We start from the raw sequence: 144,179 nt of genomic DNA on the forward strand, positions 1-144,179 counted from the left end.
CAGTGCCGCTCTCATTCTTACTGTACATACATAGTGACGCTCTCATTCAAACTGTACACACATACAGTGCAGCTCTCATTCATACTGGTCATACATACAGTGCCGCTCTCATTCATACTGTACATACATACAGTGCCGCTCTCATACATACTGTACATACATACAGTGCCGCTCTCACACAATGCATACTGTGCAGCTCTCATTCATACAGTACAGTTCTCATACATACATACATACATACACATACATACTGTGCAGCTCTCATGCATACATACATACATGCATACAAACTGTGCAGCTCTCATGCATGCATACATACTGTGCAGCTCTCATGCATGCATGCATACATACTGTGCAGCTCTCATGCATGCATACATACATACATACATACTGTACAGCCACTGTTTCCAATAACCTCCACCAGCCTACCCCTCACACCACCAAACTTACTGCAGGCTGGGTTGTGTTGGAGGTTTCAGCTTTTTAAAAATCTGCTGCACTTTCCTGCTGCACTTCATTGTCTTGCAGACAGCGGCGGGCATGTGAGCAGACGGGCGACCTCAGCTTGCAGCAGTGGGCAATGGTGTTACCGGTGGCTGTGGCGACTGTTGCTTGTTCTGCTGGAGGCGGAGGTGGGTAGTACAGGCTTCCTGTTGTCACAGCGCTGAGCGCAGGCCAGCTCCTCTACGGTGCAGGCCGGGCGGGGGAGGCTTCAATACAAAGTGTGCGGCTGCGCGTCATCATTCCACTGACTCTCCGCCCGGCTTCTCCTCCAGCACAGCGCAGCGCAGCCCCCGCCCCCCTTCCTCCTCGCACATCGCGCGCTGCGTATAAGGCAGCCGTGGCAGCTTTTTCTTTTATTAGTAATAGACTCACTAAGCAGCACGGTCATGGTGCAGGGGAGTGCTTTCTGTCCATGGGGCCCGCGCCCCCCCAGCCACCGGGCCCCATAGCAGCTGCACCCCCTGCACCCTCGGTAGTTCCGCCACTGCCTCTCATGTGCACCCTACACATTTACACAGGTCATGAAGGCAGTTATATCCCACCTATGTCAGCGGAGCATACTGTGCATCTAGACGACATACTACTGATGCACCAGGACATCGATACCTTAACAAATCACAGGGACATAACTTTATCTCTCCTGTCCACCTTGGGCTTCACTCTAAACACTCAGAAGTCCATCCTCAACCCTACCAAAACGATAACGTTCTTAGGGTTCAACCTGGATACCCATTCTTTTTCCCTGGCAGTCCCTCCAGAGAAATGGCTAGACACACAGACCTACATCCACAATACATTAAAGAAACGCAGACTAACCCTACGGGACTTAGCTGCAATCATTGGGAAGATGATTGCCATGTCCCCGGGTTTTCGCCATGTTCCCCTTATGTGCAGAGAGATGCAGGGTCTCCTCAGATCTCTACTACATGCACATTATACATGGAAAGATACGATATTCCTGTCCAGGAAAGCGAAGACAGAGCTGTCCCACTGGAACGCTCTTCCTATCCCTCCTCCTCGTCCTCTGATAGATCCCCCACCATCTATGACAATTACCACAAACGCTTCCCTAACGGGTTGGGGAGGCTTCTCACAAGACAAAGCAGTCCGGGGAGTCTGGTCGGCAGAAGAAGCCCAGATGTTTATAAACATCTTCGAATTGCGAGCAGCGAAACTAGCGATGAAAGCTCTAGTTCCCAATCACATGATGAACACCTGCATACAGCTTTGCCTAGACAATACGACAGCGGTGTCGTACATAAACAGAATGGACGGCACAAAGTCCATTTCCCTATGCAGGTAAGCCCTAGAGATTTGGGAATGGGCTACACAGAGGGAGATTATCCTGGTGGCATTTTACGTCCCAGGCCAACTAAACGAGTTAGCAGATTCGCTATCTCGCGAAAAATTTTTTCTAGACTCTGTGGCCCTAAAAAGCCAACTTTTCCAAAAGATAAGGGAATCCTTCGGAGACCTAGAAATAGATCTCTTCGCCAGTCCCACAAACGCCCAATCTCCATGTTTCGTATCCAGAATAAGGACCGAGGGAGTCTGGAGGATGGATGCAATGTCCTTCCCATGGACAGACCTTCCTCACCCTTACGCCTTCCCTCCCCCAGCCCTCCTCCTGAGAGTCCTTCAGAAGATCAGGGAAGACCGGGTACCTCATATAGTATTGGTATACCCCGTTTGGCCATCCAGAGTGTGGTTTCCCCTAGTCAACCAACTACGAATACGCCCGAAGATTCCCCTGGGACTATCCAAGGAATGCTTCCAGGGAACCCCAGACATACTAGAGACCCTTCCCCAGTGCATGTGGATGGCAATATTACTGGGTTGCTGACAGACCGGGCTCTATCATCACCCACAAGGGCACTAATTATTGCGTCCTTGAGACCACGCACTAGATCCAGATACTGTGCAATTATCAAAGAATTCGATCTATGGAGAAGCCAATGTAGCTCACAAACTCGGGGCTCACCTCTCCATTTAGCCCTGGATTTCTTGGCATCCAAATACCAATCAGGGTTAGCCTCAGCTACCATAAGGTCATATGGCTCAGCCTTGGCCATTTTGGTTCCTGTACAGAAATAACAAAGTTTGGTGAAACACCCACTGGCGAGATGTAATTACACTTACACAAAGTATTGCTTTGTATAGATCCAGACAAATGGATAAGTGATCTATAATGGCTCAAAAGACAAAAGCAACAAAAAAGACCATAGTGTGATAATGTCAGACAATTCTGAATGATTTTGAATTAAGTAGCTCACTCACAAAGGTAGGTCATATATGCGCATATCAAGGGTCTTTATGCCACATCTGAATTGTGTTCTCCTCCTCAGATTTTTTAACCTATAAGACTAATGGAAGAACTGGATAGTGCAATACTGTTTGTTACGAAAATATAACAATTTTTAATGGTGCACTCACATAAGATAAAAAGATAAAAAACATATCACCCAATCCTGGGTTGAACAAAATCCGGCCAGTCCAGCCACCAATGCAGAATGGTTTCCCAAATATTAACAGTGTGGCTCCCACAGGTCCGGTCCGTTCGGTGATGACAATAAGCTTGAGCGCGCTTTCGGGCTAATGGAGCCCTTCCTCAGAAGCGTGTTGTCATCATCGACCGGGGCGGCTCTTAAATCTCCTTCCTTATTTGCGTTCCAACTCATATAAATATAAAAAGTTGAAATGTTTTAAAAAATTTTAACATTTTAACTTTTTATATTTATATGAATTCTGTATAATTAATTTTTATATAAGAATTTTCCATATCTGTAACATCTCATACGCTGTTCTCTATTCCTTATTGCTTTTTGGGTATTGTGGACATTGAAACTAAGGACATTTTCCCAAAATGTCCATGCGGTTCAAGAAACAGGGAAAAAGGATGCACGGACATAAGAGTTGGAACGCAAATAAGGAAGGAGATGTGAAACGCACAAGCGGCAGAATGAATATGATCGCTTCCGGCCTTCTTGGACAATGCGATACGTCACACAGCTGTTTGGGATTTTATTGTAATCATGAACGGGGATTTAAGAGCCGCCCCGGTCGATGATGACAACACGCTTCTGAGGAAGGGCTCCATTAGCCCGAAAGCGCGCTCAAGCTTATTGTCATCACCGAACGGACCGGACCTGTGGGAGCCACACTGTTAATATTTGGGAAACCATTCTGCATTGGTGGCTGGACCGGCCGGATTTCGTTCAACCCAGGATTGGGTGATATGTTTTTTATCTTTTAATCTTATGTGAGTGCACCATTAAAAATTGTTATATTTTCATAACAAACAGTATTGCACTATCCAGTTCTTCCATTAGTCTTATAGGTTAAAAAACCTGAGGAGGAGAACACAATTCAGATGTGGCATAAAGACCCTTGATATGCACATATATGACCTACCTTTGTGAGTGAGCTACTTAATTCAAAATCATTCAGAATTGTCTGACATTATCACACTATGGTCTTTTTTGTTGCTTTTGTCGTTTGAGCCATTATAGATCACTTATCCATTTGTCTGGATTTATACAAAGCAATACTTTGTGTAAGTGTAATTACATCTCGCCAGTGGGTGTTTCACCAAACTTTGTTATTTCTGTATATGTTCTAAAGCTTTTCTGGTGGAAGCTTTCCTGGTGTCACCCTGGGCAGAAGTGTTTGATTGCGCTGTGGAGATCAGCTTTTTTTCTTCTACATTTTGGTTCCTGACCTAACAAGTAATAGACTTTACCTCCGACTACTGAGAGGTATCCACCTTTCCAGACCCCTCACGCCAAAATATTCTAATACCTGGGACATTGAGCCATTCCTAACTTTCTGGTCTTCCCAGGATACAGTCGATGACATCATCTTACTTTCCCGTAAATTAGCATCCTTACTAGCTCTGGCCATAGCAGCAAGAGGGGCCGAACTAACCCTTATACACATCGAAGATCCATGGTTGTCACGTACCCCAACCATATCATCCTGAAAGGGCATACAAGAGCCGGTAAGAGAGCTTGCTTCTTCGTGGGGAAGGAGGGGGCGGAGCCACGACGGAGCAGGAGTGAGGTGTGTGGTGAAGGAGCTCCCCAGCATGTAACGCTCGGTTTCTCCCTATCGCATATCAAAACTGCAGTAGCCGGCAGCCAGTGTCATAGAGCCGGGAGCAGTAAGCAGAGCGGCGGCTGCATCGGGAGGTGGTGACGCACTTCCACACGGCGGCCGGAAACAGGGGTCCCGGGCGGCAAAGTGAAAGACGCCAGCAGAGGCGGCCACACCGGGCACAAACGCCGGCTAAACTAGAGGCTGTGGGCAGACCGTATTCATACAGCGGACGCCCTCCCTATCAGCGACTGAGCGCCAACGGCCCGAGCAGCAGCGGGGGGCTGCGGGGGTCCAAGAGCCAGTGTCGACCGCACAACAAACCAAAGGGCAAGTCGGCGGGGGGTCCAGAAGCCTACACACAGCACTCAGAAGCCTCTATCAGCAAGGGCCGCGTGCAGCACCGACAACATTTCCCGAGGGGCCCTGAATTTGACCGATCCCCAGGGTGTTCACCGGTGTACCCCTCCATCTAAGCTGCTTCACAGGGACTCCGTTGTGGATCACAGCATTGCTGCAGAGTGGACAGTCCATCTGGAACCGGTGCAGTATTAAAAATTTTTCCTTTTTGCTTTTTTTTTTTTTTTTTTTTTCTCCTCCTCTCTGCAACTTACTGGTCAGTGTACCTACTGTAGTACAGAGTTAAAAATTTGAACCCCTGAATGGAGGCTCAGAGTTTTCTTTACATTTACATTTACATTTTCATTTAAAATAAATAAAAATCTGAGGCTGTGAAGTAGCACCTAATAATTACTTTCCGGGACCTGGAGAGTGTTGTGCAAAACATACACAGCAGAATACAGTCCATCTATCTGTCTGCACCACCCCCCTCCCCTTGGACAAAATGGGTAAAACGGGAAATGCTACAACCTCTGCCCGTCTGGAAAGATTCGCTAGAGCGCAATCCAATAATCCTCCCCAGACCCCGACTACCACCCCCCAGTCCACTCCCACGAAACATAAGAGCCCCCAACAGGCAGCAGGTCCCAACATGCAACAGATATTGGATGCTATTTCCAACTCAGAAACAAGATTATCTGGGCAGATAAAAGAGCTCCAGGCTGAAATTGTATCAATGAAATCTGATCTTAAAGTGGTGAATGACCGTATGAATGAAGCTGAGCAGCGAATATCGCTTCTGGAAGATGCAAATGCTCAATGGCTTCAAAAAATGAACAACTATACCCAGCAAACCTCTGAGATAAAATCCAGATTAACAGAGATGGAGGGCAGGATGAGGCAAAACAACCTTAGATTTGTGGGCCTACCAAAACGTGCAGAGGGAACAGACCCCCCAAAATTCATTGAAAAATTGTTAAGGGACACGATGGGCGATACCTCTTTTTCACCACAATTTGCTGCAGAACGCGCCCACAGAGTACCCTTTAAACCACCGCCCCCTGGGGCTCCTCCACGAACATTCATAGTCAAATTTTTGAATTTCATAGACAGAGACACGATTATGCGCTCACTACGCATCAACGGTCCCCTACTATATAACGGGAATACTGAGTCTCAGTATTCCCTGATCTTGCCCTGGACGTGCAAAGAGAAAGAGCAAAGTACGGAGAAATTAAGAGAAGACTACGCGAACAAAATATAAGCTACTCCATGATCTTCCCCTCCAAGTTGCGAGTGTCGGACAATAATCAAACACTTTTTTTTTCCACTCCGAAAGACGCTGCACAATGGTTGGATTTAAGATTTCCAGGTTCCACGCAACTGGCGCCGGTGTAACCATATAGAATATGGGAGATGTACAGATATGTTTTTTTTTTCTTTTTTTGTCTGCTCTCTTCTGAGAGAGTAGCTTTGCTGGGGAGCTCCCCTGCTCAGGGGTGGCTCTTGATTTTTATTAGCCCCTAAATGGCAGCCCTGTGTTTTTCATTTTTTTTATATTTTTCTTTGTTGTTTTCTCGTTTTGTTCCACTTTTTTGTATTTCGTTTTTTTTTTCTTTCTTTTCTCTTTCGTATGCATGGGGGGCGGGGGGGATAGGTATACCTACGGGGAAAGGTTATACAGGGTGGGGGGAGGGAAGCAAACGCCTGGTGGGTAAAAAACAGGGTTATGATGACAGAAAGAGTGCCTACAAAATCAACTTGCAGGTTCAGCCTTATGAGATATTCTTGCTGATATGTTTTGATGGTCTACACTATGCAGAGATATTGTTTGGGACATACAACATCTAACCTAAAGAATGGTTAAACTATTGACCTGGAATACCAGAGGTCTTAATAACAAGATCAAACGTTCATTGGTGATGAACCAAATCCGGTCATATGGTGTAGATGTTGTATGTCTTACTGAGACGCACTTGGTGGGAGGGAAACTTATGGCATTGAAGCAAAGATGGGTCGGTTGGGCCTTTCATGCTCCATTTACAACTTCCTCTAGAGGGGTATCAATATTAATTAAGAAAACTGTAAATTTCACAAATAATCGTGTTGAAATAGATCCGGGCGGAAGATATGTTTTCTTGGACTGCATAATTAATGCCTCGCCAATTTTAATCTTGGCAGTATATATCCCCCCCCCATTCTCTTACGAGATCCTAATTAAAGCCATTGCATTTTCAGCCAGTAATCCCGCGGCTCCGGTAATATGTCTAGGAGATTTTAATAACATCATAGACCCCGATATTGATAGATGGAAGGGCGGCCCCGCTACTGCGGTACGCGGTGGCACAGCCTTCCAAAACTTTATACAAAACCTGGGCTGGGTAGATGCGTGGAGGGTACGGCATCCAAAGGAATTGCAGTTCTCCTGCTTTTCCCCGGCATATCAGACCTTCTCCCGAATTGATATGGGGTTTGTATCGAGCTCCCTTCTGCCCTCAGTAAGGGCGGTTGAATACAAACCCCGCGGGATATCCGACCACTCTCCTTTACTACTGGAGCTCACGGAGGTGATGGAGAGGGGTCAGGGGTTCTGGAAATTGAACCCATCTTGGCTTAATTATGCAGCCCAGGAAACAATCACTAAACAACTCTGGCAGGAATTCTGGGCAATCAATCAGGGATCCGCTAATGCTGCCATAGAATGGGACGCTTTTAAAGCCTTCATGCGAGGTACATTTAAGAAACAAATTAGTGAAATAAAAAAGGCTAGTAAGGTAAAGCTACAGGACATGGAAGATAAGTGCATGACCCTGGAATCAAAATATCTAAACGATAAATCCGCAGTAACACAAGCCAATTGGCAGGCGGCCCAACAAACCTGGCTAATGGCACTACAGGAAGAAAATACAAAACTCCTGAACCATCGTACCCACAAAGCATATCAGACAGCCGATAAAACAGGGAGATTCCTTGCCTTCCTGGCGAAGGCTGAAACCCCCCCCACAAGTATCGGTCCAATTAAAGATGCACAAGGCCAGCTGATACATGATACACCACAGATAGGGAATATGTTTTGTAAGTATTTTAAAAAGCTATATACCTCTGAACTTAAAAACACCTCCGAAGAAGTTCAGTCCTATATCGATCAAATTAATCTCCCCCGTCTCCCCCAAATAGCATGTCAACAACTGGATATGCCAATTGACCTACCAGAAGTGGTGCAGGCTATAAAAGAACTTCCAAGTAATAAAGCCCCCGGCCTTGATGGCATTCCTGTTGAGGTCTTTAAGAAATATACGGAGACTTTGGCCCCTCTATTCCACATGACCCTGACAAATTGCTTTGAGAAGGGAGAGATCCCTAGATCAATGGTTGAGGCAAAATTGGTCCTGATACTTAAGCCGGGGAAAGAGCCAAGTAATTTGGACTCATACCGCCCGATATCATTGCTGTCTAACGAGGCCAAGATCTTGGCAAAAATCCTGGCCAACAGATTAAAAAGGTATATTCTACAAATAATACATCCAAATCAGTCCGGCTTTATGCCTGGGAAATCCACCTCGTCCAATCTTCGCAGATTACACACTCATCTGCAACTACCACTTGAATTGGATAGCCAGCCAGCAATAATGTCCCTTGATGCCACTAAAGCATTTGATGTAGTGGAGTGGCCATTTCTTTGGGCAGCTTTGAAGGCCTATGGATTTGGTGCTAACTACATTAAGTGGATAAAATTACTATACAACGGGCCCACAGCAAGGGTTTCGCTAAATGGGTGGACTTCTCCGGGCTTCAGTCTTGCTAGGGGAACAAGACAGGGGTGCCCTCTGTCCCCCCTGCTGTTTTCTCTTGCAATCGAGCCCCTTGCATGCTTATTCAGAACCCATAGCATCATAAGAGGACTGCACATGTCCCCTGAAACTGATGTGATATCGTTATAGGCAGACGACCTGTTAATTTATCTTTTTGATTATCGGACATCACTCCCCGCTGTTTTAGAATTAATCTCCAATTTTGGCAGGTTCTCCAGCTTCCAAATTAACTGGAGTAAATCGCATATTCTATATCTGGGCAACACTTCTACTCATTTACTTCCCGCACCGACACCGTTAGAGTGGTCAACAAAATTTAAATATCTCGGGATCCAGATTACACGAAATACCGAGGAATTCATCCAACATAATATTGCCCCGATATTAGAGAAGTTGGATAACAAATTTAAAACCTGGAGTAGGTTACCCCTGTCAGTCACCGGGCGGATCAATTTAATTAAAATGACGGTGCTCCCTCAGTTACTATATATAATTCAACATTCTCCTATTTTTCTTCCCAAAATAATATTCAGGAAATTAAATAGTAAGCTTATCTCATTTATTTGGCACAACAATCGGCCAAAAGTGCAATTAAATAAATTAACGATGGATAAGCGTGCAGGGGGCCTGGGGCTTCCGGACTTCCGGCTTTACTATCTAGCTTCCCAACTAGCACAAGTGCGCCCCTGGATTTTGGATGATGAGGACAATGATGTGACCTCTGCAGCTGTACCCCTGGCCACACCTCATTGCCACCCAATAAGCAGAATTCTGCAAACAACTATCTATCCTAAAGATCCACCACTAGTGCGGCAGATTAATAAAGTCTGGCAGGAGGCTGATAAATTAGTAGATATACCCGGTATGGATCCACAACATCCATTAGACGATCCATTGACTTTTAAGGAACTGAAGGCAATACAGGTCAGGGAAGTGTGGAATAGATACTCTATCTCAACCATAGGGCAGATATATTCTCAGGGTTGCATTAAAACATTTGCAGAACTTAAGGCCGAATTCGGCCTACCTAAAACTTATTTCTTTCGATATTTACAGCTGAAGGCCGCCCTAGACACCCAATTCTCACGGGGGCACCCTGTTATACGGGAATCCCCACTGAAAATGTTAATAAAGACCGGCGGCAAAAGAAACCTGACAAGTCGACTTTATAAAAGACTAAACCGGGATAAGGGGACAGAAGTGATGGAGATACTGAAGACGAAGTGGGTACAGGATCTAGGGCCCATAGATGATGAGGAATGGCGCAATGCGCTGATCTCAATCAAGACCTCCACTAACGCCCTAAGGGTACAACAGGTTCAATTCTTCATTACACATAGAGCGTACCTATCAACTACCCGTATGGTCAAATTTAAGGGTCGAGCAACTGCATTATGTCCCAAATGCAACATCCACCAGGGCACTTTCTTCCATCTCCTGTGGCAGTGCCAGTCAGTGAATGATTTTTGGAGGGAAATTATGCAAACACTGATTGACACTGGCATCCCTAGAGAAGCTCTGACCGCCAGAAGTTGTCTCCTTAACATTATGGATGCCAGACAATTAGAACCTGGTGACCGACAATACATTAAAAACCTATGCTCATTGGCAAAGGTTATAATAGCCAGAAATTGGATGGCGAAAAATGGTCCCAATCCAACATGCTGGAAACAGCTGGTGAATTATACTGTGAAGCAGGAAAAACAACTCTATGTCAGTAGGAATGCTTTGTATAAATACCAAAAAGTCTGGCACCGTTGGATAGACAAGTGTGGAATTAACCCATAACCCCCTATTCTTCTTTGGTTTTTCTTTTTTTTTCCTCACACTCTTCATGGATTATTCACATAGGAGAATATGCATATGTGTGAAATGCCGTAAACCTCCACGGGGATCAGAATTAGTGAGCTTTAATATTCTTTTATTTTTATCTATATAAAGCACACGCAAAATATTATAAGCACGGAAAACCCTTTTTATTAATGTAAACTCACTTAAAACCACACTCTCCACTTATAGGGGAAAGGGGGGAAAGGAAAGGAGGGAGGGAGGGGGAAAGGGGAAAGAAGAGGGTAATAGATAAGGGGGGTGGGAGACAAGGGAGGGGCGGGAGGGAAAGGGAAAGGAAAAGAGGGAGAGAGAAGAAAAAAAAATAAAAAAAGAAAAAAAAGGAAAAAAAATTTTTTTTCACTATAAGTAGATTAAATAATAATGTGCACACGCACGAACAAAATAAGCGCATAGTAACTTATAGATAACGCATAATAGAAATGAGAGATAAGCACAGTATTCCTCACCCCTCTCAAAATGACACTATAGCACTTTTTAATCTACACGCACACTAGTAGGATAATAAAGTAATAACGGAAAGAGTCTACACCAAAGAAGGAGGTGGTAGGATACATTTTTGTCCTTGTTTTTTTTTTTTTTTTTTCACTATGGAGAACCATGGAGGTTATGGACAGCAGGTCCAATATGAACGGTATTTACTAGTAGGCCACTCTTAAAGCCCTTAAACAAGAAAGCAAGATAAAAACCAATTCGAATTAACAAAATAATGTTAGACAACCAGGCGGGGGGGGGGGGGGGGGGGGGCGGGGCACGGGGTGGGCGGGTCGGGATTGAATGTATATATTTATTATGTATTCATGTACTTGACATTTATGATGAATGCTTCATTATACTGCTTTACTTAGTCTCAATGACATGAACTGTATTGTGAAAAAGGAATAAAGATTATAATAAAAAAAAAAAAAAAAATGAAAGGGCATACAAAAACCTTGTCCTTTAATACACCAATAGTGGAATTTGACATCATTAGGGATTCCACCGACCCCAATATTTGTGTATCATCATGTCTAGAATCGTACCTGGCCTTAACGGCACCTGTTAGAGACAACATCTCCCAACTATTCATCACCTGTAGAAAACCTTATCGTCCCGCTAGACCCTCTACCATCAGAGGGTGGATAGTAGCTTCTATGAGGCATGCGGGTATAGATACAGATCAGTTCAAAAGCCATTCCCTGCGGGGAGCGGCTGCCACTAGAGCAGCTGCTAAAGGCATTCCCCTGCATTCGATTATGCGAGCAGCAAGATGGTCCTCTGCCCGTACCTTTGCAAAGCACTATTGGAGACCAACCGATCTTCAAAAGATCGAATTTCTCAGAGCAACCACCAGGTATGTGGTAGTCTGCCCACCTGCTGTTGCTAGGTGGCAAGCCTCCCGAAGAACAAAACACTGGTTTGCAGGAATCTATGACCTGCAAACCGGATTTGTTCTAGGGAACAGGATTGCCACCTAGCAACAGCTCCCACCCGCCCACCCTTGGTTAGCACCAAATGTTGCTAGGTCTGGCGCTTCCTCTGTTAAATAAGTTGGATTTAAAAAAAATTCCTTCTTTTTTCCCATAAGGCGCACCGAGGGACCAAAAGAAGCCTCAAGCAGCTGCCAATAAGGACCAGAAGTAACCTTCATCCTACAGTCGGCAGTTAATCTTCATACTTCACCAGTTTTCTTATCTGCTTCAAGTTCAGTCTTAAGGAAATCAGTCCTCCTTACAGAAGGATCGTTCACTAATTTAGTTAGCCCGGTTACTCAGAAGGGCTTCCGGTTTTACAGTTTAATAAACCTTTCTCTGGTTTCAAGGCACTACTGGTTTGTGTCGTTCCTTACCTAGGTATTTGCCAAGAGTAGACCAACGGAAGGTCAATATACCTTCTCATATTCTTGGAGGACAGGTTGCCACCAGTAAGCTTCTGAAAAAATCTGACCAGCGCTTGGGGGGCGCGCTCACGTGTGCGCGCGCGTGCACGTGACGCGGCGTGGGAGAGGTAAGTGAAAATTTTTTCATTTCCTCTCCCTCAGCACTTTCGGGAGGCTTGCTGCCTAACCCACCTGCTGTTGCTAGGTGGCAATCCTGTTCCCTAGAACAAATCCGGTTTGCAGGTCATAGATTCCTGCAAACCAGTGTTTGTATGTGCTTGAAAGCACGTACGATCTGCTTACGTCCATAATGAGAGCCAATGGATGCAACATGCAGCACGTGCCATCTGAGGGCAGACCTCATGACCTGCGCATTGTGCAATCATGTGCACACAATCTGTCCCATGACCAGTCGGTATTGGACGTTCCGGTCCAATCCCGTTCTGGCGTATGGGGGCCTTTACACTCTAAAAGCATGTATCCACCTTATCAAGGTTTCTTACATGTAGATTTCCCACCGTGATGCATGGTCTGTAATGGGCCAAAATTTTCCCCCAGCAAATTATAATTGAGCAATTCTATTGCCCATTTAATCACTAAATACTCCTGTTCCACTGTTGAGTATTTGCATTCTCTGGACAGCAATTTCTGGCTATGATAGAGGATGGGTTTCTCCTCCCCATCTACCTGTTTTGAAAGGACTGCCTTTAACCCTGTCCCAGGGGTGTCTGTCTGCAATATAAATTACTTTTTAAAAATCAGGAGCCTGTAAAACTGGCTCTGCATCCAAGGTATGCCTTAAATCCTGACATGCAGCCTCCACTGGCTTAGACCATATTACAGGGTTGCCGACTTTTACAGTCTCCTCTCTGGGAGAATCCAGGAGAGGAGACTGTCAGCATCACTTCTGGGGGCGGGGCCTGATGGAGACATCATCAGTCCCTGCCCCCAGTGATGCAAATCACGTAAAATGCGGGTCTCCAATGAGGGGGCGGAGCTAAATTTACCCGATCTGCATATTTAGCCCTGCCCCTTCCGCCAAAAAGTCGCAAATCGCGGCAATTTCAAGCTTCATCTGCATCAGGTACATGAGGGGGGGACCACTGGAATCCGGGAGGGTTGCCCACCTTTCCGGGGAGCTGGGAGGGGGACCCGATTTTCATTCCGGGAGGGTTGGCAACCCTGCCATATTATCTTGTCAGGTGACATTCTGTTAGAGGTGCCGCCCTAGTGGCAAAATCATGAATAAATCTGCAATAATAGCCTACTAGACCCAGAAACGTCCTGAGCTGAGACACTCATTGGTTTAGACCATGTGAGCACTGCTGCTACTGTACTTTGTTGGGTTGAGGCTTAACTTCCCTCTGCCTATTCTCTATGTAAAATAACAGGGGCCCAAATTATAGTCAAAATCGCTTAGAAGAATCACCCTGTGTGTACACCACTTAAGCGATTTTTTTCTAAGCAATTTTGGCTAGATGCACTGGACTTAGGGCCTTATTCTAGTTCACTCTTTCTGAAAAAATCCTTTTTAGATGGACAAAACCATGTGCACTGCAGGTGGGGTAGATGTTACTTGTGCAGAGATAATTCGATTTGGGTGGGGTTTTACTTCAAAGTGAGATCTATATTGCAGTGTAAAAATAAAGCAGCCAGTATTTACCCTGCACAGAAACAAAATAACTCACCCAAATCTAATTCTCTCTGCACATTTTACATCTGCCCCACTTGCTGTGCACATGGTTTTGTCCATCTAAGTAGGATTTTGTCAGAAAGAGTGAACTAAAATAAGGCCCTTAGTGAGCCATGCGCCTCTTTCTGTGATATTTTGGCTAACCTTCTAGACACCCCTTTAACCTTGGCAGTCTCAATCAAAGAAATTAGTCAGTACTCTTTTGTTAGAGTAGTGAGATATTGACTTTTTGCTAAACTTTCCACAAGCTCATAAACGCTAGGCAGAGGATAGGAGTCAATCTGAGAAACTTTATTCAACCTCCAAGTTATTGCAGAACGTTTTATTCCATTCACTGTTTGACTCCTTTGTGACCCCTAGACGCAGCATCTCCTCCCGTTTCACTGCTGTTCTTTTTGCCTCAGGTATACAGTATGGCCTCTATCATCACCCCAGGTGGAGTAACAATATCATGTTGTATGATTTATGTTTTTCACGGGAGAGCTAAGAACATATCCTGGTATTGGGCCACTAAGTCTATGACTTCTTGTTTTTGGCTGGGACTCAAAGTAATTTCCATGGGAACCTGACAAATCTTAGTTTTTATGGCTACTAAAGAGGCTTGGCTGGTATCTCCTTTCCAGGGTTTTAATAAATTAACATGGTAAATTTGAATTTCCTTTTGTCTTCTGATAACTAATCCCACTCAATGACCTCATGAGGGCCTCCCCACTGGGCATAGTCAGTTGCATGGTACAGTCCCGGCACTGTATGTCCAGCAAACCTTTTCCCTGTACGGGCCACCAAATGTCACAAGGATCACATGGACTGTGTAAAGAATTCAAAACAGCACTTTTATTTTTCCAGCAGCAGTTTGAACATCCACAGGTACTCCAGCAGTAACAAGTTACAGCGTTCACTATCGCAGTCAATGTGACAATCCAGGTAACAAGGCTGCTATCATAAGGCCCCATATCAGACACCTAGCCCATCACCTGGGCAGCTAGACCACCCTCAGGAGCATTGGACCTGTCCACAGAAAGCACCAATCAACTACTGCAGCATTTCTGAACCGCAACCAAAATCTGGAGATTCCTGTGTAACTGCTGTAGTGTGCCTAAAACAGGGAAGACCTGTTGACCCTGTTACACAAAGTTTCATTTTAAATTATTCTGTAGACCAGGCCTATCCAACCTGCAGCACTCAAGCTGTTGTGAAACTACACATCCCAGCACACTCTTGCTGTTATAAAATGCTAAAACTGTGGCAGGGCATGCTGGGATATGTAGTTTCACAACAGCTGGAGGGCGGCAGGTTGGACAGGCCTGCTCTAGGCAATGGCATATTGACATTTGATTTAGCAGCAAGTGACATATTTTCAATGGCGATTTGAACATTGTACATGAAAATCTCCCCCAACGCTCTTAAATGTATCTCCTAATGAAATCAGATACAGCTCAGGGTTATTAAGGGTATGACTGAGTTCAGATTCACATCCTTGTGCTTAATTGATTTATAATTGACTGTAAAATCGTCAAATGACCTCGGAATTTAATTTTTAATTGAATCTACACAAACTGCATTTGACTTTGGAAACAGGGAAACCACGGTAACCATGATAACCTTAAAGATGGCAAAGTAACGAGGTGGTAATTATTAACTGAACATGTTACATTTAGCAGAGGTTTGGAAAGATAACAATCACAGTAGGTCATTCTAATTCACACGCTACCCTGCGCATGTGAAGCCGCTTTATGGGAGCGGGTGGGGCAAATGAATTATTTGCTGGCTGCTCGCACACAGCAGTGCGGATGGGGGGCGTCGGCGAGGGGTAGCGCCCAATGGGAATACCCAGTGTTCCATGGGCATCCCCAGGTAAACGCAGGGCGTTCCCATGCTAATGTGACTGTGATGCGGATGCGGGGGCGTCTGTTTAGATGACCCGCAAAGCTGCGCATTTCGCAGCTTTGCATGTCAATCAGAATGACCTCCTTTTAATGTAGGTAGGACCATTTAAAATAAATAAAATACATTAAAAAGATTTGTGTCCGTGTAATGGAAAATTTTCATGGTAAACACAAGTGGTTGATATTCAGATTCACAGTGAAGTTAGGTGGGTTTTTGAATCATTCAAGCCACAGTATGTACTAATGATAGCTGCCTACCCTCCTTCATTCTGCAGGGGACTCTCTGACATATAAGCAATCTCCCTCTCTCCCTCATTAGTCTAGCAATCTCCCTCATGTCACCTAGCCCACATTACACTGTTACACCATAGTTACCTCCCCTCCTTCATTCTGCAGGGGACTCTCTGACATAGCAGCAATCTCCCTCTCTCCCTCATTAGTCTAGCAATCTCCCTCATGTCACCTAGCCCACATTACACTGTTACATCATAGTTGCCTACCCTCCATCATTCTGCAGGGGACTCTCTGACATATAAGCAATCTCCCTCTCTCCCTCATTAGTCTAGCAATCTCCCTCATGTCACCTAGCCCACATTACACTGTTACATCATAGTTACCTCCCCTCCTTCATTCTGCAGGGGACTCTCTGACATAGCAGCAATCTCCCTCTCTCCCTCATTAGTCTAGCAATCTCCCTCATGTCACCTAGCCCACATTACACTGTTACATCATAGTTACCTCCCCTCCTTCATTCTGCAGGGGACTCTCTGACATAGCAGCAATCTCCCTCATGTCACCTAGCCCACATTACACTGTTACATCATAGTTACCTCCCCTCCTTCATTCTGCAGGGGACTCTCTGACATAGCAGCAATCTCCCTCTCTCCCTCATTAGTCTAGCAATCTCCCTCATGTCACCTAGCCCACATTACACTGTTACATCATAGTTACCTCCCCTCCTGCATTCTGCAGGTGACTCTCTGACATAGCAGCAATCTCCCTCTCTCCCTCATTAGTCTAGCAATCTCCCTCATGTCACCTAGCCCACATTACACTGTTACATCATAGTTACCTCCCCTCCTTCATTCTGCAGGTGACTCTCTGACATAGCAGTAATCTCCCTCTCTCCCTCATTAGTCTAGCAATCTCCCTCATGTCACCTAGCCCACATTACACTGTTACATCATAGTTACCTCCCCTCCTTCATTCTGCAGGGGACTCTCTGACATAGCAGCAATCTCCCTCTCTCCCTCATTAGTCTAGCAATCTCCCTCATGTCACCTAGCCCACATTACACTGTTACATCATAGTTACCTACCCTCCTGCATTCTGCAGGGGACTCTCTGACATAGCAGCAATCTCCCTCTCTCCCTCATTAGTCTAGCAATCTCCCTCATGTCACCTAGCCCACATTAAACTGTTACACCATAGTTACCTACCCTCCTGCATTCTGCAGGAGACTCCCTGACATAGCAGCAATCTCCCTCATTAGTCTAGCAATCTCCCTCATGTCACCTAGCCCACATTAAACTGTTACATCATAGTTACTGTACCTCCCCTCCTGCATTCTGCAGGAGACTCCCTGACATAGCAGCAATCTCCCTCTCTCCCTCATTAGTCTAGCAATCTCCCCCATGTCACCTAGCCCACATTACACTGTTACATTTTTGGGAAAAAAGCAAATGAGAGATAGATACATTTACATTGAATCATCAGCACCATTCCCCAGCACTTTACCAAGTATAGTAGCTCTGACTAACTGCTTTGGGGCGCATCTACATTTGGATGTAAGTCATTTTAAAATATTCCTCTCAGATGTAGCAGTACACACCCATGTTTCTGGGAGCCACATTCACATTCTCTTTACACAATGTCTCCATATATGGAACTACACACGCCCTTTGGGTGGAGCATGACACGCCCCCTCAATGGGGCGCCGTGCAAAATTCTACTACCAACTATAATCTCCCTGAAACTAGTTATCAAAAGTAGGCAAGGATGTACTAATGTCAGCCCACAGCTGCTGCTGGTGAGAACTCTGAAAGCAAATAACCATCTTTTTTCTTGTGCAGTATTTGAACACGACTGCATTGATTCAGCTGCAAAGTGGCTGAACAACATTCAGTCATTACAGATATATACTCTTCTCATATGCTGGATATATAATGCACGCTTATCTCCCCGGCTTGTTTTCAGGTATCTGTACAAAGCATCTGTAATGAGAACTGATTACGCTGCTCCTGAGTGTTTTCCTGCATTTATCAGAGTGCACTTTCAGTAATGCGTGCTGCACTCATAACACAGCGCCGAGATCATGTATGATTTGTACACAAATACCGAATCCCATCAGCCGCGCTTTCTGCTGCTTTATCCGTGTTTGTGCACACGCTAAGCAATAACAGTAACTCCCGTGTCCACGGCGTGATTAGTTTTGCGATAATAAAAACAAAAAACAAACAATCAGGACATGAGTAAAAGGGAAATCTATCAAACCTTCTATAGAGGATAAGGCAAACAAGCAGATTCTAGAATCATTTATCCAATACATTCTATGAAATATTAACTAGAACCGGATGGTTGCTATGGGCAACACCTACACTTGTGTCCTCTTTGGTTCTGGGCAAAATGGTAGACAATAGTCTAGGTCGGCCAATAATGGCTGGTTAATGGTTGGCCTAAAAATGGTCGACATACCCTAGATATCAGTGACAGAAGGTTGACACAAGTAAAAGATCAACATGAACATAGTCACCATGTGGAAAGGTCGACAAAAGTTTGTCAACATATGTCCACATGGATACCGTATAAATGTACCACTATTATATTTACCCTCCATGTCCACCGGGACCAGTGTTAACAAGTTGGTTAATAAAAGAAAATCAGGAAAACTTCCTGTAGTAGACATTTTCATGTGTCAGCCATGTTCATCTTTTGCGTGTGTTAACCTTCTGTCATGTATGTTGACCATTTTTAGGTGTCGACCATTAGTGGCCGACCAAGCGATTGTCAACTGGATAACGTCCTCTTTCGACGGTTGTCCTACTACTACCCAACTAGGGTGGCCAATCCCGGGATCGGGAACGGCGGGATCTTGGGATTTGGCCCCCAAAACGCCAGGAATTCAATCCCGGGATTGGAGTTTCCAATCCAGGGATTTCGGGATTAGACTGCACATGCGCGCAGTCTAATGCCGGGCAGCGTCTGAGCATCGCTCAGACGCTGCCCGACTTCTCCTGGCAGCACTACGCAGCGTGACCTCTCAGTGTGACGAGATCAGAGGTCACGCTGCGCAGGCAGAGGTCGCGCCCGGCAGTATGATGCCGTTCCGCCCGCCCACCCAGCCTGCACACCCGCCCGCCAGCCCAGCCAGCCAGGGTGCCAGCAGGCCCAGATTTACCACTAGGCCCGTGAGGCACGGGCCTAGGGGAAGCATATTCTATGGGCGGCAGCAGGCAGCCAGGCTGCCTGTGAGTTACACTGAGGTGGCAGCACTGGGATCGGATGGCCGAGTGGAGCAGGCAGCGGTGAGTGACGAGCGACGCTGCCCGCTCAGAGTCGCACAGGAAGGACTGCAGTCCCGCTGTAGCGGCGTCATCCCAGCACGGCTCCACTCGGCTTACAGCCTGAGCTGAGACACTACCCGGCACCCATCCTCACCTCCTCCCGCCCATGGCTGCATGCTGCATTCTTCCTCTAACAACACGCTACTCCGCGGCGGCAGTCTCTAACACCCACTGCTCTCTCCCTAGTGGCCCCACTCCTCTCGTGCCAGCGGGCGCAGTCTCACCCCCTTGATCACAGCTCCGATGTGGGTAAGAGTCAGCGCCAGGATCATTAACCCCACTGAGCAAATAATATGGCCTCCTCCAGGTAACTGCTCACCTGTACATTAGATGTATAATGTATGTATATGTATAGGTGTATATATATATTTATATATATATATATATATATATATATATATATATATATATATATATATGTGTGTATTATTCTGTGATTCCCCAGTGATTATTCTATCATATTTTTACTCAGCTGCTGTGCTATGTGTTTTCATTTTTTTTTTTAATTGGACATTAAATAGCTGACTATACTGAGGTGTGCTGTCTATCATATGTTAACCTTTGGGTTGTAATATTTGTTTTTGTAAAAATATATATGTATGTATAACATAACATAATGAATATGCCAAATAGGGGGGGGGGGGCAAAAATGTTTTGCCTAGGGGCGGCCTGACCCCTAAATTCGTCCCTGGGTGCCAGCCCACACAGCCAGCAGCATGGACGACCCGGGGAATCCCGGGATCGAGCATTTTTCAATCCAAAATCCCGGGATTGAAAAATGCCCCGGGATTGGCTTCCCTATTCCCAACAGAGCTGGACAAAACGCCATTTGCACCATATAAAATCTATCATGTGTAGTTGTGTACACTTTGCAGCATGACATAAGCGTGCACCATTCACTTATAGCCCCTTGGCATAAGTTCTGTACAGTCAGGGGGAGTAGTAGGGATGGCCATTGACTATCGATGTTACCAAAACATCGATGGTTGGGACCTGGGTATCGATAGTAGAGGGTTGAATAGTTTTATGATGGATGGCTTGCAATGTTAAGGTTGGGCGTGCAGCGTTGCTGCATTCAGCGTCATCGCTGCGGGGCGGCCCGCCCCGCCGGGAGGTGCGCGCATGCGTAGAAGAACCATAAACTGGATGGATGGCTAGTTAAAGTTTCTTTTGCGCGTACGTGCACATCCCGGCTGGACAGGCCACCCGCAACAACACAGCTGCCCATCCCGTTGCTCTGCGCATGCACGGCGAACCGATATCAGGAACCATCCATGGTAGGTGGTAGAATGTTTTATAGCCATCGATGGTTCCTGCTTTAAAAGCCATTGATGGCAACCATCGATGGGGGATGTGCCGATGGCCATCCCTAGCAGACACAACTCAGCAATGCCCCTTAGAGGAAGCCTGACCTGCTCAGCACACTGTACTGGCCACACCCCCTGACTAATTGGGATACAGAACAGGAGACGCCACTAAATGAAGACATCACAGAGGTGGTGGTAGTAGGGGGGCGGTTAGGCGACAGTCCTATTAAATGCATAGCATTGCCCAGAGCGTCCTAAACAGTGTTTACAATCCTGCTTATAACAAGCAGAATTGGGCTTTTTTTGATGATTGATTGTTGCTCAACTTTGGAGTGTTTTGTATTTTTTGTCCCCGAGATTGTCAGCCCTGTCAATGGGGGTCTGCTACAATGACACAATCCAGCGTGCATTGCATCATCAGCTGCCCGGTCTGTCCACTTCACTTGTTAATAGATGGCTTGGTGGAGGGGTGCCGGATGACATTCTGACAGTCATTAGTCCGACATCGGAATCACGACTGTTAAATACCTGGCAGTCCGGATCCCGACTGACAGGGGCTATTCTCCCTCGTGGGGGTTTACTACCCCTATAGAGGGAGAATATAACCTGTGGCAAGCCTGCAAGTTGCTTCATTGAGCTCACCCCTCTGTCGCAGTACCGGCAGTCAGGATTCCAATGTCTGTCTAATGACTGTCGGAATTTCGACTGTCGAACTCACATACCATACCCCTTGCAGGATGCAGTGTCCATGGAGTAAGGGGGTGTTGGTGGACCTGAGCAGGGCCTCTTTTCATGGTACAGGGACAGTACTGGCCATGCTGTGCCCCGCGGGACTGCACATAGTCCCAGTTCTGCAGCCACCTATGCTGGAAAGTATGTGCTTATGAGATACAAATATAGAGTGTAAATGGTTGAAAGTCAAGGCACCCTGACAAAATGAGCTATATAAACAGGATCTGGGGGTGTGGTATAGGGTTCCGACAGTCATTAGCCCGACGTCGGGATCCCGACTGCCCGGACTCTGCATGGTGAGCGCAACAAAGCCCCTTGCGCCTATTCTATTCTCCCTCTATGTGGGTTGCGGATTAGGTCAAAACCAGAATGATCCAGAGCCAGGAATGCCAGACCGGTGACCTGCAGCGGGGTCCCCCGTCCAGGACGGTGTCTTTAGCCACAGCTGTCGCTAGGGAGATGGGCAGTGAAAGGTTACAGCCTCCCCGTATGAGGCATGGATGGTGTAAAAACTGAGTGGGCTTAACCATACAGGGAGGCTGTAATCGCTCCTTCTCCTGTGACCCAACGCCCATGTTGTTAAAGGGACCCGGGTTACCCGATTACACTGGTTGTAAACCTGGTCTTCCCTGTTCCAACCTTGGTCGCTACCAAACTTGGAAAGATTGGGTCACCGGACCCAGGGTTTCTTTTGGGAACGGTTTCCACGGGGTTGCATTCTAGGTTATAATGGCGATAACCTGGATTTTAAGGTCAGTGTAAAAGGGACTGTGTTAACATCCAGTTCAACACTCCTTTAGTAGAAACTTAAGTCGGACAACCGCCGTGCTTCTGAAGAACCATCTCCCAGCAATGCTCAGCACATTTCCAGTACAATATTGATACAGTACATCTCAATGGCAACCGGGCCTCGCACGCACGCACGCGCGCGCACACACACACACACACACAGTGTAATGCATGTGCCGTAGTTCTTAGGCATAGTCTTACATGTGCAGTAGTAAGCATAATGCTCATCTCTGTGAATATCGGCATTGTGTGAGAATCAAGCCCCTCGGTTCAATGAGATCAGTTCTTCCCAAAGCAGAAACTCACCAACAAAATGTGCAGTGAGATGTCTGAGCTTACAGCTTATGTGAATAAAAAGTAAAAATAAACACCCCAAAAGTTCAAATCTTCACATTATAGTGAAATACACCTATAAGCTGCAAATAAAACTAGGCCGAACTAGATTCCATTGTTACACATATATTTGACTAATTGAAAGCCCGACAAATTACGGCATCTGCAATGTACTTTGAGCCCACAAATGAAAAGGAAGTATCCACACTCTACGTATCCTCCTTCTCCACTACCTCTCCTCGATCCTATACCTGCAGAAGTCATTAAAACTCTATCTCCTGTGCTTATATTCCCGCCAGCTAAGAACAGTTACCATCCTGATATCTCCATCGCTGTTGACAAATCGACAATCCACCCTACCCCACAAGCTCGTTGCCTAGGGGTTATCCTCGACTCTGAACTGTTCTTGGTTCCCCACATTCAATCGGTCCCCAAGTCCTGTTACATGCATCTAAAAAACATATCCAAAATACGACCCTATCTCACACAAGACACTACCAAATCTCTTATCCATGCACCCATTATATCCCGCATTGATTATCGCAATAGTCTCCTAACTGGTCTTCCCAAGAACAGACTCTCACCACTGCAATCCATTTTAAATGCTGCTGCTAGGCTGATCTGCTCTGCCAGTCCCTCCATTGGTTGCCTGTATCTTACCGTATTCAGTATAAAACACTTCTACTCACATATAAAGATATTAACCACACTGCACCAGCATATATCTCCTTACTTATCACAAAATATCTCCCATCTCGGCCACACCGCTCTGCACAAGATCTGCGTCTCTCTTCTGCACGGATCACTTGCTCCCATTCACTATTACAGTACTTTCATCGGGCTGCTGCCATCCTATGGAATGCCCTTCCACGCACAATGAGACTCTCCATTAGCCGCCAAACTTTCAAGTGTTCCCTGAAAACACCTCTTCAGGCAAGCCTATCATATTTATATACCACACACATAACCCTCTGAGGCACTTATGTATTATATAGCTTCCCTTCTGGACCTGTAACTTGGTGGGACTGCTATGCTATTACTGGTGCCTGTCCTTGTGTTTCCCTCCTATGTCCCTATAGATTGTAAGCTTGCAGCAGGGCCCTCCTACCTCCAAGTCTGTCTGTTGTTACCCAGTTTGTTTTATCACTGTCTACTATTGTAAAGCGCAACGGAATCTGCTGCGCTATATAAGAAACTGTAACGGAATCTGCTGCACTATATAAGAAACTGTAAATAAATAATAAATACATTGTACTTTCACTTTGAGCTGTGACAGTTTGTAACCCACAAACTCTCCACTCCACCCCACCCCACCCCACCCCCAGTCCCTATCTGCTCCTACCTCCAATCTCTGCCTTCCCAGCACCAATACCACACCATTACTGTTTTTCCTTAGCAACTGAGCACTGAGATTATTTAAATTATTTTGCCCATGCGAGGAGCCTCACAACATAGATTGTATAAGCGGGAAAAGCCAGTGGCGGCGGGGAAAGATGCATGTGGTCAATTTTCAATTAAATTTTGTGCATTTTTTAGCACACAACGAAAAATTATAGGAACAAAAATCCTTCTACTGTCAACTACAAAACTTAACGATATATATGTCCCATGATCGTAAAATATTTGCTGACTTAGAAGATGCAAAGATGCCCCTGATCTTGTACTGCGATAGTGCATCATCCACACAGTGAAGTCGGTGGCTGCAAAATCTCAGGTTTAAATCATCTCCAGTCATTTACCACAGTGCTCAGCAACCTGATCCTGACACAGATAAGCAGTGACACCCAGTGGTTACAGTTACACACTGCAGCCTTCTCATAGCACACTTTCATATATAGACGAACAGAAGGATAAAATTGAAGTCTCTAGCTGCTTGTGCATCAACCTAATTGTATACTTCTCTTTCATTATTCTTATACAACATTATCACAGGTAAAGAAATCACTTTAATAAATCAGGTTAATGGACCGACCCAGGCAATTTTGTCCTACACTATAGAAAATAACAACACATTCCTCAAAACAATGATTTAAAAAATTGTCAGCTCTGGTTGTATAGTTACTAGAGTTGCAAACGTTCTCTGGAGGCAACATCAGATCCAGAACCATTCATCCAGATTGTGTTTGGGGGATTGGGCTCCCATGACTGAGCAGCACATGCATCACAACACCATGTGCAATGTCATACAGAGCCTGGAGCAACGTGGAGCACATCGCTATAGGATTCTGGAGTAGTGTGGCGGTTCTCTGGAATAGAAAGAACGCCATCTGACTTTGTAGAAGGGTTGCTGCTCAAAGGTGAACTACTAGCTGTAAGGAAATATGTTCTGATTGCTACTGTATACAAAGACCATTAAGAAAACGGTGTCCCTTCCAACATTGTGGCAAGTTTCTTGTTAAAACAAGAACACTGCCCAGTGAACACAGGGAGATCCATTAAAAAATGATTTGCAAAGTTTGGCTGGGAGGGAATCTGCAGAGTCCTGAACTCAACCCCAGTAATCTTCATACGTAGAGGGAAGCCTTCACCAGAAGATTGGAGGCTGTAATAGCAGGAAAGCGAGACCAACTCCACTCTTCGCTCATGAATTTAGAAGATGTTCAAGAAGTACATAGTGTATAGGCTGTGATCGTTGGGTTTCTAAATACGTTAGGCCACGTGGGGTATATTCCTTTAGAAACGGCAGATACATACTGCAACCAGTTTTCTTCAGTTGCAGGACGGTCAGTAATCCACCCAACGTCAGTAGGCATCTTGCACCCCTCACCTCACCAGTAATGGACTAGCAGAATACTCGAGCTATTTCTAGTAGAGGGCTTAAAGACTCTGCTTACAAAGAAAAATAAATACAGAAAAAATTGTTGTACAACACACAGCGCTCCCATACATCTATCACCTACATACCTTAGGGCAGGGGTGGCAAAACCGGTCCTCGAGATCTACCAACGGTCCATGTTTTCCAGGTCACCTAGCTGCTGCACAGCTGTAGTCATTACTAACTGTCACATTACCCAGATCACCTAGCTGGTGCACAGCTGTAGTCATTACTAACTGTCACATTCCCCAGGTCACCTAGCTGGTGCACAGCTGTAGTCATTACTAACTGTCACATTTTCAAACCTGCTGCATTCATTCCTACTATAGATCCACAGGTTGCCTGGAAAACATGCACCGTTGGTAGATCTTGAGGACAGGTTTGGTCACCCCTGCCTTAGGGTGATGATACTAAATACAATGACCTAAGATAGGTGTCTGTGCATCCACTGATTAAAATCGAATCCTCCAAATAGCCAAAGACTTTTCCACCTGGAAAAAAACAAATTTCTTGTAAAAGAAAAATAAATGAAAAATTCTGACCCTGCAAAACTTCAAAATTATTCTATTAAATTGCTATTTCATGTCAGTTTCATAAATTATGCTATTTTTTGTTTCAACGGCAGAGTTTTCAACTTCTCCCATTGCAGTCCAGGTTTTAAGGATATCCATACTTGGGTCCAGAAGGTTAAATCAAACATGCTCATGTACTAATTATATTTCACCTGTGCCCATGCATGGGTATCCTTAAAACGTGGATGCTGGTAACGATGGCGTTTGAAAACCCTGCCTTAGGGGGGAAAAAAAAGTATTAAAAAGAAGTGTTGGGTATAGATGGGCAACATTGCAAATACCCATCTAAAAGTAATACTATGGGCACCCAAAAGTGCCAACTTATCGCTTAGTTCTGTTTGCCACATTGGGAGACGGCAAGGAGTGTGTGCTCCCTCGTGACTGAAGCAACAATTGAATTGCTCATTCAGTGCCCAGAGGAAATGGCCGACAGCGCAAACTATTTTATCACCCTTAAAGCAGGGATGGAGAACCTTCAGCCCTCCAGCTGTTGTTGAATGACACATTCCAGCATGCCCTGCAACAGTTTTAGAATGGCCAAATAGTAGAACTGTAGCAGGGCATGCTGGAATGTGTCGTTCAACAACAGCTGGAGGGCTGAAGGTTCTCCATCCCTGCCCTAAAGGTTAGCATAAACCAGGCATGTCCAAACTATGACCCTCCAGCTGTTGTGAAACTACAATTCCCATCATGCCTTGTAACAGTTTTGCTATTAGGGCATGCTAAAACTATGGCAAGGCATGCTTGGATGTGTAGTTTCGCAACAGCTGGAGGGTCACTGTTTGGACATGCCTGGCATAAACAGACTATAGAAAATACTTATTACTTCGAAACAGTGCCGGGTGCCTCAGTCACTACTTCCATGTAAATTGTTAAGTTACTTCATCAGCAGGATGGATTTAGCATACGGGGGCTGCCTCATGATGCAGCAATGACAGGAAACTTTCCTTTCTTTGTAGCTTCCTTTGTATTATATGTTAAACAATTGTTAGAATAATTGTAGATCGCACTTCACAACCCACAGACGTGTCCTCCACGATAAAAGGTGCTTCATGCTACATTTCACCCACAAATAGGCCCAATTATACAACCCACACAGTGGTGGTCAGTTTAACAATGCGTATGGGAAGTTTTATCCATTTAAATTCAGGTCAGGTAACTGCAGTTCTTACCTTCCGAAAGCAAACTGCAACAGCTCTCAGGAGAAAAAGAAACGATTTGCATATTTTTGGCTGCTATAGAGATCCACGGAGTCAAATGGGTTTCTATTGAAATTTCCACAAAGGAGCTTTGAAAAGCAACAGAGAAATTGCGCAATGATGAACTACAGATCTACTTAAGAACAAGTCAGACTTGTATAAGCAATGTAACATTTTAGGACCATTGAGGTCATCAAATGTTCACTCAAATAGCATCTTAAAGCTGCATGTGGCGTCTTACAACAGCTCCCTGTATAAGAATCACGCACGTCACTAAAGTGGCCTCAGGGATAAAGGAGGGATCCAGCATCCTAAAGCAGAGACAGAAATATTGTGGTCCGGTCATAGAATGGTAGCACTAGCGGTTAGTGCAGGGGTGGCAAAACCGGTCCTCGAGATCTACCAACGGTCCACATTTACCAAATCACCTAGCTGGTGCACAGCTGTAGTCATTACTAACTGTCACATCTCCCAGGTCACCTAGCTGGTGCACAGCTGTAGTCATTACTGTCACATCTCCCAGGTCACCTAGCTGGTGCACAGCTGTAGTCATTACTGTCACATCTCCCAGGTCACCTAGCTGGTGCACAGCTGTAGTCATTACTAACTGTCACATTTCCAAACCTGCTGCATTTATTCCTTCTATAGATTCACAGGTTGCCTGATATACATGAACTGTTGGTAGATCTTGAGGACAGGCCTGGCCACCCCTGGGTTAGTGTGTGCGTGGGCCAGCCAAACTAGTGGGCACATCTAATCAAACAATGGGTGGGCCTATAGGGGAAAGAGCTCAGAGTTTCTTGTATTTTAACCGTCCTGCTACAAGGAGATCATTTTAGGTTTATGTTTTTAATGTCAAATTTTTTGATGCTTCTTGTTGGTATTTGTTATATGACCGCTTATCTACGGGGATATATGACAGTAAACCAGCTACATTTGTTGTGCCTTTTATATCTTTTTCTCTCTCTCATTTGCTGTGAACAAAGCATTATGTTTGTTTCGATTTAACATTGTATATTTCTGCAATATAGTTGTTCATTTCAAAATAAAAATAAGAATTTATAAAATAAAAAAAGGGACTTCAAAACCAGCTTTAGAGGGGCATTCAATGCCGGCCGCTATTTCCGAAATGGCGCCTGCCGCCTTTTCAATGCTGCTGTTTCCCACGGCATTGAAGGTGGATTTCAACAAAACAGATCCGACTTTAAAACAAGTCAGATCTATTTGGTCGGAAACAGCCGCGGATTGTCGAATTTACATCTGTTTTTAGACAATACTCTGCCGTTTTGGCTGATTTGCTTACTTTCCAACACTCAACAGTCGACAGTACATTGACTGCCGGCTGTCGAGTTCCCGTTGAAAGGAATGAAAAAGTGCGAATTATAACTCACCGATAATTCCTTTTCTTGTTAGAGATCCCATGGCAGCCATAACACTGGGATATCCTCCCTTCTCCTAGTTCAGACAGAATGTTTTTCAGGGACCGCCCACCTTGGGTATAATAGTCTCCTCCTCCCTCTCCTCTGTGCCTTTCCTTGGACCTTCTGGGATGATGAATAAATGATTTGTCTTCCTTAGACTGGCTGTTCTCTCTTTGTAAATGGATATGGCTCGCACCAGGTCTAGCATATGCCAAGTCCTTTGCTCCTCATTTTCTGGTTCTGGGAAGAAACTCGGCAAAGTTCTATCCTGGCTCAGGTGGAAAGATGATATCACCTTCGGAAGGAAGTTTGGGTTTGTTCTTAAAACTACCCTGTCTGGAAAGATGACCAAGTAGGGCTCTTCGACCCATAAGGCCTGAAGTTCTCCGATTCTCCTTGCCGAAGTTACTGCAATAAGAAACACCACTTTCCACATCAGAAATTTCATGGGGATTAATGACAATGGCTCAAATGGTTCTTTTGCCAAAACTTGTAAAACCAAATTCAAGTCCCAGGGAGCTACTAGAGATCTTATAGGTGGACGAATCTTTCTCATGGCTCTAGAGAACCTCTTCACCATCTTCTCCTCCGCCAGACTACGGTCCAGAAGGATACTTAGAGCTGAGATTTGCGACTTAATCGTAGCCGTTGCTAGGCCCATCTTGAAGCCGTCCATCAAGAATTATAGTACTTTTGAAGTCGGTATTTCGTGAAATTCCTCCTTAAATCTTCCCCAGCTTAGGAATTTAAGCCAAGTTTTATAGTACACTAGTGATGACACCTTCTTCCTGGCTTCCAGAATCATCTCTACTACTTGGTTAGATAGGTCGTATCTCTTCAGGACTTTCCGCTCAATTTCCACACCTTTAAGGAAAATATGGCTGGATCTGGATGACAGATTGGTCCTTGAGTCAGCAGATCGGTCTGTATTGGTACACTCCAGGGCTCTTGTACCATCATGTTAAGAACTTTCGAGAACCACGGTCTCCTGGGCCAGTCTGGTAGGACGATGATCACCTCCACCTTGTCTACTGCTATTTTCTTCAGAACCTTGCTTATCATCGGAATGGGGGGAAACACGTATCCCAGCTTGAATTTCCATTTTACCGAAAAGGCATCCATAGCTAGAGCTTGTGGGTGATAGAATTTGGAGCAGAAGATCTTCACCTTCCTGTTGCCAAACGTCGCCATGAGATCTATCTCTGGCTCCCCAAATCTTCTCACAATTGAGTCGAATGCTGTCTTGCTTATCTCCCATTCTCCGGGTAGTACTTCCTTGCGACTTAGGAAATCCGCTAGTACGTTTTCCGAGCCCGGAATGTATACTGCCGATATCGACTGAAGGTTCATCTCTGCCCAAGCTAGAATTTTCTCTGAGACCACCATCAGTCTCTTGGCTCTTGTGCCACCCTGGTGGTTTAAGTACGAGACTACAGTCTTGTTGTCCGACATGACCCTCAAGTGTGAATCTCGAATGTCTTGTGAAAGCCGCTCTATCGACCTCCAGACCGCCAACAACTCCCTCGCATTGGAGGATCTCTGACTCTCTTCTGCCGACCAAGTTCCTTGAACTGACTTTGATTGAAGATGAGCTCCCCAGCCCAACATACTCGCGTCTGTTGTCAGTATTAGGTACTCTGGATTTTCCAGCTTTGTGGATTTTGCCTCCAAACTTCTTGTCCACCACAGTAGTGACCTCCTTGTTTTGTCGTGCAGGGACACCAGCTGCTTTTCGCTGCCTTTGTCCCTTGAATAGTGAAGGAACTGCCACTGGAGAGTTCTCATTCTCCATTGGGCCCATGGTATTAGGTGAATGAATGATGCCATCATACCTAGTAACTGGAATACCTGACACAAAGGAAATCTCTTCTTTTGAGACAGTAACTTTGCTAAATGATGAATCCTCACGCACCTCTCCACCGATAAAGCCACTGTGAATTTTTCGGTGTCTATTCTCAACCCTAGAAACTGGATTTTCTGACGAGGTACCAGTTGGCTCTTTTCTGTATTGACCACCCATCCGTGTCTCTGAAGGAATCTGATAGTTATCTCGATGTCTCTTTGTACCTTCTGCTTGGATTCTCCTGTCACCAGAAGGTCGTCCAGCTTTGGATCTTCTTTCGTCTCAATTCTGCCATTAAGGTTACCAACACCTTCGTGAATACTCTGGGTGATGTTTTGAGGCCAAAGGGGATGCATGTAAATTGGAAGTGACTTCCCATTACTGCAAATCTGAGAAATTTCCTGTCTCGATGACACACTGGTACATGGTAGTAGGCATCTCGCAAGTCTATTGATGCTAAGAACTCGCCTTTCTTCAACCCCGTCATAATCGAACTCACACATTCCATGCGGAATTTCAGAGTCTTTATCCATGTGTTGAGATCTCTCAGATCCAAAATGGTCCTGAAACCACCTGTGTTCTTCTTCACCAAAAACAGGTTCGAGTAGAACCCTTTTTTTCTCTGAGCTTCTGGTACTGTCTCTATAGCCTTTTATTTCCAACAACTGTTGGATCTTCAATAGCAGCTCTTGTCTTTGTCTTAAGTCTTTCGGAGTCTTTGAGACCAGGAACCTGTTGCAGTAGGGTACCTTCATAAATTCTATCCTGTACCCATTCTTGACTATGTCCAGAACCCACTTGTCTCTTATGGTCTCTCTCCAGATCTCCGCAAACCTTAATAACCTTGCTCCCACCTTCAGTGGATAGTCATGACCTTCCTCCTCTCCGAAAGGACTGGCGAAAAGTTTGCCTGGATGTACTGGCACTGCCTCTTCTGAAGAACGGACGCCCCGGCCTGTAGCTCTTCGCATCCCTATAACCCTGTTTGCCGACATTCGGAATAGGGAATTTATTTCTTTTGTCTTGGGGCAACCTGGTTCATTTTCCCCCAGAAAGTTTCTGGATCATACTGTCTAGTTTAGATCCGAATAAATAAGTACCTTCAAATGGAAGTGTAATCAGTCTATTCTTAGACCCTGCATCCGCACTCCAAGGTTTCAGCCATAAGGCCCGCCTTGCCGAAACTCCAGCTGCCATTGTCTTTGCCGCTAGTGAGACTGTGTCCAGAGAAGATTCGCATAAATACTCTATGCCTTTTTGCATGATCTCCACACTTTTGATCAGGTATTGTTTGGAGATACGTTCCTCAACGTCTGTATGTAAGTTAGTTGCCCACAGTCTGAGTGCTCTCACCACTGATGCTGTAGCCACGCTAGCTTTGAGTGATGTAGCAGCTGTAGAATGTACTTTACGTAAAGCATTCTCCATCTTCCTGTCCATTGCGTCTCTGAACGTCGCCCCATCTTCTACTGGGATTGTGGTTTTGAAAACAATCTCGGCTACTGCACCATCCACCTTCGGTACAAGACACCAACTGAGGAGTTCCTCATCTTTATATGGGTACATTCTCTCCAATCTATTATTTGTTCCTGTTCTTTTGTCAATATTTGACCATTCCTTGGTTATCATGTCCCTAATCATCTTATGGACTGGAAAACACCTGTTCTTCTTAGATTTATCCTGAAACAATGGATTATCTTCCTCAGTGTCTACTGGCTCTTTAAAGCTCATTGCTTTATAAATTTTCTTTAGCAAGCTCTCTACTATCTCTAAATTAAATGTCCTGGAGTCCTCAATTTCCCCAGGTTCATCCTCAGAATCCTCTTTCTCTATGATTTCTCCTGGATAATCATCTGCTTCCTGTGATAATTCTGCTTGCTCCCTGGATCTTTTAGGATTTTGACTTTGTGCAAACTCTTCCTTAGACACAAATGAATTTTTCATCCATTCCATCAGATTCTTTAATACATCTGTTTGTTCAACTTGCTTAGTGATTTTTGATTGGGCTTGCAAGCATTTCCCACATACTGTAGCCTTATCCACAGATGAGAACAGCATATCACAGGTCATGCAGGTACATGAAACAACCTTCTTCTTTGCGGTCCTCTTTTTAGGAGTAGGTGAAGAAGGCACACTATAAGCAAAAGGATAATTACTATCTATCCTACAAACAAAACAGTCTAATGCCCATAAAAACCAGGGTTACCTCAATTGGGCATCAGCAGGCTTAGGGGAAGAAGGTAGATCCATATCTGATCCAGCCTAGCAGACTCCTGAAAACGAGTGACAGTCTGCTGGCAACACAGGTTTAAATAGCGCGCTTTAACCCTGCGCTCTCCGCTCTGGCAAAGCATAGTATAGCCAGGCGGAACCTAAAAACCCAGCCGAGTACCCGGGGGATCACTTAGCCCGTGCACCCGTGAGCACGCTGGGCGGAAGTGCGGCAACAGCGTGCTTCCGCCCCTTCTGCCTGCGGCGTTACTACAAATCCTTATGCCGCGATGACTGCTGTAAGACTACAGGCCAGCTCCAGGCGCTGCTGCTGCCCCTCCGCTTCAGTCTCACCAGCGGGAGTCACCTGCCGCCCTCCTACCACGCGCGTGTCTTGGCGCACTACAGGTACCAGCGGCACTGTCTATCGCAGTTTCCAACTTTCTTTTAGGCAGGTATACTTAGCTTGTATGGCAGGACCCAGTCCACACTCCTACATGCTCCTCTTCTCCCCGGGCAGCTACCCTTCAGCTGAGGCTGATTCTGAGGCACCCGTTTAAACAAAATAAAACACCCTGCACTGTCTAACTAACGGAGACAGAAAGAAAAGACACAGAGGAGAGGGAGGAGGAGACTATTATACCCAAGGTGGGCGGTCCCTGAAAAACATTCTGTCTGAATTAGGAGAAGGGAGGATATCCCAGTGTTATGGCTGCCATGGGGATCGTAAAAGAAAACATCCTGTATTCCGATTGTTGGGACGTTCCGACAGTCGGAATCCGAGATTGAACGGAGAAAGGGGTTGGAGTGGAGAAATCTTTTGAGGCACTTCAAATCTCTTTCAGTGACTCCCCTCTCCAAGAGAGAAAGAGGTTTTCTCCCTGCGGCCAAAATACTGGTAAGCTGGAACAAGACAACATTCTATATAAAGGACATTCTGAAAGTAAGCTCAAATTAGCTACACACTGCTATAACGCCGCTCACTTTTAGAATTATTACACAATCGTATACAAAATGCTTTGATTGGCTACAGACTGATTTTAATTTGCTCCCATTTCCTACATGGGTCTGTGTTATCCAGTGCTGGCGGCTGATGACATAGGGGAATATGTACTAAGCTTTGGAGAGTGGTGAAGTGGAGAGCAATAAACAACCAACCAGCTCCTGTCATATATCAAACACAGCCTGTAACAGTAGTCAGAAGCTGATTGGATGGAATTTTGGGGTATATTTATTAAGCTTGGTGATGTGATAAAGTGGCTGGTACTTTATCACAGGCCAATCAGCACGTAACTGTCAAGTTGCCGGCTGGGTTTGAAAAAAAAAAAAAAGACAAGACTTGATTGGTCGGTGATAAAGTACAGTACCAGCCACATTGCCACATTATCACTTACCCGGGCTTAATAAAAATCTCTCTCTCTCTCTCTCTCATCTTCTCACTGGCCTCCTCTTCCTGGGGCCCTGACTGCCTGCGCTTCACACCATCCCGACATTGCCGCCGGCGGGTGCAGCTGGAGTCTGTTCCCCTAGTGTTGCTGATCCCAATGTCAGGGAGATGGAGGGGACCCCCCTACTGTCCCCAGCCGGGCTCTGCTCCCTGTAGGGGTCTACCGTGGTGCTGCTCCCTCACTCTGTACCCCCCTCTACTTCTAGGTGCTGTTTATCTGCCTCTAGGCCTGGTGCTGGGTACCCCCTCTAGTCCCTCAAGGTGTAAGGTGTCCCTCTCCTCTGTACCCGATACTGGACCCTCACTGGGTACTAATCCTCTGACCCTGGTGGTGGGCAGTGGGTGCTGGTCCTCTGTCCCTGGTACCCTCAGTGGGTAGTTGGATCACTTGTGCCTAGGTGCCCCTTTCCTCCATTTGGTCCCTCACCGTGCAGTTCCTGGGTGTTGTAGCCCCTTGGCTACCCCCAGACAGCTGCAGCCTGTTTTCCACCCTTCGAGGAGCCACCACTTCCTCCCCTAGGCTTATACTCGAGTCAATGATTTTTCCCAGGTTTTGGGGGTAAAATTAGGTGCCTGGGCTTATATTTGGGTCGACTTATACTGGAGCATATGCGGTCATTGCAATTTAAAATTGCAAAGGGAACACACGAATAGTAATACATTGAAAGGGAGGAGGAAAAAAGCAGAGACAATCCCACTTGAACAGGTATGTTTAATTTCCCTGTGTGTGCTGACAGTGCTCTAAAGATCCTTATCAAATATACAGAAAGCACATACGTTAAATATTACATACACTTTACATCACAACTCCACATAGAACAATTATGAACGAAATACAGTGAATGGAATGGTATAAAACAATTACACCATGGTCTCTTGTAAACAAGATCTACGTACGAGCAGTGGTAACGAGGAGAATAAATGATGATCACCATACGGATGAGGAATTATATCTTCTAGGATACTAAGTGGCCTGTCAGGCATAAATACATTTCTTTATAAATAGACTTATTTGCTCTGTGGACATTTAAATACCTCATTGATTAAAAGCGACAATATCGATTGAACTTTCTTTAAAAGAAAAACAGTGTCAAAAGGGCAACCAAGGAAGAGAGGGGGGGGGGGTCCCCTGTTGGGTAGATGGTACCCTGGGGTATGAGAAGCAAGCACATTGTAAGTAGTTATGGATATCACTGTACTCGTTGCTGCTCCAATAACACAGTTACATTTTATTTTACTTAAATTCCAGCAAACTGCAGTCGATCTTGTAGTACACGTAGGGGTAGTATTCCTGCTGGCTGAGGTTTAATCCAGGTATATCCATTGGCGCCTAGAGAAAGCAGATTAGGACGATTAACCCTTTGAGTGAATTTGTCAAAATAGGTGTGAAAATTGGCAAGCAACATTTTTTTTCCAACATAATGACCTGTAATGTTTATTTTATATAGGAAATATATTCTTTTTTTACAACACATTTTTTATTTGAATTTATATAAATGTGAGAAACGCTGGGATTTTTATTGGATATTATGAACATCTCTCAGATGTTGGAACTCAAATGGTTACAAAAACAACACATACATACATACATACATACATACCCCTTCAGAATCGGAGTCCACATGGATGGTAAAATAGGAATATTTTTTTATTATTATTATAAAAAGTCTCTCTTTTCATGTCTATCCTTTAGCCATGTCGACATTATTGCTTGCAGCAACCTATTGGCCACGTCGACTGTAGACCGAGACAATGTCTGCCAGCCACCCGTAAACCGATAAGGAGGCAGAAACATTTTAATAACCAAAAAAGCCCCAAATGTAATTAAGTCCTCAGGGCTATAGAAGTAGAGGATTAACGCTACTTGTATAAGTAAGAAAGAGGAAAAAAAATGAACAGCGGAAAAAGAACTTAATTCAATAACAGTGATAATTGTGTTACAACTATAACACAACTTTGCGGCAAAACTCATGACCCCGTTAGAGTCCTTATTTCAGTTAGTATAACGGTTTGTAATACATGCTCCTTAGCCGGTCTTACTAAACATGAACTCGGGGGAGGATGCCGACCAAACTCTAACTTTTGTTTTTTAAAGGGGCAATCGCTTACATGGATCCGAGTTTGGCCAGCATCCCAATTGGCATTAAGTCCGGCCCAGGTATTAAAAGTAACTAGGCATCGGTAAACATGATAGAGGTGGAAAATGGGCGTTATTCAACATCCCGACAGTCGGAATCCTGGGCCGTTTTCACACAGCTTGACTGAAACTCGACAGCCGTAATTCAAGGTTGTCAATTTGCAACAAAACAGACCCGACTTGTTTTAAAGTTGGATCTGTTTTGGTGGAATCTGCCTTTAATGCTGTCGGTAACGGTGGCCTTGAGTTGGTGGCGGTCACTATTTTCCCTGGCGAAGGGGGAGATTGAATACCCCCCAATGACTTTTAGGCGTTACTCACATCAATGATGGATGCTGCGCTACTGTCCAGGTGCTTGTACAAATCATACAGGACTTCCCTTAGTTTCTTCATGGTCTTCTTGTTGGGCTGCAGTAGCATGGCCTGGAAATTCACTGGTAACCCATACCTAGGAACAGAGTAACCATACATTCCCAATTTATTTATTATTTACAGTTTCTTATATAGCGCAGCAGATTCCGTTGTGCTTTACAATTGGAAACAACAGTGATTAAACAAACTGGGCAGATATGGGGGGGAGGGGGGGGGGATCTTAGGTGCATCTTGGGGATGGATTTGGGGCGCTGCTCCCCTTGGGTTAGTGTAGCTGAGATGCCTCCGGGGTGGCACACCCTAACATTTATTTAACACTATTTATTTTCCATGTATATTATACTTTGTACCACTTCACTTTTTAACCTCTAGCTTCTTCTTCTGGGGTGACTGGCTTATGCCGGCCTTTTTGGGGTTCCGCACCCCAGATTCAAACTTGGTATTAGGGACCCACCAGAAATGAGGTCACCGTGAAGCTGGTTGGAGGGCAAATATTTCTTGGCCAATGAATATACCAAGAACCTCTATTATTGATTAATAATATGGAGTGTGCATCTGCACAATGTGTTTTTCTTTGCAAACAGACATGGAGGTAGGAGGGCCCTGCTCGCAAGCTTACAGTGTAAAGGGATAATAGGAGGGATACATATGGCTAGGACTCCATAGCATGGCAGTCCCATCAGATTACAAGACAGTCCTGATGGGATGCAATTAGATATAAATGCTACTGGAGGTTGTGTGGGTGTTCCTGAATAGGATAGGCTTGCCTGAAGAGGTGAGTTTTAGGGAACGCTTGAAAGTTTGGAGGCTAGAGGTGAGTCTTAGTGTGCGTGGAAGGGCATTCCATAATCCTGCAAGTGTAAGTGGGAGCAAGTAATGAGTGTGGATGAGAGACGCAGATCTTGTGCAGAGCGGGGAGGTTGGGTGGGGATATATTTTGAGATAAGCAAGGAGATATAAGTCGGTGTAGTCAGAGTAATGGCTTTGCTCAGCATTGTTATGTAATCAATGGATAAATATCACATTACTTTGTATGTTCTATTTTGGTTCCTTCCTACCTTAGCACAGACTCCACAAACACCCGCAGCGCTTTCACGTGGATCCATGCAATAAAAGCTTCACTGAAATTGACTTTCAGCCATCGTACCAGAGGACCCTGCGGAGATACGGAAATCACAGCATCACCTGATTATTGCACAGCATCACCTGATTATTGCACAGCACGCAATCTGTATAAAAACACTGACATTAGCGCAAATTACAGCCATTTATAATAATTCCATTTACCGCAATGTTATTATGTTGTACAAAAACTAAAATCATTTTGACTTATTATGGCACTTAAGTCATTTCCCTTGGCCTAATTTTGTTCTGGCAAAAAATTTTTTGGATTGAGGTCAAGAAGAATAGATAACACTGTGTGACATGTTTACTAATATCCCTTTTACATCACCGCAAAAACGTGGGTCATCGGCGGGTCAGACCCAGGTCAGCGGCGGTGTAAATGGGTCACGCCGTGTCCCTTTACGCAGGACTTCTACCCAGGTCCTGACCTGGGTAGAACACGGCTAGGACCTGGGTAGAGAGCGGTGGTATGCTGGGTCATCCGATCCGGCTTCCGTTTACATGAATAGGGGATGTCCAACCTGCGGACCAAAGCGACGGCTGGGGGGGTGCATGGGGGCTGGTGGCAGCCTAGCAGCTTACCTTGGTGCTGGGCTGTCCCCAGCACGGCATCAGCGGTCCCGGTGCTTGGAGATGATGTCATCTCCAAGTGCCGCCTCCGTCTACAATGCGGGTAGGCACCGCAGTGTAAATGGGGTAAATCCCAGATCTGACCCGGCTTGGATCTTTGTTCCAAATGCCGGGTTGGATCCATAATTTTTTGTTTAAAAGGGGTATAAAGTAGGCCACTCATAAAAAGAAGTTTTGCCAGTTCTACAGATGTGTCCACATACATCTACCCCTCCATGCGGTGCAAGTCACGTTATACGCGATGTGACTCTGAAGCGCCGAGTGTCTTTTTTTTTTTTTTTAGACCTTTTCCGTCTTATTTGCAAAACAAAGTGAATGCAACTGTTGCTTTATCTGCATAAGAAATGGAACATTGCAGTGGTTTCCTGAAAAACAGTAACAAAGCATTTCATATACAGATACAGAATATAGGTATGCCACATATCACTTTACTCAGCAGAAGCTGCTTGTGCATCCTATTCAGTTTGTAAATAAGATGCATTTTAATGGGAAAAAGTGACAAAAAAAAAAGATGCCTGGCACTACCGCGTCACGCCACTAGAAGGGCTGTTTAATGCGAAAGGAGGCTAGGTGTACATGGAACAGCGATATATTCATGACGCAGGACTGTCTACTAATAACTAGTCACACATTTCACACATACAGCGCAATAAATTGTTCAAGCCTGTATATTTATACTACCGTATTACTCTTAGAATATCAGCTACATATTTTTAGCGCTAAACTGTACCTACAGTTCTTGCTGGGGCTGGCAATAGAATCGCTAGCCCCCGCCATCCGTTGGAAGGGGGCCCGTGCACACGAGACACTTGCGCGCCCCTTTCCGATGGAGCTCCCCACTGCCGTCCGACGCCTCCCCGCCAAGTATCTCCCCTCCGAAACACCACCCCCCCCCCCCCCCTAACCCTGCCCGTCTCCCTGATGCGGAGATGGGCAGGGTTTCCGCCGCCCAGCCACTGAGTGACTGGGACGCGCGTCACAGTCTAATGGAGTCACTCTCAGCCAGCGTGGACATTCTGTGAGCGCTTGCGCTGAATGAGAGGGGCATTAGAGCTGCTCCTGGTGATTTAATCGCCAGTCGCCGCCTTTCGCCATCCGCCAGAAGGGGGCGCATGAGCACGAGAGACTCGTGTGCCTTGTCCTGATGGAGCCCCCTGCCTCCTCTGTCTCACGCATAGCCCCCCACGCTCCCCTCTAACCCTGCCAGTCTCCCTGAAGCAGAGATAGTCAGGGATTCCGCTCCCCGCCGCCGAGTGACTGAGACGCGTGAGCGTTCCGGTAAGATGGAGCACCTCTCCGCACGCATGCGCCAGCTCAGGGGATCTGGTGACTCCCTGAGCTGGCGGAGAGGCGCTCCATCTGTATGCAGTTACTGACTATTTTGCAGCCCAGTGACATTTTCCATATTTTACTAATCCCCAACTGTCATTTTTCAAACCACGCTTCATATTTATTAAGCCTGGTGAAGGGATAAAATGATCGGCGATAACACACCAGCCAGTCAGTTCCACGCTGTCATTCTTCAAACCAGCCTGTAGTTTGACAGTTAGGAGCTAATTGGCCAGTACTTTATCACCGGCCACTTGACTATGCTTGTTACATCTGCCCCAGAGTCTGTAATTCGACAGTTAGGAGATGATTGGCTGCTGCATTATCAACTTCCACTTTATCACTTCACCAGGCTTAATACATCTGCCCTTATATGACAGTGACGTGATTGGGCGACTGCATTTCTAGGTCAATGTTCACCCCAACCTTGCAGCAGCGGAGGTTACAAAGGCTAACCTGAACAAAACATATTCAATTTTGATTGGACAACGGTTTTTCAGCTCAAACATTTTTAAATAAAAATCATATGTAACTGTGATAAGGGTCTCTAACATTGCACTGCCTTGTTAGGATACATTTGTAGGGATTATTTAATTGAAGCAGGGGCCAGAGCTAATTTAATATGAACATATTTTCCTTTACAATTAACTGACTACATGGATTATCATGTGGCAGCAAATAATACACAAAAGATGACAGCGGTTATTCACAACTAAATTCTGCATTGTTGAAAACCAACTTTTAATGCCATACAAGAACAGGATGTGAAATATCCTGCATGGTCCTCTACAAAGGATTCTGGGCATTACAAGAAAGGATTCTGGGTATTATAAGGAAGTATTGTAACCTTAAGGAAGTATTGTAACCAAGGGTTTATATGAATGCTGTGTTTGTCTCGTACATATGTCATGTGTTTTAATACATATTGTTCTTACAAACTGCTTTTTCTTATCAGTGGATAGTCTGTTCATTTCTTCTTTATCGGCTTTCATCTCCTCTTCGTTGTACTGGAAATCGCGGACAACAAACCTGAATGGAAGAGAGTGGTTATGTGACATTTCGTGGTGAGTGAGAGGGGTGCTACAATAACTATCCACATATCTTACTTATTCTCTCTGGCTTTGTGACGGAAGTCATCCACCGCTTTCCGGAAAAGAGTTACATTACACAGGTAACTGTCTTGGTCTTCCGATAAGACGCTGTGCACGAGAAAGGAGATTAAACTTAGAAGAGAAGCTCTGTCACTGCAGTCCCAGTTAACCGCGATAGCAGAATGTTTAAGAGCATCAAGCTTTCTGATGAAGTACTAAAAACCAAGCATACAGGGGTAGATGTATCAAGCAGCGATAAGGGAGGAGAAGAGAGCCAGAGGAGAACTGGCCCATGGCAACCAATCAGCTGCTCTGTATAATTTTATATTATGCAAATTATAGATGTTACTTCAGTGCTGATAGGTGGCCATCTGCCACTTCTCCTCCCTTATTCCCTGCTTCATACATCTATCCAGTTTCCTGAGGATGGGACAATCAGTCCAGTCTAGGAAAACACTGTAGCGTAGGATTTTGTATGAAGACAGCGCCACGGTCACACACAGAATAAAGGCATGCTGCATATAATTTGAATCAGCGTAAACTGCTTGTGCGTCTAATTCTCATTGCTTTGCAGGGGAAATAGTGGCGACCGCCTCTCTTTCCTGACAGCATTGAAGAGGCAGATTTTACAAGCAGTCGGCCCCGTTTTGTCAATTTCGGCTGTGAATTGTCGCGGTCAAATATCAACAATCCACAGGCGTTTACGCGGACACGCCCCCTTTCCGCAGATCGGCAGGCGTTACATTGAATCGCGCCTGGCGATCTATGGTCGAACAAAACTAAAACGGGCCAGGGCCACGGCTGTCGGGACGGATCGACAGTCCTGACCCGGGGGGTATTCAATGATTTTTGTGCACTGTCACAGGGTCAGTATTCAACAGACCCCCTCTGCACATGCCATTTCCCCCTCGCTAGTTTTTTTGTAGCAAAGGGAAAACTGTGTGTGCGGCCGCCGAAACAGCGAGGCTCGCGGATAAATGCAGCGGGCTACCTAAATTAGCTGTGAGCCTTGCTGTTTGGGAGAATCCTTGCCGTCCTCTGACAGTGGGGGTTAAATGGCGAGGATAGCTCATTTTCGACGAACCGCTCCATTTAACCCACTCGCCGGCCGCATTGAATATGACCCTAAGAGTAAATATACTTAAGGTTCTAAAAATGAAAAGAGGTGACTTGTCCATAGCAACGAGATTCTGTCTATAATTTTCTAGGATGCAATAGACAAATCTGATTGGTGGCTATTTGCAATATCATTTTTCACTTTTGTCTCTAAAGATTGACACGAACAAAACGTCAATTAATTTGCAACCCATGTAATAAACTTAGGGGCAGCTGTAATAAGAAGGGATATTCTGGTTATCACTTGTTATGAATTTTAAATGGAGCTCCAACCAATCAGCTACTAAAGCTGGGTACACACTAGAACCATCTCAGCCCAATATGTCATTTCCAGCCGGATCGGAACATACTGACTGGATCATTCACTGGCATATATTCAATGCCGTGGGCGAGCGGTGACTGCGAGCAGGACTTTTTGCTCGCAGTCACCGCTCACCCTGTCAGTATTCAACTGACCCCCCTCATTCGCAAATTCCCCCTCGCTCCGTTTTTTGAGTGAGGGGGAATTTGCGAATGTGCCTCCAAAAACTGCGAGAATCGAGGCTAATTACAGCGAGTTTGCTGCACTAGCCTCGGCTCTCGCAGTTTAGGGGAATCCTCGCATTTCTGTGATTGCGAGGATTCCCCCGGAACGTTGCATAGTGCGAGCGGCCGGCGCGGGGGTTAAACTGCGAGGATCACTGGTTTTCTGTGATCCTCGCAGTTTAACCCCCTCGCACCGGCATTGAATACCTGCCACTGTATATGCCCAACACAGCTGCAGGGTCAACCAGAAGACACGCTGCTGAACGCAGCATAGTATCCCTCACCGCTCACCTGCATCAGCTAGTGTGTTTGCACTTATGATGCAGGAACCCATCGACCGTGATATCAGCCAAGTACACATTGCTCAAGTGTGTACCTGGCTTAAATGCCATGTATTTGAAAATACATCTCATCAAAGCGGCTCCCGGCGCAACTACCGCCATGAGCCGTTCTCCGCCACAAAAGGGTGCGCGCGAGCGCTAAGTATGGCTCCATCTGTATAGAAAATCTAATCTACATATTTATTTGAATTTATATGACAAATGTGAGCGATGCTGGCATATTTAACGGATATTTGCACATCTTTCCGAGATGCTGGCACTCAAAGGGGCTAAATCTGCCCCTCAGTTCCTACAGTAATCTACATTAAATAAACACGTATCAGACCTAGAAACAAGTACAACAGAGCATCAGTCGCCAGGAATGTGTAAATGCCAAATTTGACAAAATGTTATTACTTACATGCTGGAACGTGGAACCACCATCTCCGCCAGAGTTTCATATTGCTTAACCCAGTCAGTATAACTGAGTCTGGAAAACAACATTGATACACGTCACAAAGTGTCTCTGGCCAGTCTCAACAGTACGGATTATTCTCCAATATTGCGATATAAAAACTACAGCCAAGCAGGCAAACGCTTTCATCATCAACCTTCTATTACATGAATGAAAGCTAACTGCCGATTGGCTGCCATGAGTTACGGCCCCTTTTGAGCTTAATGTGTTGGATTCCCATAATTTGGGCAGCATGGATGGTGTAGTGGTTAGCATTACTGCGCTGAGGTCATGGGTTTGATTCCCACCATGGCCCTAACTGTGCAGAGTTTGTATATTCTCCAATCTACTTGCGTGGGTTTCCTCCGGGTACTCCGGTTTCCTCCGACAATCCAAAAATATACTGGTAGGTTAATTGGCTCCCAACAAATTAACCCTAGAATGTCTGTGTGTGTACATGTGGTAGGGAATATAGATTGTAAGCACCACTGGGGCAGGGACTGATGTGAATGGTCAACTATACTCTGTAAAGCGCTGTTGAATATGTATGCGCTATATAAGAAACTGTTAATAAATAATAAAGGTAATTAAATGGAAGATAATGTAACAGACGTGACTGAATCTCAATAGAAACAGATTACCTTGTAGCCCAGGCAGCTCAATAAAATACTATAAAGGCAACACTCATTGTTAATGTGTACATGATACATTATTAATGTGACCCACATACTCATAGAGTGGTCTAGACTCAAATCTAATAGAAATCCATATAAATTGCTCTCCTAAAGGAGGTTACTACCTGCCCAAATTAGTATTGAATAAGGGATCCTCAGCAACCCAGAATTATTAATAGTGCTACCCAAAGAATTCTATAGGTAATGTAGCCAAATCCAAATTATTATTTTTTATTAACCGTTTCTTATATAGCCCCGAATATTCTGTTCCGTTTTACAATTGGAACAGTAATAGAACAAAACTGGGTAATAACAAACAGACATAAAGGTAGGAAGGCCCTGCTCACAAGCTTACAATCCATAGGGGAATAGGCACTAAGTACTAATGGTCCATTCAGATTGCAAAGGTTCTTAATGGGATCTATGATACAATGACCCAGCAATGTTGGCCAGGGGTCAGGAGGATGGAAAAGTGTAACTGGGTATTTAGCATGTGAAGGTTATGTGGGCGGTTCTGGAATCGGATAAGCTTGTCTGAAGAGGTGAGTTATTAGGGAACGCTTGAAGGTTTGGAGACTAGATGAGAGTTTTGAAATTCATGGGAGGACGGTAAACCGATTGGGCGCAGCCCAAAAAAAGTCCTGCAATCGTGATTGGGAATGAGTAATGCGTGTGGATGAGAGATGCAGATCTTGTGCAGAGCGGAGAAGTCAGATTGGGAAACATTTTGAGCTAAGTGAAGAGATGGATGTTGATGTAGTTAAAAGTAATTTATATAGCGAATGAAAGGTCAGAGTGAAGGATGAAATGTATAGAAATAAGCTTGTGGGGTAGGATTAAATATCGAGTTATCAGCAGTGATAGAGATATCAGGTTGGTAACTACAATACTATTGGCTAGTGGAAATATAATTATTTCCAGCATCCAGAAGGATTATTTTTTGTCTGGAGAATTACATTTTGGTCAACTGTAGGATTATATTCTGATTTTATATTTTGGCTGGATTATAACTGAGAATTGCACTTGGTTTGTGGGCCCATGTGGTGCGATACTGGTTTCATATTTACTGTGGTAATGCAGTGTATGTAACCAGGATGAGATGGTGTGAATAGAAACAAATCATAAAGTCTAAGTATAACAATGATGAAGAAATAGCATTAATGTTCTATAAACATGTAACAGGTCTCTATAAACAACCAGGGCCCAGAGGAAATGCTGCTTCTTGACAGTTCTGAAATGTGCAATTAGTGATCCCACAAACATGCACCATGCTCCCACACTGTTACATCACAGAAGTCTACCAGCTAAGCAGCCGGTTACAGAATGTGTCACTTACTTCGGTACGACCACCAACAGGGTGATCAGGTATTCGGAATCCAGTACAAAGTCATCTTTCTTCACAATTTCGGCTAAGCTTCTAGTTATTAAACTTCCTCTGTTGGGGAATAGTGCAAAGGAAATAATGTTTTAGCAAATAACTCCAGAACTGCGTCCGAAATCAAGACAAAAGGTAACTGATGTGTAGCACACGATGTGGTCATAGGAGACCCGTATGAGCTTTGTCAGCTCGGCGTACTGTTAACCCTTTCAGGTCCAACGTCTAGTCAGGCTCCACAGACCTAGCGCTAGTAGCAGATCCAGTGGTGAGCCACTTTAAAATAAGAACAATAACAATGTTCAACATTCAATGTAGACCGTTTTTTAATTAAAAACATAAATACATTACAATTAATTAAAAAATTGGGTACTTGTGTAGTTTCACGGCGCGCCACTAGATCGTATACGATTTAGTATGCGATTTGACATCAGATATCGCAAACGATATAGTATACGATTTACTATCCATCTCATTACCCCACTATCCACTAGGGCGTGGAGTTGATTTTATATAGCGCGGGGAGCGCAGCAAGCCACCGAGCCCGAAGCGTGGCGAGCCCCGCGAGGGGACACGGATGTTGTTTGAAAGCAAGTCACCAATATCGCATGCCATTTGCATGCAATTCCATCAAATACATTCCGTGTACCCTCGCTGCGCTCTCCACGCTATATAAAATCAACTCCACGCCCTAGTGCAGGGCTGGGCAATTGCGGCCCTCCAGATGTTGATGACCTAAACATCCCAGGATGCTTTGCATTAGTTTTGCTATGTGGCCATGCAAGGCATGCTAGGATGTGTAGTTCATCAACATCTGGAGGGCCGCAATTGCCCAGCCCTGCCCTAGTGGATAGTGTGGTAATGAAATGGATAGTAAATCGTATACTATATCGTATGCGATATCGGATGTCAAATTGCATACTAAATCGTATACGATCTAGTGGCGCCGTGAAACTACACAAGTACCAAAAATTGCAAAAAAAGTGGACTGCCGGGACTTATCCCCGCCGGCCAGCGAATCATGGTCCGGGAAAACCCCCATACCGGACCGTGATTGGAGTTCCGGATGTAAACAAACCCACCCCCAGACAATGTACTGCATTGCCAGGGTCCAGAGAAGTCCCGAAGATCAGCGTGGCGAGTATAATTTGCTTCCACAGGTACCCCACTATGGATTCTACTGGAGAAGGGGACCGATCTTCTATCAAGACATGTGAGTTGGAATGAATGGGCTCCGTGTGTATTAAGCTTGTACTTTACGTGTGTCTGTGTGGTTTTATTTAACGATTTGTACGGCTGAGGCGCTACTAGTGGTTCTCCAAGTCCCTGCATGAGGAGGAGGCTTGCTGGGACTTGCAGTGCCACAGCAATACACAATAGTCTTTTTTGACACATTTATCAGCCTGGTACACACCGCCCAGGGGTACCAGGGACAGCATAGGCTTCAGCCTGGGCAGGTAAGTTCTGCAGAACCCCTGTCCAGGTTGACTGGTCGGTAGGGATGAATGCTTTGGCCAGGGGGGTTTGTACAAAAAGTTTCCCCCAGCTGTGGCATTACCCTGCTGGCTGAAAATACGGGGGACCCCTACTCATTTTGTATCCGTGCAGGCTAAAGCCAAATACGCCTGGAAACTTAAGTGTATTTTCCAGGCGTATTTTACCGGCAATTAGCGGGCGTATCCCACTAATTGCCGGTAATTAGAAAATACGGCCGCTTAGTAAATTAGGAATCACCATTCTTTTGAATGGTGATTCCTATTTGTATTCTTCCGATGGCGTTTACATTCGTATTTGTAAATACAAATACGAATGTGCCATGAATACGAATGGACATATTTTCGGGATAGTAAATCCCGAAAATACGAATTTGTAAAAAATGGGTGTATTTCTGGATACGAATACACCTAATTTTTACGAATTTGTCTTAGTAAATTTCCCCCATTGACTTGTTTGAACGAATGCTGTGTGTAATTAACTACAAAGGCAGTTTGAAGAGAAGAATGTTATAGTATTTTCACTGGTGTGCTGCTCTGGGCTTTCTAGCTTATGCTGTTTTTTTGGGGTGCTGCACCCTGCGCTAGATAGAAGCCTTGATAATGCCTTGGCAGCTTAAACCTTTCAGGTCCTATAATCGCTGGGGGGAAAGCCGCTCAGTGCATACACACCGAGCGGCTTTCCCCTGCCCAGCGCCGTCAGCTGGTGGTGGAAGCGGGGGCGGCTTTGCATAGCTGGCTATGATACAGGAGCGCGCGGCAGCGCTCATCGTCGGGCCATACACACTGGGCGGCTTTGAGCTGAAAGCAGCTCAAACTTGCTGTTTTGCGCGGCTTTCAGCTCAAAGTCGCCCAGTGTGTATGGGCCTTATGGTTTGGTGAGGGTCAAATGCCACATTAAAGTGTGATGCATAGATCTAAAGATATAACACTGGTATACATAGTTCCTCCTTTGCCATTACCGTGTGATTTGCGTGAGCAAGATTAAACGTTTCAGGTGCTTGGAAAATGCAATACTGTAGGAAGTGACTCAACCGGACACAACTTCCTTATATCACGGACCTGGGCATTTAGCACAACTTGGAAATAAATAAAGAACCAACCAACCAGCTCCTGACTGTTATTTTTCAAAAACAGCCTGTATCATCTATTTCCATCCACACACGGTACCAACCAATCACATCCTGTCAATTCTCAAGCACACCCTATTGCATAGCAGTTAGAAGCAGATTGCCTGCCACTATATCCAAGTCTTGAAAAATGTAGTCCAGCCCTAAGGACCCCACACAGTACACGTTTTCGAGGTCACCCGACAGGTGCACTGATTACGGACTCACACATTTTAAAAGAGCCACAGGTGGAGCGGAGGACAGAGTTTGAGAACCTGTGCTTCTCGTTTATGGACTATAGTATGGGTTACAAAAACCCTATGTAAGGTGTCGCAGATCTCTTGTTAAATAAATGGAATTCATCATTTTTAATGTTATCCGCAAAAACAACAACCTTTCCTACCTTTTACACTTCAAACACTTGGGAAGATGCACTCATTAAATAGGATGTTGAGGGCTACACAGAGATGTAGATGTTAACAGTTGCTGTCTGTGCGCGGGTCTTTTTGCCTTTAGCATTTTAAATGCACGCTCGGTCAAACTGAGATCAAGTGATTGACTCGGACATTGCAGAAGATTCTGCCATAAAAGATCTCCTTCTGGGTTGCTTCCGTGGCAGATTTTAGGTTATTGTCCATCTGTACTGGGAAACGGCTCCTAAATCATCTGCTGAATTTGTGGGACTCTGAGCAGACTGTATATTCCTATACGCAGCATTCATCCGCCAGTTTCTCATCGTCACATCGTCAGTCAACACTAGTGACCCTGTACCATTGGAAGCCATAAGGAACATGCTATCATATTGTATCTATTGTGCAATGCTTCCGATCAGGAGTCATTCCAAGCCTTCTCCATGTATGTTTATGCCCATCATTCTTGTACAGGTTGATCTAAAAGGTGCCCATACATGGAGTGATCCTGCTTTGCGAGGCGATGCGCGCTCCCGTGCATTGCACATAGCAAAGCACAAAAAGTGTATATGCTGCACACACTTTTTGAACTAGATCACATCTAGTTCACAACACCCGCAGCTTTAGCACATCGCATGAGTTTTGAACTCAGGGGTAGATTTATTAAGCCCGGTAAAGTGATAACGTGTCTGGTCTTTATCATCGGCCAATCAGCTCCTACCTGTCATTTTTCAAACCAAGCCTGTAACTTCACAGATAGGAGCTGATTGGCTGGTGATAAAGTACCAGCCACACTATCACTTTACCGAGTTTAATAAATCTGCCGCTAAATGCGATGCGATCTACAGCCTAAACTTTGCAGGGGCTGGCGATACTTTCGCCAGCCCCACCAGCCGACGGCTCCCGCCACAGGGGCGCGCGCACATGAGAAGCTTACGCGCCCCATGGCAACGGAGCTTTCCCCCGGGTCCCTGCTGCCTCCCCCGCCGCCGGTCCCCCTCACCTCGCCGCCCTGACACCCCCCCCCCCCCCCTAACCCTGCCCGTCACCATGAAGTAGAGGCGGGCAGGATGCCACTGCCCCGCTGACGGAGGATTGGGACGAGTGTACGACGCACGTGCGTCCCAGTTCAGTCCGCCCTGTCCGCCGACGTTCGCCAGAGGGGAGGCTCTGGCAAGCCTCGGCCAAAGATGACAGGGGCTACAGCTGTAGTTCAAAATGCACGGTGGGCATCACATCATGTACGGGAACCTTCAGTCCAAAGACTATGGTTGTAGAACTGGGCTGGCTTTTTTTTTATTTAAATGGCGAAGTCTAATCTTGTCTTTCTATTGAGGCTCTATTGATCATCCACTACGGTTGTCTTCCATGGACGTACAGGTCTTTTTTTCTGAGAATAGCTGCTAATTCATCCATTTCTATGGTTCCCGCTATATCGCCAATATTTCTACATGGGATTCATTCCACTAAAAATAAGCCTATGAAATAACTCAAGCTAAGCCGCCGTAGAGCAGAAACGCGGCCCTATCGGCCAGACAGTCAGGGTCCGAGGGATAGAATTAATCTGGGCACACACTAGCCAATATGTGTACCAGGCGACATTGATGGCAGCGGGAAGCCAGCACTGGCAAATGCATATACACTTGCCAATGCTGGCGGGGAGAGAGCGGAGGACATGCTGCAGCCCTCGTTAACGAGTTCCTCCCTCAGCTGAACTGTTCACACAAAAGAAAAGTTATTAAAAAATGCATGGGAGTGCCCATTGTTGCGTGTAGACCATAGACGACATAGTAACAGATATAATTTAGAAGGGTCCTTCTGAGCGTGATATTTTACTTTCTTGTCTAGTATCTAGTCCTGCACAGATATAGGTCATTACTATCTCAGGACTTACGCGTTTTTTCTTTCCAGATTTTGAAGATTTCCTTTCAGATTGTTGTAGGCAGATGCTCTGGCTTTCAGATCATTGTCAATCTGTGTAACACCCTATGAAGAGGAAAGGCAACGGTCACACAAAGTCTCAGAAACAGGGGGTCGGAATGAACAGCTCAGACTATGGGCCCGATTCAGAGGTGCAGGCAGTATCATGTGCAGCTGCGATTTCGGTCACAGTGGACTTGAGCAGTGTGGCTTAGCCGGGGGAATAATCACTCCACTGTCTCCAAACCCCCCCCCATATACAGTATAGCAGGTTCTGTAATAACCTGTGATCTTGAATGAATTGAGTGAATGGTTAGCATTACTGCCTCACAATTTTGAGGTCATGGGTTCGATTCCCACCATGGCCCTAACTATGTGGAGTTTGTATATTCTCCCCGTACTTGCATGGGTTTCCTCCAGGTACTCCAGTTTCCTCCCACAATCCAAAAACATATTGGTAGGTTAACTGGCTCCCAATAAAATTAACCCTAGAATATTCGTTGTGTGCCTGTACATGTGGTAGGGAATATAGATTGTAAGCTCCACTGGGGCAGGGACTGATGTGAATGTTCAAATATTCTCTGTACAGCGCTGCGGAATATGTATGCATTATACAAATAACTGATAATAAATAATAACAATAAATCCTTTGATTACATGTCCTTTGTTCTGAAGCCATTAATAATGATGAAGGTGGTCTTTCTAGGCCACTACCAAAGTAATGGTCTCTCCGACTCCCTTTCTGTATAACCATGATGCGGGATTAGTGCAGTTACATATCCCAATAGGATGCAGGGAAGGACTGACACTGGTAACTACTAATTCCACCCCCTTATAGCTTTAAATAATACATTTAAAAATGTATTAAAAGTATGACTACAGAGTAATGGATACACGGCAGTTGTTGCCAAACTAGGTACAGTGACACCCTGGGGTGCAGCAGGGCTCTTGCAGGGGTGCCACGGCTAAGTGGTCCAGGAACTAACCAAATGATTTGTGATCCGTGTGATATACAGAACTATTATAGATATGGAGACCACATACATAGTGTAACATGCAGCCTTTATGTACGAGTTATATATGGGAAGCTATTTCTGGATACACCATGTGACTGCTCTGTACAATAGCCCATACTGTTGGACAGGAAAAGTGCAGCACTTGACTAATTGTCAACTGATTGCTCTCATGAAACATGACATAAATACAGGAGACATAAATAGACCCAAACTGAAATGTTTTACTTTTCCATTACAGTATTTTTCCTCACCCCGGGCTAGAGCCTCCTTTAATCCAGAAAATGACAGTATTTAGACATGTCTCTTACTTTAGCAATTATTTCAGAAATGTTCTTCAAGGACTGCTTAATTGGGTACTTCGCCATGTCCCACTGGAACCTTGTGATGTACGTGACCAAGTCCACTAAAACAGGGGAACAGAGAGTGGTGAGAGACACCGCACACACAATACAGGTCACGGAATAGTAAGCCTTCCTATTTTATGTCCGAGGCAGGAAAGAGACAGGATTATATTAATGCTAATAGGAAGAAAAAGCTTCTCTCTCATAGGCAGTGCTGGTTTCCCTGCACCGAGAAGCTTTCATTATGGAGAGACTATGACTAGGTCATAAACATATTACAAAAATAAATTAAAAAACAACAACATCTGTTATAACTGTATTGAACAGTTCTTCAAACAAGAGGCAGCAGTAGTAAGCAAAGTAACCATATCCAAAAGGTAAAGAAAACTCCAGTTATAGGTAATAAACACTCCATGATAAGATGAGTAATGCAGAGTTCTAGCTACATTAAAAATCCAGTTATTAACTAGCTAAATAATCTACAGCACAAGGCAAAGTAGGGTAATGAGGTAAGGCAGAAGTAGAGTAACCCCGAGGGTAATGTAATGAGGTAAGTGATGAGTAGAGTAACCCTGAGGGAAAGGTAATGAGGTAAGAAATAAGTAGAGTAACCCCGAGGGTAATGTAATGAGGTAAGTGATGAGTCGAGTAACTCCTAGGGAAAGGTAATGAGGTAAGTGATGAGTAGAGTAACCCCGAGGGAAAGGTAATGAGGTAAGTGATGAGTAGAGTAACTCCTAGGGAAAGGTAATGAGGTAAGTGATGAGTAGAGTAACTCCTAGGGAAAGGTAAGGAGGTAAGTGATGAGTAGAGTAACTCCTAGGGAAAGGTAATGAGGTAAGTGATGAGTAGAGTAACTCCTAGGGAAAGGTAATGAGGTAAGTGATGAGTAGAGTAACTCCGAGGGAAAGGTAGTGAGGTAAGTGATGAGTAGAGTAACTCCGAGGGAAAGGTAGTGAGGTAAGTGATGAGTAGAGTAACTCCTAGGGAAAGGTAATGAGGTAAGTGATGAGTAGAGTAACTCCTAGGGAAAGGTAATGAGGTAAGTGATGAGTAGAGTAACTCCTAGGGAAAGGTAATAAGGTAAGTGATGAGTAGAGTAACCCTGAGGGAAAGGTAATGAGGTAAGTGATGAGTAGAGTAACCATGAGTGCAAGGTAATGAGGTAAGTGATGAGTAGAGTAACCCGAGGGAAAGGTAATGAGGTAAGAAATAAGTAGAGTAACTCCGAGGGAAAGGCAATGAGGTAAGTGATGAGTAGAGTAACCCTGAGGGTGAGGTAATGAGGTAAGAAATAAGTAGAGTAACCCCGAGGGAAAGGTAATGAGGTAAGTGATGAGTAGAGTAACTCCTAGGGAAAGGTAATGAGGTAAGTGATGAGTAGAGTAACTCCTAGGGAAAGGTAATGAGGTAAGTGAGTAGAGTAACCTTGAGGGCAAAGTAATGAGGTAAGTGATGAGTAGAGTAACCCTGAGTGCAAGGTAATGAGGTAAGTGATGAGTAGAGTAACCCAGAGGGAAAGGTAATGAGGTAAGTGAGGAGTAGAGTAACCTTGAGGAAAAGGTAATGAGGTAAGTGATAAGTAGAGTAACCTCGAGGGAAAGGTAATGAGGTAAGTGATTAGTAGAGTAACCCTAAGTGAAAACAAGAGCAGCCCCCAGTTATAGCTAGCGTAACCTAAAAGTAAAGTAACCAATGGTGAAAGTAGAGCACCCTAGTGGGGCAGTACGGATGGTGTAGTGGTTAGCATTACTGCCTCACAGCACTGAGGTCATGGGTTAGATTCCCACCGTGGCTCTATCTGTGCGGAGTTGGCTTGCGTAGGTTTCCTCCAGGTACTCCGTTTTTTTCCCCACAATCCAAACATAACACAGACATTCTAGGGTTAATTTTGGCTCCTAACATAATTAACCCTAGAGTGTGTGTGTGTGTGTGTGTGTGTGTGTTTACATGTGGTAGGGAATATAGATTGTAAGCTCCACTGGGGCAGGGACTGATGTGAATGTTCCAATATTCTCTGTAAAGTGCTGCATAATACGTATGCGCTATATAAGAAACTGTTAATAAATAAACCTAGAATTAAAGTATCATCCTATAATATTTAGTGTAACTGGTAGCTTTCAGGTAATACAATCCCTTAGCAAGATAACCCAAGCAATCTGTATAAAGGTCCCATGCTGACATATTAGTCTATACCAGGGGTTCTCAAACTCGGTCCTCAGGACCCCACACAGTTCACGTTTTCCAGGTCACCCGGCAGGTGCACTCATTACTCACTGACACATTTTAAAAAGAGCCACAGGTGGAGCTAATTTTTTCACTTGTGAATCTGTGAGGAGACCTGCAAAACATGCACTGTGTGGGGTCCTGAGGACGGAGTTTGAGAACCTGTGGTCTACACAACTGTACTTTCAACATACAAAAAGTTGCAAGATAAATTTTGTTCAGAAAAAAATCCATAATCTGAGCAAACATGATATAGTTCTGTTGTAAGTCATTCAGACAGAATGATCCAAAACAAATACAGGAAGCCTGCTGTGCACAGGGAAAATGAATCCCCCTTCCATCATTACATATACAAACAATAACTATGCATTGTGGTCGGTAGCAGCAGCGGTTACACAGAATATGTAACATGTAGTGGGGCTGATAGCTGACATTTGACAAAGTTAGATAAATCGGACTCAACAGTGTAATACCTCCACTGGCCAGTAGGTTCTCCTGCACCTTATCCCTGCTGTCCTCCAGCACGTCAGCCATGTACTGCGCCACTTTCTTCACCGTTCTGTGAGACGAGGACAGATATGTATAAGTATACAGGTGTAACTCGTCCGTCATTTAGTGCCATCTGTATTACTGCAGGTGTTATTTGGGTGTATTGCACAGATAAGGGATTGCAGATATGGTAAATACTTAAATCTTTAACGAACACAACATTTCATACATACAACATGCGAGTATAGCCGTTTGCACGTCAAACATTTCCCAGTTGTGTTAAGGCCCCCATACACTAGGGCGACTTGTCCTTAGGACAAGTCGCCCCCGACTTCCCCCTGAGCTTCCCCGGCTGCTCCCCGGGGGAGCTTGATTAGATTGGCACTTGATGTGCCATTTTTTACATGTGATAAATCGTCTCGATTTATCACATGTAAAAAACCCGGGGAGCAGGGGGGGGGGGGCGCTAAGAGGTGGGAGCTGGTGGGAGCAGGGGGGCTGGGGACGCTGCGGGGGACACGTCTGTGTCCCCCGCTGCGGGGAACATCGTCTGAGCGGCGAGAAGGTAGAGGGAGCAGGGGGGGCTGGAGACGCTGCGGGGGACACGTCTGTGTCCCCCGCTGCTGGGGACGCTGCGGGGGACATCGTCTGAGCGGCGAGAAGGTAGAGGGAGCAGGGGGGGCTGGAGACGCTGCGGGGGACACAGGCTGCATAGAGCCGGGCAGGGGAAGCCGGCCGGGAGCTGTCAGTAATGAATAAAAAAAAAAAGCCCATACAATGAATGGGCAGCCTGTGATTGGCTGCTGAGCGCTCTCTCAGCCAATTGCTGACTGGCTGAGAGAGCGCTCAGCCAATCACAGGCTGCCCATTCATTGTATGGGCTTTTTTTTGTATTCATTACTGACAGCTCCCGGCCGGCTTCCCCTGCCCGGCTCTATGCAGCCTGTGTCCCCCGCAGCGTCTCCAGCCCCCCCTGCTCCCTCTACCTTCTCGCCGCTCAGACGATGTCCCCCGCAGCGTCCCCAGCAGCGGGGGACACAGACGTGTCCCCAGCCCCCCCTGCTCCCTCCACCGCCGCGCCGCCCCACTAGGTCCCAAGTCGGGTGGTCGGACGTGCAGCAGGTCCGACCACCCGACGCAGATCCGATGCGCACGGGACCGCGCATCGGATCTGAGGGGACATCAAAACTAGCCGATTTTGGTCCGATTTTGGCCAGATCCGACTGATCTGGCTGAAATCTGACCAAAATCGGCTAGTGTATGGGGGCCTTTAGACCTACATGATGCCCAGACCAATCACAGAGCAGTGATCAATTATATTGTTATTAGATCACAGCTCGCAGGTCAGTATTCAACTGACCCACCTGCTGTTTTTTTTACGAGCCTCGCTGTTTGGGGGAATCCTCGCTGTCCTCTGATAGCGAGGGTTCCTCCGGAACATTGAATACGGTGAGCGGCCAGCGTGGGGGTTAAACGGCGATAGGTGCTTGTTTTCGGCTATCCTTGCCGTTTAACCCCCTTACCGGTCGCATTACATATGGCCCTTTGTCTGTCAACCTTCCCATTGTTGACCTTTTCATAAGCCCAGGTCGACCCTATGACCCATAGCCCTTATTAGAGAGGACAAACTGACTTATTTCAGTTCACAAAGTTTCCCTCTAGAGCAGTGGTTCTCAACCTTGGTCCTCAGGACCCCCCAACAGTTCACGTTTTCCAGGTCTCCTCACAGAATCACAGGTGAAATAATTAGCTCCACCTGTGTCAGTGATTAATGAGTGCACCTGTGCACCTGCCGGGTGACCTGGAAAACATGCAGTGCTGGGGTCAGAGGACCAAGGTTGAGAACCACTGCTCTAGAGAATAATCTGCGGATGCGTCTTATGCTCTTCATCTGATAATAACATATTTCAGGATCTACTGGCAATACAATACAAGAAGGGTAGGTGTCCCATTGGCTGGATTGTGAGCACCACCCAGAGGGATCACAGACTGATTTTATAACACACTACCCCTTACACTGGCGGATAACAGTTTGTATCTCATCCAGGCGCCCTACTCAATTTGATGGCAATATCGGCTAATGAAAAGAATAGCCACGTAAAAGCCAATGTGATCTGACGGAGCGCTTCTCCTTTTACCCACTGCTGGTGCTGCATTCCCCCCACCCTTAAGGTGGCCATACATCAGAAAGATATTGTACCCAATCATACAATCTCAATTGATTGTAAGATGGATTGTATGCAGATTGTGTGCACATCTTGTGTACACAAATCATACAATCAATCATCAGATGGATTGTATGACTGATTGTATGATGGATTGTATGCAGATTGTGTGCACATCTTGCATACACAATCATACAGCAGATGGATTGTATGACTGATTGTATGATGGATTGTGTGTAGATTGTGTGTCCAAAAACCACCAAGGACTGCCGGGGATTTCAAGGGAAATTGTACACAATCATGAGCGCAATCGATCTTAAGATCGATCTTTCTGATGTATGGCCACCTTTAGATACAGTCCGGCAGCAATAAAATGAATAGTCCATCTGTACATATAGCAGCATGTGGTATTCAGGGCAAATTAATCAATAAAAAACATGCATACAGTGTACTTGTATTAATAAGGCACCCAAAACCCACGGAATATGCTATTTCTGGCAACGCTTTGCCACGGCTTGGGGGTGACACGGGTCATTGTGTATTTTTACAGCCTGGCACAAACTGCGTATACTGAAGTAAGAGGAGAATATTGTGACTTGGCGCCGGCAGCTGTGCAATCAGCAGAACATTTTCTATGTAAGCAGTTTGTGTTCAGCAGCTGGGGCGGAGATTCCAGTCATTTGTGAATAGGTCATCTACCATTCAGATCACAAACTGCAATCAAGCCGACATGAATGGTGAATCGATTAAAATAAAATGCAGGCTGCAGAGGCTGAAACAGTAGGTTTCATGCACACAAGCAGGAATTCATTACTTCACAGTCAATTGCTAGGTTCTTGTTTTAGATTATTAGATGTATTGTCAGAAACGCGTCTCACAATTATTCCTAACAAAACGTGTAAGGTTTAAAGGGCCTCTTTATGCTGGATGTCAAGGCGTTCTCCGCTGAGCGCTTATTTTCATAATGTTATTTGCCTGATTGTTTGCAGCAGAGAGGAATGTGCAGGCCAGGTATAGTTCTGCGCTATGTCTGATTACAGGTTATTTGAGCACGTTTATCGTCTGTACCTGCAGATTTTGTTTAAACCTTTGGCCTGACCAGGATTACAAGGGCTGGAACCTGAAAAGATCAAGGGCCTATTGTGAGAAGGGGAGGAGCTGTGAACATTACTGTGTGGGTGTGGCCAGTGCCATGGGGCCTTACACACGCCCTACACTATCAGCCCCACACTATCAGCCCCAATACCTCCCTAATACCCCTTTCACATCACTAAATTAGGCCGGACCAGGGACCCAGCGCATTTCACAGAGAGTTTGACCCTTCTTCTAACCCGGGGTCAAATTGCTGGGTTTTAATACTTACTATTTATGGCCAATACTGGGGTCAGCTAAGCAGTCAATCATCACCACAATGTCATGATGCTGGGCCTATTTCTATTTGAGTGCCTGGAGCAGGAGACACGGCCGGTTGGTCGACAGTCATAAGGTCGACAGTCATTAGGTCGACAGGTCCTTAGGTCGACACAGGCATTAGGTCAACAGTCAACATGGGGTTTTCCACTGTTATTTGAGCCGACAGATGGTATTTCATGCCCTACCATCCACTAGTGGTGGGAGAATAAAATAGTGGTCCGAGCGTGGTGGACTTTAACCTGTGTCCATGTCGACTGTGTTGACATTTGGGTAAAAAAAAGCCCAGTGAAAAACCACCTTTTAACTGTCGACCTAGTCCATGTCGATCTTATCCCATGTCAACCTAGACCCCTGTCGACCCAGTGGTGTCAACCTAATGACTGTCGACCATCTTTAGGTCGACCAACCACACCCATTTTTCAGAGTTCATGCAGGGCAGAAATAATTTGCAGGTCGACGACCATTGAATTATTTCTACAGTGCTCGCAGATCTGAGACACAGTTCTGCTGTCTGTACGGGAAGTGGACGGGCTGCTGACATCTGCCGGCCGTCACCTCAGGGGTGCCGTGGGAAAATTCTGATACTCTAGGGTACAGATATTTAACATATTTTGGGAACCGCTGCTTTAATATATAAAGTTTGACACAAATTTAAATACACTCAGAAACAATGGTCAGGTTGCAATGATCCCCGAGTTCAGCAGCAGTGCGGAATGTACCCCGACGTTTTATAAAAAGGGGCAATCATTTGCAAGCAATGGTTTTGCCTTCAGTTCATTACATCCCACCCAATGATGGCGATACAAGGATAAATGCTGCAAGAATGTGCGGAACATGTAGCAAGCAACTAGGTCATAAAGCAAATATCATTATTGATACATTATTGTACCTAAAGGTGTTGCAAATACTAAAATACGTATATATGCAAGTCATTAAACATCATTTACCCTTCGACAAATGCATCCAGTTTGGCCAATTCATCAGACAAGCCGACCAGCACATCGAGGGTCCCAACCTGGAAGGAATCAAACGTGCGGAAAGAGAGTTGTGTCAATTTAGGTCACTTATGACATGGAACATATAAACTATATATCACTTTTCATTGCACTATATTGTGCTGTTGGATGATCAATGAAACGCTGGAAATCCCTGTTACCGAGAGCAACAGCAACTGTCCTGTCTCTAAGAAGTGGTATCTATCCCCTTAAAGAATATGTGCAAAGTGACAATGTTCCAGCCAATCAGCTCCAATATGTAAATTGACAGTTAGAAGCTGATTGGCTGGTGCATTATCACCTTGCACATTACACACACATATATACATACACCACAGTAAAACTGGAGAAAGCCAGAAAAGCAGGCCCCAGTCCAATGCACCACCTGCAGGTGCCAGTGCCGCCTCCTCCAGCTCTAAGCCCAAGGTTAGTTACACAGCTAGCTGTAGTAAGCTCTTTCCCTTGTGGAGTCACTGCAGAACCCTCGTAATGCTGCGCAGGGAGATCCCACGACAGAGCCCTCGGGGCTGGGAAGTACATATAGAGGCTAAAAGCAGAGCATCGCCTTCACCACAAGAGAGCCTGCAGCTGCTGATCCACAGACCACTGCCCAGCATAAGTGTGAGACCATATAATTGGAAAAGGGGGGGTGGGGGGGAGTTCCAATATGCATTGCCAGGATGGTATTGGGATCCCATCGCTTGGGATGCCGGCGGTTAGAAGACCTGGCAGTCTAAGCCTCCCAAGCATACACCACACCCCGATCTACTCGAGATCTCAGCATTGTTCTTCTGACCAGTGCTGAGATTCCACAGTTGCTGGAGAGCAGCTTGCCTAAGCCCATGTCAAGTACATACTACACCTGAACCTTGACTATGGTAAGATTCTTAGGCGATTATAGAAAACGAGAAGTACTGGGAGAGGCAGACGGTAGTAATTTAGAAATGAGACAGGCACAGTATGTAAAAATGTGACAGAGTGAAGAAATGAGACAGGTGGGTGAAGAAAAAAAAAGAAACCGGGGAGGAAAGCACGAAGAAGACACGGAGGAAATGGCGTGGTCATGGAAAGAGAGAGATGGGTTAGTTAGAAATGGAGTCCGGACAGCGTTCTGCTTCCGTTACCAGTGCATCTGGACTGCAGACTTGTCAGCAAACTAGGAGATTAGAGGTCAATTAGGAGTTTTGTGACCATGTAAAGCAGGAAGCTGAAGGCAGAGAAACATCTGACATCTGATATTCAGAACCATTTCATCTTTTTGTTTAGGATAGAGACAGTAGCTACAGGTTTCATTATAGTACAATAATGTGTAATGGCAATGCACAGATATACGACATATAGGGGGAAATTTACTAAGACGTGTCTTCTACTTCACATGTTCTGTTGCTGTGGGCAACCAATCAGAATCTACTTATTTATTTAGCACCCTCTAGAAGATAGTAGACAGGATCTGATTGGTTGCCCATACAACATCACATGTGAAGTAGAATACACATCTTAGTAAATTTCCCCCATACTGTGATAAAAGCACAGGAGACGTTATAAATGGGATCTTTGTGTGCCCCAGACTCCTGCCTGGTGGACAGAAGCTAAATGACAACCTTGCGTGGTCCCGCAACCTGTCCTGCAATGGTGGTTGGTCGCAGGACCTGGGAGAGTAACGTTTTCATCAGCGGCCATCGCTGGGAACAGATGAAAATGGGATACTGGGCGATAAGCTTGTATATCGCCTGAAGTCCTTTTATCTTTGAGAGAAGGAATCATATTTTTATACCAAGGACCTTTACAGGTGTGTGATTTGGCTGATGTATCAACGTGCACTTGTCCACCCCAGCACATGGCACCCTCATCTGCAAAACAAACAAAACTAAAAAGAAACAGCCCGTTTACCTTTAGGTCGGGTATGTTAAACTTGGAGTTGACGGAGAGATTGTTGTGCTTGGTGGTGGCTGCCATCAGTTTCTCCCAGGTCTGCTGGCAGGTTTTCTCCCCGGGAGCCGAAATCAACCAGAACTCAGTCATGATTGCTGGTTACGTGCAGGTCACAAGCCGATGGTCACTATAATAACACAAAACGTATGAGAAATTTCACAATTACAACAAACGCGCTTTTCTCAAGTACAGGGTATATCCGCTCCTCCAGCATCATCTTTGTTTCATTCAGAGACTGGAGGCAGCATTCAGACCTGGACAGTAGAAGTAGTGCTGCACAGGAAATGTAACACTAGGTGGGGGTTCAGATTTAGATTCTGCTACAGATATTATAGCTAGTAGTGTTCATTCTAGCACCCGCCATCTTTTAAAACCCATGCAGTTCCTGTTCCCTGCTGTGGTGTTTCTAGCACAGGTCTGGTTTACATATCAGTGCTGATATACAAACCACACTGTGCTATAAGCACTACAGCAGACAGCGACATCCCAGGCAGGGAACAGGAACTGCATGGGTTTTCAAAGTTGGCGGGTGCTAGAATGAACACTAGCTAGTATACGTATCCAAAATCAGTGTCCATTCAAGATTGGTCCCAAAGCTGCATGTCGGATGCGTTTCATTGTGGAAAGCCGCACAACTTCATCTGTTTAGATTGTAGCTTCCTCCACAAAGAAATGTGACAGTACCGCTAATTTGGGACTCCCATTGGACCCATCTTTCCTCTGCATCCTAATTTACCAAGCTACTTGGCTCCCTTGTTCCTACTTCCACCAAATTACCTTTATTAAATGACTTCTTGGGAATATTATGGGTCTCAGATTCCCACTAGCTGGTTCGTTATTCTTGATAAAAAAAAAATAAGGAAACCCCCCCAATTGCCTCACATTTATATGCTGCTGATAAATAGTTTTATTGTAGAGTAAGTACCGTTTACAGGTAGTCCAAATACCGCATACAGGGGCCAATTTAGATATCTGCTCAGAAATCGCTTTGTGTGTAGTTAGCATTTGGAGGTTTCATCCCTGCCTCTCATTACAAACAATTTCACATGGAACCCTGATAAAATCACACAACTAGCCCAATTGAAAGCCATCGGACATGCTCGTGAATGTCATAGGCCCCTAACCCTGCGGCTGTCACCAGCTCCAGCAAAAGTAAGGAGCAAGACCCTGCTAAATTATAAAGTGCAACTTAACATGTGGACACTACATAAATGTTAATGATAAATAACACTGAGGTGTTAAATAAACCAAGAAAAGGTAGAAAATCCCCTTCCATAATACTAATGTACACAGAAATAACAAATAGATAAAACTAAAAGGAGACCTACTTACAAAATGTTTTCCTCGGAAAGGGTGGAATCTCTGAGTCTTAACATTTCAAAACAGAAATGTTTTTGCTTAGAACGTAATTCTGCTTGGGTCAATGTCAATTAACCAATTAAAATGTTTTTAAGAGATACATGAGACGAGATGATAAACAGCCGGACAGCAGAGAACGCGCGAGCACACACACACGAGCACGGGATACAAAGCAAAGCTCCTTTCCATCAACAACTCATTTAAAAGAAATATACAATCTGAAAATAATAAACATACAATTATATAACTGACCGGACCAAACTAATGTGCGCAGAGTTAAAAGCCCCATTTGTGCACTCAAACGGGTGAATATTTGTACAGTTCAACTATGTGGAATGCACGGCCACACACAATTAATGCTCCAGTCTCCAAACATTCCCTAATTAAAAAAAAAAAAAAATCACCCACATAACATTCGTAGACCGTTCCTATCCAATCGTATCAATACTGTACAGTCCAAACATATCCTCACTTATTTTCTCTTACTTCACTTTCCCATCCTCCTGAGCCCTGGCCAACATTGCTGGGTGACCATATAATACAGCTCACTAAGAACCTGTATGATATAGTAGACCATTTTGCAATAGATAACAAAGGTCCCTTTTGTAACCATGCCTATTTCCCTAGAGATTGTGAGCAGGGCCCTCCTACCTCTATGACAGTCTGTTATTCCCCAGTTTTGTTTTATCACTCTTGTTTCCAGTTATAAAGCACAACAGAATATGCTGTGCTATATACAGTAAGTCATTGTTAATAAATAAAGAAGTATAAAACACCCAGTGATATGTCATTAAATAAAGGTTTAATTGATTAAATGTACCTTGTTACTGTGAATAAGAACGCGATTGGCATACAGCCACCAGGGTATAAGATACCCTATAGCTGAGTATGTATAAATATACATGCATTACAGTCTACCTAATTGGGCGAAGGATCATGAGAGGACACTGGATCATAAACTGGGAATGAAAGATATGTTATTTCCCCATGCAATTCCTTACCACATGATGCAGTGATGGAAAATTCACTAACGGAGTTTAAAGCCGTTCGTATGGGAAATGATATATGTGGCTACAATTAGTGGCCATGACGGAACTGACCTGAGGAATTTATCCAGATAGTATTTTGGGGTAAGAAAAGGAAATCTTTCCCTCCTATCAGGCTACATTTGCAACAACCACACAAGGGTTTCTGTTTTCCCCTGAAGAACACAATTAGGATTTCTGAAATGCACAACTTCATTGTCCAAATTTAATAGCCTCTGAGTGTGGCAATGCAAGATGGTGGTAAAACTCTCAGATGGGTGGAGCTTCTGTTACATCTATCTAAGACGGTTGCACGTGGTAGACAGGCTTGCTTTCCTGCTGTACAGAAAGGCTTTGTATGAATTGGTGCATTTGTGTCCCAAGAGGCTACCTGTCATACACTAGTAAGGACAATAAGCAACACCTGGCCAAATGTAACATCCTCTGAGTTCTGTGGCAGTGCAGGATGCCGACTGAACTGAGTTTTTTTAAAGGGGCAATCGTTTAGAAGGCATGGTTTTGCCTAGTTAATGGATTGCCCCTTTAAAAAAAACTCAGTTCAGTCGGCATCCTGCACTGCCACAGAACTCAGAGGATGTTACATTTGGCCAGGTGTTGCTTATTGTCCTTACTAGTGTATGACAGGTAGCCTCTTGGGACACAAATGCACCAATTCATACAAAGCCTTTCTGTACAGCAGGAAAGCAAGCCTGTCTACCACGTGCAACCGTCTTAGATAGATGTAACAGAAGCACCACCCATCTAACACAGCAACCAAGATACTATAAAGCTAAAATGCATTATATACCCACAATATAAATACATACATACAGTACACACACACAGGTCCCTTAAGTATTCAAAACACACTTAGAAGAGGACTTGAGTAACTATTAATACAGTGTCTACACACATGATAAAGGAGTGGGGTAACAGTTTTTAGGGTATGTCACCAGTACGGTGGCCATCTTGAAGTTGGCCATCTTGGATGCAACTGTATTTTTTTTTTTGATTGGGAAGGTAGTCATGTGACATCAAACATGCAGAAATTCCTCAGAAAAACAACTGTCTTCTTAAACTATCTTCTTAATTTTAATGCATCCTTCTCTAATTTTCTTTTTTAAGCCGAATGTCGGGATCCCGACTGGCCTAGTCAGACAGCATGGCGAGCGCAACAAAGCCCCTTGTGGGCTCGCTGCGCTCGCCACCTATTCTATTCTCCTTCTATGGGGGTCGTGGACCCCCACGAGGGAGAATAGCCGGTGGCCCTCGGGTACCCGTCAGTTGGTGTTTTAACAGTCGGGATCCCGACTTAGGGTAAATGACTGTCGGGATCCCGTCCGGCACCCGGAATGCATATGCAACCAGGGACACAGGAGGAGGATAATGGTTTTGATTCCACCATGATTATTACGACGATGATGATGATATAATTGTTATTGATGCTGCCATAAGCTGTTGTATAAGCAATGTTTACTAACTTATTGTTAAGAATTGAATTGGTATATTTGTATTGGTTCTGATACTTCAATAAAAAAAAAAGTTTTTCCAAAAAATTCTTCTAGTATGAGGTCTCCCATTCTGGCAGCCACCCCCTCTCTTCTGTCTCCGGATAACAACATCTAGAACAGAGCGCACTGTGCTGTGCATTTAATTAGAAATAATTGGTCTGGTCATCTTAATACACCAGCGTGTATCTGGGAATTAAGGTTTAAATGACAGCAAGTCAGACATTTGGAGTATTTAATATGTAATAATTGTAATGACAGATTGTTCCTTTATAATTCTACATAATTATTGGAAGCGTTTCGTTCCCACATCGTATTCAGAAATGCAAGAGCGCAAGAATTAGTAGTGTGGATTATAAGATGGACAGTGTCTATATACAGTCAATGGCTTGACCCCAAAAAGTCGACATACATTGGGTCAGAAGATCAATACATTAAAAAGGTCAACATTATATTTTCAAATTTTTTGTTATCAACATCGAAAACCGTTAACTTGGACCCCCAATTAGTGTAGCGCGTACCCTCGCATGGCTTGATCACCCGCCAGGCTTTGGGCTCGGCACAATATTATGTTCTCCCTCTAAGCCGACATGGATATGAAGTAAGAACAAGCCGGTTTAAAGAAAAATTTGAAATCGTGAAAAATTCATGTCGACCTTGTCATGTGTCTACATTTTTCATGTAGACCTTTTGACCCTGTCAACCTTTTTCATATCGACCTTTTGACCCTCTCATCCTATTGCATGTCGACTTTTGGGGTAGACCTATTGACTGTCTATCTAGAGCAGGGATGGGGAACCTTTGGCCCTCCAGCTGCTGCTGAACTGCACATCCCAGCAACCACTGATATGGTTTTGCTATTTGGCCATGCTAAAACTGTAACAAAGCATTCTGGGATTTGTAGTTCAGCAGCAGCTGGAGGGCCGAAGGTTCCTCATCCCTGCTCTAGACAATGTAGATCAATCAACCAGAACCAAAGAATTAGAGCTGCATTTCACTCACCCTATTCCCAATCTGCACAGCTGGGAAACGTGGGCCTATTACTCTTTGCGTAGAGTGCCAAGGGGCAGAAGGACTGAGCAATCAGCGGCCACTCAGTAGAGCTAGAACTATCTATCTAGAGTGGTGTGCGGCCGTCATGTCTATGGGCTGTACAACACAAAAGGTTTAAGTCTATAAAGACCTCGTCATCCCAATGGAAAAAGCCGAAGAAGGGACTTCATGGGAGGCGTGTAAAGAAGGGCATTCATGGGATGCGTGGAAAGAAGGGCATTCATGGGAGGCGTGTAAAGAAGGGACTTCATGGGAGGCGTGTAAAGAAGGGACTTCATGGGAGGCGTGTAAAGAAGGGACTTCATGGGAGGCGTGTAAAGAAGGGACTTCATGGGAGGCGTGTAAAGAAGGGCATTCATGGAATAAAATTAGGTGTTTTTTTTTTTTTAGGGTTGGCACCATTTACACTGACCACAGGTCACCCCTGCAAACATAAGGATATCAGTAAAAACGGTACTTGTTTCCTATCTGGGCGCCCATCGCGGGCATCGCATGTACATCGCGATGCCATTATAATGACATGCGATGCGACGACGCGATTACCGCGATTTTACATAGGGAACAATGTTAAATGTCCCCCCCCCCCCCCCCCCCAATTGTTAACGCCACTCCACGATCAACGTCAACCAGAAGCGTGGCGAGCCCGCGAGGGGCGGCGGTACGCGTCCTCCGACCTTTTCATACCCCTACTATCCACTAGGGCGTGGAGTGAGAATAGAATAGTGTGGCGAGCGCAGCGAGCCACCGAGCCCGAAGCGTGGCGAGCGCAGCGAGCCCCGCGAGGGGACGCGGATACCTTCACAGGTATCCACATCCCCTTGCGGGCTTCACAGGTGTCCGCGTCCGCTCGCCACACTATTCTATTCTCACTCCACGCCCTAGTGGATAGTAGGGGTATGAAAAGGTCGGAGGACGCGTACCGCTGCCCCTAGTGGGCACGCTTCAGGTTGACGTTGATCGTGGGGTGGCGTTAACAATTGGAGGGGGGGGCATTTCACACAGTGCAACACCTATGCTGGAGGGCCCAGCTTCCTAACTAAAGGGCCCACCTAGAGGGCCAGGAGGGCCCAACAAATAAATGAGCCACGGGCCAAGAGGGCCCGACTAATGCGCACACAGGCCAGAAGGGCCTGAATTTGCCCACGGGCCTAGTGCCCGACACCCGGTGGTCTAGGGTGGATGGAGGGTAGGAGGCCAAAGGCCCCTACCTGGTGTTGGGAGAGGCCGCTGGGGGGAGCTTCGTCAGCTCTTTTGCTTCCCACCCCCGCTGGCCTCTCCGGGAGCCATCTTCTTTTTTCTTGCAGAAGGCGCCGGAGATCTTCTGTCTTGATCCCGGCGTCTTCTGGCCTCTTCAGCGGCGCCGGAACTCTTCTCCCCGCCGCCGTCTTCTGCGCCATCCTCCGGCGGCTTCTCGCGTCTTCAGAAGCGCTCCTGCGCTCTGCCGGCGTGGAGAAGACTTTTCGCCCTCCCGCTGGTGTCTGATGTCAGACGCCGGGGGGCAGGGCGGAAACGGCGCGACGAGCGCTGATGGCTCGCTGCGGTCGTTTCCTATTGGCCGCCGATGCGGCGTTTTGAATTTGGCAGCCGAATTGGCGCCAAATTCAAAACCCTGCTTTGCAGACGGGAGGCTGGAGCCGCAGTTTACAGCCGCGGGTTGGCCACCGCTGCTCTAGAGGATGGTAGGACATGAAATACCGCCCATCGGCTCCCACCCAACAAAAGAGTGAAAAATCCCATGTTGACATTTTGACTTTCGTCCTTGGCCATGTCGACCTTATGCATGTATCGGCCTAACCCCATGTCAACCTTTAGTGGTCAATCCAATGCATGTCAACCTTAAGCCCTGTACACGCACATCGATTTGTTTTTGATTCGATGTTAGATTAGATTTTCCATTAGATCTTTCCATTAAATCTTTCCATTTGCATTAGCTATCGAATTCGATATCCATTCATGGTACATTGTACACATTCGATTTACTAGATCGAATTCTATATTTCCTTGGCTGCACAGTAGGTTTTCTGTTTGATTTTGTGAAAACGGGAGCGCGCATCGAATGTAGATCAAAAGTGACACAAAAACCATTTGATTTAGTTTAGGATTCGATTCGGCTTATAGAAGAAAATCGGGAAAATTCGATGCATGTGTACAGGGCTTTAAGCTGTGTACACATGCTTTGATTTTTCCCTGTTTTCGATTCTTGTTTATAGAAGCAAAATCGAATCCAGATCGAATGGTTTTTAGGACACTTACGATCTGCATTCGATTTGATGTCGAAATCGATATCTGATGCAAAAGTACAGATCTAATGCCAAATTGAATGGGAAGATCTAATGCCAGCTCTAATAGAAAATCAAATCTAACATCGGATCTAATGCAAATCGAAGTGTGTGTACACAGCTTTAGTGCTGTTGACCGTATACCATTAATTTCATACTTTAATCAGTGGTTCCCAACCCTGGTCCTCAAGTACCCCCAGCAGTGCACGTTTTCCATGTCTCCACACAGAATCACAAGTGACATAATTAGCTCCACCTGTGGATCGTTTAGAATGTGTCTGAATAATGAGTGCACCTGCTGGGTAACCTGGAAAACGTGCACTGTTGGGGGGTACTTGAGGACCAGGGTTGGGAACCAGTGCTTTAGATGCATGACAACAAGCCCTGATCATGAGCAATTCACAATAAATACCTTTACTCAGAAGTCAGACTGTTTAACATCACTGCTCAGATCCATCTACAGCGGCAATAACTGTCATAAGGTGCGTACACACGTACAGATTTTCTGTCTGATCTATCTGGTGGGAACAAAAACCTGGAAATGTATGGGAGCAACTGACAATCAAAAATGTCCACCCAAATGCAGGAAAACAGAAAAAAAAATGCTTTGATAAATATGTTATATCAGATGATTTAAACAATTTGTCTAACTGATCACTGTCTGTTTTCAAGCATTTGGGAACAATGTTTTGATTGTCATTTGCTCCCATACATTCCAGGTTTTTGTTCCCACCAGATAGATCAGACAGAAAAATTTGTACGTGTGTACGCACCTTTACAATGGTGTATTGTTATAACCCATTATTATTTAGTCTTCTATTTACAAATTATGTACCTGCAAAGAATTGCTCTAGTGATTCGGGAAGAATTAAAGGGAACTGTAATCACAGGCACATGTGGCAAAATAACATCAGTTGGTTAAGACGTTGCAGCGTTGAATTGTGTGCCTGCCAGGCAATAAACAATAATGGGACAAGTATAACAAAACACACAGAGTAGCCAAAATGCCTGTAGGCACTGTACTCTTTTAGTACAGCTTGTAGAACCTACATCAGAGGTAGCACCTGCAGTACAGAAAGTACACCGAACCAAAAATGCAGGTATTTACACCAACAAGTATACCACACTCTGATGCTGCTTTCCCACTGCAGACCCGTTTTAAGTTACAGGTAATCTTAAACGGTATTTAGCATTCCCACTGCAGCAGATTACAGTTTTAAATGCCATTTAAGTACCATTCCCATTGCAGGTAAAACGTTTTAGCTCTTCAAAACGTTTTTACAGCACAAATGAGTGCCTGTGACTTTAATGGGCTTTTCAGGGTTGTGGGGATTGTCACAACACAGGCAACAACCAATCGCTTGAATTGTAGCCTGTTTACATTAAGAATACCATTTAAGATGCATTCCCATTGCCTCTTAAACGGTAGACTACCGTTTAAAACACTGCTTTGAAAACGGGTTGAAATATCGTTTAACTTTAAACGGTATTTCAACTCTGGCGCTTTCCCACTGCAGCCTTAAACGGTATTTTGCCCTCAAAAATCGGCAATATACCGTTTTAAGGCTGCAGTGGGAAAGGGGCATGAAACAGACACAAATATATACAGTGTAATAGTACCAAAGCGATAGAAAATGTGCTATTATGGCTTATGATTGGTTGGGGTCAGAGGTCGGTCGTACAGCAAGTCTGACCTGCGACCCCAGTCTGATGCACATGGGACCACACATTGGAACGAATGGGATGTCAAACACATCCGATTTCTCTGCCTTATCCGCCAGCATCAGGTGAAATCGGGCCCAAAGGGGAACAGTGTATAGATGCCTTTAGGCCCCGTACATCAGGAATCAATTTTTCCGATTCAGTGGCCATCAATAATTGAAGATCAAGAAAATTCTTAATTTTAAAAATCACCGATCGCTACCATTTTTGGTCAGAATCAGGAAATCAAGATTTTTAATCGTGTAACGTTTCTGATTCCCCGATCCGGCTATCGACAGATGGTGGAATATCGCCGACCAGCTGCAAATCCATTCACAACTCACTCAACATGGCATGTTTTTCTTAGCCTGTGCGTTACCGAGAGCCTACTCTTCATGTGCGATAGAAACAGGGTGATTGAGGTTGGATCGGACGTCACACACCATCACTGAAATGCCTGGGTTTTTCCATTTCCAGAAAATGGTGGGGGTGACACCCATAAACACCATGTCAATCAACTTGCGTACAGCCAACGATTGGGAGTGGCCTCACGCATGCATGCTACAATCCATGCGGCCGCATTGACAATTCGCAGGGCTGCCATCAGGTCTGAACAACCCCCCTAAGCTGAATGCTTGAAGCTGCAAACAGCTATGATAACGCACAAGTCGAATTACTGAAACCTTTTTGGTACAAAGTGATCATTTGTTTCCTATACAAGTGAAATCCTGGCTGCTTCTGCAAACACCAAGCAATTATAGGGCATCTTTATTCATACACTGACATTTTTTTTGATGGGGGGGGATTCAATTGTTTTTAAATGCATCCAAACAATGGGTGCCAGACCCTCAATATTCAGTTGTTCTGCAAATGCCATGGGCGAACATTACTTATTGTGTATCACCCATTTACACTGGATTTAAACATACAAAGCATCTAAACCCATGCAGTATTGGGTGCAGTGTCCAAATAGAAGTTTGGGTACCCAAAAGCCTGGCTTTTCAACACAACGTTGGTGTTCACGCTAGAATTAACTACAGACAGGCTGCCGGCTGGGACGGTGGTGTGGTTGCCCAGGGAGGGGATGTGGTCTCATGACATTTCTTCTGTTCCCTACTCTTGGGGGCAAGCCCAGCACTTACAAACAAGCCTTACTCCCCCCTAGATCTCTTGTTGCTGTAAATAGAGGACACAAGACTTTGTTCTGCTTGCCAGGTAACCTAAATCGCTCCTGTGTTCAGTCCTGCTAACTAGCCAGGTTGAATTGGGGGACTCGATCCGGGTCATTTTTCAAGGACCTGAACTGCAACCTGTGTCCACCCAGCTGTAACCTGTGTCAACCAAGCAAGAACCTCAGTGTTAAAGGGTATAAAGTTATATTTAACCACATATTAGTGTTAATTCTAGCACCCTGCCCCTTTCAATACCTGTAAAGTTCCTCTTTCCTGCTCGGGGTGTAACTCTCAGCTGTAGTGCTTCTAGCACAGTCTGATCTATATTTCAGCAACCACCGACTTTGGCATGACTCTTTACACCCAAACAGCTGCAGACTGTCAATCAGCTGATGTATGCAGCCGCACTGTGGTCAGCAACACAGGACTTGATCTGCACATGTGCAGTGCGGAACCTGTGCATGCACAGATCTTAAAAACAGGGGTCAATTGCAACCGAATTGAATTGGCATCCACCTGTGAATGTGCCCTTAGATTACACATTCTCTCCAGGACAAGCAGGAGACTATTGTCCACAATGATCTCACAGGTGTGAGTCATCTTGGCAGTGGTCACACTTTACGGCAGCCCAAATTCGCACAAACCGAATTCTCTCTGCCCCATAGAGCTCCGAAGAATTCGGTGTAAAGTCGGGCAGTTCGCGAAGGGTGCAGGTTCAGGTGTCGTTGCTAGCTTAGAAATTATGTATAGAATAGGATTGACCCCATAACTTCTATTAATAAATGACCAGTGCACTACATAATATATCATGCAGTGTAATAGTGAATGTTGTAGAATTCAGATAGTGTGTCAGATTTACTTGGCATATAATATAATGTCCACTTCTTAAACTCCAAGAGCTACTTCCCTTTACCAGTGTAGCAATCACAATAAGGAGAAGAGGAGAAAGAGGCCAGGCTGCTTCCGGTCATGAGTGAATAAACGTATCCCACTGTGTCATTAGGGGGAGGCTGAGTGATGACAACGTTGGGACATGTGACTGCCAGCCTCCATGAATAGGGCTGGTGGTTTCACATTTACAGAACGCACAAAAGGTAAAAACCATTGGTAATACTAATCACATATGCAAACAGCCATAAAAGATACCTACGCACAGTCCTTACAGCAGTAGATTCATTTCAGTAGAGAAGATCTGCAGGGAAGAGTAGGCAAAAATACCTGCTACAGTGTATGCAAACCTGGTCAAGAACTACAGGAAACGTTTGACCTCTGTAATTGCCAACCGAGATTATAATACAAAGTATTGAGTATAACTTTTTGATTGTCCAAATATTTATTTTCCGCAAGAATATACGAATAACTTGTTTAAAACTCACACAATTTGATTTCCTGTTTTTTGTTCCACATTCTGCCTCTCACAGTTGAAGTATACCTATGATAGAAATTACAGACCTCTCATCTTTTTTTAGTGGTTCAACTTGCACAATCATTGGCTGTCCAAATACTTTTTTGCCCCACTGTATGTGCTCAATACAGAGGATTAATATATAAGGGTTGGGACCGTTAGGTCTACAGTAAGTTGGTCGACAGTCACTAGGTCGACATGGGGAAATGTTGACATGGTTCTATGTCGCCATAAGACAAGGTCGACATGGATTTAGATCGATAGGTCGACACAAGCATTTGGTCGACAGTGTGTAGGTCGACAGTCAAAATGTCAACATGGGGTTTTTCGCTGTTTTTTACCCGAATGTTGTCACAGTCGACATGGATACAGTTTCCAGTGCACCGCATCGCTCGCTTTGTTCGCAATGCTTTGGGCACGGTGCCTCGCTGTGCTCAGCACACCATTTTATTCTCCCACCATGCCCTAGTGGATGGTAGGGCATGAAATACCGCCTGTCGACACATTTTGGCTAAAAAAACTGTGAAAAACCCCATGTCGACCTTTTGACTGTCGACCTAATCCCATGTCAACTTTGACCCATGTTGACCAACTTGCTGTAGACCCAATGACCGTATCCCCTATATAACAGGTCAAGTGTCCATGTAGCTTAAGTACACAGCTCTCACTGGCTGCCTGACACCTACACCCATCTCCAGCAAGCCACCCGCCAGAGAAGGCCCAAGATGGGCAGAAGAGAAAGTTAACCAGGAAAATGATAGAGACAGGAATATGAGAAACAGGAGGTAAATTTACTAAAATGTCTAAACAATGAAGAGATGTGATGTTTCCCATAGCAACCAATCAGACTATGTCTAACACTTCTCTATTGTATCCTACAAAATGATCATCAATGTCTCCATTGGTTTCTATGGGCAACTTCACCTCTTCATTTCAGAAGCTTTAGTCAATTTAGTAGAGAGAGCGTATGTACTAACTGCCTTTCAGATAAATCATCTGTTTTGTTAGCCGAGTGTGCATCCAGTTTTACCATCATTACATTTAGGGCATACCTCGCGGCAATTGCACTTTTAAAATCAGGACACTCACGCTGCAAAGGTGAACACGCCAGAAAAGGGGCGCAGCCTATGACAAAGGGGGCGTGGCCTCACAGGGATGTTGTGGTCACAGGCCACATCCCCATTTTTCATCACTACATTGGCATGGCCAGCACTGTGTAAGCTGCTGCCCGTGCCCCCAGCCTCCCTGAATAGATGCTGTGCGCATGCGCACAGCGTCTATTCCCACTGGCCGCTGCAGGCAGGGGAAACTCCCATAATACCCCCACCGCGGAACACTGCCGGCCCCAATCAGGTGCAGGACAGACCTACAAAAAGGACGGTTGGCTCCTAAATGCCACATTACAGGTTGTGTCTGACAAATGACAGGTACTTTAGCACTCCCTACTTTATTGTTCTCCAAGCTTTAACAAATCTCCACCGTGCAATGGATAACAGAGGCCATGCATTTGGGGTCTATGCACTAAGCCTTGTGGATAGATAAATTACCAGCCAATCAGCTCCTATTTGCCATGTTACAGGTTGTGTTTGACAAATGACAGGAGCTGGATGGCTGCTGCTACTTTATCTCTCGCCAAGGCTTAGTACATAGACCCCTCAGTATGACATTTGCATCTCACACATTCAATGGTGCAATGTGATATTTACAAGTAATTTGTAAATGCTCCTAGGAGATTGGAACAAGCTTGGGCAGCCAGTGGCTGTTACATAGGATTATACAGCCCCCAGCAGTGTACATGCTGGGACTTGTAGTTCCACTGCAGCTGCAGAGGCTTTAGATTGTATGTCTCTGTCCCTTGCTTGGAGCCGGGGAGATAGGGGAGAGCCAAGGCCCTGCATTGCTCCCCCACCCCCGAGTTGACAGCTATGCCCGGGCCCCCGGACACTACATCCCCTCATGCTGATACAGGCGTACCTGAGTGGCTGGGTAATGCTGTCACCGTCGGTATACACAAGCTGTGGCACGGTTCGTCACTCCTCCGCCATCCTCTCCCTCACAGACCACTCCAACAGCCTCTCATTACAAGACAGAACACACCTCTGAAATATTTGGCTAAAAAACTGTCCTCAGTGCAGTGGATGGTGTCCGCCATTTTTTGAGAGACCGAAATCAATGTAACTCGGCGCTTTGCCTCTGACAAGATGGCGCCTGTAAAGGCGACAAGGAGGGACTAGGTTTGTGAGTGTCACGCAGCCCATCACATGATTCTCTGTCAGCTGACACACACACACACACACACATCATACACACACACCGACCGTTGTGGTGCTGGGAATGGGGAAGGCTGGCTGAGTGACAGGATGGAATTGATCCCCTCCCCTGGCCTGGCCACGTTAGGCGGGGCTCTAGGTACGGTAGTGGTGGTGGGACTGTCCGGCGGTGGTGATTAGAGAGAAGCCCAAGATGCCCCCATAGAGATGCTGCCAGCACCCTGTGGATAGCTAGGTGGTAACCCTACCTGTGGATCACAGGCTGGCGGCATCGCATGTGCCCAGCATACCTTCCAACATGACCCTCTCCAGGACTCTGCTCCTGGACTTCCTTCTTACTGTATGATTACCATCACCTGTGTTGAACAGGTAAATTGCTAAGAAAAGTGCTTCAACACAGGTGATGGCAATTATAAATTAAGAGGGAAGTGCAGGTGCAGAGCAATGTGTCCCTCCTGGAGATGGTCATGTTGGGAGTATGGTGGTACGGGAGGCTGCTGCCTGTTCCCAGTAATTGGTGGTGGGGTAGGCTGCTGATGCCAAGTGTGCCCAATAGTTTTTAGTGGGGTAGGCTGCTGGTGCCAAGTGTGCCCAGTAGTTGGTAGTGGGATAGGCTGCTGGTGCCAAGTGTGCCCAGCAGTTAATAGTGGGGTAGGCTGCTGGTGCCAAGTGTGCCTAGTAGTTGGTAGTGGGGTAGGCTGCTAAGTGTGACCGTCAAGAAAGAGTTTGGTGCCAATTGTGCTCAGTATGGATTACTGGTGCTAACTTTCCACTGAGGTGGATTGGCGTAGGAGAAATAATTGTGGCTAGTAGGTCAGATGTTGGTATACGCTACAGTATGTGCCCGTTAGGCACATACATGAGAGCGTGACTGGTGCATTATGACCATGCTTAATGGATGGTTGATGTGATCATTAGGCACATGCAAATGTTTACGTGTGCCCTATAAGTGTATGTACGGATTGGTGGGTGTACCTAGTAAGATGACGTTTATATTTCCAGTGGGTTCATGGCAGATCAGTGTCTGTGCACACATCAAGTACAGTAGAGAGTTGGTAAGTGTGGCGAGTAGGCATACATAGAGGCCAATATCTTCAGGTGTGGTACAGGGGTCCGACAGTCGGGATCCCGACAATCATTAGACCGACGTTGGGATCCCGACTGGCCGGACCCAGACAGCATGGTAAGCGCAACTAAGCGCCTTGCGTGCTCGCCACGCTGCGGGCACGGTGGCTCGCTACGCTCGCCACCGATTCTATTCTCCCTCTATGGGAGTCGTGGACCCCCACGAGGGAAAATAGCTGATGGCCATCGGGAACCCAGCTGTGTTTTTTAAATGCCTATCGGGACCCAATATCTTCTTGGCACAAAGAAGGTTGGGTAAGTGTGCCCAGTAGAGGCATGGGTTGGGGGGGGGGGGGTAGGGTATTGGGGTTGGAGATATGTTTTCCAAGTACACACATGCACAGTGGATAACTATTTCCAAAAATGGCATGCAGAATTTGCGCACTGTGAATGTGAGCAACATGCGTACACACTGCTGACGGATATTAAACATGAATGGTTCTGTCTTTGAGTTGACAGATTTTGTTAAAACTGGTATTTAGGGTGGCTGCCATGCGGTTGTCTTTGGGTGTGTCATGGCATGTAACCCGATTGCCGTGTTTGCTGAAAGCATTTGGGTGCTGGTGGGATGCTAGTTTCTGACAGATTTGCCCCAGTAATGAATCAAAGCAGGTAATGGTGTGTTCCACTTGAAGACAGATGGCTACTCAGATCTGATCGCAGTACAAATTTGTTCTCAAAATGGGCAAAACCATGTGCAATGCAGGTGGGGCAGATGTAAAGGTGCCCATACACTGCCTGCGACGTCTCACAGCAGTGTACGGACACCCGACAGAATTGTGATGGATCGCATGCGTCCCTGCTTCCCGCCCGCCCCAGAACGGGTGGTCGGACGGCCAGCCGGTCTGACCACCTAGTCGGGTCCGATGCGCACGGGACCGTGCATTGGACCCAACTGCATGTCAGGGAGAGGCGATTTGTTCCGATTTATCGTTAGATCTGTGTGAGTTATTTTGTTTCTGTGCAGGGTAAATACTGGCTGCATTATTTTTACACTGCAATTTAGATTTCAGTTTCAACACACCCCACCCAAATCTAACTCTCTCTGCACCTGTTACATCTGCCCCACCTTAATGTGTCTGCCATATATAAAAGGTTATCTAGAACAAAAGACCTTATCCTAATCGCTTCAGCCCCCCCCCCCCATGTGTTCTGCGCATGAGCAGACGCAGGGTGTGTGCACCCACAGCAAACATTCTATTTGCCGTGTGCACGCACCCTACTCAGCGGGCGGGGAGGGGGGGGGGCGCTGGGCAGCCCCTTTAGCATATGGGAATGCCCAGCTTTTCATGGGCGTTCCCATGAGAAGGGGGGGAGGGCAGCCCTGTCCTTGCACAGAATATGAATATGTATATCATCCATTTGCAGGCGTGTGAGGGGGGAGGGGAGGTGTCTGCTGGACTTGCAAGGCTGCGAATCAATCAGAAAAAGGTCCATAGTCCAGTTGTCACCAGTCAGGTCCTTTAAGGTGATTATAGCAATTGTTATACACCTCTATTCTAACTAATGGGCCGTTTAAACTTCTGGTCCAATTAGTACTTATCTAATAATCCCTGCTAGCCGTAATCAGAAATGCAGCAGTTCCTTCAGTTACTTTCAATCGACTTTAAATTGTTTTTTACAATGTTGGTAATGAAATACATTATTTTTAATTGAATCTGTGTGAACACCTCTCCTTAATTAATTCAATGAATTAGATTTAATCAAACACCCAAGTAAATGGAGCAAGGTTAATGATTACAGTATGCACTCAAACATTGAGGAGGATGTCTAACTCCAAAATGGCAGTGCTTCGAAATCCAGTGCTCGAGTACAATACAATAGATTAACTCACCTGTGTATGACTAAAGCAATACAGAAAACGTGACCTGATTGGGGGTACTTGAGAATTCCTCCATTATGGAATTTAGTCTCCCTGGTCCGGGGCATGTGGAAATTGTCTGACATTTGTAGATTTAATCTATAAAATAAACAAACCCACTTGATCTATCGCTTGCCTATATACATGAAAAAACTATATTAATACAAGAAGTTGCGGTACTTGTGTAGTTTCACGGCGCCACTAGATAGGATAGATAGAATACGATTTAGTATGCGATTTGACATAAGATATCGCATAAGATATAGTATAAGATTTACTATCCATTTCATTGCCCCACTATCCACTAGGGCGTGGAGTTGATTTTATATAGCGTGGCGAGCCACCGAGCCCGAAGCGTGGCGAGGGTACACGGAATGTATTTTATGGAATTGCATGCAAATGGCATGCGATATTGGTGACTTGCTTTGAAACATCATCCGTGTCCCCTCGCCACGCTTTATAAAATCAACTCCGCGCCCTAGTGGATAGTGGGGCAATGAAATGGGTAGTAAATCTTATACTATATCTTATGCGATATCTTATGTCAAATCGCATACTAAATCGTATCCTATCTAGTGGCGTGCCGTGAAGTACCGAAGTTGCTTATAACTACCACACTTATCAATGGGAAAAGCTTAACAGACTTAAGATATATGAATTATTATGACAAGTGACCCAAGAGACTTGGTGTAACCAACACAGAAGACCCATTAAATTATAATTGCAGCATCTTTTCATATATGTCCTCTTCATCTGGGGGGGAGGGAAGGAGGGGGGGGTGGCACTCTTGGTCTATGATTCTTGATGTAATCAATTGCAGGGTGGTACAAAGCTGTGATGGGATGACCATGCCACACCAGGCATTCAGATTTTTGTACCACTGATTTGGAAAAGAGGATTGTAACCCGTGTCTGAGTAGGCTTGTAGGGAGTCCTCTCTCCATCTGTAATCACCTGTGGCCATTGCATAGTGGGCAGGTAAATTGCCACCAGCTTCCTCCACTGACACCTGTAACCACTCCTCCCAGGTTCCTACCATGGTTACTTAGAACAGCCTACTTCTGGGTGTTCTGCTGCAACATCTCCAGGTTGGTGTCTGCTAAATTCCACTGGTCCCTTACTATCTGCAGGAGGCTTGAGCTTGGCGACACTGAGCTCCCTCGTCAGTGCCCGCATCCTCCTGCTCCGCTACCTAACCCTGCCCGTCTCCCTGAAGTGGATTCTGCTCCCTGCCGGCGAGAGATGGGGACACTCACGCATGTCAGATGGAGCTCTCGCCAGTGGAGGGGATCTGGCGAAGGCTGGAGCTATACGAGAGGCGCTCCATCTGTAACAGTTGGTTTCCTTCTGAAGTCCACTACCATCTCTAGTCGGATCAGAGCAAGGTTGCTACTGCCACACCACAATGCCAGCCAATCCACCACCTGTCTGTAGGCAGACTAGTCCCCACCCATTTATTTATTTCAGGTGGATCATCACCAGTTGCTCAAATACATTCATGATCACAGATGTCAGAGCAGTCCCACAAAAAAAAAAAAAAAAGAGCTTGATAAACCCCTTCCAATAGCTATATCTACTTACATCGCTCGGGACCTCTTGGAAGCATTTGCAAAGGATTTTCAGCTTTAACCACTATTCTTTACCTAAAATACACCGTTAGGAACCCGAGGACCAAGATATAATTTCGGACCCTGTGTCGCCTTACCAAACTAACACAATTTACCATGAGGCTTGTAATTAGGATACTCATCGTTTGCTGGCGGATACCTAATCTTTATTACGCATTCGATTAGCTAATCAATATACCACACAACTGAAGAGGAGAGCGGATGAATGTGTAATGTTACAAATTTCTGAAAAATGGGTGCAGGTGCTTTGTTCTAAGAATCCTAGGGCCCTATACAGACCCGATCGCAGGGCACATTTTGTTAGCAAATGTTATTTTAACTATATAATCTAACTGTGGACAAAAGTGCTACTGTGTGTCCTATTCATCATTTCTAATTATTTTAACTGTAAATATCTTAGTTTCTTCTAAACCTAACGCCTTCATCCACGGGGCTCTTCAATTGTCTTTTGGGTTGTATAGATGTCAACAGTCGTTATGCGTGTATCCCACAAAGTGAAGGCTTTGGAGGCACAAGTGCTGTTTTAACCAATAAACCACCATACAATGGTTCTCAAGAAATTGTTGGCATTAGATCCTATACAATGGCAGCTATAATAATCGACAGCTTGCGGGGTGTGTGATGGGTCCAATGTGGCCACAATGTACACTAATACATATGGTTGACCGAGACCTTTTCCCCAGACTACTGAGGTTGTAGGTTTGATTCCCAGCATGGCCCTAACTGTGTGGAGTTTGGCCCTTATTCTGGTTAACTCGCAAAGGCAAATTCCTTCTCAAATGGACAAAACCATGTGCACAGAGAGAATTAGATTTGGGTGAGTTATTTTGTTTCTGTGCAGGGAAAATACTGACTGCTTTACTTTTACACTGCAACATAGATCTCACTTTGAAGTAAAACCCCACCCAAATCTAATTCTGATGACAACACTGAAAGAACAAACTGGGTAACAACAGACTGATTTGGAGGTAGGAGGGCCCTGCTGCAAGCTTACAATCTATAGGGACATAGGAGGGAAACACAAGGACAGTAACCAGTAATAGCATAGCAGTCCCACCAAGTTACAAGTCCAGAAGGGAAGCTATATAATACATAAGTGCCTCTGAGGGTTATGTGGTTTGTACCTAAATTTGATAGGCTTGCCTGAAGAGGTGAGTTTTCAGAGAACGCTTGAAAGTTATGAAGAACTATATTAAAAAGCAATATTTTTGAATAAATATATCCATATATCCTTTATTATAGGGTTAAATGACATATGAGAGGAATTCTGTATCCAGGAGGAAGTTCTTGTAAATTATTGAGCTCTCCACCAATAAAATTGCCCCGTCCCACCTAGTTTGAGAATCACAGTTATTTATGACCTTTTACATTCTTTTGTACTGTTGATGGATTTTTGTCCCTCTGAGCCTCAGTTTTATTCCCTCTCTGTATAAGGGTGACTTCCTCTGTGAATTATCTGCGCACTCTGTGTCCGGATAGTTATCCTATTACTCTGATGTCTAGTAATTAATAGGTGACCCTCCGATACATAGTATATTATCTTGGTGTGGGATCACTTCCCTTATTACGTTCTCATGGGGCAGTGGTTAAGTAAACTTTTTCATTGGGTGGAGTATTGTGAAATATATTAACACAAACTCCAAGGCCAAAGGTTAACATCTTTCAACCTGGAACTAGAGCAAGTCGGAAAATCACCTTCAGCAGCTATAGTTCAGATCATGATCAGTGACTGAGTTTTTGCCTTTGAATTAGGTCATAAGTATGGGACACTCTCTGGGATAAAGTGACAGGCGTTTTGAGTGGTCAGAGGACACACAGGCGCTAGTTTTGAGGCGCATAATTTAAAAGTCACTTGGATGTCCCAGTGGCTCTGCTGCAGCTCTCCTGATTGCAGGATGCCGTTACAAACACGCTGCAAGACAAATGCAGGTGCTATGGTGCGACACCCCTCCACCCCTTTATTTATTTATTTACAGTTTCTTATCTAGCGCAGCAGATTCCGTTGCGCTTTACAATAGGTATAAAATTCATCACTGGAGTGCGATGGTAGAACATCAATTTGCAGGAAAGATGGTGGAACATCGATAGCTCAGAAACGATGGTGGAACATCAATAGCTCGGGAACGATGGCGGAACATCAACAGCTCAGAAACGAGACAATTGAAGCGCTAGCAATTAGGTCTAGATTTCCCAGCATACGTATAACCACTGAGCAGTGAGGATTGGCTGAGAAAGTATGACCGGTAAATGGACCTCACAGGATTGGCTCAGAAGAACAAATTACTAGAGCAAACATGGCAACCCCCATGTTTGACTCTGGTGGGAAAATTTGTTTGTACACACCACGCTTGTGGCCCGGAGCAATGGTGGCGGACTGTGAGGCCCCTGGGAGCTGAGAACTGATGGACAGAGTGAGAGAGGAGACCTGCTGCACAGCCGCGGACTAAGTGGTGCTGGATGAACACAGCGAAGATCGCAGGACAGCCGCACTGCACACAGAACGCTGTATCAATGTCCATATAAGATTAAACCGATGGATAATAAGTGAAGTACGCAGTTTACGTACACTGTCCGTAAACCTATAACCTTTATTCCTAGTTATGTGCGAACAAAGCGTAGCGCAGCGTAGTGAACCTTGTCCGTGTATAAAACATGCTATACCGATACCATTAATGTACTAAATCAGGTATTATTTCCTTATAAACTTTCCGCTTATTGCAAATAAAAGCCAAGACTCTTTATAAATTTCAGAATAAGGGGATAAAGTCCCTGTACCATACATTTCCGTCCTTAACGGACAAGAGGGGGTTACAGAGATAAAAGAGCAGATAACAAGATATTACGGATTAATATACAATACAAAATAAATTCTAACCTAACAGGGTAAAAACAACAGATATAAACACAATCAGCCTCAATACAGTATTCACATACAGGAAGGCAATAGTTACCGTCTCATCAATAGCGCTGGCGCAACCCAGTCCGAGATCACTATATTCCGTCCAGAATATAGTCCAGGGAGAAGAAGAGGAGCACAGTGAGAGTGAGTTTAGGATGTGCTTGAACTCTTATAGTGTCCAGGTAGAGGGGGGCAGTGAGGGTCATCATTGGTCAAAGGATCACATGTCGCTTCTCTTGGATTGGTGCAGGGGAATGCACCTCGGTCTCTTTGTCTTAAGGCATCGTAACTCAAGCTGTGAAACTGGTTACATCTGGATCTTCCATTTACACTGTCCACGTGGTGACATGACCATTAAATAAGTAATTGTTCCATAACTTTTGGCAGTTACAAGTTGCGAACTTTATACCAGAACCGGAGCGCTGTGCATGAGAGACGGAACACACAGATGCGAAATATGTACGTAAGAAAGGTCCCTTTATACCTTGTGCTGCGGAATAAAACCCTTTATCTATATTTTATTAGAATGTAAGTGTGGAATATGAATTTATGTGTAGTAGTATGGCTGCGCACTGGGTTCACATTATTAGTTCACCTGGATCCTATTCTCTATTTACGTAACTGGAACCAAGATGGCGGCCAGACCATTCTATCGTGGTGCATATGCAACTCGACTTTGACAGCTGACAACACCCTGGCTTGAGAGGCAGGAACAGTGTGGACAGGAACTTGGATATGTCTGTTTAATTATCCAGATCATGACACCAGGCTCCCTGTGCATGAGCAAAGAGCTCCATGTGTCAGGTGTCTGACTGCAATGTCGGCGTTTGTGTGTTTAAGTCCCGGGCATGACATTACTGGGAAATGTTTGTATTGAATAAAGGATGTAACTAAATGACACCCTGTCACACTATCATTGATAGCTCTCAAGCAAAGGGGGTGATTCTGGTTGACACCCAAATCTGCAAAATTCGCAGCTTTGTGAGTCATCTATGCACCACCTGCACGCCCGCCCCCGCTCGCATGCCGAATTTCCCCGGATGCATGCAAATGGATGCTTATCATAAATATCCATTCACAGCCTTGCGCGCAGGGACATGATTGTCGACCATCGAATGATCTTGCAAGCGCTCGCAGATCTTCCCTGTGCAAAACATCGCACCCCTGTGCGAACGTGCAGGGGAACGGCGCAATTAGAATTAGCTCCCAAGTGTATGTATGAAAGGACTGGTGCTCTGAAAGTCAATGTAGACATGTAATGTCATAAATAAATATGAAATATTCCCCGTATACTGAGTGGGACATTATTGATGTGGTACATCCGTTTAGTCTGTCATCATTGCACTGATATGAGAGCCTGTTTGGGATCCCCAGGGTCATCACTCCAGTGAGCAGTGACAATAAAAGAGGAAGCGGATGGAGAAGCGCACCAGGTTTCCATGGAGCGGCTGTTGCATAATGGGTAAATGTAACTTGTGCCAGTGGAAAGTTTTTTTGGAAAGTCCTGAAATTTTGTGAGAGGACATGACCCTTAATCAGGCTTCATGGTTTTACGTTTTAATAACGAGCAAGTGAAACCCTGGGGTATTTTTGTACCTTTTTTTGGTTACCCCCTTTCCTGGTATAATCACCATGCCAAGCTGGGGTGTCCATAATATGATTATGTCCCATGGTGGACAGAGTTGGGCTATAAGGTGGTCAGAGGTGGTTGTGGGTTGGTGGAGCTGCACTACCCGTACAGGATGAGCAAGTATTCACACTGCAGATAGTTTTTGCCGTTTCCAGACTGTCCGGGGGAATTCTGGATGTAGGGTGAACCTACCAGTTATGTCAAGTATGTGACATGACTCTTTTTGAAAATACCCGGTGATGGAACCTCAGTGGAGGAAGAATACACCTCGATATGAAGAGTGGCCAGTACTAATCGTTTGAAAAGATGTTTTGTAAAGAGTATCGCATCCCTTTAAAACATAAAAATAGCAAGACCTGGGCTGTGTTATTATTATATGGTAGAAAAGTCCAAAGTGGGGTGTGGTGTGACTTGTCTATAATGATCATGTCTTCCCGGATGATTGGTCTACATGATGAATTGTTTAAAAGCCTTCCTTGGTGGTTTAGGGTTCTCTTACATTTTGTCATTGGCTGCAGTGGCTCCTGGGTCTTCTGCCGAATTCCGGCAGTGCTGGTACAGTTACTTCCTGCATGGATCTGTGATGTTGCAGTGTTCTGATGAGTTCTTCTCCCAATGGGGCAGATGTATTAAGCCTTAAAAAGAGATAAATGCAAGGGTGATAAGGAGAGATCAACGTCCAGCCAATCACATCCCAACTGCCATGTTACAGGCTGTGTTTGAAAAAAGTCAGTTAGGAGCTGATTGGCTGGACGTGTATCTCTTGTACCTTCCCCACCACAGCATCACCCTAACCTCACAGCCTAACCCACCTGGCAGCGCAGAACCCTCGGCAGTATGTCGACATTTCACATGGCGAGATTTCAGATTTTGATTTTGCAAACCTGTCATTAGTTTCAGAATATCGACCCGGGGTGTGTCATGCCATGTTGACATCCTAGGGGGGCGATGTAATAAGGTGCGATTTTTTTTTTAGGTGTATAAAAAATCTCACATGTCACTTTCACATTTTTTTCCCTGGATTTAGCAAATGTAATAGGGTGTGATTTTTATCACTTGCGATTTCTGGCGATTTTTAGTAATGGAAAAAGTGCAAATTTTTAGCAACGTGAATGTGCAATATTATTAGTAATGGGAGCATACGGATTAAAGTGAAAATGTAAAAAAAAAACAGTGTGGGGTCTCACACACCCACCCCCCAAGCATTACCAGCCCCAGTCTCATCGAGCCGGTCCTGGTTCCCCAAATAACGAATAGTGCGGATCCCCCATATTTAAAAAAAACAGCACCTGGCTCTTGGGTCGGTCCTGGTTCCAAAAATAGCCTGGGGGCCCCCATATTTTGGAACCAGTACTGGGCTCCAACAGCCAGCAGTGTCATGTCGTACCATGATCACCCAAAAAATCTGAAAACACATCAAAAATTGCACCCTATTGCATCTCACCCCAGGTGTTTAAATGATGAATTATCAGATTGGATACTCTTCAGTAATATGATATCTCAATACTTTTAACAGGTGTAAATAATTCCCAGTGACAGTAAATGGAAATGTTATATTTTATACTGGTTTGATAATAATGTGACAGCGGTATATTACATTATTGCACACAACTTCCTTTCATAATACACTACAGTGACATTTCTCTGAACAATTCCAACCTCAGGTGCTATTTTGTACCTTAATACACCACTAGGTGGGGACAATACCAACATTATCCAACACTTAGATGCTGGACTATGGCTGATCACATGAAATGAAGTACTGTGCACTGATATGGGATATTGCACCTGTACATACGGGTATGTAGTTTGCCGCAGAGTCAATAGTTAGTGCATGAATGCTGCGGAAGACTTTTCAATCGCTTTCTCTTTTCATTGTACATTTTTGTTTCAAGTATAAAAGACGTATATTTGTAGTAGTCATTATTGCGGAACAAGTACTAGCAGCTTCCTGTAGGGGCAATCTGCGCCGGATGCTGCGTCTTTGGCCAGTATGCCTGTGTAAGATTCGCTGCACTTTCACGGCAATTGTCCCTTCACGGAGATTCGGCCGGCAGCCGTCCGTCCTATTCAACGCGTCAGGGGCTCTCCATCCCTGACGGCGAAAATTACCCCCTACAGCGAATACCGCTCCCGGCTCTCTCACCTGCTTCTGGGGCTATACTGCCACTGCAGGGGATGGAGCGTACTCACGGCTGGGGGGGAGCCCGCTGATGCCGCCAGGAGCCCCCGCACAGCCTGAGGATGGGGACGGGTCCAGCAGCAGTAGCAGACCTCCGGCTCCAGCAGTCCCAGCCCCCCCCCCCCCCGCTCAGCTGGCTGTCAGTTCGCTGAGGAGGGTGGAAAAAAAATTCAAAATAAAAAGCAAGGTGCTTGTAAAGCCGTAAAAAAAAGCAAGACCCTTCAAATAAAATGAAAACTGATTTTTCACCAAAAAAAGATGTCTAATGCAAAATGGAGAATCATGGCGAAAATCACTGGAGAAAGCAGTTATCCATTTGATCATTGAATACACTCTCGGAGATTTCCACTAAAAACCCCATTGAAAACCACCGGCGAAATGCATATGGCGAATCATTTGCTGTTCATTTGCAACGAATTGTCTCCATTGAATAGGGCGAATTGTTTTTACTGAGAGAAAATTCGCCATCACCCCGGCGAATTGCCAGATTCGCTGTAAAATACGGCGCATCTGAGGCATTGAATACTGGCCTTTGCCATGGGTTGGCGTCCTAATACAAATCCATGCAGAAGTGATCTTTGCAGAATTTCGCCCCGCTGCTGCGTGCACATTCACAGCGCCGAATGCATTTGTCTACAACACTGAATGAGGCCCAGAAATCAGCGATAACCTTCTATACACGTACTGGAGTTCTGCCTCATCCCTCTTGTCCTTATCTATTATTTAATGTCTTTCCAGCCTATTTCTCCTGGATAAAACATTAATGAGTATATGAATAGCCACCCCTGAATATTGTTTTCAGACCGCATATAAAACTGCCTGGCATTGTCAGCTGTAGGAAAGCAATGTGTTCCCCAAATTATTATAGGAAAAAAGAAATGAAGCGGTGAAGTAATGACAGAATCTGCAAAAAGTATTCCGTACCCCCAGAAAAATGTTTGAAATCTGAAACACAACTGACTCATTGGCTCTTCTAAGGCGCCTATTCAATTATTGCAATTGACCTTTACCTTAACTTAACATTTATTACCCCTAGAAATAAATCACTCGGACACGTTAACCTGAAATAACCACACGGAAAACCACTGCATAAGTTTAAAAGGTCAACAGTATTTATTGTTGGTATGACCCTATTGAAAGGGATGGCCAGGAGAGCGCTTGGAGACCAGCTAAGTCACAAACGCTAACAATGGCGGCGACTACAACGCCCCAACTTGTAACCAGGGCGATGAACCGCCCCCATTGAATTCAAGGCACAGCCCGCACTGTGACGGTCTTACCGCCCCTCCTATTGCATGGTGAGGACAGTTCAAGGAAGTGGCCATCGCCCCCCCTCGGGGGCAGGACTCACCAGCCGTCATGGCAGAGGGTGGCAATACCGCACAGTGACCTCCTGTACCTCAAACCTGACCGCTGATCGAGAGCGCCCTCCCGCTAAATAAAATTTAATATTTGTGAAGCCAAATTGTGTGAAGGCAGAAAGGCCTGGTGGTAATTGAAGAAAGCAAGGGAGGGAGGGTCGGAATCCAGACTCAAAGAGGCAGAAGGATCACCTGACTACCCCTTATATACCCCTGCCTAAGCTACCGCCCATTCTACACCTGATTGGCTACACCTATAACCCTGGACTCTATGGGGTAAGAAACATTTTGACTAACTTTATTATACCAATCACAAAATTGCAAGGCTCTTATATGTCCTCATGCCTATACAGCCCTCGCTTAATCTTCAATTGATTCGGTCGGCACCGGGTGTGGTCGGACGGCCGATGTTTGGTGTTTGCGCATGTGTAGAGGCGTTTGTGCGCATGTGCGAATGCCTCTCACGTCCGAACACGGCGTGAGTTCCGTGCAGAAAACGTTCGGTCGGACCCATCCGTGCAGGGGGTGGAGAGGGGCATGAAGGGCTGTCTGGGCTCATAACAATATGCATACGCCCCGCGTTTCATGGGCGTTCCCATGAAAATGCTGGGCGTACATATGGTAATGCGGCCGTGACGCACGTGTGGGGGGCGGACAGCTGACATAGCCGGATGTGAGTTGCCCGTCCATATCCCTGCTTTCATACAGAAAAATGTCCGAGTGGTCTGGAGCATTCGTGCTGCCTGACCGCTCGGTCCATCATTCAATGGTCATCGACCATCGGAGGATGGGGGTGGTTTCCACAGATAGGGGAGGTGTTCGCATGAAACATCCACTTGCGGTCCATTTGCTCGGCGTCTGACCGCATTCGGTCGGTGTGAGCAATCCGTACGGTAGGCGGAGCTAAGAACACTCGGTGGCCGTCCGAAAATACGCATTCGTCCGATTCAACTAGAATAAGGGCCATTATCCAGTCTATTTATTTGTGTATGAATGAGCGAGATGGCAAAATTGGCATTCCACTAGTGTTAGAAATTGGAATTATGACATCACTTCTGACTCCCAATCTGTAATGGCACTCGGACATTGTTAAGGATAAATTGCAATGATGTAAAATCCTCCTGGGAAAGAAAGTGAGCAAGTAGTGGTCTCCAGGAAAATGTCTGCTTCCAAAATGAGTTGAAATTGTGTCTCATAATGTGAATGATATACATTTGTATACGTTATCGTAGAGACAATTTATTATAATTATCCATTATTTATACCGCTTTCACATTGCAACCCTGCTTTCAACCCATTTTTGTAAACGTTTCATAAATGGGTCAAAAGCCTGTTAAACCCTTTCACATTGCATGTTGTAACTAGAGATGTGCGGCGGCCACTTTTTCGGGTTTTGGTTTTGGATCTGGATCTCCCTTCGTGTTTTGGATCTGGATTGGTTTTGGCAAAACCACCCTTTTGGTTTTGGATCTGGATTTTTATGAAAAAATGCTAAAAATGGCTAAAATAACAGAATGTGGGCCTGTTTTTGCCCCTAAAGTATTATTAACCTCAATAACATTAGTTTCCACTCATTTCTAGTCAATTTTGATCACTTCACAGCTTACAAAATTGTTTTCATTTACTGTAGTTGGGCCAAAAGGGTATACCGAGGTAGCTGGATGACTAAGCTAAGCGACAGCAGTCGGCATCTCATACATGTGGACCTTACACTTCCAACCTGGCAAAGCGGCACTGCAGGGGCAGACAGGGTGGCAGTTTAATAAACTATACCAAAAAAAGAGAAATGCTCCAAACAGCAAATACAAAGAGGTATCGGCCTTGTCAGGACTGGTGGTAGCAGCTTCAGCACTCCCACTATTTCCTCCTCCATCCTCCTCCATCCTCCTCCAAAAATGTGTTTTTATTTTATTTATTACTTTTATTTCTTTTTCTTACTTTACACTGCACACAGCCTGTCACACTGGACACAGCCCCTTGGACACTGGACACTGCCCCTGGGACACTGGACACTGCCCCTGGACACTGGACACAGCCTGTCACCCTGGACACAGCCCCTGGACAATGGACACAGCTCCTGTACACGGGACACAGCCGTCACACTGGACACAGCCCCTGGACAATGGACACAGCCGTCACACTGGACACAGCCTCTGGACACCGTCCCTGGACACAGCTCCTGTACACTGGACAATGGATATATGTCGTCACACTGGACAATGGATATATGTCACACTGGACACAGGATATATGCCGGCACACATTACATGTCACACTGGACACAGGATATATGTTGTGACTTGTGACACTGGACACAGGATATATTGTCGTCACACTGGACACAGGATATATGTCGTCACACTGGACACTGGATATATGTCGTCACAGTGGACACAGGATATATGTCGTCACACTGGACACAGGATATATGTCGTCACACTGGACACTGGATATATGTCGTCACACTGGACACTGGATATATGTCGTCACACTGGACACTGAATATATGTCGTCACACTGGACACTGAATATATATCGTCACACTGGACAATGGATATATGTCACGCTGGACACAGGATATATGCCGGCACACATTACATGTCACACTGGACACAGGATATATGTTGTGACACTGGACACAGGATATATTGTCGTCACACTGGACACTGGATATATGTCGTCACACTGGACACTGGATATATGTCGTCACACTGGACACAGGATATATGTCGTCACACTGGACACTGGATATATGTCGTCACAGTGGACACAGGATATATGTCGTCACACTGGACACTGGATATATGTCGTCACACTGGACACTGGATATATGTCGTCACACTGGACACTGGATATATGTCGTCACACTGGACAATGGATATATGTCACGCTGGACACAGGATATATGCCGGCACACATTACATGTCACACTGGACACAGGATATATGTTGTGAATTGTGACACTGGACACAGGATATATTGTCGTCACACTGGACACTGGATAGATGTCGTCACACTGGACACAGGATATATGTTGTCACACTGGGCACAGGGTATGTCGTCACACAGGACACAGGATATATGTTGTGAGTGACTCGTGACACTGGACAATGGATAAGATATAGGCCGTCACACTGGACACAGCCCCTTGTATTACTGCAGCCCCTGTACACAGTGTACTACTCAGCAGCACTGCAGCCCCTGCGTGTGAGCACTGCAGCACTGAATTAGTTAGTTAAATAACAAAAAACACAGGGTTCAGGGCTAAATAAATCACAACACAGGGCTTAGGGCTAAATAAATCACAACAGGGCACGGGCCACAGGACAGCCCCTGGACAGTGGACACTGCAGCCCCTGCGTGTGAGCACTGCAGCACCTAGTTAGTTAAATCACACTACAGGGCTCAGGCCTATAAACAGTCACTGACTCTCAATACAAGTCTACAACACAGGGCAGTGAGGGCACAGGGCAGGTCACGGAGCACAGCACAGGGCAATGAGGGCACAGGGCAGGTCACGGAGCACAGCATGGAGCACATAGCACGGAGCACAGCACAGGGCAGTGAGGGCACAGGGCAGGTCACAGAGCACATCACGGAGCACATGGCACGGAGCACAGCACAGGGCAGTGAGGGCACAGGCAGGGCTGTAAGTATGGCGGTACGGGGTGGTACGGCGTACCGGTAAAACATATTGTGCCGGTACCCCGTACCGCCATAACAAATGCCCTGCAAATTGCTTAATGCGCATGCGCGCATATCTAAGTGGCGGGGGGCGTGGCCTCCGCCGCCCCTCCACAGCTGATTCCTCGCCAGGGGAAGGGAGACAAGGGGAGGGGAGCGCATCACGCATTTCTCGTTCCCCTCCCTGTGTCACTGTGACTGGGCTCTCAGCCAATCATAACTCGCGGGCCGGCAGCCAATCAGGAGCCAGCCCGCGAGGTATGATTGGCTGGCGGCCCGGACACAGTGAAGGGTCGGACGTGTCTGCTGAAAGCTCCGGTGCATTTTCTGCACTCCACCACCCAATCCCCCTTGCCCTTCCTAACCTCAATTAATCCCTTCTCTGCCCCAGATATGGTGAGGCGGTGCTGCAAAGCCGGGGAGCATCTCACTGAGCTCCTGCAGGTCCTGCAGCCCGCTTCCTAGGCCGAAGCCGGGGACTCAATTTCAGGCCGGATCTGCCGCGGGCCGAGTGCCTGGGCGAGCCGGGGCCCTCCTGCCCACCTCATATACGGCCCCTTTGGGACCCGGAGGACGAAGAGAGGCGTCATGAGAGAGCCGATCCGCTGCAACACCCGGAGCCGGAATCGCCGCAGATACCATCCGGAGGTGAGCTGTGCCCTCTGGGCTGCCCGGCGTCATATAGCCCACAGATGCGCTTCTAACAAATTGTGTGCTCCTGCAGCTTTCTCCCTCTCCTGGGCAGCGGTGAACTCTGGCCGCCATATTTACAGCTTAAGGTGCTCTTTATCCCCATACACAGCAAGAGTTATGGCAAAGTGAATTTCCCAGTGCTGCTGCTGGCTTCTGGCACTGTGGGCTGTGGGGGCATATGTGTGGAACTGTGGGGGCATGTGTGGCATTATGGGGGTGTATCTGGCACTGGGGGCATATGTGGGGCATATCTGGCACTGGGGGCATAACGCACTGTGGTGGGCATATGTGTGGAATTGGGGGCATACTTAGCACTGTGGGGGCATATGTGTGGCATAGTGGGGGCATATCTGGCACTGGGGGCATAACTAGCACTGTGGGGGTATATGTGTGGCATTATGGGGCATATCTGGCACTGGTGGCATAACTAGCGCCGTGGGGGGCATATGTGTGGCATTGTGGGGGCATATCTGGCATTGGGGGGCATACTTAGCATTGTGGGGGCATATGTGTGGCATTGTGGGGGCATATCTGGCACTGGGGGCATAACTAGCACTGTGGGGGCATATCTGGCAATGTGGGGCATATATGTGTGGCACTGGAGGCATACCTAGCACTGTGGGGGCATATATGGCACTGTGGGGCATATATGTGTGGCACTGGAGGCATACCTAGCACTGTGGGGGCATATATGGCACTGTGGGGCATATATGTGTGGCACTGGAGGCATACCTAGCACTGTAGGGGGCATATCTGGCACTGGGGGCATATAGTTTTGTCATAGCCACTCCCCCTTGTGGCATATGACCACGCCCCTGACCACGCCCATTTTGCGCTGCGCGCCTTCGGCGCACAGCACAGTACCACTAAGACATTTTTTCTACTTGCACCACTGACATCACCCCAGACTCTCCAGCACAGCAATCCCTCTTACCTCACTGCACAGCTCCCCAGGCTATCCAGCACAGCAATCCCTTTCCCCTCACAGCACAGCAGGTTTACCAGCACAGCAATACCTCTCCCCTCGTAGCACAGCACCCCAGGCTCTCCAGCACTGCAATCCCTCTGCCCCCACTGCTTAGCACCCCAGGCTCTCCAGCAGAGCAACCCCTCTGCCCTCACAGCACAGCACCCCAGGCTCTCCAGCACAGCAATCCCTCTCCCCTCGTAGCACAGCACCCCAGGCTCTCCAGCACAGCAATCCCTCTTCCCTCACTTCTCAGCACCTTAGGCTCTCCAGCACAGCAATCCCTTTCCCCCTCACAGCACAGCACCCCAGGCTCACCAGCACAGCAATCCCTCCCCCCCTCACAGTACAGCACCCAGGCTCACCAGCACAGCAATCCCTCTTCCCTCACTTCTCAGCACCTTAGGCTCTCCAGCACAGCAATCCCTTTCCCCCTCACAGCACAGCACCTCAGGCTCACCAGCACAGCAATCCCTTCCCCCTCACAGCACAGCACCCAGGCTCACCAGCACATCAATCCCTCCCCCCCCTCACAGTACAGCACCCTAGGCTCTCCAACACAGCAATCCCTCTCCCCTCGCAGCACAGCACCCCAGACTCTCCAGCACAGCAATCCCTCTTACCTCACTGCACAGCTCCCCAGGCTATCCAGCACAGCAATCCCTTTCCTCTCACAGCACAGCACCCCAGGTTTACCAGCACAGCAATACTTCTCCCCTCGTAGCACAGCACCCCAGGCTCTCCAGCACTGCAATCCCTCTGCCCCCACTGCTCAGCACCCCGGGCTCTTCAGCACAGCAACACCTCTGCCCTCACAGCACAGCACCCCAGGCTCTCCAGCACAGCAATCCCTATCCCCTCGTAGCACAGCACCCCAGGCTCTCCAGCACAGCAATCCCTCTTCCCTCACTGATCAGCACCCCAGGCTCTCCAGCACAGCAATCCCTTTCCCCCTCACAGCACAGCACCCCAGGCTCACCAGCACAGCAATCCCTCTCCCTTCGTAGCACAGAACCTCAGGCTCTCCAGCACAGTAATCCCTCTTGCCTCATTGCACAGCACCTGCACAGCAGCCCTCAATTAGCACAGAATCCCTTCAGCACCCATTACCAGTGGCGTGCGGTGGGGTGAGGCAGGTGAGGCACAGCCTTTCCTGTCATACTAGCGCATATGCCGGCGTTTTGAATTGATAAAGTATGTCAACAATACAAAGAATTTATTTTAAAAAAAATCTTATTTTTATTATTCTAATAATTTTTATAGTCAAAACTCTGAAGTAAAAAGTCTATGGCAGGTGAGGCAGTGCCTCACCTGGCTACCTTTTCTGCACCTCTCTTATCAAAACTCAGCGAATCTCCAGCAGTGTATACTGCTGCACATGTGTATAATGCTGGCATGTACCCCATGGCTGATATATTGTTTGCAAACCTGGCTCTGGTACTTGGCAGGAACTCTTGAGCCATTTACCTCACCGAATGTACCTGCCCATTACCCCTTACCAATCACAGTGCCCCTCTCCCAGCACAGTGCCCCTCACCCAGCTAAGTACCCCGCTCCCAGCACAGAACTACTCACCCAGCACAGCACCCGACTCCCAGCAGATCAAACCTCTCCCAGCACAGATCACAGCAGCAGCACCTGCATGTGAATGTGCGTCCTATGCAACACATGCCCATGTGTGGGCAACTGCTGCAATTTAAAAGCATTGGGTTATGGGGAATGCCTACCGCCATAATTAAACCTCCTTGACAGGTTATAGCAAATTAGAGCACCTTTTTCAAAACTCCGAAATCTAAATGCTAACATTTGTGGGTACTTGTGTATTATCACGGCGCCCACGATTTTCATTGCAGGGCATTGTACAACCACAAAATTGCGTCGCATCGCATGCCATATGATCGCATGCGATGCGATGAGACGCGATTATACCCGATTTTTAATTGTACAGGCACCCAGACCCGATTTTACATTGTCATTACCCATCAGGGTGGGTGTACAATGTAAAATGGCCCCCCCTATTGTTAACGCCACCCCACTATCAACGCCAACCCGAAGCGTGGCGAGCACAGCGAGCCCCCGAGGGGCGGCGGTACGCGTCCTCTGACCTTTTCATACCCCCACTATACACGTCGGTGTGGAGTTGATTTTATATAGTGTGGCGAGCGCAGCGAGCCCCGAGAGGGGATGCGTAATACTTGTGAAGTAATGCGCGTGCGCTCGCCACGCTTCGTGCTCGGTGGCTCGCCACACTATATCAAATCATCTCCACGCCGACGTGGATAGTGGGGGTATGAAAAGGTCGGAGGATGCGTACCGCCGCCCCTCTCGGGATCGCTGCGCTCGCCACGCTTCGGGTTGGCGTTGATCGTGGGGTGGCATTAACAATGGGGGCATTTAACATTGTCTTTACCCATCAGGGTGGGGATACAATTAAAAATCGGGTCTGGTTGGGCATTTAACATTGAAATCGCGTTGCATCGCATCGCATGCCATTATAATGGCATGCGATGAGACGCAATATTAAAATTGTACACTCATCCCGGGAAAAGCCTCAAATCGGGTCCATCGCATGCCATTGCATACCTTAATTCGTGGTATGCGATGCGACGCGACGGGCGCCGTGATACTACACAAGTACCCATTTGTGAGCACCAATTGACACTTTTCTTTGTGATGGTTCCATGTACACAAACTTTGTTTCATGCACAAAATTATATAAGATATGTATAAAATTACTTTCAGGCCTGGGGGCGCCTCCACCTGACGGAGCTGTATAGCTTTGGAAGTAAGTGCACTTATTCCCAAAGCTACACAGCTCCTTCAGGTGGAGGCGATCTGGAGACTGTTTATTATCTCCAAATTCATTTATTAACATTCTGGACAAATCATATTGAGAACTTTGGCTCCGTTCATATTAAACCAGGCAAAAGCTTAACATCTGCCCACAAATCTCAATTTTCTGCTCGTACAGAACAGATACCGTGTAGCATACAACTGTCTCTTTAAATTTGACAGGACTGTAACTGAAGGGCTTGAATTAGAATTTGTCATCAGAATATTTTTTACTGCGTAATTGGGCTGATGTGGATCGTTAGCTATTTATAAATTGCAAATCTATCACGTTTGATATAAATGTATGATTTGAAAATGTTTATTAATGAATTCTATGGTCAATATTAGTAATAAAAAAATAGAATATTAGTTTTAATTTGAATTTGCGGTCTCTTAATTTACCATCATAATAACTGCACTTTCTAAGCACACATTCTTCCACCTCATGGTCAAGCACCTGTATCTTCTTCCTGGTAGCTGCTCTTGGGTCCAGTGCACTGACTGAGGATTCATATCCACACACGCGCACACACACACACCCCAAACTTGGTAGAAGAAGCTGCTACTACTGGGCATGAGCAGTAGCTCCGCTCTGTCCCTTAAACTTCCTAATGTGGCGGCATCGCTAGTAAACGTATTATTGGGGTGATTCTGATTGACTCAGTAAGCTGCGAAGATCGCAGCTTACTGAGCGCCAGAGAGCCCGCCCCACCAATTACCCTCCCCCTGCCCCCTTGCATGGTTGCGTGGGGATGTGTTACAAAAAAAGCACATCCCCTCGCGTGCTGCCGCTGACGGAGAAAACATTTGATGGTTGCTGAATTTTATTTGCGAGCGCTGTCCTGTGACGTCAGCCACCTGCCCCTGGCCCACACTGTCACGCCCACACTCCCATGGGAACGCCTAGCGGTTTCATGGGGATGCCCATAAAACACTAGGCATTCTCATGGGCAGCCCCGTCCCCACCGCCGAGCGCCCCAAGCCTGTCCCGATCCCTGCAAACGGCTCGGCAACTACGCACATCACTGAGGGGACCCGCACATGCATATAAAGACCATGCACATGTGCGGGTCCCACAACCATCAGGTCGGGCCGAACTCGCTATTTAGCATCACCCCCTGATTGAGGCCAGACCTGACATCACATACCCCTTTTTCCCTGACATGCCCATATAATGGTTGGGTGACACCCCCAGACACCAGATTCCTGTCAGTCAAATACTGTAGCGGCCAGTTTGCTGATTGGTGACAGGCAGGCATACTGTATTCTGGATACATTTGCACAACAATGATCAGGTCTAAATACCCCAATGTGCAGGGCAATAATATGTGGGCATTATGGGCCTAATTCTAGTTTGCTTGGTAAGCCTATGTGTGAGTCATTGCTGTGTGGGACAAAGGGCCTAATTCGGCATGGATCTGAGAAGCTGCAGATCACTGTGAATAGAACCCGCAAGGTGCAAGTCTGCAAATTAATTTGCTAAACTTTAGCAGATCCATATCCACGCGCAAACCCAAACTAAATGCTGGACCATTGAAAGTATGTTGCCATCTGTGCAAATGTGAGTAGCTCTGAGGCTTCACAGAGTGATGATGTCACAGAGCGGTGATGTCACACATAGGCTGAGCTGTTTGGCTCTGGGCTCATACCTTGACGGAAACTGGATGAAGGAAGACGTTATCCGTGAAGATGGGCTGTTGTCTTAGCAAGTGCTGTGATGACGGTGATGATGTGCAGTGCGCTGCACCTGTGAGATCCCAGAATGCTGATATCTGTGTCAGAGACGGCGATTTCCCATTTGAAGATCAGAGATGGAAGATAATTTCCACCGGACCGGCATTTAGCCGCAGAAGGAGCAGATTGCTCAAGCTCCGTAGGTTTACCACCAGGAAGAGCAGAAAGCGCAAGCTCCCCAGGTTTACACCTAGACTGTCCTCCATTTATGAGGAAGAGGAGCTGGAGGCGCCCGATGTGGAATGTGTTGACATCGGAGGAGAAAGTGTTGGCCAAGGGAGCGTCAAAGTGGCGCCTGGCACCGGGCACACAGAAGTGGAGGGATTTGACCCCTTTAACAACATAATGTTGATGCTTATGCTATCCTGGCTAATCAGACTTTATATATATATCCGCACTGCTGCAGGTCGGTGGTGACATGGACAGTGTATACCTTTGTGTATATTTGTATATATTTGTATATATTTGTGTATATTTGTATATATTTGTATATATTTGTATATATTTGTGTATATTTGTATATATGTAAATTTGTAAATATTGTAAATATTGTACATAATTATAGATAGATATTTATTTGTATATATTTGTGTATATTTGTATATATTTGTATATATGTAAATTTGTAAATATTGTAAATATTGTACATAGTTATAGATAGATCTATATCTATCTATCTATCTATCTATCTATCTATCTATCTATAGATAACCAATGTACAATAAAACCCTGTACAAAAACAGTCCGTGCGTGCGTGTGTGATGTGCATGACACAACCTATGGCTGCATAATGTGACGCAAAGGCTCCGACTCTGAATCAGCCGCACAACGTGTAATGAGATCATGTGTAACCAGGTGTAATATCCCCTACTGTACAGTACTGTGGGTATAACATGTCACCCCAGAATTCTGTGCCCTGTATAATAGATGGACGTGGTCCCATCTCCCCGGCCACTGCTACAGTGTTCCTCAGTAACATATCACACTTACCTTTTGCTGTACAGCAGTGTTTCTCAGTGTCAGCAGAGGCGCTGAGAGGGAGGGGGTAGCGGGTACTTTTTACCGGGTCCCGGGTCTGTTGGAGGGGCCTGAGTCCTGCCTCCCCTCTGCTGCAGGGGGAGAGAGAGACCCAACTGTCACTGCAACTGCCTCTCTCCCCAGCTCAGCACATGCTGCTCGGTACTATGTCCTGAGCTGGGAAGAGAGGCACAAATCTAATGCTGTGTACACACTGTCCGATTTACTTTACGATGTTGACGATATAGTCAACATCGGATCGGAATCGGATGCAGATCGCAAGGGTTTTAACCCTTGCGATCCCGATCCGATCCCGATGCGCGTTCACGTATCGGAAGCCAGAAAGTCTTGGCTGCCTTGTCTATATAGTGCAGATCTGCACTATATAGTCAATATAGGATGCAAATCGGATGTGCCTTAAGATCCTATCCACGATCCTATCTGATCGGATCGTGGATAGGATCTTAAGGCACATCTACCGTCTGTACACACCATTACTCTCCCTGCACATATTACATCTGCCTCACCTGCAGTGCACATTGTTTTGCCCATTTTTTACAACAAATTTGCCCCGCGATCAGGTCTGAATTAGGCCCTGTATTTGTCCAATGAGGAGACAATCCTATCCAATGATCCAATACAAATCTGTTGGACAGGACAGGATCCCCAGCAGCCAATGGTGCACATTGGTGTATGCACAGCATCACTGGTCTATCAGCAAGAGGAGAATAATGTGTATAACTGGCCACAGTCTCACAGCCAGATACACCTCCAGGTATGGGGAAGACGTGACAATGTGGCAGGGGTATATATCTGGGGGTGTATGGCTCGAAATATGAGGGTATATGCGGGTAATATGGGGGTTTATAGTGGTTTATAGAGGTGTATGGCAGTATATGGGGGTGTATGGGGGTATATGGGATCTCCTGCCATAATATAACATTGCATGGAACCACTTGCAGCCACTGTGACCACCGGGAGTTTATAGAATGCAGGGAAGAGCTCAGGTAAGACACAGGCATGAAGTAGCCTAGTGTGTCATTCTCTATGTGCTTTACACTGGCCACGTGCAGCGGATCCAGGTAATCATTCAGGGACAAAAAAAGATGGTTAATAAATATATGTGAGGAAACGACACACAGACGTGTACACATCCCTGTATATCTCACACAACAGGGCCCTAAATACATGGCATTGCGCTAAAGGCATGTATGACGCCACCACTAGGCAGCTTAAGGTAATCGCCTATGGGCGCCATAGGCGTGCGCAGCACATTTTATTAGGGGGTGCACCACCTATTGTGCATGTCTAACAACATCCATTGGGTGTGTCTAACACCACCAATCAGGCGTGTCTACCATCATCTATTGGCCCTCACTACAATATAAAAGTCTCTCAGCCACAACATAATCTCCTGCCTAGTTCAGTCAGTTTTTAATCTTCTTATTACTCTTGATAACAGTTCATGCAAATAAAGTCAAAAACATACATGGATGACACAGGTATGTAGTAATATGACAATGGTCTAGTACAGTGGTTCCCAACCCTGGTCCTCCTCAAGTACCCCCAACAGTGCATGTTTTCCAGGTCTCCACACAGAATCACAGGTGATATAATTAGCTCCACCTGTGGATCTTTTAAAATGTGTCTGAATAATGAGTGCACCTGCTGGGTTACCTGAAAAACGTGCACTGTTGTGGGTACTTGAGGACCGAGGTTGGGAACCACTGGTCTAGTACAGTTAACAATGCAAAACACACATAATTGAATGATGGGCGCTTCTTTGAATGGAATACCCCTCTAAAAAGCTAAAATCTTTGGTCAAAGGTATTGCTGGTTGCTAGCGGCAGGGAGGTGTTTATAAGGGTGGGCACAGCATTAGGGGGTGCCTGTGCACCCCTAACACTCTATGTGCGCACGCCTATGATGGGCACCAGCAAAAGGAGGGCGGCTGCAAGATGCCAATGGCTGTTTTATTAACCATCTCTGTTGAAAACAGTAGCAGGCTAAGTCAGGGGGCAGGCTAGCCATTTCAAATTTTGTTCTGCCACTCGCCCGCCCGCAGCCGCGATCTGTATGTACACTGCTAGCTGCAGCAGGTACACAGGAGGAGGAGCGAGCACAGTGCATATATGCGACCACCACTCATGCTGCCGCTGCGCTGATATTCTGGTAATCCCGACGGTTCCCTGCTCCACTCCACAATTTAAGCGCCAGCTGGGAGGGACGACGGTGCGCCACAGCACTCCCGCACCTGATCCAGGCTACTTTGCATCTGACAGCCGGGTCGTATGCCGTATAGAGAGCCCGTGTTCTGGTCCCTAAGCTCATGTATATATATATATATATTGAGAAGATAGGGGGGAGTGTGGTGCCACTGGCGGAGCTCCTCCCATAATCCCAAGTGTTTGGTCCATAAAATACTCCCAGTATATTTGGGCGTCAGCTAACTTTTAAATAATAGGTGATGGTAAGTCAACTAAAAATGGAATATGCAAACAGGGGTGATCAAAATATCCGCGACCTTCAGTATCTAAAATGTAATTCTATAATATGATGGAGTAAAGGTGTATCAAAAAGTTGGTAAGATGAAAAAGGGGGAGTTTTAAAAAAAATATTATAATATTATTATGTTTATTATAAATACATGAATTCATGGTAAAAATAGGTTACATAATTGATCACTTTTATATAAAAATACACCTGTCAGTCATTTTGCAAACAGCCAGCAATGCCTTGTCATAGCTGGCTTTGTTCGCAGGGGGGCTTTGTGCATCCGCATAACATAAATTCGCAGCCCTGCATTCTAACCTGAATCAGCCTCAAAGTGCGGTCTGGATACAATGCGGTCTGGATACAATGCGGGCTGGATACAATGCGGGCTGGATACAATGCGGGCTGGATACAATGCGGGCTGGATACAATGCGGGCTGGATATAATGCGGGCTGGATACAATGAGGGCTGGATACAATGCGGGCTGGATACAATGCGGGCTGGATACAATGAGGGCTGGATACAATGAGGGCTGGATACAGTGTGGGCTGGATACAGTGTGGTCTGGATACAATGTGGTCTGGATACAATGTGGTCTGGATACAATCTGGGTCAGGCACAGTGCGGATCGTACAATGCAGTATATCGAGCAGGTTGGATACAGTGTGGCTCCGCTGGCACACTCCTAGTTACGGACCTGCGCTGGATACAATGCGGGCTGGATACAATGCAGGCTTGCTACAATGTGGGCTGGATGCAATGCGGGCTGGATACAATCTGGGTCAGATACAGTGCGGATCATACAATGCAGTATATGGAGCAGGGTGGATACAATGTGGCACCGCTGGCACACTCCTAGTTACGGATCTGAGCTGGATACAATGCGGGATAGATACAATGCGGGGTAGATACAATGCGGACCGGATACAATCTAGGTCAGATACATTGCGGATCGTACAATGCAGTATATCGAGCAGGTTGGATACAGTGTGGCTCCGCTTGCACACTCTTAGTTACAGACCTGAGCTGGATACAATGCGGGCTGGATACAATGCGGGCTGGATACAATGCAGGCTGGATACAATCTAGGTCAGATACATTGCGGATCGTACACTGCAGTATATCGAGCAGGGTGGATACAGTGTGGCACCGCTGGCAGACTCCTAGTTACGCACCTGAATAACCATGAAACATTGGTTATTGCATGCTTCTTTACTGAAGAACTGCAGGAAACACAATACAAAGAATATATATTCATACCCCAACTATATACAACAAAAATAAAATCCAGGTGCCACCAAATACACACATAACAGCAACAGAAACTACATACACCACAACCACAGTATAAAATATATTTATTCCCATTAATCCCCAAATGATGTACCTCCATCTCACCAAATGATCTCCTTAATCGTAAGAGCACTCAATCTTCAACCTCGTAATGAAAAACAATTATCCGAACTAACCTTCTTACACTCAGCATTACCACCCCACTTCCTACCTGCACTCCACTCACCTGTATGATGATCTGATTTTCTCTGCATGGGTCCAACACTGGGTGCCCTCTATGTAGGTTCCTGTGGCAGAACATGAGAGGTCCACAGTGGGGAGGTAGCAAACTCCTTAAGCATATTGGGCCTAATGCAGACCTGATTGCAGGGCACTTTTGTTAGCACATGGGCGAAACCATGGGCACTACAGGTGGGGAGTTACATTTGGGTGGGTTACTTTGTTTCCGTGCAGGGTTAACGCTGCCTGTTTTATTTTTACACTGCAATTTAGTTTTCAGTTTGAACACACCCCACCCAAATCCCTCTCTGTACATCAGCCCCACCTGCAGTGCAGTATGGTTTTGTCCATCTGCTAACTGCCTAATTCTGGTTTGCACGGGGGAGCAATGTTTTACCACTGCGCATGTGCATACTGCTATTTCGCTGTCCCATTGCACCTACCAATACTGGCGGTGGGCATGGGGTGGCAGCGACGGGCTGCACCCATGGGAATGCCCAGCATTTCATGAAAATGCTGAGTGTTCCCATGGAAATTTGGCAGTGACGCCAAATTCCGCGGCTGCTGGGGGCGGGCATCTGACAACAAGGATGTTAGCTGCCCGCCCTGTTCCTGTACTGGGAACACACAAATGATTTGATAGGGGGGGGCTGTGTGAGCGGCTGGTGCTGTTAATTTGCTGCGTTGCGTGTGGTCTAGAAAAAGGTCCAAAATGTGCCCTGCTGTGAGGTCTGAATTAGGTAAGTTCATTGTTTATAACCACCTAACTGCCATTCTTCCCTCCTACACTCTGCTCCCCATTCCAATCTGGCTTGGATCCTTTCCACTTCACTGAAACTGCCATCACAAAAGCCTGTTGTGACCTCATTGCGGCAGAATCCAAGGGCCACTACAAAACAGCAATAAATGATTAACATAGAACATGGGAAAAAGAAATATCGGTGCTAAACCAAACCTATACAATGCCACTATTAGAATGGTTAGGGGGTGTTGACCATATACCCTAAAGTGCACAGATGAATTTCAGAATTTTAATTAATTAATATGTATACACAGGTCTCCTCTTGTGTGTACACGTCTGTGCGCAGAAGGTTCTAGCTGCATTTACATAGAGAAATGCCCATTCCGGTTAAAGACAAAGCAATAGACGAAATATCTACAGTATAACACGCTGGAAACAATGTATATAAAAAATATAAAAGTTATTTATTAAGCTATAAGTATATATCATAAAGTGTAAAAAAAAACATTTGAGCTCATTATCTGAGGTAGCCCCTGAGTCCCTAAGGAGGCGGGGAAATGCGTTATTTGAGAATCTTTTCTGCTGTGCGACCATCGACTTTGGTGATACACGGGGATCCCCTATATACCTGCAAGTACTCTCCAATAATTCTGCTACACCAGTTTGCTGCTCATTCCACTATATACCAGAAACCTGAGCTCTGGGAGCCTGCAACAGTGGATTGCTGCATTTACAACAAGAAGGTATAGGCGGGGCCGGTGCAAGGCACTGGAGCGCCCCAGGCGAGGGTCCTGCATCTGGTCGAGTGAGTCCGTCCTTATCCCACCCGCTCTGGCACCTCTGCAGCCTGGTCGGAGCCTGTGGCCTGGTCTCCCCTGCAGCCACGCCTGTCTGACTTCCGGCCTGCGCTGTTTCCCGCTGAGTCGGACGGGGCAGGGTGAGTGCTGGGGATCCAGTGGACTGAGGTTAGTTGGTGACTTGGAAATAACTAGCGTTGTCTGCCGGGCAGCTGCGCGGGAAACGCTTCTGATTTAGAAAACAGTGGCCATACTCTGATTGGCTGAATCTCAGCCAATCGGCATGCGGCAAGTGTTTTCAAACCCAGCAGCGCTTCCCGCACCGCTGCCCGGCGGATAGCGCTAGTTATTTCCAAGTCACTGCAGGGACCCCGACAGCCGCAGGTACCCCCATGCCGCACAGACTCCCCTGCCCGCTCCTGCCAGCTCCAGTCTCTGCACCTCTGCTCACCTCCATTCGGGGGCGGGGGGTGAACTGCAGCCCTTCAGTGGCCGGCGCCCTAGGCAAATGCCTAAAGCTGCCTAGTGGTGGCGCCGGCCCTGGGTATAGGGAGATCTCTCCCTTTTTAACTTTCTGATATAAAGAGGGCATTCCTCTATTACCCAGAAAGTGGACTTAACCATCTACTATCCACTCCCCAACAGGAGTGCAGAGTCCTTGGGACATTACCAATTTCCTTTTAACTCTCACTCCTAACAATTATTCCAGCAGGGGCAACGACTAACAACTGAGTCGGACTACCAACCTTTACAATTATAAATAACCCTACTAACCTTTTACAACTAATCTCATAGAATTGTTTTTTTGTTATAATTTATATTTTTTTTTTTCCTTATTTCTCTTATTAATTGTGTGTTCTGTATTCTGTATTTTGTGGCCAGTGAAAATTTTAAACATTATGATATATAGTTTAGCTTAATAAATAACTTTTATATTTTTTATATACATTGTTTCCAAACTGATTAACAGTCATATAATCAAGCATACAGTACAAACTTTTATTTTCCAGTGATGTAATACAACTAAGCCCCTTAATTGAAATAAATGTCCTGTACAGTTTGTACACAATCAAATATGGAATGAAAGCTTGGGCACAATGTATAGAGAACAAAACAAAGGATGAGAAGTTTTGTATAACTTAAAGTCAAGACTAAGCCAAAAGCTCCAATGTACAGGGATTCAAAGAAAGACGTCCAGTCTGGACTGCAAAGAAATGCATTTATTCCAATCATTTGAAGATATTCCGCTGTATACCTGTTTACAATATGATTTTTCAGAAAACGTAAGAGCGAGATGATGGTGCATACCAGTCAGTCACTCCCATTTTCTTTCCAGATCATTGATACGGTTTATAGGAAAAGCCTCTCAATACTACAGTTCCACTCCTTCTGTATCAAGGCCCGATTTCACCCATTTCTGATGGATCGGGACGATAAATCAGGTCAAATCACATGTATTGGACTTATGCTCCGACCCATGCGTGGTCCTGTGCACATCGGGATGGAGTCAGAGGTGGGATGGGCTGCACATAAGATACATTGTATTTGTAGCCATCAGTGGCACATCGTGGGTGCTTTTTAGCACCCGCAATGTATTACATCTGAACTCCCCCCGGCAGCTCCACGGGAGAACTTTCACATGCAATAAATGCCGGGGAAGCTCAAGGTAAATCAGGTCCGACTTGCCCTTAAGACAAGTCAGACTAGTGTATGGAGACTGATCTCCCTGATGATGTCACATTTAATTAGAGGTTCAGGAACTGAGCAGTAGATGTATGAAGCAGTGATAAGGGAGGAGAAGTGATAAAGTGCCTGGTACTTTATCACCAATCAATCAGCTCTTAACTCTACCTTTTTAAACCAAGCCTGTAAACAGTGAGGAGCTGATTGGCCGGTGATAAAGTACCAGGCACTTTATCACTTCTCCTCCCTTATCACTGCTTCATACATCTACCCCTGAGTTCCTGCTGAAAAGTAGCACTGGATATAATCTGATTAGTTGCCCATAGCAACATACAATCTTCTTGATTGAAAGAAAGCCTTCGTTTGTGGCTGGTAACCAGCAGTTTCCTGGGAGTGCCCAAGCGTTTGAGGGGAAGTCATGTGATGTCAGCTCTGGCCCCGATCTGACTGCTTCTATTACAGCTGCTGAGTCCTGCGCTACGCTGTACACAGTGGTAAAATCATTAGATGGTGAGCATCTTACAAATGGATTTGCAGCAAATCCCCAATCCAGCTACTTTTGGCAAGCTTTCCTAAGCAATTCGCAGGCATGGGGCAAGATTTCAATGAACAGCGTCCTAAATCATGCTACAGCGATCAGTTCTGAATAATCCCCCTTGTGTCTTTCTGCACTTGTGCCTGTGACTTTATGCTATTGCACTGCAATGCCCTTCCCCGGAGGCAAGATAAATGTGGGTGCCCCCCTCTAACCCCACTTTAAAATATAGATAAATACATCTATATATACATATAAATATAAACACATACATGTCTGTTGGCACTCAATCTATAATGCAATACACTACAGTGCCCCTCATATCAGCATATGTTCATGGTTTTAAAGAAGGCACTCAGAGGAAATCTCTTATCCAAAAGTCGCATGCACTGTATATAGAGTATGTCGTCTAATCTTTTAGGGCCAATTCATGACACTTAAAGACCCCTCAGAGTGCACCTTTATGTGCATTGTCCTGAGGATGAAATGGGTGACATGGAGATGCAGCGAGAGATGGGGAGAGGGTGATGTCTCAGAGAGGCAGATTGTGTTTGGGTGTTGGGGAGAGAGTGAAACAGCGGAGAGGCAGAATGGGAGGTACTGAGGGTGACAGGAGAGGCAGTGGGTGACAGGGAGAGACAGAGGATGACAAGGAGAAGGTGACAGGAAAGGCAGAGGGTCATGAGGAGTGGTAGTGGGAGACGGTAGGGAGGGGGTGAAGGGGAGATGGAGTGGGTGATATTTAGGGGGCATTAGGCTGGATGGGAAGGTGCAGTGATATGGAGGGGGGACACTAGGCTGGAGAAAGGGCAAAACTGTGCTGAATGGGGGAACACTGATTGGACTGGCTGGAGGAGGGGTTTTTCTAGCAGAGTGGCAGTTGGCTGATTGGGGGAATGAAGGGGCATACACTGGGGTGGGAGGGTGAGTGAGATGTATGTGTGTGTGTCCATCCTAGGCAGCAGAGAGTTAGATGGGTGCAGGCACAGGCGTAACTAGAACTCTTTGGGCCCCATAGCAAACTTTTGCTATGGGGCCCCCCACCCCACTGAGAGACAAAAATTATGCTGGTGGGAGATGGGTGGTCAGGAAAAGAGAAGGAATGTGAGAATAGAAGGAGAGGAGCAAGAGAGAAAGGGAGGGGAATGAGCAGGAGTGAGAGAGAATGTTGGAGGGAGGGAAAGATCCTGGGAGAGACAGTCCCAGGTAGAGCGACAGAATGGGGGGAGAAAGAGGGGGGGGGGGGCAGTGGGAAATGGCGGAGAGGGAGGAGAGAGGGGGGAAGGAAGGAGAGGGAGAGGAAAGGGTGGAAAGAGATAGATGGGGAAAAAGAATGGGAGGAGAAAGAATAGGGGCAGAGCAATGGAGGGTGACAATGATGGGTAGGGGTAGAGAGGCAGAGAGAGACAGAGACAGAGAGATGGCTTGTTACCTCCACATCAGCGCCGGGACCTCAGCGGATCTCTTCAGTGGTGTCCCCTCAGCGGCACGGATATCTCTCTTCTATCACCGTGCCAGCTCCCTGCCAGCGCCAGCAGCAGCAGTATTCCTTTTGTGCGCCGTTGCTGGTCACCAGATAGTGACGTTGAGCCCCGGCAGCATTGGAGAGACAGGGGGGAGTCTGGGAGAGCAGAGGCTGGATTAGCCAGCTCCTCCCCTACATTGACCAGGTGACGGTCCAGACCAAAGTTGCTGCCGGCGGAGGGGGGAAGAGGAGGCACGGGGAAGAAAGAGGGACGGGACGGCGCTGCGGCTGCCGAGGCACAACATAACAAAAAAAGGTCTAATGGGTGCAGGGGGTGCTTGCTTAGCCCTCGGGCCCCTGGAAGGCCTGGGCCCCATAGCAGTTGCACCTCCTGCACCCTCCATAGTTACGCCACTGGGTGCAGGGAAATTACCTCAACCCCTGATTAGCAACCCCCCTACACTACAGTTTTGACTGTCCCTGAAACAGGTGGGTGGACATATGAGCAAACACTTAACATGAGGAGATGTGGGCAGGGCTTTAGAGAGCTCTGACAGGCATGAATACAAGTAGGGTGGGTGGGGGCATGATCACACATGGGGATGCCCACAGCTGCTTAGCCAGGTCCAGATCCAGAGGGGGAGTGATAAACACAGTGCAGCAGACTCTCTCCATAGTCCCCTTCCCTTACCTTGTGCTGCTGGTTTTCCAGCAGCATATGCACAGTCTATAGCTGCCGTTACTCAGTGCTGCGCAGCCTGGGCTCCGTGGTGACTGCCTCAGTTTCACTTTCACTCTGTCTCTGCTCAGGAGGGCGGGTCCTCGCCAGGCTCATGAAAACTATGCTTGCTCACTTCTCCCTTCCCCAGCGCTGTGGTGCAGCAGATGGGAGCATCGGGATCTGACAGCCACAGTGCAGGCAGGGCTGTAAGTACGGCGGTACGGGGTGGTACGGCGTACCGGTAAAACATATTGTGCCGGTACCCCGTACCGCCATAACAAATGCCCTGCAAATTGCTTAATGCGCATGCGTGCATATCTAAGTGGCGGGGGGCGTGGCCTCCGCCGCCCCTCCACAGCTGATTCCTCGCCAGGGGAAGGGAGACGAGGGGAGGGGAGCGCATCACGCATTTCTCGTTCCCCTCCCTGTGTCACTGTGACTGGGCTCTCAGCCAATCATAACTCGCGGGCCGGCAGCCAATCAGGAGCCAGCCCGCGAGGTATGATTGGCTGGCGGCCCGGACACAGTGAAGGGTCGGACGTGTCTGCTGAAAGCTCCGGTGCATTTTCTGCACTCCACCACCCAATCCCCCTTGCCCTTCCTAACCTCAATTAATCCCTTCTCTGCCCCAGATATGGTGAGGCGGTGCTGCAAAGCCGGGGAGCATCTCACTGAGCTCCTGCAGGTCCTGCAGCCCGCTTCCTAGGCCGAAGCCGGGGACTCAATTTCAGGCCGGATCTGCCGCGGGCCGAGTGCCTGGGCGAGCCGGGGCCCTCCTGCCCACCTCACATACGGCCCCTTTGGGACCCGGAGGACGAAGAGAGGCGTCATGAGAGAGCCGATCCGCCGCAACACCCGGAGCCGGAATCGCTGCAGATACCATCCGGAGGTGAGCTGTGCCCTCTGGGCTGCCCGGCGTCATATAGCCCACAGATGCGCTTCTAACAAATTGTGTGCTCCTGCAGCTTTCTCCCTCTCCTGGGCAGCGGTGAACTCTGGCCGCCATATTTACAGCTTAAGGTGCTCTTTATCCCCATACACAGCAAGTTATGGCAAAGTGAATTTCCCAGTGCTGCTGCTGGCTTCTGGCACTGTGGGCTGTGGGGGCATATGTGTGGAACTGTGGGGGCATGTGTGGCATTATGGGGGTGTATCTGGCACTGGGGGCATATGTGGGGCATATCTGGCACTGGGGGCATAACGCACTGTGGTGGGCATATGTGTGGCATTGGGGGCATACTTAGCACTGTGGGGGCATATGTGTGGCATAGTGGGGGCATATCTGGCACTGGGGGCATAACTAGCACTGTGGGGGTATATGTGTGGCATTATGGGGCATATCTGGCACTGGTGGCATAACTAGCGCCGTGGGGGGCATATGTGTGGCATTGTGGGGGCATATCTGGCATTGGGGGCATACTTAGCATTGTGGGGGCATATGTGTGGCATTGTGGGGGCATATCTGGCACTGGGGGCATAACTAGCACTGTGGGGGCATATCTGGCAATGTGGGGCATATATGTGTGGCACTGGAGGCATACCTAGCACTGTGGGGGCATATATGGCACTGTGGGGCATATATGTGTGGCACTGGAGGCATACCTAGCACTGTGGGGGCATATATGGCACTGTGGGGCATATATGTGTGGCACTGGAGGCATACCTAGCACTGTAGGGGGCATATCTGGCACTGGGGGCATATAGTTTTGTCATAGCCACTCCCCCTTGTGGCATATGACCACGCCCCTGACCACGCCCCTGACGTTCGGCCTCGTTATTGGTCCGGAATTCAGGCGGTAACTCCCGAGCCGGACGAGCCGACTCGGGAGTTACCGCCTGAATTCCGGACCAATAACTGACCCGGATCCCCGATATTCGGATCTGTCGGATCTCGGGGATCCAGACCCGCTCATCTCTAGTTGTAACCAGTATATTAGTTTATATACCGTTTTTGTACCTTTCACATTGAAACCATTTCACCCATATAAAAAATGGCTTCTTTGCAATAAAACTCTGTTGTGCACTTCCTGCTTGTGGGCGGTGACAACATGCAGGGAGACAACCAATGACCGTTGTGCAGATTATCATGTGTAGTTCAAACCGGTTCTGGGCCGTTCAGACTGCAGGAAAAACGGCTCAGAACCATTTAGGATTCTGCTTTTGAAACGTGTTGAAATACCGGTATTCTCTAACCAGTAAATTGACTGGGGAGCGATCACACTGCAGCTGGTACTGTTTTAAAATCCCCAAAAAACGGCAATATACCAGCTTACAAGTGCGATGTGAAAGGGGTATTATATGGCACCACAAAGGGTAAACAGCCCCTTACAAAACATTGCAGGACATAGACAAAGCATACTTACTGACTTCCCCTTGGTCACGTCCTCATGGCTCCGCCTACCTCACTATTGGGGTCGGGAGGATGCGGTGGACATTTTGATCTAAGTGGATCTGAAAATTTCTTTAAGCTGGGTACACACTAGAGATATTTCAAACAATATGTGCAATTCTGGTTCAGAACATCGAATCATTCAAATTGTCCAGTGTTTGCACACTATGGGCGTAAATCACACCTGATTGCTGGGCTGCTAAGCCCCTGTAAATGTATTTACTATAGGGATTAGTGGCTCCCCAGAAGTGTGCATAGCTATATCTATGTTGTATATCACAGTACATTGCTGGGTTCTTATGACCAGTTGGACAGCAGCTGGGACAATCTAGACTTTGTGACACTTTTCAAATTCGCTACTGAATTAACAGGGTGCAATAAGAAAGATGCGAGTACAGTGCTGAATTGTATATTCATTACCTGTTCCATCACCTGCTCTGCATCACAGAAGATTCATTGCCATGACAACACCAGAGGATGGAATGCATCAGTCTCTCTGCCATAGTATGATATGGTATATACATAGTATCTATTCACACTCCGTACATTATTCTTATAATACACAACATTCCATTCGTGCATGCCATTCTACAATACTTCTAGAATGAATCATGGCCTCTTATTACATAAGTACTTTCCAAATGTACAGTAGTTGGGGAATTACTACATGAGGGTTATCCAGAAATAAGGATCATTTTATCATTGTTTCTTAATCTAGAAGTTTTACATCTAGAAGACCCTTATTCTTTCTCAGACATAGGGCCAGATGTACTAAGCTTAAAAAGTGATAAAATGGAGAGTTATAAATAGCCAGCCAATCAGCTCCTACCTGCCATGTCACAGGCTGTGTTTGAAAAATGACAGGTAGGATCTGATTGGTTGGTGGTTTATCACTCTCCATTTTATCACTTTTCAAGGCTTAGAATACATCTCACCCATAAGTGGATATCTGAACAGAGCTTACAGATTTCAGCTTACTGGGGAAAATTTAATTGACTAAAATGGGAGTTCTCCCATCTTAGTAAATTTCCCCTTACTGCCTTGGATCAGGCATCCACACAGCCAGAAATCACTAGAGCGTACACAGTGATCCAACTGTTGACAGACCATGAGATGGGGCGGAGCTGTTCCACCTTGTGGGAGTGTTTTGCCAGCTTCAGTGCCCGTTCATATGGTGATGTGCAAGGGGGCAACTACCGTAGGTGCAAGGTGTGCAGCTGCTATGGGGCCCAGAGATGAAAGGGGCCCACCTTCCCTGTCACAGTTACACATGTTATATACATTTTTCAGCATTTGTGGGTACATAGGGGCCCTAACAATCTTTTGCAATGGGGCCCACAAATATCTAGTTACGCCACTGGTGATGTGCCTGTTTCATATGGATCTTTTTGCACCCAGCATGGGGTGGAAGCAAGTGTGGATATTCATGTAAAAATAGGGTGAGGATGGCATTCTATTTACAGGCGCCCAGATTTTTGGCATATATGGGCAGATTTCACATTAGCATAAGGAAGGAAGCAGCCATCGTGCACTTAGGCTCATTGTTTTAATACGTTGGACAAAGGAGTATTACCAGGAAAATAGAAGTATTTTTGTATTATTCGCATACAGCGCAGTTTTCTTAATGGTCACTTAAAAAACGACGGCACAAGTTTCTCTATGGGTTTAAAAAGAAAAGAGTTGTTACTGGGGTCCATGGTGAAGGGGGTGTATTCAATATTATTTAGGGGGTGATTCCCTAGTGATCGGGCGGGGCCCACTTTGGCCCCGTCCTGATGGTGGGGGGTCTGCACATACACATATTTGGGCAAGTGCAGGCCCCCTGTTCGGATGTAACACACTCGCGGAGTCGTTCGCACGAGTAGGGGAGCGGGTGGCGGCGGAGGACACAGGCCCGGAGCCTGGGAAGGTCAGCGTTTTATGGGCGTCCCCATGAATGGCGGGCATTCCCCTGGGGACACAGACGGGCCGATGCCTGTTTGGGGCGGCTGACATCACATGATTTCAGCGCCCGCCCCCTCTTCGGCGGACTCCGGCGGAAATAAAAGTCGACGGTCGGCATGCATGTGAGAGGATGTGTTCCCCTCCCATAGTACCGAGGGGATTCGGCGGCTGGGGTTGAGGGTGCCCTTAGTGCCAACTACAGTTTTTCAAATTCTGTGTACTTTTCCATTTTGCCTCCTTGGTTTCTGTGTCTTTCCCCATCTTGCCCCTGTACATACCTACCTCCTGCCCTAACAATGCCATCAACTATTCACCCAATAGCAGAAATCTCTGCTCTTGTCTACTAAGACGCTTACAAGAGGAAGGGATTCTAGCTGTCATGTTTGACACTATACAAAATGAATCAGTTTGGTTGCTCCTGGCAACCTCTTCACCTTTACTTTTTAGGAGTCTTGATAAAGCAACCCCTAAATCTGTTTGATTCATCAGGGATATGCAACAGAACAGTGGAAATGCTGCTTCGGATCATCATGTGCCTATTTTGGGGCAAATGACCCCGGTTCTATGGCATACAGCACTGATTGGTGGGTCAAGGTGTGCGTTTCGGGAGGGTTTTATACTTCAGTGTATTCCGATTGGCTGAGGAGCTAGACCGCACTCCTTACTGACTCATGAATGTACCGGATTATGTAATTGTACACCCATATGCAAACACATGATTTTATGACATGCGCATACAAACTGTACATTACATTATTATATTTCATTTAGGCAAATTTTTTTTAGCTGATTTATTCCTGTAGACGTACAGGTTGAGTATCCCGTATCCAAAATGCTCGGGACCAGGAGAATTTTGGATAACGGATTATTCCGTATTTCGGAATATTTTAATATTTCAATGATGTATTTTGAAGTATCTTGCATGTATGCTGTATAAAAACACAAAATACACACAAATATATTTTAATACCACATAAAATACACACAAATATATTTTATTTGTTCAAAAAACAAGGTTTCAAAACATGAAACAAAATGTGTGTACTATCTCAGCAGTGAATTTGAATGCCAAGCAATCATTTTCTTGCACATATATAGTGCCAGTTACATATCATGTCACCAGTAGTGCTGTTACAAATGTCCCCAGTGAGTTTTTAGCAAAAAAAATATTTTTTATTCACTTTCTGGAATGTATGGTTTTCGGAATAATTCGGATAACGGATACTCGGATACGGGATACTCAACCTGTATTTACAGGACACTGAAATTAATCTATCCACTTAGGTGTGTTTCAATATCATCATGTCAACAAAACACAACTTGTCACTGCTCTCTCTGGCTGTCTGCACAGCACTAAACAGGATTAAACAGCTTTGCTGTCACCCTACTCCTGTATCCTAAGCAGACCGTGTTCCCAAAGCTAGAACCCTTTATGCCAGCACAGTAGAATCATATTCTCCATGTTCTGTACTAACAATAGTTAACTGGAATATTAACGACTGCAGGCAGGGTACACAAAAAATAAAATTGTAGCTATTATAACAGAGTTATGGATTTATTCAATCCCCGATACTATTTCCCACAGGGGAAATAGCGGCGGGCACCTATTTAATGCTGTCTTGCCCATTTAAGAGGTAGATCAAGAGAACGAGCCCGGCTTAGAAAGCTGTCGGGGCCCGTTTAGATGATTACGGCCACGAATTGTCGTGATCACGTCCAAATCTCAACAATCCACAGCTGTTTACGTAGAAACGTCCCCTTGTCGCCGATCACCAAGTGGGACATTGAATCCCATCTTAATCATACCGGACCCAATTGAAACATGGACTTTTCCCATCTGTCAATCTTTTTATTCTTATTAATTACTATTCCACTGCTGGGAATCATACGTAAGCCTCTTTCTCCTTTACATTCCGTAGAACGCCACATGGGAGGTACTTGGTCAGTTATTCGCTCACTCGTAATGTTATCCTCCTCGGATCGGCAGTTGGGAAGAGTCAATTTTTCAAACAGTGGTCGTATAATTACTAAGGGGCCGATTAAGACTCATCCGTTATGGCCCGAATTCATCCCTGATGTTCGGAGCTTTCGCATGAACAAATATGCGCATGCGCACACCCTGGGAGCAAAGGGCTTTGGCCAGTTTCACAGTCGCCGGGCCGATCGCTCAAGGAAAGAAGGGAAGGGGGCGGTAAGGGGTGGAAGCATGGGAACACCCAGTTTTTTAATGGGTGTCCCCATAAAAACGCTGAGCTTTCCCGGGCGGGCACTGTCGGGGAGCAGCGGAGGGCTCTGTCGGAACAGGGCAGGAGAGCGTCTTGTGTGCGCACACCCCCTTCTGGAGCAGTGTATCCATCTGTATGTCCTATTCTAGGTCAACAAACATATACCAGGGTTGCCTACTTTTCTACTCTCCTCTCTGGGAGAGGCCCAGAGAGGAGACTTTCAGCAGCAGGGGGGTGGGACTTCAGCATGATGTTATATGTAAACTAACCCGATTCGCAGATCTCAATGGAGTGGGCAGGGCTAAAATGTTGTGATTATGACATTTTAGCCCCACCCCCTGCCCGGAGACCCACGGATTACAGTATTTAAAGGCCATGGTCAGGGGAGAATGCCGCCATCGGAGGGCAGATCGGGGGTCCCCCAGAATCTGGGAGGGTTGCCCACCTTTACGGGGGGCGGGAGGGGGAATAGACTTTTGGGAACCTCCCGGCCATTCCAGAAGGGCAGGCAACCCTGCATATACATTCTGACCTGTTTATATACAGTACATACATGGCTGAAAAGCAGAGAGGGAACATACAGTATGTAGCTATGACCCCAGTGTATTTTAGCCTATAAGAAATGTTATATGAACAAACACTTCAAAGACTTGGCTTTATTATTTTGTCGATATTAAAAAATGACTTTGTCAAACTGAATCAGTCTGGTCCTTTATAATATTATGGAGAACATTGTGTATCATACGCTGATAATATCCCAGAAATAGTAACAAAGAAGGGTCCAAAGGAACGTTCTACAAGAAGATCATCGTTAGAAGATCCAGTAATTAATCACGATGCCCACATGGCCCTTGGCAATGGGTCTGGAAAATTCAGCAAAGCTTTTAAAGACCAGCACAGTGAGGATTGTTTGCCCCTTGTTCCCATCTATTATAATCTATGCAGTCATCTGCATGAGCCTTAGACATTATTCAATATACAGCTGATAGTATCCAGGACTTTATAAACAATTATCATGTATCACATGGGACACAAAGAGCAAACAATGCAGCATTAGCAGCTGCTATATTTGTATTAATTGCTACATTTAATAAACCTCTTTATGACTTGACAAATTGTCTGCATACTTGTCCCATACTGTAGCTCCACTATTCTCCAAGCAATTAACGCTGCATGCTCAACCTGACAGCTCTGTTATCAGGGCCGGACTGGGACCAAAAATCGGCCCTGGCATTTTTGAGCACACAGGCCCACCAGGAGTAGACGGGACCATTGCGCGGCGAAGCCGCGCGCCAAAAAGGGGGTGTGGCCTCACTGAAAGGAGGCGTGGCATCACAAAAAGGAGCACTACACATTATGGAACACACCGTTATGCCCATTACACATTATGGAATACACTGTTATGCCCATTACACATTATGGAATGCACTGTTATGCCCATTACACATTATGGAATACACTGCTATGCCCATTACACATTATGGAACACACTGTTATGCCCATTACACATTGCCGCACACTGTATTGCCCAATACATATTATGACACACAAGTAATGCCACACCTGGCGTGATAGAGAAAGAGATGTAGTTTCACTCCCTGCCAGTATTTCAGAGACACACAATCAGACACTAGATGATTCTGCTCTTATGTATCGCTACCTGTATGAATCAAGGAATTGTCCTGACTGTTACATTGATATGGAGATGGCTAAATGCACAGTATTAAATTGCTGTTTTACCTGGATAATGAGGGATATATTCTGACTAGGTGTTATGGTAAAACACAAGTATTTTATTGTGCACACTAAGTAAATTCACAAGCAGGTATAAATATATGCTAATAAAGCGTTATGCTGTGGATAAGTATCAATGTAACAGTCAGGACAATTCATTGATTCATACAGGTAGTGATACATAAGGGCAGCGCCAATCCAACTAGATTTGTGTACTTGAAAAGAGGATTGGGGAATCCTGAGTTTGGCAGCGCCCATCATACACAAAGGGTGAGCGCAGTAATCCACTCCTCTGAACTAGATGATTCTGGACTGGCAGGACCATACTAGAAGCTACTCATATATATATATGATAAGATAAGGAGTGTTCCCTGGATATACAGTAGTGGCACATACAGTACTTTATAAGAGCCCTTCACCTGGGAAGCACTGCGATGTCTTTCTCTAACTGGGGCAGCTTCTCCTCCTGCAGTTTTTTAGGCCAGGTGCTGATTGGGGAGTGAGACAGCCAGCCCAGGAGCCGCATCAAAACTCCAGTCCCAGCAGCAGTACAGAGGGGAGGTGGTGGCGCTGGCGCCCTGTGTGTCAGTGTCAGTGCGGCAGGGACCGCTGGCAGCAGTAGTCATGTAAGATGACAAATCTGAGCCCTCGTCACCAGGCGTGTGGTGTGATCTGCATCCAATCAGAGGGCTAAAAGTCGCCGCGGCTCAACCAATACGTGATCCTTCTCACCCGAAGCGGCCACGGCTCAGCCAATCGACGCCTGCTCTACTGGCAGCAGTACAAGGTGACGCGCTGTTATGTAGCGAGAGCGTGTGTCTCCCTGAGCTGCAGCCTCACAGCGGCACATAGAGCCAGCAAGGAGGCAGCGGGGCGGGCTCAAGGGCGGCCGCTTCATGGCGTCATGATGCTGCTGCGTCATGGCGCCAATATGCTAATGACACGCACAGGGGCGGGGGTGCTGGCGCTGCGCTCCGTGAATGAAGCCCAGCTGCTCAGGACTTGAGGCAGCGGGCTCAGCATGGAAAATCGGCCCACTGGGCCATCGGCCCTTCTGGCATTTGCCAGAAGTGCCAGATGGCCAGTCCGGCCCTGTCTGTTATGGAGAACTGCAACACACATCCCTTCTGCAAAACGAGACTGGAGACTTTTTGGAAGGATAATGCATCATGGGACAGATGTATTGAACCTGGAGAAGAGATGAAATCGAAGGTGATAACGCACCAGCCAATTAGTTTCTTAATGACAAGTTACAGGCTGGATTTTTTTTGAATGACAGTTAGGAGCCGATTGGCATTTCATAAGGATTTTAATTCTTCATAGGGGTCTGTTGATCATTGTGAGTATATCGCTGCATACTACCAGGGCCGACTCTACCATTAGGCAGCTTTAGGCAGCTGCCTAGGGCGCAGGGATCTGGGAGGCGCCACCAAGTCTGCCTACAAGAAAATCAAGGATGTTTATGAGTACCCTTTGTAATGACTCGGCAGACCTGTTCCCTGACTCTGTTGCCCCAACCTGGAGTCCACGAATACGTGTGGAGCTAGGCTTCACCTTTAACCGTCCCGGCTGTAAGGGGCGAATTAGGTCCGCCCAGACTCTGTTACAGTCAGGTCTTAGGAGGGGACAACGTATTCGTGGAGACAGACCAGTAGCAAAAGAATATCTAACCCCGAAATGTGCAGGTCTATGACCCCTAAGGCAAAACAATATGCAACAATGCACAGTGATGGAATATAAAAATACAAAAGGCAACAATGCTCAAAGAGTGGTATGAGATAATAACCAATAGCAACAATGCACCGAAGATGGAATAAACCGTAAAATAGTAGCAACAAAGCTCAGACGATGGTACCAAATATACAACAACCTCTACTGAACTACCCTCAGTGGCGGGCTGGGCAGGGGGGCAGGGTGCCATCTGCCCCCCAGGCCAGTGCAGGTATACAGCAACAGGGCCGCCTGTTAGCTATGTGTGTGCACATAGATGACAGCCTGGACGGCTCCAGGCTGCACCTGTCTCCCGGCTGTCATGTCAGGCTGCACGCTGCTGTGCTGTCCAGCATCAGTATGAGAAGATGCTGCTGGCCGTGGCAGATCCGGATGGGGCCACCATAAGGGAGGTACAGAAGTTACTACAGGGACAGATTATGAGAACTCTACCTACCCTGCAGAAAGGCCCTTTCACTGACAGGTTCCCCCTCTAAGGCCCCCCCAGCACTAGGTCAGCACTCCGTCTCTCCGTGCTGTGCAGTAGCCCCGCCCCCAACTCTCTTCCTCCTGAAACTTCAGTTCTCCTTCCTCCCTGCTGATACTGGCCCTGCACAGGAGAAGGCTGGGCCTGGCACTCTGCCTGCATGCTGCGGAGCACAACACAGAGGTACCACCTGTCTGTCCCCTGCAGTATATTTCATCATATCCTTATCTTCTGCAGTCTCTCTATCTCCTAGTCCTTTGCTGTCTCTCCCTTTCCCCTGCAGTCTCCCTTGCTGTCTCCATATACCCTGCACTCTCTCTTGCTCGCTGTGTCCCCTGGGGTCTCTCTTGCACTCCTTGTCCCCTGCTGTCTCTTTCACCCTCTCTGCATCCCCTACAGTCTCTTTCCCTCCCTCTGAATCCACAACAGTCTCTTTCACACTCTCGATGTCCCCTGCAGTCTCTTTTGCTCTCTGCATCTCCTGCAGTCTCTTTTGCCCTCTCTGCATCCCCTATGGCCTCTTTCCCTCTCTCTGCATCAACTGCGGTCTCTTCACTCTCACCAGGTCCCCTGTGGTCTCTTTCCCTCTTTCTCTTTTCATCCCCTGTTGTCTCTTTCCCTCTCTCCGCATACCCTGCAGTCTCTTTCACTATCCCCGCTTTCCCTATGGTCGAGCTCTCCACGTCCCTTGCGGTCTCTCTCACTCTCTCTGAGTTCCCCGATTTCTCTCTTGCTCTCTCTGCATCCCTTGCAGTCTCTCTGCATCCCCTGCTGTCTCTCTGCAACTCCTGCATTCTCTCTCTCTCTCTCTCTGTCCCCTCTGCCCTCCGTAGCTGTCTCTTTGTCCTCTGTGCTCTTTCTCACTGTCTCATGTGGTATCTCTCGTTATCTCCCTTTTTCCTGTGATCTCTCCCGCTGTCTCCCTGTCCCCCTGCGGTCTCTATCACTGTCTCCCTGTCTCATGTGGTGTCTCTAGTTATCTCCCATTCACCTGCGGTCTCTCCCGTTATATTCCTATCCCCTGCAGACTTCCACTTTATCCTGGTTTTCCCAGAATCCTACCTGTTTCTGACCTTCCGTTCCAATAACTGTCTTCTGGACACACAACTGTCCCAGTCATTGGAATTGGAGGGGCCACTGCAAGATGGTAGAGCAGAGGTTTTTAATTCTATAAATAAAGCAACCCCAAAAGTGTGTACACATGGTGCGAAAATCACACTGTTCGGCCACATTCAATCCAGATGCGCAGCAACGCAGCTTTGGAATTGAAAGTAGAAATAGACTGTGCAGCACAATCTATTTCTACTAGATCGAAAGGAGGGCGACCGCTTCCCGGACGCTGTCCCTCTCTCCCTGCCAGCCGATGCCAGCACCCCGGCGTCAGCCAGTATCGAGTTAATATTGGCGGCCGCCAAATCACACCGTGTGTACATACTTCAACCCCAGGGCCACTTGCTTGTGGATGCCCCCTAGGCCAAGAGTTGCCAGCCAGCCCCTGACTACCCTGCACTGCTAGGGACAAGCCCCACAGTGCAGATACCCAAGATGGTAACTAGATAATCAGGAGACAGGAGGATAGCAGGAATGGAACTCATAACAAGAACTTAGCTGCAGCAGGAACAGAATCTCTGGGACAACAGCAAGGGAGTTCAGGAACCAAGAACACCACCGGAAATGCGTGCAGGGTCCAAGTAACTATAACCGGCGTCTGTGCCCAGCAGACGCCGGCTATTTATTCAAATCTCCCGCCTCCGGCGGCTGCTGACGTCAGCTGCACTGGGGAACGATCGCCAGGCGGAAGTTCGGGGACGTTGCTGAGCCACAGTTGTGTCTAGCATAGTGTATAGGCACTATAATATTGCCGTTGTCACAATTGGTAAGAAGGCACAAAGTACTGGCAAAGTAGTGGCAGAACTTGTGGTTTGTGAGCCCAGGTGCAGAAATATAACCCAAGTTCACAATATGAAACACGGCAGTGGGTGACAGGGAGAGGCAGAGGGTGACAGGAAAAGGCAGGGGGAGGCAGAGTGTGACAGGGAAAAACAGTGGGTGACAGGAAGAGGGTGACAGGGGCAGCAGTGGGCCCCTTTGTCCTCAAGGGCACTGCATCTTCTGCACCAATAGTAGTAGCTGATAATTTGTTGTTGTTGGGGGGGGGGGGGGGGGTGGCCTAGTGGGAAGGGGCATGGCCTACACCTGTGACTCTCCATGAGGCCACGCCACCCCCCACTCCCTGCTGTGGGGGCATAAATATACATGCACACAGCATCTATTCATGTGTGACGGGGGGGACTCCCAACTTCCCAACCCAGCACGTGACACTGCCGGAAAAAAGCGGGACAGTTGAGAGGTATGAATACTGTAAGTTATCACCTAGTTCTGTATGCTGAAATGTTCACATTCTTTACAAGGAAAATCTTGTCATCATACAATATATCTAATATTACTTGAGGCAGACAAGACAGCTGTCACCAGACAAGAATAGAGAACATTGCTGACACCAACGCTTCAAGAATGGGGAATAGGTCAGCCGACTCCAGGTCACCACAAAGACATTTCCTGGCCAGGCTCTGCCCATACGCATTGATCAAGTAGTGACTGTTCTGTACCGTGTTTTCCTTCCTTTATTTGTTCTAGATAATGCCTACCTTTTGTTTTCTTCAGATGGTATCGCCATATATTGTTCAGATGACTACCTTTCTGACTAAACAGCAGGGGTTTAACCATATAGTCTAGAATTAATTACCGTGTTTGAACTGTGATATGCCCAGCTACAGTCTGTAGCGTGCAAAAGGGTATAAATACATTTTTAGTATAAAATCTAAAACATATTAATGTTTTACTATTTCATCTGCTATCAGCTTGCTAGACTACTTTTAGGGGATATATATATATATATATATATATATATATATATATATATATGGATATATATATATATATATATATATATATATATATATATATATATACATACTGGTTAAAAAAGCCTGTCAAAATGACGGCTTCTGCATTGTACTTTCACTTTAAACTGTGACTGTTTTTCCTTTCACTTTGACCTGTGACCGTTTTTAGCCCACAAACTCTCCACCTCACCCCCAGTCCCTATCTGCTCCTACCTCCAATCTCTTTCTTCACAGCTCCCTCTCTCCATATCCAGCAAGTTTGAAAAAGATTGTGTCCCTGCAAAAATTGCTTTCACTTTCTGTTATGACATCTTTCTTTTAGCACACAAAGGAGTAATTTGGTCCGTTAAGTGGCCTCTAGTGGTCACTGGCAGCACTTTACCTCATAAAGGTGAGGAGTAGATAAGTAGATAGCTATATCTCTATATATATTTATATATATGGTACTTGTATGTTAGTTGGGCGCCCGTTACATAGTTTGCGTAGTGGTGTATTGAGAATACCAATACACCACTATGCTGGCTACATAACCTACATAACTTAAGTTACGTATTTTGAGCTACGTTAATGCATAATGTTTCACATCCCCACTATCCACGTCATACCCCCACTATCCACGTCATACCCCCACTATCCACGTATCCGCGTCCGCTCGCCACGCTTCGGGTTTGGTGGCTCGCTGCGCTCACCACACTTTGTAAAATTAACTCCACGCCCACATGGATAGTGGGGGTATGACGTGGATAGTGGGGGTATGACGTGGATAGTGGGGATATGCTCTCCATGGGTCCGTCATGACAGTCCCAGCACTTAGGGATGGCCATCGACCATCGATGTTTACAAAACATCCCTGGATGACCATCGATGTGTAAAAACATTGATGGTCATCCATTGCATACTTATACACCATCAATGGTCAGTTCCACTTTTGCCATCGATAGCAACCATCAATGGCAAAGCCAGCGATGGCCATCCCTGGATGACCATTCGATGTGTAAAAACATCGATGGTCATCCATTTGCACTTATACACCATCGATGGTCAGTTGCACTTTTGCCATCAATGGTAACCATCGATGGCAAAGGCAACGATGGTCATCCCTGGATGACCATCGATGTGTAAAAACATTGATGGTCATCCATTGCATACTTATACACCATCGATGGTCAGTTGCACTTTTGCCATCGATGGTAACCATCAATGGTAAAGGCAACGATGGCCATCCCTATATAGAATATATGAGGTCTCGCTGCCAGTGATAACCATATAGAATGTATGAGGTCTCGCTGCCAGTGATAACCATATAGAATGTATGAGGTCTCGCTGCCAGTGATAACCATATAGAATGTATGAGGTCTCGCTGCCAGTGATAACCATATAGAATATATGAGGTCTCGCTGCCAGTGATAACCATATAGAATGTATGAGGTCTCGCTGCCAGTGATAACCATATAGAATATATGAGGTCTCGCTGCCAGTGATAACCATATAGAATGTATGAGGTCTCGCTGCCAGTGATAACCATATAGAATGTATGAGGTCTCGCTGCCAGTGATAACCATATAGAATATATGAGGTCTCGCTGCCAGTGATAACCATATAGAATGTATGAGGTCTCGCTGCCAGTGATAACCATATAGAATGTATGAGGTCTCGCTGCCAGTGATAACCATATAGAATGTATGAGGTCTCGCTGCCAGTGATAACCATATAGAATGTATGAGGTGATAACCTCCAGCACATTTGCTGCACAGTGACATTCTCTAACTCTCCGCACATTGTTGCTGCTTGTATCGGCGCCAGCAGTCTTTCAGCCATTAATCACATCCCTGCCGATACATACCTTTATCTGTAGGTGTGGTTTTGCTTTATCTAGGGAGTAATGCGTAATTTAGGTATGTATGGTCAGCAGCAAGGGTTTACAGCCAATGGTATACAGATTTATAAGCGTCTCTGCAATCAGCTTCCATCCTCTCTGACCTCTTGGTAACACAAGGAAACGTAGGAGGAAGAGGTCACTATTATACATTGTCTTAGCGTTTGCTGAGTAACAAACACCAAAGGTTACATATAATAAAACCAGTAAGCCCACTCGAAGCAAATGCTTCGAAAGGTATTCTTCTACCTTCTGATTGCCTCTGTGTTTGATAAAGAGAAAGAGATGTAGTTTCACTCACTGCTAACAGATGGCTGTGGAGACGCAAACGGACACTAGACATATACTCTATATTGATGATTAGATGTTTCTATGGGCAACCAGATTCTATCAATTATCTTCTAGAAGGTGCTAAATAAACAAATAAGTTGATTCTGATCGGTTGCCCATAGCAATATCCTATCTTCAATAGAACTCCCATCTTAGTAAATAACCCCTAGTGTACCAGGACCCACTCAAATCATCACATTTGCAGGGGGTGACACCTTAATGACGCTCCTCCACAATGACAGGAGCCAGGTGTTGCAGGTAAGCATTCTCCTGTAATGCAGACTCCTGTCAATAAGAAGGAGCCTGCAGTACATCCAGAGTCTCAGGGAATGCTGTGCACGCCCCCAGAATGTTACCAGGGGTCTTCCCTCATAGTCACGCCCCCAACTAGAGCTCTGGAAGTAACTGTGCTGTCTGCAAGTGCCTGAGAGTTTGTGCGAATAAACACTGAACATAATGCCCATCATCAGCTCTAGCTAGCGCCTTCTGATTGGCTGATCACCGATTCATCTTAAAGCTGATAGGTGCTTTATGGTACTTGTTTCCTAGAAGGGCGCCCACGATTTTGATCGCAGGCATCGCAAGGAAAAAAATCGCGTCGGTCGCGTCGCATGCTGACAAAAATCGCATGCGATGCGACCATCGCGATTACCGCGATTTTACATAGGGAACAATGTTAAATGGCCCACAGACCCCAAATACCCACTCTGAAGTGTGAAATCCCCCCCCCCCCAATTGTTAACGCCACCCCACGATCAACGTCAACCCGAAGCGTGCCCACGAGGGGCGGCGGTACGCGTCCTCCAACCTTTTCATACCCCCACTATCCACGTCGGCATGGAGTTGAGAATAGAAAGTGTGGCGAGCGCAGCGAGCCACCGAGCCCGAAGCGTGGCGAGCGCAGCGAGCCCCGCGAGGGGACACGGATTACTTAACATACATGTTAAGTAATCCGTGTCCGCTCGCCACGCTTCGGGCTCGGTGGCTCGCTGCGCTCGCCACACTTTCTATTCTCAACTCCATGCCGACGTGGATAGTAGGGGTATGAAAAGGTTGGAGGACGCGTACCGCCGCCCCTTGTGGGCACGCTTCGGGTTGACGTTGATCGTGGGGTGGCGTTAACAATTGGGGGGGGGGGGGGCATTTAACATTGTTCACTATGTGAAATCGGGTCAATTGGGACATTTAACATTGTTCCCTATGTAAAATCGCGGTAATCGCGTCAGTCGCATCGCATGTCATTATAATGGCATGCGATGTACATGCGATGCCCGCGATGGGCGCCCTGCTAGGAAACAAGTACCTGCTTTATTTCATTCAATATGAATGTTTGAGAACCCTGATTTAATGAAAACCTAATAGCTTTTTTATCAAAACCACGTTAACAAATATATCTTGTACTTCTGACCTGGATGGGTGGAGGCGTATCTGGGTGTAATGTCACCTGTAAATCTAGAGCATGTGCTACGGGTGCGGAGCTGGAGTCATCTTGAGATACAATAAGCTATTATTACATGCAGCTTTATGCCTTCAGCCAGAACTTTATGGGCCCTATATGAACATTTTGAAGGGAAACCTGACTTTGTGCAGAACCATTGTTGTGCCCTGGTTTATGTTGTGCCCTGGTTTATGTTATGCCCCTTAGTAGTGCCCTAGTTTATTTTATTAATACTAGTAGCTCTAATTCCCATTGTTTTGATTCCAGTACACATTATGCAACACATAACCCTAACTCACATTATAACATACAGTGCCCCCAGTTCATATTATGCCACACTACAACTACAGTGCCCCAGTTCATATTATGCCACACTACAACTACAGTGCCCCCAGTTCATGTTATGCCACACTATAGTGGGAATACCAACTAGATATATTGTAGAGCCCAAAGCAAAAGTTTCTACCAATGGTGAAGAATGTATATAACACATGTAACAGTGACAGGGAATATGGGCCCCCTCTCAGGTCTGGGCCCCAGGTCTGTTATTAAGGATGCTAGAGGAGGTGGCAGCCTCCTCTTCCATCCTAAATAACTGTCTGCTGTGAGGCGGGGGCCATTTTGTGAGGGGTATATTAAATGTAACAGTTACAGGCCAGCGGTGCAGATGCAGTAGTGAAGGGGGTAAGAGGGGGGCTTGTGGCGGGAGGGCACAGAAATTTTGTTACGCCACTGGTCTGCATAGTACAGCAACCTCCGGACCATAGTTGCCTACCTCCTGCATTCTGCAGGAGACTCCCTGAAATAGCAGCAATCTCCCTCTCTCCCTCATTAGTCTAGCAATCTCCCTCATGTCACCCAGCCCACATTACACTGTTACATTTTTGGGGAAAAAAGGAATGAGACATAGATAAATTTACATTGAATCATCAGCACCATTTCCCAGCACTTTACCAAGTATAGTAGCTCTTACTAACTGCTTTGGGGATCATCTACATTTGGATATAAGTCATTTTACAAGATTCCTCTCAGATGTAGCAGTGCACAGCCAGGCTTCTAGGTGCCACATTCACAATCTCTTTTCTCAATCTCTCCATATATGGAACTAGACACGCCCTTTGGGTGGAGCATGACATGCCCCCTCAGTGGGGCGCTGTGTAAAATTCTACTACCAAAAATAATCTCCCTGAAACTAGTTTTCAAAAGTGGGCAAGTATGCTCTGGACTGACCGCAGGTCCCAGGCTAGATAACCTGGGTTACACATTTACACTGCCCCTGATTGCAGATCTTTACCTGTGTTCAATCCAGAGCATGTAACCCAGGTTACTTTTCAAGTGGCCATTTACACCAAGGCCCAACCCGGATTGACCTAGCAATAACTTGGGAATTTGCATTGGTGTAAAAGGGGGTGTATTAGTTTAGTACATTATAAAACCATATATACTATACGTTCACCTTCCTGCAATAGAAATAAATTCATTGAGACTATAATCACAAGATTTTTACAAGATTTTACTGACACATATAACTTAATTTTTACTGGATCCCATTAACTCAAACAGTTGCTTCTCAGCCCATGGCAAAGCTTTCAATCATTATTTTGTTAAGTAAAATTTCTTTAGTGGTTATCTGTAACCAGAATTATTGTAAAAAAAAAAAAGGGTAATGGAAGAGTAGTTCAGTAGGGGAAGGGCCACCAGGGGGAGCACTAGCAATAATTTCCACATAGTAGACCAGCAAGGGGAAATGCAGGATTTGCAGGTGGAGGGTCTGTATAGCTCTGTCTATCTATCTATCTATCTATCTATCTATCTATCTATAAAGAGGGGGGGCGCTGACGGGATGCAAAGGGGGCTGGGCCACCGAAGGAACATCTTGTTTGGGATGTGACCAGCATTATCACGTCCTCAAGGCCCCGCCCCTGCCGTACAATGCCATTATTTCAGGCATTGCACTGCGGAGGGCAGGGCTAAAAGGCGAAATTTGTTTCATTGACCCATGCGGGGCCTTCCGGGAGGGTTGGGGGAGGAGAGGGACACAATTTCCGGGACCCTCCCGGAATAGGCAACCCTGGTGTACATATAAAATTTTGTATTGAACACTGGATTCCATTAGAAAATACAATGTTTTAAAATTCATAAGGGGCTGCATATATTATTGCCGCTGTAATTATGGTAAAAGAATAGAATTATGGTAACAGAAATCTCCGCTAAGGAACACTATCTCTTATATATTTGGCTACATCTGTCACTCAAAGTGTGTGAGTGTGTCTGTAACGCTGGGTGGAGCCTCTGACTCACATGACTGACTCACATGACAGAGAACCAGCCCAGTGAGCCCACAGTGCCAGACACCCTCTGCCTCCCCATGTTGCCCAGGAACCTACTCCACAGCCACCAGGTGAGCGCCCCCCGCCGCCCCACCCCCCTCCTGCGATTCGCGCCCCCCCCTTCCCGCAGTTCGCAGCACCCCCGTGACCCCCCCCCCGCCATTCGTGGCAAAACACCCGCCCCCTACCACCCTCCCGCGAATCGCGGCACCCCCCAAGTTGCATAACAGGCCATCTTTCATACAATTCTAACCATATTTCTCACAATACAAACGTTCACAAATTAAGGCGGCGCAGCCCCTTACGCCGGGGTGAAGAGCGCTCATAGGGCGCGATGAATCACCTAGTATAACATATAACCAGTGGTGTCGAGAGGGGTGGGGGGAGCGGGTACTTTTTACAAAGGCTCGGTCTGCTGGAGGGGCCCATGCACCGCTACCCCCTCTCCCATTGCAGGGAGCTGGGCATTGGGGGGAGAGAGAGGACATGCTGCCACCGCAGCACAGCCTCTCTCCCCATCTCAGCACACGCTGCTCAGTGCTGTGCGCTGAGCTGGGGAGAGAGACAACTGCAGCAGGAGCCTGTCCTCTCTTTCCCTGTTTATTTTTGTTCATGGGGCGTGGCCATGCCCCCGCCCCTGCCCAGTGCCGCACCCCCTCAATTTGACAGGGACCCGGCTGACCTGAATATATCCTCAGACATATGGTAATATCAGTGTATGTAATGAATGACATAGCTGCAGCACAAAATACAAATGTGGAAATAAATAAAAATGTCTATAAATGTAACAGCAATCAATTATGAATATATTAATAATGACACAGCTGTGATACTGAATATTGATGTTTACAAAAAGTCTGGTAAAGATCTAAGCTCTATATGTGTCATCTCGTTACATAATCTCTGTTGGCTATAGAAATAATCTTTAATAGTGTGTATTATTTTAGGAAGATTATAACAATTCTGGATTAAAAGGCTTATTTTCTTATGTAAGAGGATTGTTCCGTAACCCCCTTGGAAGAATGGATGTAAAATTACGTGTAGTTGACCAACTGAACACTCTCCAAGTAAATTATAAATATTATATGGAAGCAATAAGCACAAGCTGCGCATTGAGGACATTTACGTTTATTATGGGTTAGGATTATAGTGGAAAGTTGTTGTTTTTAAACACTTTGGGGGTTGATGTATGAAAGTGAAAGAGGAGAGAAGTGTACCAGTGGTTGCCATAGCAACCAATCAGCATTGAGGCAGCATTTATCGAGTACATCAGGTCTGGCCAAACCGGTCCTGGAGATTTACCAACAGGTCACGTTTCCCAGACCCCCTATCTGGTGCACATGTCATTATCAACTGTCACATTTTCAAACGTGCTGGATTTATTCCTAACTGACACATTCTACAGATCCACCGGTGGTCTGGAAAACATGGACATGGATCTCAAGGACCGGTTTGACCACCCCTGGAGTACATTCTATAAAAATATAGGTAGAATATTTAAAATGACACAGATATTATTTTTCATGATCATTTTTGCTGTAGAAGGACCAGAGTAGATATTTATATATTATATTATATATTTATATATCAATTACATTACCTACATCATTGCTGGGGGATACACACTGATGGGCAGCATTCAAGATGCCGGTGACCAGATTCCAATACGGTCATTAGGTCGACCCTATTTAGTTCAACCTGCATTGGGACAACCACTGAAGATCTACATGCCTTAGGTAGTGGCATGAAATTGGTCTACATAGCTAAGGTTGACAGGGTTGGATGTTCGACATCATTAGGTTAACAATGGGAACATCGACATTCATAAGGGAAACATGAGTTTTTCATGTTTTTTTAAGCCGACATGTGCCGACAGGCGGTGTTTCATACCCTACCATCCACTACACCGTGGTGGTAGAATAAAATAGTGTGCCCGAAGCATGGTGAGTGTGGGGATCCATGCGAATGGACGTGGTACATTTTGCCGGTGCCCATGTCGACTATGTTGACATTCGGGATAAAAATACTTGAAAAATTCATATCGACCTTTTGACTGTTGACCTTCCTAGTCTCTGTCCCAGGCCCTGACTTCCCCTCGGCTATTCCAAACTTTGGGGTTGGTGGTATTTAGTGTAGCGCTGTATTGCAGAGTATAGGGGGTTTATTTAGTGTAGTGCTGAGTATAGGGTGGATGTAGTCTAGGGATGTACTGCAGCATATAGGGCGGGATGTACTGTAGCAATTTAGTGGGATGGCGTGTAGTGATGTAGTGCAGAGTATTGTGTGTAGTGATGTGGTGCAGTAGTGCAGCGTATAGGAGGGATGTAGTCTAGGGATGTACTGCAGCATATAGGGGGGGAAGTACTGTAGCGATTTAGTGGGATGTTGTGTAGTGATGTAGTGCAGAGTATAGGAGGGATGTAGTCTAGGGATGTACTGCAGCATATAGGGCGGGATGTACTGTAGCGGGATGTTGTGTAGTGATGTACAGTAGTGCAGCATATAAAGGGATGTTGTGTAGTGATGTAGTGCAGAGTATAGGAGGGATGTAGTCTAGGGATGTACTGCAGCATATAGGGCGGGATGTACTGTAGCAATTTAGTGGGATGGCGTGTAGTGATGTAGTGCAGAGTATTGTGTGTACTAGTGATGTGGTACAGTAGTGCAGCGTATAGGAGGAATGTAGTCTAGGGTACTGCAGCATATAGGGGGGATGTACTATAGCGATTTAGTGGGATGTTGTGTAGTGATGTAGTGCAGAGTATAGGAGGAAGTTGTGCAGTGATGTAGTGCAGAGTACAGGGGGTTGTAGTGTACTGACGTACTGTGGAATATAAAAAGGAATGTAGTGCATTAATATAGTGCTGTGAATGGGTAGTGGGGTAGTGAAGCATAGTAGTGCTGCCGCTTGTTTTGTGCTTTGCTAGGAGAGGCGTGCTGGGTCCGAGGCGGCGCTTGGGTTTCACCAGTCAAAATCTTGCCTAGGGCATCAAATTGCTTAGGGCCATCTCTATTGGAAGCTGTCACAGCTGTACTCCAAGTAGGCTCAGGTACTGTATGTCTAGAGGGCTGAAGGGGATGGGTCAGGGGCATTTTTAGAGAAAAGGAGACCCATGTGCAGCCTCCTCGCCCAGGCCCTCTCCTCTCTTCCGAGAGTAAGTGCAGCGCAGTAGGGTAGGAGCACTGGAGCGCTCAGACTGCATTGCGCATGCGCAGATCTCAGATAAAATGGTGCAGCAGCCATTTTCCCTGTGACTTCCACAGCACTGCTGCTGCCGTTGCTGGACTCCGGAGGTATAAAAAAATTACATTATAAATACGACCCTGGGAAGGGAAGAGTATGTTCCAGAGACTGGAAAAGAGGGAGGTTTAGGGCAGATTGCAGGTGTGTTCCGTGGCAGGTTATGGAAACCCCATCTGAGCCAGTTTCCCAGCCAGAGGCAGAACTCTGCAATGCAGCTGCTGCTCCTGGCAAACCGAATCACGTTCCAGTCAGGGCTGCCAACAGGGGGGTGCCAGGGGTACAACTGTCCCAGGCCCCGGCCTCTGGAGGGGCCCACGGCACCACCGAGCCCCCCCCAAGCCTAGGACACAGAGGGGCTCAGCGCTCTGCAGGCTGCACTGTGCAGCGAGTGCCCCGAGCCCCAAGTCCCGGAGGGAGAAGATGCTGCGCCGCCGACACTGCTGGTAAGTAATAGTAATTGGTGGGGGGAGGCGGGGTGCCGGCGCGAGCGAGGGGGGGTGTCGCTGGGGGCCCGGGCTGAAGGTCAGTCCCAGGCCACAACATTACTAGTGGCGGCCCTGGTTCCAGTAGTGGAACACAAATCTTGGAGGCATGACGACAAACTGAACCAGACCCACTGACAGGAATCTCCGTGGCAAATGTACATACACAAAATAAAAGGATTTTGCTAAATATAATTATTTACTGAAGAGATCTGTGCGCAATGAATTTGCATGGACATTACTTTGTATATAAATGACAAAGCCTCCTTTGTCAGAGTGTGGAAATGGACGATTTATGCTTAGTAATTAATGTCTAGCCAGCTATCAAATACAGCAACTTCCTAAAATCTAATAACGCTAATTTAGACCGAAATAATTCTTTACCCACTTATTTAAGCATTACTACAATGATCACAGACACCGGAGACATCGAAGAATGGGTCTGACTCGGTACATTGTGAATATCGTCTGCCCGCCCTGCCGAAAAACCCGCCCTGCATAAAAAAAGAACAGGACACTACAGACTGCTCCCCTGCATAAAAAATGCACTGGACACCACAGGCTGCTCCCCTGCATAAATAAAGAACAGGACACCACAGGCTGCTCCCCTGCATAAATAAAGAACAGGACACCACAGGCTGCTCCCCTACATAAACAAAGAACAGGACACCACAGGCTGCTCCCCCTGTATAATAAATCATACCATATTATTATTATTATAATTTTATTTATAAGGTGCCACAAGTGTTTCGCAGCACCGTACAAAGGAACAGTACAGGGAGACGATAACACCACAGGCTGCTCCCCCTGCATAACAGGAGGACACAACAGGCTGCTCCCCCTGCACAATAACAGGAGGACACCACGGGAAACAGCAGAAATAAAAAAAAAATTGTGTGCGTTAGATGCTCACCTGCTTAGGCTGCTTGTGCCTTTGAAGTTTATCCCTCCGGGTCCTGCTGCTCCCCGCTTCTCTGCCCTCCTTGCGACACGGCCACAGGCTCAACACTTCCGTCCGTCCTCTGCCGTGACGTCCCGACTCACCGTCTGTCACGGCCAGGAATCAGGAGAAACAGGCACCATCCTCCTCGTAGCCCTGGAGGCCAGTGGCCATGTTCCTGTAGCCGCGGCCATGTTTTGAAAGCTGGCACTGCGGGCTACAGGAACATGGCTGCTGGCGGTGGAGGAGGAGGTAAGGCGGCCCCCAATACTATCGGTAGAGCGGTCTGGGGGGGCACATGGCTCCCTCCTCCCTGGCCCAGCCCGCCCCTGATTGGCATCGATATCGTTCATACACACGGAACGATTTGAACGATTTGTTGTTCCAATCGATTGGGGACGCCCACATTGTATGTCAATTCATTCCGTGCGTACTTTAGATAAGGTACCAGGAAATGATAACACTCGTTGTGAGCTATAAAATCATTGGTCAGTGCTGCTCTGCTGAGCGGGAAGTAGTTGGCATCCCATTGCTCAGGATGCCGGTGGACAGAAGATCTGCGCTGGAATCCCGGCACCACTCTAAATCCCAACCCCGGAATCCTGATTGCCAATATTCCAAAGGTAAGTACCAGGGGAGGTTAGCGTTAGGCCGCAGGAGGGAAGATTTGGGCTAGGCTGCGAGAGGTGAGGGTCAGGCTGCATTGCGGGTTAGAGTTAGGCTGATGGGTGCCCATACATGGGTCCGCTTTGGCCTATTTTCACCTGATTCCAATGGATCCAGCCGATGGATAGGGTGAAAAGTGACCAAATCAGACCCGTGTTGACATTCAATCCAATGCGCAGTCCCGTGCATATCGGAGCCGGAGATCATACATGCCACACATAACATCTCCGACTTGGCCCCCGTCCTTCGGAATGGGATCGCACGCGACATGTCACATGCAGAAGGACCGCATGCGGCACAAGGGGATCGGATGCCAATACACTGTTCTGCAAAGTCATAGCAGTGTATGGCCACCTTTAGGGAGAGGGTAAGGATTAGGCTTACCCTCCTTATGAATTACATGGTGAACGTGGATCTATCGGGTGCCCAAAGGTCGATCTCAACTAAACAGATAATCATCCTCATCCTTACGAAGAACTGTCAGGATCCTCAGTGTTGTGATGCCAGAGTCTGTGTACAGATGGAATCCTTAATGCCGGGATTCCATATCACACCGATAAAATACAGCCAAGCAGGTTTTTTTTTTATAATACCCAAGCGTGCAGTGGCATTCCAGGCAGTTATGTAGGGTCAGATAGCGCTAGGGACGGGTGTGTGTGTGTGTGGTGGTATTAGCGCTAGTGACCCGGGGGGGGGGGGGGGTTGGGTGTTAGTAGCGCTAGTGACTGGGGGGAGGTGGTATTAGCGCTAGTGGCCCGGGGGGATGGGGGTGTGGGGGTGGTGGTAGCGCTAGTGACCCAGGAGGGGGTGTTAGTAGCATTAGTGACAGGGGGGGTGGTATTAGCGCTAGTGACCCAGGCCATGGTGGTGGTATTAGCGCTAGTGACCCTAGGGGGGGGTGTTAGTAGCGCTAGTGACAGGGGGTGGTGGTATTAGTGCTAGGGACCCGGGGGGGGGGGTGTTAGAAGCACTAGTGACAGGGGGGGTGGTGGTATTAGCACTAGTGACCCCGGGGGGGGTTGTTAGTAGCGCTAGTGACTGGGGGCAGGGGTTGCGGGGAGGTAGTATTGCTAATGACAGGGGGGATGGAGACACTACTGTCCGGGGGGTGCTAACACCGCTTACCCGGCTTCTGTGCCATGCTGCTGCCGAGTCCGCTCATGGGTGCCGTCAGGTTATTCCAGTCGCGGGTGACGTCACCAAGAGCGACCACCGGGCGGCCGCGGCCATCTTCAGACTGGTCAAAGCCGTGGCCAGGGGGAAACCAGCCAAATCTGGACTGGCCCATCGGGAAATGGCCTGGTTTCCCGGTGGGCCAATCCGCCTCTGTGGAGGGGTGAGGGTATAAAAGGACCACAGTGGAGTGTACAAGTCTATTATAAGGGCAGACTAAATGGAAAAGGGCAGATGGGCCAAGTGGTTCTTATCTGCTGGCAATTTCTATGTTTCTAAGGGGACAAGAGAGGAGGAGAGGGAAAAAAGGGATTAAAGACCAGGTAATTAAGGTACCACAGTTTAGTATGCCATGATTAGTGCAGACTGGCCTAGTCTGAGTGTGATGTCTGGTTTACCGGAGTTACCCAAATGTATTTGAACTTGGGGGCTCATAGTTGGGTGTGGTATAGGGTTCCGACAGTCGGGATCCTGACTGCCCGGACTCAGACAGCATGGCGAGCGCAACAAAGCCCCTTGCGGGCTCGCTGCACTCGCCACGCTGCGGGCACGGTGGCTCGCTACGCTCACCACCTATTCTAGTGGGTCGGGCACCCATCTGTCTGCGTTTTGACAGTCAGGATCCCGACGTCGGGTAAATGACTGTCGGGACTGCATCCGGCACCCTCATAGTTACACTCGCTATCTGCGGAATCTTGCTTTTCTCCTGGGTTGAGGCTTGGCACTTAAACATCAAGTGTCATCCATGATCAAATCTGCATTCTTTCATCTGAGGAACGTAGCCGGAAAGAGGCACATAATTCCTTTTCACCCCCACGTGATTACTGTGATCTGCAGACTGCAGACTATCAGCAATTTAGGATCTCATTTCATTCAATTGGGGGTTAAGCTTTTAGCTTTGTGATTGTGACTGTGGAACTCACTGCCTCATACAGCCAACAGACTTTCACAACTTAACTCAAAATGTGCCTATGTATTATTATTATTATTATTATTATTAACAGTTTCTTATAGCGGACACATATTCCACAGAGCAAGTTTTTTACACAGTTCGCTAACCCTCCATGCTGGGGTGAGGGGTGAACTGCCGCCCTCCAGGTGCCGGCGCCCTAGGCAAATGCCTAGAGCTGCCTAGTGGTGGCGCCGGCCCTGGAAGTAGGCCTAATACCTGTGTCACATTTTATGGAAACTGACTGCCTGCTTTATTTTACAAACATTTTTATCCTTTCGGAGAACATCAAAGGGACTTCGGGAGTGAGGGCAGGTCCATGTGATGTCATGAGGTAGAAGCTCAATGCTCCTCTGGGAACATTTTAGATGCCCAGGATATCTATATTGGGACCCGCTGGGCCCTAGGCAGGCGCCTAGGTTGCCTTGTGGAAAATCCACCTCTGATTCCGCACCCGTTCCAGTTACCAGCCTCCAGTATTGCTCTCGCATCCTACACCTGCTTTCCCTGAGTGTGTCTCGTGGTATTCTGCTCAGACATCAGCTGCAGTCTGTCTCTGCTGCGAACAGCACCCGGTTCCAACATCTCCTGCTGTCTGCTATTATTCAGGCCATCCTGCTTCACTTACTCTCCAGCATCAACACTTACATTTACTAAGATGGGAGTTCTATAGAAGATGGGATGTTACCCACAGCAACCAATCAGGTTCTACTTTTTATTTATGTAGCACCTTCTAGGAGATAATAGATAAAATCTGATTGGTTGCTATTAGCAACATCCCATCTTCAATATAACTCCCATCTTAGTAAATGTACCCCCTAATTCTAGGGGTCCCGACCTGAATATACAATATCTCTAGTGACGTCACAGCATCTACGCAGTGTCATAGTAGTCACTCACCAGACTTTATGACGTCAATGAACTGCTGGGAACGGGGCGATGACACCTTTTTATTTAGTAGGGTCCTAGGGCCACTGACCATTGCACCTTGGACTCTCATACCTCCCAACTCTCATACCTCCCAACTGTCCCGTTTTTAGCGGGACCGTCCCATTTTTTGGGGACGGTCCCGCATCCCTCCCGGGGCCGGCAGTGCCCCATGGCGCGGGAGGGGGGGCATTTGGGAGACCCCCAACCTGAAGGGAATAGATGATGTGCACATGCGCACAGTGTCTATTCCCTTCTGGCTGGGGGGGACAACAGCGATGCAGAGGGTGACACTGGGGTGTGTGGCCTGAGGTTGCAGCATCCTGCAAGGCCACGCCCCCTTTCATAAACCATGCCCCTTTTTCCGCCATGCAACTGTCCCTCTTCCGAGCCACCAGAAGTTGGGAGGTATGCACTCTCCTCATACCCCGGCATTATTGCATACATGTTTTGTCCCCCGCAGATGTATGAAGTAGAAATGCCATGGGTGTCGGTCCAAATGGCTTTGGATTGGAAATTTGGTGTGTCAATGAGGCACCACAGCAATACTTAGCATGAGGCTCTATGCTCTTTGTTCAGTTCTACAAAATGACTACGGAGACAGAGAAAAGCCGTGGGACGCTGCAGGCTTCCATCCAAACACATAAATAAAGGCGAGCCACAACAACAGCACATTGTTATCACGTGATCATGATTTCATCCCATCTGGAACATAGTGTCACATAATTACCGCTGTGACAACTGACACGCTTGTACAAAGTTCAGGTCATAAATAAAAACACGTCCACAAATAAGGTAAAGTCCAGTTAATGCTGTATCCCCATACAGTATCTTTATGTCTCTCTCCGCAGAGAGTACACATAAGAACAGGCTCTGCCGGGACTTTCTAGGAAAGACAGTTAGCAGCTCTTTATACAATCCCAGGGAGAACGCACCGCTTGTGTCATGGTGACATTTCCTGCGGGAACGGCTCATGTTTATATTTTGGTTCGGCTCATGGGATGTATTCTATTCTATAATGATTTACAGAAGCCAAAGTGCACAAAATACAATCGCACTGAGTTTGAGAAGCAATTATATATTTTATAACAACTGAATAGTATTATTATTATCATCATTACATTGGGCATGGTATGGGTCATAGGACAGACAGTACTTAAGTTGACATGCATTAGGTCGACAAAAGGTTGACATGAAAAATGTTGACATGAGTGACATGTTTTTTGTTGACTATGTCGACTTTAGTAGACATGGACACCGTATAAGTGTATTCGTTCACCATGCTGTCGCACAGTCATGAGATCGACACATGAAATAGGTCAACATGCAATAGGTCGATATAGTCAAATGTTGACACAAGAATTAGGTTGACGTGAAAAAGATTGACACGAAAAAGGTTGACGTGGTTTTTTTTTTTAGAGATGTGCAGGCTCTGATTTACTCTGATTTCAAAGCAGGATCTTATTGGCTATCAACTGTCAACAACTGTCATGTGATTTGGGATAGCCAATAAGATCCTGCTTTGAAATCAGAGTAAATCAGAACCTGCACATCTTTATTTTTTTGGAGGGGGTGTCTATGTTGACTTTAGTCGACATGGACACCGTATCAGTGTAGGCTCGCTTACACTCGGCACATTATTATATTCTCCCTTTATGCCCCCTTGAGTAGTAAAGTATGAAAAACTCATGTTGACCTTTCCTAATGCTTGTGTCAACATTTTGACCATGTCGACATAATGCATCTCAAACAATTTCTGGTGTCAACCTAGTGACTGTCGACCGCATCCCCTTTGTGTTGGAGTAATCTCTTAATTGATTCTTTTTTATTATTATTATTATTATTATTATTTATGCAATCCAGACTTGCCTACTAACATCGGGTAGTGCTCCGGGCTGCTCAGGACAGTGGATAAGTCTCCCGGAGCTGGCATGCCACCCAGCCATCCGCTTGCAAGTGAAGTGTGCGGAACCTGTGACCAGGGCTGGCGCCACCACTAGGCAAATCTAGGCATTTGCCTAGGGCGCCGGCCACTGGAGGGTGGCATTTTGCCCCCCCGTGCCGCGGGGGTACCTGTCCTGCGGCGCTGTGTATTTAAAGCTGGCGGCGGAGGCAGCGGGGGGTCCCTGCAGTCGATAAGAAATAACGAGCGCTATCCGCCGGGCTATGCGGAAGCGCTTCTGTTGTGAAAACACTGTCCACACGCTGATTGGCTGAGCCAATAGCCCGGCGGATAGCGCTCATTGACTGCAGGGACCCCTCTCTGCCACTGCCGCCAACTTTAAATACACAGCGCCGCAGGACAGGTACCCCCCCTCCCCCGGCACCGGGGCGCCCCCACCCCAACTCGCCTGGGGCGCTCCGGTGCCTTGCACCAGCCCTGCCTGTGACCATTGACACGATTGGCTGAAGGGACAGCGAAGTCGGCATCTGTGACATAGCCTAGGGCGGGATGCTCTAAACCGAATATGGTATCGGGTTTTTACTGCATATGCTCTAGTCTAGGACCATCCCCAGTGAATCTCGGGACTCCCTACCGGTGCCTAGTAATGGTGGGGAGAAGGTAACTCAGGGGCACTGTGCTTCAGACAGGTGCGACTTCTCATCCACAATTGGAAGGTATATACAGATGACAAGCCCAATTTGTCCTCAGCATAAAGGGGTAAGTAGGACTATCCAGCATACAGTAACCCTTGGGTGATCAGTGCCATAGGATTCATGTCTGTGGCTGTCCCCTGACATGTACCTACATTGGCTGGCAAATGTCACTATTGCACACAGTAAGTGACCCTCATTCATTTTGCCTCTTCCTGCCAAGATCTAAAATACAGGCAGCAGCAGCAGCAGGCATGAGATATATTTAAATAGGTCAATGGGTCGACAATGTCTACGTCGACAGTGACTAGTGGACCACTAATGGTCAGCAATGTCTAGGTTGACACCTAAGAATGGTAAACATAAACTAGGTTGATATTGACAGAAGGTCAACTCTTGCAAATGTCGACATGGTCGAAACAGGAAAAGGTTGACACAAGTATTTTTAGATATTTTTTTTTTTACCGACTTAATCATACTTTACCATCCCAGCGGACATGGAAGTGGGGATTTAATAGTCGAGGCACCGTGCCCGAACCCTGACGAGCACAGCGAGGCACCGTGCCCGAACCCTGATAAGAACAGCGAGGCACCGTGCCCGAAGCAAGGCGAGCTCAGCGAGGAACCATGCCCGAACCCTAACAAGCACAGCGAGGCACCTTGCCTGAACCCTGACGAGCACAGCGAGGCACCGTGCCCGAAGCAAGGCGAGCTCAGCGATCTATGTGAGAGGATGTGGTACAATTATACCATGTCGACATATACACTAAAAATTTTAAAAATCGTGTTGGCCAATGCCAATCTTTTTCTTGTGTCGACCTTCTATCAATGTCGACCTAGTGTATGGCAACCATTCTAAGGTTGTCGTCCTAGTCACTGTCCTCCGATGATCAGATGGTCACTGTCAGCCTAGACATTGTGGACCATCTATACCGGAACCGTGTAAGTGCCAGTGAGTAGAATGACACCTTATATCAATGGTAGCCAACCCTAGCCTACGAGAGCTACCAACAGTTTACATTTTCCAGACAACCTAGCTGCTGCACAGCTGCACTCATTAATCACTGACACATTTTAAAAGATACACAGATGGAGCTAATTAGCTCACTTGTGATTCTGTGAGGAGACCTGCAAAACATGCACTGTTGGTAGCTCTCGAGGACTAGGGTTGGCTACCCCAGCCTTATATATACTGAATGCAGACTCTATTTGGACTGTTCTGTCTGCTTCAAGGATCATTTTTATCTGGGAACATTGATGACACAGAGGGAGAACACCTCGATATTTCACAGATATACTGGAAGAGCATGAATAATGTGGAGATGGGCGGTGTAATGAGCTGGTGTGAGGAGACAGGCGCAGGGACGAGGGTTAGGTGAGGACACACAATCAGACAGCTGCAAGTTCTGGGGACTGATAAGAGCGAGGGGGAGACAGTGTTTTTTGTCTTAGAATTTCTGCTTTTATACTCAGCCTTGCATTCCATGTACAGCCATAAAGCAATAAGCCATGCAGATAGTGGCTGAGGATTCATGGAATGAGAGAGAGAGAGACAATGGTATTGTCCCAAATGAGATTTATTCCAACTGGATACTTAGCAAGTGGCAATCAGTTTGCATAGCATATTTTGGGGGCCCGGGCCGCCCCTCCATGCCACCCGCTCGCACAGTTGGGTGCATGCGCCCAGCGAACACCCTGTTCGCCATGGCCACATGCACCCGGCGTATGCACGTGCGCAGAAATGACCCTGCGCATACGCCCACCATCGGAGCCCCTGCGAATATTCTGGTCCATGCGAACGGACCAGAATAAGGGCCTTTGTGTAAAATCCACATATACAAAGAATAACGATTGTATATCCGGGCATGGGTCATACAATGAAGGACAACATACATTAGGTTGACCCCTGAAGGTCGACCGGGCTTAGGCTGACACCTGGAAAAGATCGACAGGGTCAGAAGGTTGACACAAGCATTAGGTCGACAATGGGAAAGACAGCAGTCAAAAAGTCAAAATTAGTTTTTCATGTTTTCTTTTGTCCTGAGTGTCAACATAGTCGACACTAAGTGTACCGCGTCCCCTCGCATGTCACGCTACACTCGCCATGCTTTGGGCATGGTCCCTTGCTGCGCTCTGCACACTATTATAATGTAAAAGACACATGACAGTGGGCGGATACAGACATTTGTGGGTCTCACAGCAACATCTTGAAGGGGCCCTCGAAGCCAATGCTTCTACCGGGACACCTCTGTCTCTGCATCGGTTGTTCATCTTATGCCACAAACTAATACCCTAGTTCATATTATGACACATTTTAGGGCTGCCAGTGCACATTATGCTCCACAGTGCCCCAAATCATTATTCCCCATTTTCCCCCAGTATATTTTATGTCACATTGGAGTGCTTCTAGTCCATATTCTGCCACATCGTAGTGCTTCCAGTTAATATTACGCCACACTGTATTGCCCCTCGTTCATTCTAGCCATCGCTGATTTTGACCGCAAGGACAACTCGCATATGTGCACTGCGGACCATGCACTTGCGCGGTAGTTCGATAAGCAATCAGGCTGCAAATTTGCAGCCGAGCGAGTGGGTCTGAATCGGGCCCTTTGTGTGAGCATATGCATAAAGTACACCCCACTGTGCTGTCAACAGTGTGCTGGTAGCCTGTAAGGAGTACACACTGTATAAGGAAACATCTGTATGGGGTTACTATGGGGTTCTTGAAACAGTCAAAAGTGTTAAGAGTCCCCAGAGACGGCTAACTATTAATCTGCAATTTACTTGTACAAATATTACAGATAACACAGAGGTTCTGTTTATGGTACGTTTTTAGAACAACGTGTTCAATACCAGCAACAAGAACATTTACCTGTACCCCTGGCACACTAACTGGCACTCACTTATCTCTATGGTAACTGACTGAGATCACAAGTGCCGTACAAGAGATCAAGAACTGCTGACATTCCCTGTGAAATGTAACACTGCATTAGGGGCCTGATTCTGGTTCACTCGCAAAAGCAAATTCTCTCTCGAATGGACAAAACCATGTACACTGCAGGTGGGGCAGATGTAACACGTGCAGAGAGACAGATTTTGGTGGAGTTTTTACTTCAAACTGATATCTATATTGCAATGTAAAAATAAAGCAGTCAGTATTTTCCCTGCACAGAAGCAAAATAACTCACCCAACTCTAATTCTCTCTGCACATGTTACATCTGCCCTGCACCCCTGCAGTGCACGTGGTTTTGTCCGTTAGAGAGAGAATTTTCTTTTGCAAGTGAACCAGAATAGATAGATGCTGCCGAGTCAGAGAAAATGTCATTGTGCAAATTTGCAAATGAACTGTGAATGGATCGCAGATCCACGCGCAGATCCCTATACGCAATTCCCGGATCATCAAAGAGACTTCTCCCAACTGCCCCAATTTTCTTGGATCTGTCCCGTTTTTGGGGGGGACTGTCCTGCCCGGGGCCGGCAGTGTCCCATGGGGGGGCTGTAGTATGCCCCTTCCTGTCGCTGCTCTGCATCTATTCAGAGACAGAGGGGCTGGGGGCATGGCCAGCAGCTCACACAGTGACAAAAAATGGAGGCGTGGTTTGCGGCCTCACAAAAAAACAACTTCCGGTGGGAGTCTTTGAGGATTCACCTAGCCAGGTCCATCCCCACTTTTTTGAAATGCGACCGCAGTTCAGGGCCTCACACACACTGTGATAATTAACATCTCTGCAGGGCATACTGAATTAGCCCCAGACACTCCTCCTTAACACTTCCAAACAGTCACTTCCTGTCAATCACTTCCTTGCGGTGGGCATAATGAGCTGCCCGGGCCCTCCCAGAGGCTAGGGCCTGGGACAGCTGTACCCACAGCACCCCCCTATTGGCGGCCCTGATTACAAGATTTACAAAGATCTGATGGGAGTTGAGAGTCCACCCTCAAGTTCGCCATTGTATAGAGCAGCAAAAGCATAGTCTTGGACAATGTGCAGCTATGTAGTTGTTCTGACAGTTCTTTATTAACAATTACATTTCAGTAATTTTTCAGTCATTCACATCAGTCTCTGCCCCAGAGGGGTTTACAATCTATGGAAGCATTCCAGATGTTGTTTAGGTGGCCACTAGAGGGTGCCAATCAACAGCATATGGGGCGCTGTTGTTGCCATCCCTCCCAACTTTATTTCTGCAAAAGGAGGGACAGCCATATGCGCGCCGTAGACGGTCGAAAATTTCAGGGGCGTGGCCTAATGAAAGGTGGCGTGGCCTATACTCACGGCTCCTTGCTGGGCCGCGCCCTGTTTTCAACACTGTGGGGGCATGCCCAGCAGCTCCGTGAGCTGCTGGCAATGTCCCCAGCCCCTCCGGCTGCAGGCATAGATGCTGTGCGCATAAACACAGCATCTATTCAGGGTGACCTACTGCCCCCCCGCCGCAGGACACTGTCAGCCGCGGGAGGGACGTGGGAACGTCCAAAAAAAACAGGACTTTCCCGCGATAAGTGGGACAGTTGGGAGGTATGTGTTGCTGTTGCTGACATTTCTGCTAGGTATCTCCTAAGCTGGCAAGCAGAAATCTTCAAATAGAGTTCCTTTGGGTGCCTAAAAGACACTTTAAGCGGCCTGGACAGGAGGAAAACCTCTCTTGCTGTCAATCACTGTAAGTGGGCGGGGCTGGGTGGCACGCCAGCATTGCGCATCATATGGGGGCATGGCCAAAGTAGGCAAACTACACATATATGCTGCCTAGTAAGCAGACATTGTAGGGGCTCTACACACACTAAATTAACTGATATTAATAAATAGTGGAGATTTAGTTCATGAATTGATCAATGCATTTAAGCCTGCAGCCCCCTTCACGGGACCCCACTTTTCTGCAGGTCCTAACACTATCGCTCAAAATGGCTACAATACACATAGCTATCACATCAATGTTTGATTCCAGGCATGCTATCTGGTCTAAGGCTCACAGCAGACTATGCTTTTAAAGGTGAGCAGTTACCAACACACCTGTCACTAATCATCTAGGGAAGTGGTTAACATAAGCTATGAAATAAAGGTTAAAACAGGGTGCATGAGAGAATTTGACCACAATAATGGTGCCCATAGACGGTCCGTTCCCGGACCGTCCGTTCTGTACTATGAGATGCGCGCTCCCGCGCATCTCATCGTACGGTACAAAAAGTATGTGCTGCACATACTTTTTGTACTAGGTACACATCGCTTCGGATCACAGTGCATGCACTAGGGATGCGATCCGATGCGATGCGTGCTAATTAAGTGCCGAACGGATCCGTTAAACGGACCGTGTATGGGCACCTTAAGACTAATTAAAAAAATTAATCTAATAAACAATATATACACTAAACATCGGCACTCACCTTTCCTAGTTTTGGGGTGCCCTATGGCTTGTGACCACATTGTTTAAACAGACATTGTAGGGGCTCTGCACACACAAAATTAACTGATATTAATAAATAGTGGAGATTTAGTTCATGAATTGATCAATGTATTTAAGCCTGCAACCCCCTTCACGGGACCCCACTTTTCTGCAGGTCCTAACATTATCGCTGAAAATGGCTACAA

The 144,179-nt window shown here is 46.5% G+C and overlaps 1 protein-coding gene across 2 annotated transcripts; it reads right to left on the bottom strand.

Annotated features, from left to right (window-relative positions):
• Window positions 1-34,958: 34,958 nt before the first annotated feature.
• ATP6V1C1 (ATPase H+ transporting V1 subunit C1) lies at window positions 34,959-98,404 on the bottom strand. Of its 2 annotated transcripts, none has more exons than XM_083186948.1 (13): window positions 98,279-98,404; window positions 60,880-61,048; window positions 58,942-59,009; window positions 54,401-54,486; window positions 51,669-51,763; window positions 50,319-50,410; window positions 45,374-45,472; window positions 43,331-43,399; window positions 40,964-41,056; window positions 40,793-40,886; window positions 37,832-37,929; window positions 36,723-36,849; window positions 34,959-35,594 (listed from the first exon to the last, which is right to left on the bottom strand). In XM_083186948.1, the coding sequence occupies exons 2-13, from the start codon at window positions 61,009-61,011 to the stop codon at window positions 35,499-35,501; spliced, it is 1,149 nt and encodes a 382-aa protein (XP_083043074.1). In that variant the 5' UTR covers window positions 61,012-61,048; window positions 98,279-98,404; the 3' UTR covers window positions 34,959-35,498. The 2 variants fall into 2 exon arrangements, with proteins under 2 accessions (XP_083043074.1, XP_083043073.1); XM_083186947.1 differs by lacking the exon at window positions 98,279-98,404 and adding an exon at window positions 74,398-74,553.
• Window positions 98,405-144,179: the final 45,775 nt, after the last annotated feature.

The sequence above is a fragment of the Crinia signifera genome, chromosome 5 (genome assembly GCF_055691185.1).
Source record: "Crinia signifera chromosome 5, ASM5569118v1, whole genome shotgun sequence".
Classification (NCBI taxonomy): domain Eukaryota; kingdom Metazoa; phylum Chordata; class Amphibia; order Anura; family Myobatrachidae; genus Crinia; species Crinia signifera.

Bases quoted from the DNA above. Each gene is read 5' to 3' on its own strand.
- ATP6V1C1 (XM_083186948.1), bottom strand. From the start codon at position 61,011: ATGACTGAGTTCTGGTTGATTTCGGCTCCCGGGGAGAAAACCTGCCAG. The intron at 54,487-58,941 runs GTAAATGATGTT...CTCGTCTCACAG, and splicing joins CTGGATGCATTTGTCGAAGG to AACGGTGAAGAAAGTGGCGC. The intron at 40,887-40,963 runs GTAAGATATGTG...TCTTCCATTCAG, and splicing joins CACAAAGCCAGAGAGAATAA to GTTTGTTGTCCGCGATTTCC.